This window comes from Paramormyrops kingsleyae, chromosome 16, assembly GCF_048594095.1.
Source record: "Paramormyrops kingsleyae isolate MSU_618 chromosome 16, PKINGS_0.4, whole genome shotgun sequence".
Lineage (NCBI taxonomy): Eukaryota > Metazoa > Chordata > Actinopteri > Osteoglossiformes > Mormyridae > Paramormyrops > Paramormyrops kingsleyae.
Window position 1 is genome coordinate 29,068,611 of NC_132812.1, and position 144,179 is coordinate 29,212,789.

General features: G+C 39.6%; 4 protein-coding genes across 7 annotated transcripts; 2 read left to right on the forward strand and 2 right to left on the reverse strand.

Moving 5' to 3' along the window:
- The first annotated feature begins 16,270 nt into the window (after nt 1–16,270).
- LOC111852786 (dachshund homolog 1-like) lies at nt 16,271–97,055 on the forward strand. Of its 4 annotated transcripts, none has more exons than XM_023829033.2 (11): nt 16,271–17,063; nt 51,387–51,502; nt 58,769–58,915; nt 74,677–74,870; nt 75,474–75,561; nt 76,002–76,136; nt 88,310–88,461; nt 89,001–89,148; nt 90,445–90,588; nt 91,994–92,062; nt 94,279–97,055. In XM_023829033.2, exons 1-11 carry the CDS (start codon nt 16,555–16,557, stop codon nt 94,314–94,316), a joined length of 1,740 nt encoding a protein of 579 aa, XP_023684801.1. In that variant the 5' UTR covers nt 16,271–16,554; the 3' UTR covers nt 94,317–97,055. The 4 variants fall into 4 exon arrangements, with proteins under 4 accessions (XP_023684801.1, XP_023684799.1, XP_023684802.1 ...); XM_023829031.2 differs by having other exon boundaries at nt 16,272–17,063; nt 75,474–75,609; XM_023829032.2 differs by having other exon boundaries at nt 16,274–17,063; nt 74,698–74,870; nt 75,474–75,609.
- Nucleotides 97,056–106,856: 9,801 nt separating this feature from the next.
- LOC111852781 (N-arachidonyl glycine receptor-like) lies at nt 106,857–109,327 on the reverse strand. The gene is made up of 2 exons (XM_023829024.2): nt 109,235–109,327; nt 106,857–108,321 (listed from the first exon to the last, which is right to left on the reverse strand). Exon 2 carries the CDS (start codon nt 108,293–108,295, stop codon nt 107,330–107,332), a length of 966 nt encoding a protein of 321 aa, XP_023684792.1. The 5' UTR covers nt 108,296–108,321; nt 109,235–109,327; the 3' UTR covers nt 106,857–107,329.
- Nucleotides 109,328–111,589: 2,262 nt separating this feature from the next.
- Nucleotides 111,590–114,163, reverse strand: LOC111852776 (G-protein coupled receptor 183-like). Its single transcript, XM_023829020.2, has 2 exons — nt 113,761–114,163; nt 111,590–112,926 (listed from the first exon to the last, which is right to left on the reverse strand). Exon 2 carries the CDS (start codon nt 112,908–112,910, stop codon nt 111,843–111,845), a length of 1,068 nt encoding a protein of 355 aa, XP_023684788.2. The 5' UTR covers nt 112,911–112,926; nt 113,761–114,163; the 3' UTR covers nt 111,590–111,842.
- Nucleotides 114,164–127,239: 13,076 nt separating this feature from the next.
- Nucleotides 127,240–143,076, forward strand: LOC111852770 (transmembrane 9 superfamily member 2). Its single transcript, XM_023829011.2, has 17 exons — nt 127,240–127,568; nt 128,157–128,224; nt 129,042–129,135; nt 129,598–129,725; nt 134,129–134,258; nt 134,524–134,654; nt 134,734–134,830; nt 135,030–135,109; nt 135,203–135,311; nt 136,865–136,997; nt 137,231–137,350; nt 138,242–138,299; nt 138,842–139,001; nt 139,125–139,276; nt 139,468–139,579; nt 139,810–139,981; nt 141,651–143,076. The coding sequence occupies exons 1-17, from the start codon at nt 127,413–127,415 to the stop codon at nt 141,716–141,718; spliced, it is 1,968 nt and encodes a 655-aa protein (XP_023684779.1). The 5' UTR covers nt 127,240–127,412; the 3' UTR covers nt 141,719–143,076.
- The last annotated feature ends 1,103 nt before the right edge of the window (nt 143,077–144,179 follow it).

The window sequence follows — 144,179 nt, forward strand, 5'->3', positions numbered from 1 at the left end:
TAAGAGACCACAGCAACATTTTCAGGTTCACTCATTTCTCAATTTATGGGTTTGCTTCTGTGTAAAATATACGCCTTTTTTGCAAACTCCAGCTTGGCTCTTCTCTGTTTCTCATTAATGAAGGGCTTCTTCCTTGCTTTATGGGTCTTCAGTCGTGCTTCTAGGAGCCTGTTATGAACTGTCCTAGCAGTGCACTTCACAACACTTAATGCTTCCCATTCTTTTTGAAGGTCACTTGATGTCATCCTCCGATTCACAAGAAACTGACGGATAAGTTGACAGTCATCTCTGGCATTAGAAAGTTGCTTCCACCCTCTACCTGGCTGGTTTCTGGTCATTCCCAGAGTCTCCTTCTTTACCTTGTTCTTGTGTCCTGCTGTCTTAGAAACTTTGAGCCTGGAAGCCGCCTGACACACAGTGTAGCTTCTGCCAGCAGAACCAGGATTAATCCAGGATTTAATGATGCAGATCCTTAAAGAATATGGAGTGGTCTCTCAATTTTTTCACTAAATAAAAAACAATTAGTTAATTGTTTAACTAAATAGAAATGATACGATTGAATTGATATTTACTGTAAACAGTCTGATGTTTGTGTGACGTTTTTGGTAAAATCATCATCATTTAAAAGTAAGAGGTCTCACATCATAATTACTCTTTATGAAACTTGGTTGCTGATGTAATTTCAAATATTGATATTTAAATATTCTCTTTCTTACATTGACTTTAGCAGAAATTTCTCAGAAAAGGATATAATTTTCAACTTATCATTTTCAACTTCTAGTAGAGCACAAAAGACAACTTTATTACATTTTATGTTTTATGGGAAACAGAGAAGCCAAGTAATTCCACTGCTCTTTTGAAAACCTCTTGCTTAATTAACTGTATTTGACTTGAATTAAACATGATGTCTTCAACTGGGATTTAATTAATGTAAATCACCCAACTCGGTCCCAACGATTAATTCCAGTTAATTAGAAAACAAAGCATACTGGGAAGAGTAAATGTGTGTAAATTGTGAAGGGGTAAGTCATTTTCCTTTCCTCATCTCTGTAACTGGCACTCAGGGGAATCCAGCCCTCCTCTCCCCCCATTTCGCTTTGATCGTTGGTGTGGAGCCCCAGGTAAGCACTGTGAATTCTAATCTGATGGAAAACTGTAGCTTTCAGCACCCAGCTAGTGATCTCTAACTCCGTATGCTGCTGCTTCTGGAAGATCTAAAGACCATTTGTCACTTTTATGTATGCAACAAGTTGTCTCAATTTACATGTAAATAGTCTCCTTTTGTAGGATTTGTTTTTGGTTGTAAATCATCTAGAACCAAGGCACCAATAATAATAATAATAATAATAATAATAATAATAAGATTATGAAGAAGGTAATGCTTTACATTCCCCGCACCTTCATTATGCATTGATTATACATTCATAGAATATTCACTGCACCTTCATAATACATTTATAATGCATTCATAGAGCATTCGTAAGCACCATGTAGGTATACCTTAAGATCCTAATGTACCTTAACAACTTTAATATACATGAATTACAAAAATTTCAAGATTATACTCTTTATTATAATAAAATGTCTGTTATTAATGTATATTAAAGCTGTCGCGGTGCGTGGGAGGGGAGGCACAGTGCTTTGCCTTACTCCACTGTGAGAGTCTGAGTCTCTGCCCTGGCTCCATGTGTGTGACGTTTGCATGTTCTCTCCCCCCCCACAGTCCACACACATAATTGGAGTTATGAAATTGCCTATAGGTGTGACTGGTGTGTGAACGTGCCCTGTGATTGGTTGGTGCCTTGTCCTGGGTTCTTCCCTACATTGTGCCCATGAGCTCCAGACCTGAATAGGATAAGTGTGTACAGAAGATAGAGGTATCCCGGGGTGTTAAGGAATAGTTACATGCTCCCTATGAATGCATTATGAAGGTGCACTGAATGTTTTACAGATGCATTTTAAAGGCATTTTGAAAGTGGAGTTAATGTAAAGTAACTTAAATTCAATTCAGATCATGCCTGTGCTCTGTGTGTGTATCTTACTCCAGTGTAAAGGCAGACTGTATGAGCAGTTAGCAGAGGTATGGATGATGACAGTAAATTAGGGATTTTAATAGGCTGGTGGAAATGTGTTTGTTTTCATGCGTAACCCACACAAAAGCATATTATTTTATAAGCAGAAGCCTCTAATCAGGCAGGTACATACGGCTCATTCCTGGCAGTACCTGCATCTATTACACATGCTGGTGTGCAAATATGTGTGTGTTTCCACCATCATTTTTGACACAAGCACATCCCCTTGGATTCATCTCTGTCATTTCTGCTGCTTGCTTCCCCTTAAACAGACTGTGTCTCCCGGCGGCAGGATCTCCTGAATCCAATCTAATTAAACAAATTGCTTATTCGTCATATTTGTGTAATAAGCCACAGTGATAACTGCATGCTGATTTGTAACCTTGGGTTAAATTAATTGTTTTCTCAATTGTTTGAGGTAGGGAGAGGAAATCTCACTGGCAAAGTCAGTCTGAGCACATAAAACCTTTCACTAAAATTGTACATCTCAGTTGTTTATACCACAAAGAAGTATACACTACTGGCCATAATTGTGAAAACACCTAGCATTTTTGGCCGTGTGCTTTAAAAGTTACTACACGAATACTGGCAGTAATGTTTATAAACAATCAAAGAATGTTTAGAAATATCATATATTAAACCAAATGAGTAACTGGAATAAAGTTCTGCAGTCTCTGAAAATTGGAAGGGTTTCCACAATTTTGGCCACAACTGTAGTAGCTGCTCATACTGAGAGGTTATTTATGAATAAAAAAGAATTTTACTGTATGCTACCAGAAACAGTAAGTTTTCGTCTTTCAGACGATTCAAAGGTTTTAATTTGCAGATTTGAGAATATATGTTAAAAGACAGAGTTGGATAATTCAGGTCCAGAGAGTAAAAATCCAGACCACGATTTTGTTTCAACCAACCAGTTGAGTACTCTGTGACTGTGACTCTTTATGGTTGGTTGAAACAAAATCTTGGTCTGGACTTTTACTCTCTGGACTTGAATTACCCAACTCTGTCAAAAGATGATACAGATACAGGGTTGACAGTTTCCTTGCAGCTACGCCTGCCCTCATTACCCGTGAAAACACTCTGCGGGCATTAAGACCGTCTCCATAGCAAATCCCCATAGTCGAGCCACCTTACAGATTTCCTTATTAAAGTGTTACTCTCTTCCAAAACCAGAGTTTATATACCGTGGTACATTTTAATAATGTTATAGTGTACTGGTCTCGGCAAAGGGCTGTAGGTTTATTGTAAGTAGTTCTTGTGTTGCTGTTCCTGGGGTACTCTCTAGGGGGCAGAGTGGTGTTTGGAAAGATGACTGAGGGCTACTGTAAGACGGAGCCACAGAGCGAGCCATTTTAAGAAAATGTCTGATTTATTTAGTGGCGAACACTACAATATTTATACTGTCAGACTGAGGTATGAGACAGCTTTCCAGGATTTATTAACTTAACATTATTAACATCATCTAATGTATTTTCTATGACAACACAGCTAAGACCACCACTTTTCTGACAATGAAATGCACCATGGGATACAAGCCTGGTCTGTTAAACTCCAGAGTAGGTCTAGGTTTCATATGCATAATAAAATAATAATAATAATAATCTAAGTTTTGTTGCCAGGGTCTTGCTCGACCAGACAAAATATTACCAGTTATGTTTACATTCATAATGATGCCGCCATTCAGAACATTATTCGCCTAATGAGATTTTACTTCCTGTTTCTTTACACACAATATTACACATGCTTCAGTGTAACAAAGCAGACTCTGTGTCTCATACTGCATATAAGCCAAGTCATCATACATTTGTATATCTCCCATCAATAAACTATTTGCTTTTTACCTATCTGGAATTCAGTGCAATGGGACAATGGAAACAAATGCTTGTTTTTATTTCTGTTCATAATGACAGAACAGATTTTTATTATTCTGAAATAATAATAAATGAAAGGCTATCCATTCCATTTGTCTCAGGGTTCAGAAAACTGAAGTCATTTTCAAGATGACATCTTTGGAAACCTCTACAATCACCACTGGAAAGCATTTTAATGACCCCTCTTTGTGTGTTTGTTACTCATTAAGTGGAGTCATTGTGATGCTGTGGTGATTTCTTGATGTGGCGACGTGATGCTGTACATTGGGGATTACCGAACATGCAGGGACAACTTCATGTTTTTCAATGAACAATGCTTTAAAAAGAAAATGGCACAAAATGCAATTACTCTTTCAGAGCATGTGAAAGAAAGACGCAAAATATCTATTACCTAAAGGGGAGCACAGCAAGTATTGATATTTCCTGAAATGTGGGCTTGTGATCCTCAGTGTTCCATACATCTCCAGGAATCTGAAGAAAAAAATATTGCATAGAAGATGAAGAAATGCTTTGTGGAATAATTACTTCACCAAACCCATAAATGAGTTTGAAATCCTCGCAGTTGAGCACAGCATCAAATTTTGTTTTGTGTAGCACAATTAAACAATCAAGTGACGACCCAAGAGTGACAATGTAAGATACGCTGCAAATTAGTCCATGACCTCCATGAAAACAAAAAAGAACGAGGAGAAACATTTTATGTTTAACTCCTCTGCCAACGCAGAGAATCAAACAGAGAAGCAATTTGCTCACAGATTGTAGTTTATTAAGATTCTTCTTACCAGATGGAAACACTTCAGGGAAGCATTCAGAAACAGCGTCTAACTCACATGATTAATGCAGAATACTGTTTTCTCTCATACAGAGGCCACACATTTCTGAACCTAACCATGCAGGAAATATGTAACACATGCATACTAGGTGGAATTATTGTAGCACAAAAGTATGTCACTGCAGGAACATCAAAACCTGCAAAATTATGTATAACTGGTTTAAAACCCATGAATGTCTGAATCGATGTCTTATCAGAGATCTAAGGCAATTCTCTGTCTTCCAGCTACCCAGACCTGTGTATTCGCTATAACCGTCCTGATGAACCAGACTGTGCTGCACATTTACAGGTATTCGCTCGCTGGATTTCCTGTTTTGTCTGCTGAGTTTTTTTAATTTCTTCTTCCTTATCACCATATTGTTCATTCTATGCCCCCAGTACTACACTTTGCGGTATCTTCTTCCTCTGGGCATTTTCTGTTTTCTTTCTACAGAATCTCCATCTCAGATACGCGTCTTTGTCTTGTCATATCAGCTTTGCAGCTGGTATATTCAAATTAACACCATTCAACGTAAGCCCTCTTGAAATCTTAACCAAACATACAACTGGATGACGTTCAGACGTGTTTCTCTGGGAATGTGTTAAAATCTGCAGTTTTGTACATTATTTTTAGTATATATGTAGGACGTAAAAAATGTAAACTTGGTACAGGGTAATTCAAATTATGTCATACAAAATGTGAGAAATGTGAAAATGCCTGTATTTACAAGCAGACTTTCATATATAAGTAACATATGGCATAAATCAAACATCCCCCATTTCATTTAACTTGGGGACTCAGGGATGACAGATTTTTGATGCCCAGGCCCTCAAACAAGCATATCCTCACAAGATAGCCAAGTGTCAGAGTTCTATGCTACTGATTACTTTCAACTGTTCTCGTCTTTGTTCTGTTTCATTTTAGACACAGTAAACTGGGCACAACCTTAAATGGCAATCCCAAGATATAAAAGAGTGGTTTGCTTTATTTTGTTCCATAACACAATTTGCCAAAGAACACACTGCTTCCTTTTTTCATTTCCCCCTGTATTTTGGCATTTGAATGGTGACTATCCTTTCCTTTCTCCATCATTCCAGAAAAGGAGACTCTTTAAACATCCCCTTTCCTGCACAATCCCACAAAGTTCTTTTTGCTTTTGTGAGCAGAATGAATCCCACACCGACGATTAAACAATTAGGACACTGTGAGAAATGGACAGTTAAAGAGTATCGGTATCGGTGTGAATACATCCGCTGTCTGCAGCTTTCATCCAACGGGTTGCGTTGAGGGGATAACTCTAGGTGGAGAGGTAATACGGTAATTACACCTTGCTGGATTTTAGTGTGTATGTGGCAGAGATTGTGAAAGACGGGAAGCTGGAGCCAGAGAGGCACCTTGAGCATGTGGGTAATTAGTAAAGGCTGCAGGGTGCTTTGGAGTTTCAGCTCTGCCCAGCCGAGGAAGGACTGAAGCCAAAATGATAAGTAGCAGATTGGTAGAAGTGGAACAGGTTCTACTGATACAAGCTGCAAAATGACTTTTTTTTGGATTTTAACCTTGGGATCTCATTAAATTCTTAGGTTTGACAGATGAACTCTCAAAACTGTAGAGGGGAGTCCATTTCACCACGGAGTGTCTTCTAAACCTGGTCTGCAACATATATTGCTGTCCAGCCGAGATCCTCATTAATTATGTCTCATTAGGCTGTTGATTTAATTAATCACTTTAATTATAAAATGCAAAGATTTTAATTAGATCCTTGTAAAACTAAATGACTTTGCTGAAGACAGTTTAATTTTTTGCCCCGCAAAATTATCCATACAGTGTTCATTTTAATTACTTTTCAATGAATCAGTCATTGTTGATCGTAGCCTTTGAATAAGTAATAAAATTAATTCATAAAAATGATTCTAAAATCTGCAGATGAATTCAGGTTTGTGAAAGTTTCAGTGAGGTAATACTATCACTGTCTAATGATCTCCATCTCTCCAAAGTCAGAGTATAGATTAATCTTTATTTCAGCGGAATCAGCCAGAACACACAACTCCTAGAAAAGAATAATTCAGTTGTAAATGAAGTGTTTTTAATATTCTTGACTGCTCTAAGCACAGCAATGCTTATTTTTACAGTAATATTCCCATGTTCCATAGAACTGGATAATAATTTTAAAAAATTGTCCCCATAAGGTCAAAAAAACAGGTATTAGGTATATCTGGACCACACACACAGACACAGACACAGACACACAGCTTTGGAGTGATCCAGTGCCAAACAAGAACAAAACCCTCATGACTAATAAGACAAGTGACCTAAACCACTCAAGTTTCTCGTGGGGGGGATAATTAGTGTAAATATTTACTGCATGATGTATGTCAAAGCTTTTTTTAAAATCCTCTCCGTGATAACAGGACATGGCTCGTGTCTTTTTTTTTCTCAGAACATTGCAATCACATCCTACAGAGGGCACTGTTGCTTGGTGTTTGTAAGGTTTTACATACTGCCTGGAGTTGACTTGGAACATTAATTGTTGCTCTAACTGCTTAGAGGTAATGCAGTACAAAAAACACACGTAAAAAAACACATTCAAAAACTTTTAAATGAATCTGTTTTCAAACTCTTTTGTACACACTGAGATTTTCTACATGTTACTCACTTTATATTTACAATTTCGGTGCCTTTATTAGTAAGAAAATGTAATATCTTTGATTCATCAAAGTAATCTCCTCTAGCAGTTATAACAGCAGAGAAAATTTGAGGCATTTTCCCCTAAAGGGATATTAAATACTGCTCTGTTTCATGGGACTATACAGGTAACTTGTGTATTTAAAGTTAAAGGACATCCTAGAATTTGACTATGCCATCAGCACAGAACCATTTAATAGGATGTCAGATGTGTACTGTTTTGTACTCTTTCCATGTTATAAAGGAAACTTGTTTTATTTTCATTTATATCACTCAACTTGCCCACGTTTAAAAAGAATGAAAAATCTGCAGTTTATGAAGTAATTGAAAAGGTGATAAAAACCTGTGGTATGCTGGTGCTTTTGACTGGTGTGTAAGTGTAGACTTGCTAGTGGCTGGGATATTTTTTCTCCTTATTCAGGAGTTTTTGGTTCCTCTTCTCTGTTGTCTTCTGTCTTTCTTTCCCTCTTCCCTTTTTCCTTGTTTCATTTTATATCAATGAAGTAATAGTGGATTGCCACACAATCTTTTCAAGTGTCTTGGAGGACTGTTATGAAAGGTGCCATACAAAAATAAATTGAATTGAACTGAATCGGATGAATAAGGCTCACTAAGGCGGTTTGCCTGAATCGTGGTTTCCATTCACCCACCCATGTTCAAAACATTTTCCCTGGTCACGGTCACAAGGGTTTTCATTCATAAAGAATACAAAACTTTTGTTGATAACAATTTGTAGTTGTTTAACGTGGCCCTTTTCTAGAGACCCTGAAATCCTTTCAGACAAACACTAACACGATCTGTTACTTCTCAGTTTATTAGACGTAAATGATAAATCTTCAGCATGTATTCAGACTTGTCTTGCACTTGTAAGATCAATAAATCTCTATTAGACCTTGGTCACTCTTACATATTTTGTCTCAATTTTTATTTAATGTATTTATTTTTTTTATTCTTTGATTACTTAAATCCAATCAAACAGTAATATTGTTTAATGCAGTATTAACACTTTATCTATCTACATATGCTAGCTGTCAAATCCAACCATTTCAAAGCACAAGTATAATTTGAGATTACATTCTAAATCAAATGTATCCATCTTCCAAATGCTTACCCTTACTGGTGAGTTGGGAACCAATCACAGGCAACGCTGGGCAACCAGATCACAGAATGCAGGCCCTGTGAGGTCAACCCACATATAAATAAAGTAACAGCCGGTGGTAAAGCCTTCTGCTACACAGCTCCTATATTGTGGAATGGTTTGCCAGCTCAGGTTGGGGATGCCAAAGCAGTCTCAGTCTTTAAATCTCGACGAAGACCTATTACTTCAACACATAACACATCGTAACTATGGCTTCTGGTGCTGCTGTACATGCCGTTTTGATCTACTGTGCTCGTCCATTGATGTCTCAGTGCATGTTCTGACCCCTCATGCTCTCTGCCTCCTTCCCACGTGTCCCGATGGTGCCGGGGGTGGGCACCATCTGAGCTGGAGTCCTGGTTCAGTCCGATGAAGTATGACACAGAGGATGAAACTTACAAACCACGACATCATGGATGCAGCCTCCAGTCTCTCACTGGTACCAGGACCGCACTGATTGATGGACTTTGGTTTAACCATGACCAAGCAGGCCCATTCATTCTTGATTCTATAATGTTACTATGCCCAGCAGGGTGGGCATCCAACTGACCATGCTAATAATAATAATAATAATAATCTTTATTTATATAACACCTTTCATACATGAAATGCAGCTCAAAGATGGTTTTTTTCCCTACCCTTCCTCTCCTCCATTGCCGTCTGGCTTTCTTTCTTTCATTCTCCATGCAGACTCCACATTCACAGACACAGGAAGAACATGCAGACTCCACATTCACAGACACAGGAAGAACATGCAGACTCCACGTTCACAGACACAGGAAGAACATGCAGACTCCACGTTCACAGACACAGGAAGAACATGCAGACTCCACGTTCACAGACACAGGAAGAACATGCAGACTCCACGTTCACAGACACAGGAAGAACATGCAGACTCCACGTTCACAGACACAGGAAGAACATGCAGACTCCACGTTCACAGACACAGGAAGAACATGCAGACTCCACGTTCACAGACACAGGAAGAACATGCAGACTCCACGTTCACAGACACAGGAAGAACATGCAGACTCCACGTTCACAGACACAGGAAGAACATGCAGACTCCACGTTCACAGACACAGGAAGAACATGCAGACTCCACGTTCACAGACACAGGAAGAACATGCAGACTCCACGTTCACAGACACAGGAAGAACATGCAGACTCCACGTTCACAGATACAGGAAGAACATGCAGACTCCACGTTCACAGACACAGGAAGAACATGCAGACTCCACATTCACAGACACAGGAAGAACAGGCAGACTCCACGTTCACAGACACAGGAAGAACATGCAGACTCCACGTTCACAGACACAGGAAGAACATGCAGACTCCACGTTCACAGACACAGGAAGAACATGCAGACTCCACGTTCACAGACACAGGAAGAACATGCAGACTCCACATTCACAGACACAGGAAGAACATGCAGACTCCACATTCACAGAGTAGATGCAGGAATCAAACCCGCAGCCCTGCAGGTGTGAGGCTGCAGTGCTACCAAAACCGAATTTGTCAGAAAGGATAAAGACCCGGGCACTTTCAGTAATGACGGCAGTCTATTCTGCCAGCTGACTAATAAAGCTTTAGTTATGTCGTGCAGAATTTCTTTAATTTCTGTTCAGATATAACGATGTTGCTACATTTCACATAGCTCTATGTTGTCATACCATTTGAAACAGATGCACTGTTAGTCACTGAGAAAATGAAGCATCTACTCGAAATGTTTTTTTTTTTTGTATATAAGGCTATTTATTTGTATTTTATATTTGCACCTGCAAAGCCTTGATAAATGTCCTTGTTATGAACAATACTCATTATCTGTTTGATTGTCTGGGAACTGTACTCTAATACCATGTACAGTTCAAGTGAAGCAGTAAGTTTAGACCAGGGTTGGGGCCATTCAGGAATGGCAAAATATTAGTATCTCTCAAACGGAGCTGAAAAAGAGGCTATATCATTTACAACCAAATTATTTACAAGCTGAACGGGGAGAGATGTGGCTGTATTTTTTAAATAAACTCTTTTCTCAGCGTGGCAGGTGAGCCCATAACTGGCCCCATCTTTTTAAAATACATTCAGCAACTACACATATTAAAAATGACACTGAAGTTGATTCTCTCTCTTTTCACAACGTTCACCAGTTATAAAGACATATCTGCCTTTAAAATACCTGGTGTCAGAGCATTAATAACATATGACTATTATTAATAAGTTCAACATATCATAAAACATATCAATTTCATTAATACAAATGTAATTAAAACATGTAATTATACCATGAGGTTCAAGCTATATGACTAAAATGATAAATTTGAAATGAAAAATGATTAAACGAAAAATGTAATTAAAATGTCCAATTAAGCATCCTAATCATATAAACTGACATTTAAATTAATTACATTTAAACTGCTTTTCACCATAGTTTTATTACAGATTTAAATTGTAAGTTAATAATTATATAGAGTGCATATAACAGTCCTTATATAAATCACTTCATCTGTACATATATGAAACATATCATTTTTGGTTGGGATAAATCTTTTCATTATCTTATTATCCAAAACCAAATACCAAACTAATTTTCAACACACAATCCATTCTTCATCCCGGAATAGCGGCTCTGTGAAATGCATTATTCAGCAGACACTTTTACCGTACAGGATTTATTTTTTTTTTTTTGACAAAACAGGGTCCGCAGTTCCTGAAGCAACTGGGGCTAAGGGCTTTGTTCAAGCACTCTGCCGACCAAGGGATTGAAACTGGTGACGTTCTGGTCACAGGCACGGTATCCTAACCCAAAAACGTCTGACCATGTTTATTAAGTCATAGAAAGGTACTTGAGTTCTTTTACCGTTTTCAAAGCAGTGTATGGTAGTGAAACCTGAGAAGAGCGTGGCATGTGCATGGAGAAGAGTCCTGCTTTGTTACATCCTATAAGTGGATGATGCATATATGTTGGGTAGGAGGAGCATTAGGTAGATGTGGGTCTAGGCAAATACTCTTTGAGGAGTGAACTTTATCTTCACTGGTACCCTGTAGAAAGCCAGGTGCTTCATTAGGTAGCAGTGGTTCCTTCAGGGTGACCATCCTCCAGGACCTGCAGGCCTTTCTGCACATGTGTGGCTGACTTTCCAGTTCCTTCTTTCTGGTTGTAAGCTTTGCAGAGGGAGACTGGCCCACTCTCTCACTGGGGCAACTGGTTCCAGCTGTATTGTGTTTGCAGTGCTTGAGGAAACCGTGATTGCTGTCGACCTGCATGGCGCTGATCGCCCCCTGCTGTTGGATGGTAGATTCCCAGTTTGCCGTCATGTGACGCATAGTCCTCTGTGTTTGCCCTGATTTACAGTACAGCTAAAACCAATTGTGTGTCTCTCTGGAAAGACATGCAGCTGTCTTGTTGCTTGCTGTCCAAAGACAGTAGGTTAACCAGTGGGGGGGTTAAGTAAATAAGTGGCAATGGTATAGATCAGGGGTGTCAACCTGGGGGGCCGGAGCCCTGTGTAGCTTAGTTCTTTCCCCCTTCCACCACAAATCATTCGGCTCAAGAGCTGTGTGGTAATTAGCACAAGGAATTGAATCAGGTGTGTTAAATGAGGGGAAATCCAAAAATGTGCAGGGCTCCGGCCCCCCAGGACTGCAGTTTGACACCCCTGGTATAGATGAATGCAGAAAAGCTATAAATATATAAAAAACCCTTCTTGTGTTCTCTTCCCCTGTATAAATTGAAAGACTTAAAAAATGTCCGGATAATGAAAAAGTTTTTCAAAGAATTACATCGATATATGTTTTCATTAAAGTTATTGAGAAAACACAATAGAAGGAAAACTAGTCAGAGCACATCAGACCCTAATTTGGAACGAGATAAAGGTAACTACCAAATGAAAGGAAACACCAATGCAGGAAAAATGAGGAACAACTTCTATTTGCTTGACATACTTGCCTTGACATACTCTAGCCAGCGGGGCCTGCTGATGATGCTGATTTGGAAGTCCAGCAGAGGCCAGTTATATTATGGAGGCGCCCAAGGGCAGAAAATTCCAACCCGGGATGCTGAAATCCTGTACCTTAGATGTGTCTCTGATTTAGCAACGGCGCATGGAACTTAAGCACTTCCCGTCTACAAGGGATCCCATCATTTTGGTGCTGGGAAGTGGATAGAAATGCCGTGAGATGTGTCTCTGTAATCTGTTTGATTGTTCATACCTGGTGACTCAGACAGTCATAGGGTTACATAGCTCTTATTCATTTTGACCACTCATGTGCTTGGCAAGAGGGCACTATTATCATAGAGGATTACATCTCACAATGGAGATGATTCACCATATCATGAACACTGTCAGTCACAATAGGCTTGTATCCATTGGCATTTACCTTGTTTCTTAAGGGAATGAGTGAATGCAAAGCAGGCCAACACAAGATACAATAGTACAGCTTCCAGAACCAAATACAAAAAAAATCTATTGAGTCTGTCAGTTTTATTTGACACGCCAGATATACTGACCGACCTGAGAGCAGAGTTAAGGGTGGCTAATGTGACAGCATAATTTTGCTTCCATTACAGAGGACAGATGGCATTATTTATACTACTTTCCTGGTTTACACACAGTAACCTGACCATCGTATGCTCGTCTCTGAATTCCCCGTTGGACTGGACTCAGTAAAATGACCAGCTCCAGTCTTACATCATTTGCAGCGGATTGGTTCAGAGATTCTCATCAGCTTTGCCTTGTAAGCTGAAATAACAAATTAGCATGTTTGTCCATGCACTTTTGTAAATGAATGCCACTAGCAGCCTAAGCGGTCACTGTTACTGAGGTATACCCCCCCCCCCGAACTAATTCCTCTCCCTAAATCCCCAATTAAGATCTCTTCCTCTATCCATAGCATGCATTACTGTAAAATAATGACCGACCAGGGCCACCCTAGATTATTTATAATAACCTTCAGGCCAACGGCTGATTACTTATTACAGGAATGAAACTAAGCAGAAACACCTGTTGTATACCAACACTACAGCACTCCTTTACTCAAGCGTTTCCTTTTTTGCCTTTTTTTATTTTTGGCTGAACCCGAAGAACATGTCAGCTGATGTTTCTGGGTGTTTTCTCTTCTGTGCCCAACAAAGTTTTTACATTACGGAGACTTTGGCCTTCGTAGCGGCACATTTCGCCTGAAGTGACATCTCTGTTGAAAACCATGGCCGCATTTTGGTCAGTCTCAAACGGGTAATTACATTGTTTTTCCAGCACCAAAGATCCACAGCCACACTGGTTTATGGTACCAGACAGGCCTGCTTTTAAAATAGCAAGTGCTGCATGAATAAAACTTCAGCAGATAACGGTCTCTAAACGCCGATTATTTAAGTAATATCCTCCTGAGACCCCACCCATTCATTTATGTCCATTGTACTGGACATTTTGTTTTTGCATCTATCTTTTCACTGATGTAAGGAAACGTATTTATTCCTGTTGTACACTAAAGAGGACATCCTGGGCTTTCCAATGACACCACATGACCACATGTGGGGGTGGGGTTTTTAAAACTCATTATTTTTTTCTGACAAAATGGCTGCCATATCAACAAGCAGATTTTATGGAAGGGGAAAGAGTAAGTTTTAAAAGACGTACCTGTTGTCTTTTTTATTGTAATTTTTGTATATTTCATTGTTCAAGAAAGTGTCAGGTATCGTTTGGTAAGGTATGAAAGCAGTTTCATTATTTTGGTGTTGAATTACCAAGCCATTTATTAATGTCCTCTGTAATGGACACTAGGATTATTTTGATGTCTTTCAAATTACCACTTTGTTGTAGGAGACAGAACAGAAGCAGAGCAAATTTTGTACAGAATAATTGAGGGAGATTCAGATGTAGATTTGTCAGATGAAGAAAAGGAAGAAGATGAGTTTGAACATACTGAGGAAGTAATACGAAGTTGTGAAGAAGGGACAGGCTCATCAGATGATGAGGATGAGGAGGAAAGTCGTTGTTCTTTGTGGGCCAGGACAAGCATGTATGTTATTGTACTGTGTTGCAGGATGAGTATAAAAAAGTTTATACTCTGTATAACTGATTAATTTATTACTGTAGATATTAATTGCAGGTCAGTATAAAATATATTTTATAGTAAATAATACAAATAACTAAATTTCATCATAGAAAGCTGGTGGGTGAAAAATGAATTCCGGTAAACACAAATTGCATTAATGTAATTTAGTAAAATTGCTCAATATTTTCCCATAACAGATTCACACCCGTGCTACCTAGCTCTCCTGAATACAGGAATGACCCTTCAACTCGTGCACACTGGAGTCCAATTCAATATTTTAACCAATACATTGACAACAAAATTTTTGATGATCTGGCAAGATTTACTAATCAAAGGGAGCTTCAGATCAAAGGAGTGTCTCTGAATACGACACCAGAAGAAATAAAGGTGTTCTTTGGCTTATCAGTCCACATGGCCTGTCTTGGCTATCCCAGAATTAAGATGTTTTGGGCCAATAAAACAAAAGTACCAATAATAAAAAATAAGAGAGATAAAATAAGAGATAGGTTCTTCAAACTGAGAAAATCTCTGAAAATTGTCAATGATTTAGATGTGAGTGAAGAAACAAAAAAGAAAGGCATCCTTTGGATGGTCAGGCCACTCCTTGGCAGAGTGAAGCAAGGCTGTTAGCCTTCCAAAACCAGCAAAACTCTCTATCGGTGAACAAATCATTCCATTCACAGGCCGCTATCCAGTTGGGCAGTTTGTTCCAGGCAAGCCAAACCCTACTGGCTTGAAGGTATTTGTTCTTGCTTCTCCTGATGGTCTGATGTTGGACTTTGATGTGATGAAGAGTATAGTCCACCAATGAAAGTGAGAATCCCACAACCAGAGACATCCTTGCCTAAATCTGGAGCTAGTGTATGCACACGCCTGAGATGGTGAACTGCAAGCATGCAGAAAGGTGTAGAAACAAGGGCTGCAAGAACAAAACCTACATGAGATGCACTAAATGTAAGATGTTCCTATGTATTGCAATACTGAGAAATTGCTTCCTGGATTATCATCGTTAAAATAAAAATTAATTTTGCCATGTATTGGAACCATTTCATGATTCAAACTATTCCATTGCTTATAAATTCTTCAATTTTTCTACACCCAGTTTCAATGATGTCTTCACATTAAACATGCCCTGTTGTCCACTAAAGAGGACATGCTGTGAAAATAAAAATAAATTTGAAAAAATCTAAATTGTAAGATGACTTATTTCCCCCAAAGACATAGAAAATCACAAATAACCTAAAATTGAAGGACACTTTTTTTTTCCTTGGGTCTCAGGAGGATACATAGAAAATTTCTTATGTATTCATTTCGTGAAGACAACACGTTACTTAGCGCTATTTATAAATAAAGAGTTATTAAACGCACTTATTAAAATAACTTTTTTTTTTTTTTTTAAATAATTCGAGAAGACAAAAGACTTCGTAGCGTATAATTAGCACGGAGATGTCAGTGTGTAGTTGCAGAGTTTTTTTTCTCTTCTTTCTGAAAGTGATGTGGAAACCGCAGACGGGAGGAGATGCAGCCCGGCATTTCCAGGGAGCGCCTACCTGCCGCTGGGTGCGTGACACTGGCAGCCCTGCACTGACAACCCCAGCCCCAGCCCCAGCCCCGCACTGATAGCCCCAGCCCCGCACTGACAGCCCCCCGCAGCCGCAACTCGCCGCGGCTCCTCCCTCTCTGCGCTTTGTGACCGTAACAGCCGCACTTTGCAGCCCCGCTTCTTACCGTCATTACCAGCGCAATCTTAAACCTACTGGCCAGCACGCCATGTCCTAAATCTCCAACACCTGCTTCCCCCCCCCGCCCCCGTTAACGCTAAGAAAGCTTGTAGAAGCGCAGCCTCCCGGATTAGTGTTTCGATTCCAAGCGGCACTTTTGGACGCAGGGTTATACACTTAAAACTTCTTCTTTCACAGGTGACCATGGCCGCACCGGCTGCTCTGATTCCCCCGACTCCCTTGGTTCTTACTCCTCCGATCTCAACTTCTCCGGCGACGACCACCTTGCCGTCGCCATCTCCTACCGTCGCTCCTCCCGGACACCAGTTTCGATCGGAGCTTACTACCATCGCCGGCAGCTCCCAAGCCGGCAAACCGGTGTATGCGACTCCATCTCCCGTTGAAAATACTCCACAGAACAACGAGTGCAAAATGGTAGAGATGAGAGGAGCAAAGGTTGCATCTTTCACGGTGGAGGGCTGCGAGCTCATCTGTCTTCCGCAGGCTTTCGACCTGTTTCTCAAGCACCTGGTCGGCGGGTTGCACACCGTCTACACCAAGCTGAAGAGGCTGGAGATCACGCCGGTGGTGTGCAACGTGGAGCAGGTGCGCGTCCTGCGCGGACTCGGCGCCATTCAGCCCGGAGTCAATCGCTGCAAACTCATATCTAGGAAAGACTTCGAGATCCTGTATAACGACTGCACCAATGCCAGGTGAGACTTTTTTCCGAAGTAGTTTTATATAATCGAGCTTTTCCACACCTGCCCTAAAGTTAACTCTTTTTAATAGTTGTATGTGTCTATGAATGACAGTTTACCGCTGGGAAGATATTAGAACATAACTGGAAATCAAAGAGTAAAAATGAAGCAATGTTTAGGTCGTCTGATTAGTTGCATTATTGCAGATTATTCGGAATACTCGTGTTTTTGGGTTAGTCCACCTGTAGATTTAGGTAACGTCAGACGGCAAATTGCATGCAGCGGGTTAAACGGTTTTTGTGTTGGGAAGGAGTCGGAAACGGAGAAGTGGATGTTGGCATTATGAAATTGGCTAATGACGCCTGCAATGATGACAGTAAATGTATAAAGTAACGTAATAGCGAGACATCATCTATGCTTTTATTTTATCAGCCCCCCCCCCCAATGATATATATACACTGGATTTAAATGAACTGAAAATTCTCAGTTTATTATGTGGTGAAGTACATCTTTTACCTTGCAGTGAACCACCATCACGTGGGATATTTACAGCGCTGTCTGTCTGTTTCAAGGCTGCGTTTAGTAAGAACCACATCGGCTGCAAGGGCCAGAAATACGTTACGTGGCTGAAATTGTCATTCAACTCCGTAGTGCTATACTAATCAATGTTATTGACTATGCTTTTTCGCGCACGGTTGGAAGCAAGCATCCACATTGCTCAAACGGGTTAACAGGTCAGCAGCCACGCGTACGTGGACACTGGATGTATTGTAGTAAAAGCGATCCCAAAGCCACGTAGTCTTGAGATGTGGCAAAGTACAGAATAATATTTTTACTTAAGCTGACAAAGATGATAGCAGCTTTATCCTTTCATTAAACTGTGTTTCCTCACGTGCTAGTCTGGGCACATACTGTACCATCGGCCTAACCCTTGTGGAATTTACAGAATAATTGATGTTTGTTAATGTCCTTTCCTTAACTGATTAGAAGCTCTAAACAGTCACAAACTGATTAATATTTTGATTTAGTGTGGTTTTAAAATGATAAAAATGTGTATTGTGGGTCATTTAGAACAGTCTAAATATAGGTCCAGATTATAGTTATGAGTAAGCACACAATAATTTTCAGTATCACTAAAGCTGGTACCATGGAAAATGTTAACAGACGGTATTTATCTTGGCAATTGGAAGATAGTTATATATAGACATTTCATGAAATGAAGAAGGAGTTTATATAAGTAATGCCACAACTCGTTTGTTAACCAAAAAGTCATACTTGGTTTTCATTAGCCAACCATGCTAAATATGCTTATGCTTACACCTCTCATCTTATGGATTTTTTTCCAGTTTCTCCAGTTATATCCATTTTCAATAAATACTGATCCGTTTGTGGGAGCTGAGGGTCTGTACTGTACCTCTTAGGCCTGTAGCTGGGGTTTGTGCTGGAAGGGACGTCACTCCATCCGAAGACAAACCCTATGCAGACACATGTCACCGCCAATTATCCATACATGGGCTATGAATGTATAAAGGAACCACAGAATGTCTGTGGTGGCACTTCAGTTCTGAATAAGCCGAATATCAATTTTCCTGTATGGTTTGATGCACTTAAACTTTTGATAGTTTTGATTGTGTCACAGTTTGCAAGCTTTGTTTTTGATTGATTAGATTAGATTAGATTAAACTTTATTGTCATTGTTCAGGTACAACAAAATGCAGTTTAGCTTTCTAACCAGAAAGTGCAAATAATAGAATAAGGTGCAAATAGCACATTGAAGTGCAATTGTCAGCTAGTTGCAATGAAGTATAGCATACGAATGATACTGAAATTGATTAGACGCTTTACAAAAGTTAAGAAGATATAATTGAAGTGGTAACTAAATTTAGGTTTTGCTTCAGTCGGTGTAGTACATGCAGTGTAGCTTTTTAGTACAAAATCAAAAGGATTGTTTTTATGTCTGACTTGTACTGCTGTCAGGACAGGTCCCTGTGTTTGATGGGCTTTATTGTTACTGATCTGCACCTTCAGAAAGGGACTGAAAAGCGACACTGAGTCTGCTGGCTGTGGGGTTTTTACATTCACATAAAGGCTCGGCGTGAGTGAGAGGTTTGTGAATCATAATGGCCGGTAATGGGAGATAAAGGGTAACTCATTGTTACTCTCGGGCTTCCGGACGGCGTGAGTGTCCGTTTCGGGGGGGGGGGGGGGTCACGGGGCCTCTGCCTCGCAATGACCCCGGTTCCTTTCTGAGATTAGTGTCCGTTAAAGTATGAATTCATCCACTATGTGTATGAGACCCACAGCATGGCTGCTTGTCAAAATTTAATTCTGAAAATTGCTGGGTGATGGAAGACAGAAAAAGACAAACTTTAGTTTGACATCAGTGACTCTGTTCATGTTTTTCTTGTCTGTCATAACTGCACAGTATCTTTGCTTGTTGCTGTGACGTTGCTACTTCAATATGCCCTAAAGTAGTTGTGCCCCCCCCCCACCCCACCCTAATCACAGCCTTATATGGTCCTTAATAGGCTAATAATGAATGTGGCAGGTTGAAAGCATGGTGGGTTGGAATGAAAACATTCTCTCGGGGGGGCAGGAACAGGATTGACTATCTACTGCCCTAAAGTGTTTTTCTTACTGAGGGCCGTGTCTCCTCCCCCCAGGGTCTCTGTCAGCTCCTCCCTCCCAGGGTCTCTGTCAGCTCCTCCCCCCAGGATTTCTGTCAGCTCCTCCCCCCAGGGTCTCTGTCAGCTCCTCCCTCCCAGGGTCTCTGTCAGCTCCTCCCTCCCAGGGTCTCTGTCAGCTCCTCCCTCCCAGGGTCTCTGTCAGCTCCTCCCTCCCAGGGTTTCTGTCAGCTCCTCCCCCCAGGGTCTCTGTCAGCTCCTCCCTCCCAGGGTCTCTGTCAGCTCCTCCCCCCCAGGGTCTCTGTCAGCTCCTCCCCCCCAGGGTCTCTGTCAGCTCCTCCCTCCCAGGGTCTCTGTCAGCTCCTCCCCCCAGGGTCTCTGCCAGCTCCTCCCCCCTGGGTCTCTGTCAGCTCCTCCCCCCCCCCCGGGTCTCTGTCAGCTCCTCCCCCCCCCCCCGGGTCTCTGTCAGCTCCTCCCCCCCCCCCCCCGGGTCTCTGTCAGCTCTTTCCTGAATGAATTGTATGTGCAGCTCAGTATCAGATCTTTAATAGTTCATCTCCCCCCCCCCCCCCTTTACAGAACCTGCTCTTTTCTTATTTCCTGATCATTACGTTCTTAGTTTACCTTAGTAGGATGATCTGATGCGTTACTGATTCGCCAGATGTTGATGTGTTCAATTAAAATTAAATTAACCAAAATCTTTAACCTTATGTAAATATTTTACTGTTAACTACACGCAGGAAAGTGCATCTGTCTCTCTTAATTTGTGCTGATCTCTCTATTATACTTAAACAGATATTACTGTAATCATTTTTTTGTCCTCGAAATATGTTTTGATTAAATAATTTATGCCTGCCATTTTTGCAGTAGTTTTTTTTCTGTTTTTCTTCTTCGGGTTTATTTTCTTTCCTACGAAGTATGAGGCATGATTATTGGTGCTCTTGTGGGAAATTGCTGGATAAGATTCACCTTTTTCTCAGCCAGTGTAGCTGCTAAGACGCCTGTCACTCAGCAGCCATATCCAGCCGGGACCCGCGGTGGTGGCAACTTCAAAAAGACAGTGACAGATGTTTGAGTAGCTTGTTAGAGAGGAGCAGAGACCAAATGAAGATTAGGCCTGTTAAAAATCAGAAATTCATTAAATGGGCAAATAAGCTATAATAAAAAACTGACTTTTTACACATTATATTTACACACACACTATACACACACACACAAAACAGGGATTTCATTAAAGCATGCTATACATTTTATGAATGATTGTTTTATACAATCATTTTAAAATGGAGTTAGCTGTGTATTTGCAGAGCTTGTTAGGCTCTGGCACATCAGTCAAATCCAATCGTGAGGAACTGAAGGTTATAAAAGAGACAAATTGTTCAGAGGTCTAATGGGCATATTATTGCCAGTGTACTTAATACAGGTATAATCCTTCCTTAGAAGTGCATATTTATCATGCCCAGATTTTATACGTAAGAAACTTTAATAGTGGATCTTATAAAGTAGATTTATTTAAATTATTGAAATGTGGAGTTTTTGATTGTTGACAGTTGATACTTGGCAAATGGGGTAAATCCTATTTTTCCATGTAATCACATTAATACCCAGGCACGTTCACTGAGTCTAAAGGATGCAAACTTGTAACTGCAAGAGTTTTGTTCCAGATGCAGTCCTTCTGTAGAACTTGTGATTCAATGCATCAGATAAGCCACTAAATGAGAACATAAACACAAGAAATGTAACTTTGTTTCACAGTGTCCACCCTGTCAGTTCTTGAAACAGCTAGAACCCGTGTTCCTTTATGCAGCTGTAATTCTGCTTTTATGCGCTGTGCACATTCCAGGTAAAACGTTAACAGGAATTATCAACAAACTGTGTCAGAGAAGACAAAATAAAAGATTAGTCTGTTCTACTGATGATCAAAGCAGATCCCCTAACTCTTAGATGGCTGCTTCCTCCTCACAGAGGGTTAGGGATCAAGGCCTTTGAACCTCACATTATTCTAAAGAAGTCCACCTTCGTATAACCAGACTTAATTAAAGTAGGTAATGAAACACCAGCATGGACTCAGTGTAGCATTGTCTGGACAGGAGGGGGGAAACCGTCTGGAGGGTGGTGGTGGTTTGGGCTGGGGGGGGTTAGGAGATGTAACAATCTATTTGGACTATGCTACGTCTGTGTCTTTGTTTTTTAGTGTTTAAATTATCTTTGTTGGATTTTAATCTCTGATGAGCCATTTCAAAACCTCTCTTAAAGTTACCCCAGTTTTTTCAGTAACCATCCAATATATCAGTGTATTTGTTTATTCAACCACTAGCAATTCATGTTTGGCTGATCAATACCTCATCAAGTTTTAATTAACTAATTAAGTTAAGTAAGTGAGCTATTGGTGAAATTAACAAATACATTAAATGACTGGATGCCAGTTATATATGAGGCACTTTTTTGATAACGTGTCTCGATATTTTTTTTTATTGTGATTCTGTTTGGTTGCATATATTCAGTTTTTATATTGTGTGTTTCTTTTCTGAGCAAGTATACGCTTACTATCCAGATAAATGAAGCATTTTCGTTGATGGCCCAAGACTTTTGCACAGTACTCTATATGCAAGAAAACTGGCAGAATCAGGTGGTTTTTAGAAAGATGTCAAATATTGATGAGGTTTGAAGGTCCTGATGAGGTATTGCACTGCCGCTGTCTAATAGTCACATTGATGAATAGATTGTTCTCAGAAATTATTCCATAATGCCCAAAGGCACATTTTATGAGTGCACCAACCTATCCCATCTTCTTATTGTCAAATCACATTATATTTTGGTCCCCAGGATGAAAATATGATTGCACAAATGCATTTTGCAAAAAAGTATCAGTACATTTTTCATGATTAAATTATTCGAATAAATCAGCCTTTATCTTGACCCCAGATTGTCTAACTAGGATCGATAAACTGAATAGATGTTGTGAAATCAGAATACAAGCATGGCTAAAAAGCAGAAAATTAGAGGCAGCATGATTGGAATCCTTTTCTTACTACTTCATTCACTATTGCTGAACATGTGAAAAATTTCTTGTTAGATCTGACCAGAAAAGGAAATTTTTTTTCTCGATTGTTTATGCACACGCATACACACATACGCACACACATACGCGCACACGCACACTCACACACATACGCGCACACGCACACACATACGCGCACACGCACATGCACACACACACACACATACACACACACACATATCCATGTAGCATTGTTTTTGTCAATTGCAGCTTTGTAGTTCCCCTCCTGGAAGTAAATGATCACAATGCATGGAATACAAATACAGAGCATAAAAAGGGCAGTTGGTCCTATAAGACAATTTAAAAAGCAGAAGAACATAAAACAGCTCTGCTAGTGTGAGCTGGTGATGCAGAGGAGCCTGTGTCCTTGCCCTGCTTTCTCTCCTCACTGATTCAATGCGTCCGCCCAGCTGGTTAAACGGGCAGTTCATTAGTCCTCTGAAGAAGCACCTGCTGGGCACCATTAGTGGTGTAACAGTTCATGGGCACAGGAAGACACATTTTCAAATCGGAGAATCTCGTCCTGTGGTCTGTCCTTGCGTCACAGTGTAAATATCTGTATTAGAGATGGAGGTAATTGATTATACATTATTCATGATTAACAAAGTTAAACAAAGTTGTAAAAAGACTAATGAGAATATCACAGATCAGTTGTACATTTAGTTTTTCTTTCATGTCTTGTATGTAAGGTTGAAAAACAAAAGATCTCTTCTTGAAATGTGAGTACTGAGGTGTAATACTTGAATGAATATGAACACCCCAGTTTCTCCCTGGAAAACAACAAAAATTAATGACTTTAGCACAGGGGCCTCAAACTGCAGTCCTGGGGGGCCGGAGTCCTGCACATCTTTGGGTTTCCCCTCATTTAAGACACCTGATTCAAGTCCTTCTGCTATTTACCACACCGCTCTTGTGGTGGAACAGGGAAAGAACTAAGCTACACAGGGATCTCCCCCCCCCCCCCCCCCCAGGGCTGGACTTTGACACCCCTGCTTTAGCGATTACTTTTTATATGGGGAAATAATGTGGATAAAAACTGTTTTTGCAGTAAAATAATTTATGTGGTAGAAATTGAATTAACTCGGTTAAAACTATGATTATATAAACAAAAAAAGTTCCCGTCCTGCAAACTGACAGCATCATTTGTTTGATCTGCTCTTTCCCCAGCTTTCTCTGGGATAACTCTGAGGACTTGCATGTTACTGCATGTGTGTGTTGCTTTATCTAGAATATAAATATATAAACATAAATATATGTTTAAAGACCCACAGGGAATTCAGGCAAAACAATAACAATATATTAATTAGAATGTTTGTAAACAGTTGTGAAATACTGTGGATATGGACTGTTGGATACAAGCATTATTCTTTACATTTAAACATCTAAAATAAGAAACATGAAGCTGAAGTAAGAATGCAGTTTTACCTATAAACTACGTGTCTGTAGTATCTTTTAATTATATGTGTAACGCTTGATATAGCGTGTACAGTGCCAGTCAAAAGTCTTGGCACATCCCCTGAGAATCATTTGTTTTTCTACAAGATAATGACCCCAAGCACATTGAGGTTATACAAGTACTGTGTTATCTTGTGAACAAGGAGTGCTGTGACAGATGACCTGGCCCCCACAATCCCCCGACCCGCACCCTGTAGAACTCGTCTGGGATGACGTGGATTGAAGAGTAAGAGCAAATTAGCCGACTTGTACCCAGGACTCCTTCAGGACTGTAGGAGAAGCTTTCCAGGTGGCTACATCTGGAAGCCGTTTGAAAGAATGCCAAGAGTCTGCAATGCTGCCATCGAAGCAAAAGGGGGCTATTTGAAGTCAAACATTTGAGAAATTTCAGAGATGCTGAACACTTTTCTTGGTCGTTGGAATATTTGATATGTTTTACTTCATTGGCCTGTATGATGAAGAGCATACAGTACCTAAAATGGAGACAAATGCATCCAGATTGTTGACCGGTATTCTAAAAATAATATGTATGAGCAGAGCTAACAATATCCATGAGAGAACCATAAACTTTTCAGGATGTTTATATGGTTATATGGTGACTATTTGAACTGATTTGAAACTTTCTATGAATGATGTGCTACAAGAAAAAGTATAGTTTCCAATCTGTGTGTAGCTTAGAGTAAATGTTTTTAGCAGATACCTGGACACTATGAAAAACAGTCTGATGTGTTCTTGAGCACAGCACCAAAAGCAAAGTGATCGCTTGGGAGAAACTGTCAGGCATTTGTTTGATTCATTAAATGCTGATTCCTGTGAAGGGCTTTCATTGAATGGGACCTGGGAGCTGTTTGTCTGCCTTAGGCAATATTTGTTCTGAAAATCTCCGAAGATCAATCTAAAACCAGGAAAGCACAAATCCTGGTACGTTTTGTGTTCTTTATTGATTACATGATTTTTTTTTTCTTTTTGTACCTTCCAGTTACTCTCATTTGTTGCTTATTGTGGTAGATGCCCTCTAAATAGATCAATACCTGGGGTCATCACTCGCTATTCATATCCATTAGGGGGGAAACAGGTTATGTATTTATACATTGCACAATAATGAACTTGCGTCATTTCAGGTAAAATTACAATGTTACATCATTTTATGTAACTAATGCCAGAAATAGTTTCTACAGATTGAAAAAAATAAAATAAAGTACCTTGTTTCTGCAAACAACGATAAATGTGCCATTTATTTTTCTCATTCTGTTGTATCTTTGATTGAAATATTTCAGCCATTAATTGACATTACCGAAGTATCTAACTCTAGAACACTACACTTAACATGAAGTTCATATGACGTACATTAGAATGCGCTCCTTTCAAACCTTTATGCCTTCCTATAAAACTCTTTGTATAGCAATTTATTCCAGGTTGTTAAAATCACATATAATTAAAATTCAAAGACATAATGATTTGAATCACGCGTAAGTCTGGTTCAGGAGGTCTTTAGCAGCCTTAACCTTATGTTTTATAAAATGATGAAATTTACAGATTTTAATATGGATTTATTATAATTCTGCGTACTGCTCTTACTGCCCTATATCAGATAATCCAAAAGCTTTTCTCCCTAAACAGTTTTGTGAGATGCTGTGTATTTATACACTCAAAGGCCACTGGTTCAATACTGGGTAGGACCCTCACATGAAGTTTCAATGTGCTGTGCATTCAGAGAAGCTTTTCTGCGCACTGCTGCTGTGCTGAGCTATATTTTTGCACTTGTGGCCTTCCTGTCATCTTCAGTGAGTAAATTCTGCCCTCAATTCTGTCATTAAAAAGGTGTTTTTGCCCACAAAATTGCCAGTGACTGGCAGTCCCTTTGTTTATTGCACCCTATTCTGTTAGCTCTAGAACATCAGCGTGTGAGAATCTCAGTAGGTTAGTAGGTTCCCGACGTGCCGTAACCGCCATGTACGGCACCAATAATCAAACTACGCTGAAAATCTGGGGATCTCCGCTACCCTGATGTGTAACTGAAAGGCGATTGACCCCATCTGCATGCTGTATATAATCAGTTTGCAGGGACGTGAGTCGCCGTCGAAAAGCAGGATGTTTGCATTAACAAGCAGGTGTGCAGCTCTACCTGATAAACTGGCCACTGTGTGTTTGTGTCTGTATGCTTGTTCTGAAGTTCTATTTGTGGCGGCTTAGCTGAAATCGGAAGGACAGCACGCAGCAGTAAATCGCTCTCTTAGCTGGTGAATAATTGCCTGCTTGCTCTCTTAGGCCGGGAAGAGTATCTTCGGTCCTGTCTTGAGTTTCAGCTTCTCATGTTCGCTGCCGTGCTGGTCAGCATCTTTTTGTCTTTTTTTTCCTTTGACTGGCTGTTCAGTGTTTTTTATGCTCTGGGATACCTGTGGAACTTCAGATGCGTTCTCTTGTAACTCAGCAAAAGTAGATTTTTTTCCTTTTATTGATGCAGTAGTATTCATTGTGTTATCCTATTGTATCCTGTGAAACTGATACAAAATTTTCCAAGCTTATTGGAATAGCTGTTTAACCCTTTACTCTTTCTTGTTATAGGGCTTATAATGTTTGCTGTGATGTACAGTAGAGGGAGGGATTACAAGACGTGTATGCTTGCTGGGATTTGAACCCACAAGCTTTGCATTGCATGGTAATAGTGTTCTGCTTTTTGGGCTCTAGGTGCACCCTCCTATACTATATGAGATTGTTGCTCTTCCTTCTTTTACACAATTGCGAGTGTTAATAGTGAAAAGCTCCTCCTGCTGTCAGTCAGAGTTCTCCTGACAAATTGTTTCCGAGCAGAAAAGTGGCTGAATTCTTTGAAAGTGCCATTAAAACACGGAGGGGAAAGGTGCTTCTCATGCATGTAAAATAGTGGTAGAGAGGTAATTATCTATTAACTGAATAACTTTTCCCTCAGTCAGAGTCCGATCTGAGGTTCATGATCCACAGAAATGTAATCTGAGTAGGTCCTACCTCATGATTAAGGTCTGAGTAAATAAATAACAATGTTCAGTTACTGTTTCCAGTTATTGTTTTGAGATCTTCCTATTCTCCAAGGACATATTACCCATCTAAATCAATGGTGCAATATTTTAATTTTTGGTTTCAAGCCCAAGTCCAAAAATACACATTCTAGGCCCTCAGGAGATACAACATGGTTCAAACATTCTTCTATCTACTCTCCCGGGCTTATTTTGAAACATTTTCTCTTTGTATTTCCTTTTTTGTGTGTTTGCAGATTTCTCTGCATTTCTCTTGTGTTTGTTTAGCTGCTATTTCTGCAAGCTCTTTTAATTAGTTAAATTGATGTTGTATATTTATATGTAATGCAGAATCTGGCACAAACAACAGAAATGTTAAAAACTTAAGTACTTTGTTTACTGTAGCTGATAAATTGATATTATGAAGAGACATGAAATGCAGTTGATGTTTGCAGGTGGGATTTATTGTGTAATCATGATTCACTGACAGTTCTCACAAGAATAATAATTTGTTTACTCTCATGATATTTTAGGGCCCTTATTGCCACATTTAACATTAATAACAGAGAGGACTGTTTTGATTGTATGGATACTAAGTAACCACCCCATCTTTACCAGGATTTGCCAACAGGATCCGTTTCAAATGAACTGCCATTAGCTTACAGTCTGTTCTGTAACTTATGACTTTGTGAGTCATTTTATTTCAGTGGTTACTGATCAACAAAAAAAAGGAAAAGATTATTATTATACTGTTGAAGAGTGCAACTGTCATAATGATGATAACCTTGATTTAAAATTAAATGCACCTGGACCTTTATAACGGTTTATAGGAAGGTCTCGAAAATGATCTGAATGGAAGGATTTTGTTGATTTTTTTTTTTTTTCATTTTGCTTTCACTGCCAAAAATGTATGCTCAAAAGATAATGGAAAATAGCTTTTGCTGATAAAATCTGTTCTCGTTGCTGTGTTAAATTAGTGACAAGTCGGTGTAATCACTGAAGGTGTATTTTACACACCTGCATACTGATTAAAGTATGCTTCTGAGATGTGCCTTAAAAGAGAGGTTTGGTGTCTTGAAACTTAAATAAATATTATTTTCAAAATAAAATGCACATTAAGTTGCATTTTGTTAAGGTTTATGCTGAAGACTTGATAAGTTGACCCAAGAAGCAGGTCATAATGCATTATATAAGATTATATATTGTGATGTCTGGAAGATTGGGACATGATGCAGTAATCAGGCTCTTTTTATTTGTAGCCCTTAACAGGACTCAGAGCTGCATAAACACAAGAAGACTCAATCGCATCAAAGGCACACGACAACAGTAGCACTTGCCAGAACACACCCTCTGACTGCGGAACTGAGGAGGTCACTGCACAAACAGTAGCAACTACACATAGTGGCAGAGGCGGAACGTTCAGGTCCAGGAAGTACAAATCCAGACCAAGGTTTTATTTCAACCAACCACTGTGACTTTTTATAATTTATACTCAGTGGGTTGGTTGAAACAAAACCTTGGTCTGGATTTGAACTTTCCACCTCTGCATAGTGGGTAGCCTGCACACACATAAACACACGGGGATGAAGCACAAATCTAAACAGGACACCAGTACAAGAGCACATGACACACGGAACAAGGCAGATTAACTGCATACATGACAGAGACAGGGGCTATTTACAGTACTGCAGCACAGCATGCTGGGATATATGCAAACTCTGGTCGGTGCTTAGCTCACCGACGCCACATTGTTAATTTGAACAGAATTGGAGACGGGTTATATGATGTTGTGTGTAATATTTAACAGATTATTAAAAGGTAATATCTGTAAGAGAATATTAAAAAATGTCACATTATGATTATTATGTGTGGTAGTTGTGTGAGTTGTGTGATGGGTATAGATTTGTAGATCGTGTTTTTTGCACAATACAGATTTTCAGCTGTCAGGGTTTGCGCTATCCATCAAACATAACAGCACGTACTTCTCTTCATTTTCTGTTGCTGCAGCAGCTGGGGCAGCCACTGGGGATACGCTAGGTGCAGTGAAAATCTCACTGGATTTGGAAAAAAAAATAACTTGCATCTCTGAGGCATTTTTACAGTGTCATATGGAATGGAATGTTACTGTTTTTTCATCAATATCGTGAATTAAGAGAAAAACATCAGACATGTAGGGCATCTTTCTAAAACTATAATATTTGCTATATAATCTTTTCCTAGTTGGTTTCATAGAATATTAAGGGCAATGTATAGCAGTCTATGAAGACAGAAATTGGGAACAATATATGTATATATTAATATTTTTATTATTTAATTTTTTTAATTACTTTTAAGTGTTTGATCTTTTACAATGTTTTTATGTTCAGACAGTAAAACAATGGAAAGTTAAAACCATAATACATTACATAATGCAGACACCTATTGAGTGGTAGTTCCTTTGGCCGCCTTGGTAGTTTTAGCGCGTTTTGTCATTCTCCTCTGACCTCTCTTATTAGCAAGGTGTTTTAATACACAGATCTGCCGACAACTGTATGTTTCTTGTTTATTGCACCAGTTTCTGTAAACTCAAGACACTGTAGCCTGTGGAAAATTCCAGCATGGTGGCTGGTTCTGAAATACTGGGACCACAATGTCTGGCAGCAGTGTTCACACCATGTTCAAAAACACTCATCACTTAAAATCACTGATCATGTATGTCAGCCATTCTAATGCGTCGAAAAAAGTGAGTGAGCCTCCTGCCTCTAGTCTGTGCCTCTGTTCTCCCTTGGAGTCACATGATTTGCTGTTTGGAGGTACAGGCCGTCTGAGGGAAAACATTATAAACTGAGTGTATGTTACAGAACAATTTGCAAAAAGAAATTTAGCAGGTATCCTGGGCTTTGCGTCCATCTGTCCGCTCTGGAATATCGGACTTGGCAATAAGGCAACTTACTCTGCTTCCACTGGCATTTGGGTGGTGGATATGCTGAAATGTAATTTGCTTCTGTAATTGTATTGTCCCATTTCAAATTGATCTGCTTTGGAGATCATGTTTCTAGGTTTATGGGACTCTGACATATCTCTTAAATTCCCTTCCTTAACAGTACTGGCTAATAAAGTTCACATTGATGCTTTGAAGTTGTCATTTATTTACATTACCGCTCCACACTCCAGGGACAATGTTCAATAAAGCAGATGTGTTGCTAACATGCACATAATAATGCATACGATCGAAAATGCATGCTTTCTATCTAACTCCTGCCCACTGAGATATACAGATCGCTAATTACAGCCTGGGTGGCAGTGGTTGATAAGAACATCTGTTTCCTTTTGAATGCTTCCTCTATGGTTCCCTTTTCAGTCCTCTTTTATATATTTGCTTTACGGCGTCGGCTGGCAATATGCACACGTTATTAACCGGATAATTGGAACAGGAACACTGCAAGACTCTACATGTGATACAGCTGTCATTTGTAGTTCTGTCTATGAAAATTGAACTGTTGTCCAATGTTGGTTAAGGCTTGTCCAGAGTAATAAAGTAAATAATAATTGCATTGACTGGGAATCTTGTAGGATCAGCAAGCAATGGGTAAAAATTAATATTAATATCAAAAATTGAAATATAAATTCCCCATTGCTTATCCAGTGCAGGCTTCCAGATTGAGGCCTGCAGCCTATCAGAAGTAGTGCTTGGTACAAGGCAGGTGACACTCTGGATGGGATGCCAGTCCATCACATGGCACGAGGCAGGGGGCACCCTGGATGGGATTTCAGTGTGCCGTAAGGCAGGTGTGGCTTATCATATGCTATAGGCAATTTGGAGTCACATACTTACCTAACTGCATGTTCTTGGACTGTGGAAGAAAACCGGAGAACTCAGAGGTAACCCACACAGGGAGAACATATACCAGCTCCATGCACGTTCCACCAGGGTGGGAACCGAGCCCAGGACTCTCTAGGTGTGCAGAAGTGACACCCTTAATTCCTATCAGATCATAGATTAGAATAATATGTTAGACAAGGGGCACAATAAGGCACATGGTACTTGTTCTTCTCATTACGAAGACGTGAGAACACAACAAATACTATATTAAATGTCCACAAAAAATGTCCTGTAATGGTATGAGAGAGAATTTGTACCCAAGGTCTGTGGTAAAACAAGCATTAACTAATAAGGGAGCTTTTTCACCAGAATTTTAATCCACAGCAAAAAGTTATTTCTATAGCATTCTGGAGAGTTGAGATCAATTAATTCTGCAAAAATGAATTTACTGCTGCAGAATAAAATAGGATAATGGAGCATTAGTTTCTCCTTGACCCCAAAAGGTTAGAAAGTGATTTCAGCGTATGGTATGCGGCCTCTCGTTAGCACACACTAATTACAAATGAAATAAAACTTTCTGAATTTGCAGTATGCTGATGCTGATGTTATGTGATGCAGGTTAACCATAGTGAGAAAAACCTACTAAATTAGCATGGAGCATCTAAAGTCCCTGCCTGACCAAACCTTCCTGCAAATTATTCAATATTTTCAACAATTTAAAACTCCAGTTGTTAATTAACGGCATGCTCATTTTTATTCCCCTTGCACAAATAGCTTTGTTTTATTCTGTGTAGCATTAAAAGTAATTATCAAAGGACAGACTTGGAAGGGTCAAATTAGATTAAATGTTCACTTTTATCCATTACAGCTAATTTTCGAATCATACTTTACTGAGCAAACAGATTACATTAAAATGTAACACACCCACATTCTTCTTTCCCTGTACTTTGTCAATGTATTAAATGTCTTGAAATGTGTATAAAGAGTCTGGAAGACTGTCTGTTGCAAAGGGGCCTGGCAGCAGCCCACCCAAGGAGCTGTGGTGTTGCGTGAATCCCCTACTCATCCTGACTCGAGCGCCATAACCCAACGGCAGAATGAAGTGCTGTGGTCGACTGGTCAAGCGTGCAGTTAGAAATGTTGGAAGTTATCAGTCTTTATACTGAATCACGGTAAAAGACCCGTTGGTATATCTGGAGTTCTGTCTATATTTATGAAAATAAGATAAATACTTGCATGTTAATTTGCTCTGACATCCTGTACATTATAGTGCAGCACAACACTTATTTCATACATTTTATTCATACTGGCCCTCGATTCCAAATCCAGGCCTTGTTTTCAGTTCTCCCAATAATTACTGATTCTGATTGGTCAGAGGCTTCACACCAGGCTCACAGGTGAAGGAAGGCTGGAAAATCAGCGGCCCTGGTTTAAATGTTTAGTACTTAGTATGATTTTCTGCTAATTATAAGCAAACGAGCAGTCCAGTTTCAGGAATAATCCCTCACTCTTTTTCTCTCTCACAAGATATGAAGAGAGCTTTACAGCCAGACCTCCCTCTGCGGCTGGAGATCAATCAGTCGGTGCTGAACATGAAAGTGAAGCCGCAGAAGCGAGTGAATCTAGTGGGAGTATCAGTGTCCCAAATCCAATCCAATGGATGTAAAATATGAGAGTGTTTATACTGTTCGAGCCAAGCATCAGTGGACAGTAAATCAAGGTCCTATAAAGTCTTTCTATTCCTGATTCCTTACACCACATATACCTTAGGTGCTGGAACAGTTACTCATCTACAGGGAACTCATTTTCATTCTATTTTGGTCATTCTACCTGGAATATCCTATTTTGTTCCCTTTTTGGTACATCCGTAATTGTCAATATATTTAGGACATTAGTAGCGCAAGAACGCTACAATATGTGAATGTATGAATATACCGATTATTCTCTCTGCCACCGACACCGTAATTCAAAGTTGGCCCAAACAAATGTAATGATCTTATGAACTTTATAAAGACACAAATCCTACTGATTCTCTTATCTCTATTTCACTAAGGAATTTTAGTGCCTTGTTCACTCAAAAGTGGCATGTTCAGCTCTGGCTTTTGTCTGTTTTGTGATGGCCTGACAGTTAAAGATGGACAGTATTTTGTTCACACTGATCGACAAGGATGCTTTGGGATGCTTTCTGCCTGTATTGTATTTACGAAAGAAATGATGTAACATGAGATGTAGATTGTCCACAGTGAATACCCTCAGTCAGATATGACATATTTTATTGACTTTACAGACATTGTTCTGATGGTAATTTTGCCCCTGTAAGAATGACCAGAATTCATTTATTATTAAGTTGCTGTTCTGTGTTGCTTATATTGATTATTTAACATGTATCTTCTAATCGACCTTCATCCATTAAACAACTGCTATAGATTCGGTAAGCATAACATGCAAACTACTGCATTTTCTATACGAAGAGAGTACATTTTGCGCCGTGTATTATACATAAATAAATGCTGTATGCTGAACAAAGGCCTTTTTCTCCCAGCATCATGGTTACTACCTGAGCTTGTAAATGAATCCAAATGCATAATGGTTGCAGATAATAATACTAACAAATAATAAGCATATTTGTGGCATTTTTAATGACATGAGTTTGAGTCACACACTTGTGTATATAAAACATTGCATGATACAGTAACAGTGCAAGTAACCATCTGCTTCACCATATAATCTGCACAAGCCTTGACTACATATATATTAAGCAGTTCTGTAAAGCTGCCCACTGATAAATAAGGTCCTTTTCCTGAATGGATGAACGCATTTTGAAAAGCTGTTTCACTTGTTATATATCATGCTTATTTTGCCGTGAGAGAAAAATAAGTTTGGGTGAACTTGAATTCTACTACTTGTATGTTTCTCATAAAGCCATTCATTCTTGCTTGAAGACCTTGAGCTAACAAAGCTTATTTGAACAGTTGTATCTCTTTCCCTGTGATGGTATGTCAGTGATCTGGACCCGGCTTCTGTTTGTTGAAAATGGAGCAGCTGCATTGTGTGAAATGTTCCTGAACTCAAACTGGTGTTGATTTCTTTGCAAGCAGCAGAGAAACACAAAGAGGGCAGTGTATTCCTTTGTAAAAGCACATTTTATTAAAACCAACAGTCAATATGTTTCCTTCAAAAGAGAAACTAAAGTAATATTTCTCATAACAGCCTAATAGCACAGTGTGTAATAACAGGAAATATTGAATTTTCCTTTTTTGGAGAACCATGAAAACCACGCCGCTTTCAGTTCATTTTCCATTGCTTTTTTGAGTAACAGTCTTATCATATTTCCCCCTGCAGAGACAAGGCATGATAGTTAATGCAATGCAAACATTTCTAATGCTACTGTGCGTTTAAGGAATTAAACACAAATCTCATTAGTTGGAGGTTTTAATGTTTTTTTATTTTTTTATTTTTTAGTTTCAAAGCCGTTCAAGAAACCGAAGTATCGCAGAAAGAATGGCAGGTTACATTAATGACACAGGTTCATGTGGGGATTCCATTTTAATCTGTAACGTCCAGCAGATATTACAGCATTTAATACATACATGTATCATACATGCTCTGCTGCTATCTGACTGTCAGGAACATGTTTAGTAATGCAGTGTGCAGTGACCATGCCAGTTTCACACATAACTTTCTGCTGATTCAAGGTGATATTCTGCTTTGTACCTGCAGGGTTCTTTCTTCTTTTAGTCCTTTCCACTACAGAAAAGGGTTCATTTGGTCTTGGCCTCATTCTGCGTTCCAGTTCCGGTTCCATGTTATTTTATAGGCACTCGAGAACAATGCAGACATCAGGTCACGGAGGTGTGACTGTCAGAGAGTCTCTGATTTACACTCTGCTCAAGAAAAATACCATTAAATACCCTTCGGTGAAATAAGAATGGCAGTATCTATGGGCTTATCTCACACAGGATTTGTGTAACAATTTAATAACAAAAAATAATATCATGATTATAGTGACAAAAATGATCACAATTATCAGTATTATCTTGAATTTGTGAAAATGTGCTGAAAATGTTCAGAAAGTACTGATACTCAAACTGACAATTTCACCAAGTTTTATTTTTTTTTAAGGTAACACAATCTAAATGAGACCGTGCAAACTGTAAGCAGCACACAGCCAGCGTATGTAGGTGTGTGTTATAAAATGACAGACAGCCTTTTATTATAATCCAGTGATGTCCAGAGATGATAACTTTTTTTGTCAGTTTTTCTTTATGTATTTATTCTATGTTTAGATGGTCAGAATCAGGATATTCCCTGAAAAGGCCTTTTCTTGGTAGTCAAAAGGCAGTGCGTTCTGATTAAAATATCAGTGTGAATTGCCAGGAGATTAGAGTGTTAGGCCAGGAAAGGGCAAGCTGTGTTTTATACCTGGGAGAGAATAGCTGAAGGCTTCTATAGCCTGAAATTAAACCAAGCCTGTCCCATCAACTCATTTTGTGTTGTAAAAAAAGGACCTTTACACTTTCATTTTCCAAACTATTTAAAGGCATGCCATTGACATCTGAATTTAAACTCTTTAATGTACCCTGGGGCATCCATAAAGCTGTCTTCTGGCATGGTGGCCCTCGAGATTTTAACAGAAATCTTTGTTCTTCTTTAAACCTGGGTGATGCTCTTGCTCTTGTGTACTGATTGACAGAAACATAATGTGTTTATGTGTAGATGTTTACATTTTATGTCTTAATGTTTTGCCCTCTCCTATCACAATTTGAAAATATTTGTTTGGATATACTGTATCAGTCAAACGTTTGGACACACCGATCCGCAGAAAGGTTTATTTGTACTATTGTGCACATTTTAGAATATGGAATTATGCACTGACCAAAAAAAGCATTAAATATATAAAAAAAAAAAAAACAATTTCTACTATGTTTAAGTCAGGTGGCCAGGTCATGTGATGTGACAGTATCTCTCTCCTTTCTAGGTAGCTTGGCATGTCCAAACATTCGACTGGTATTTGGAAAATGTGTAATTTGATTATTTTGTGTGTGATGCATCCAGTTTCCGTTCCGTTATGTAGTGCAGGGTTGGGGGCAGGGATACCCTGTATTAGATGCTAGTTCGATTAAAGACACCAGTTCTTCTGAAAAGCATGTCTTTGCGGCAGAAGAGCTTGGAGACCACAGCTACTGGACCCAAGGATGCCGCTGGAGATCTTAGACCCCATGAAAGCATATCATATTGGGTTCTAAACCCAAACCAATCCAGTTATGCTCCAGATTATTAGGACCCTTTCTTTCCCTCTTTACGGTGCCCCTGTCCGAATTCCAAGCCCGGGAGGTGTGAGGCCGCTGCGCAGGTTTATAACTTTGGTTCGCTTGTAATGAGGTGATGCTCCGCTTTGTGTGTCCATCTAGAAGGACCATGAAGAGATTGTACAGCTTGACACACATTTTGAGGGTAATTAACATGCATTCCTATCTCAGTGGTTCAGTGACATCTGGCCCGTCTTTGTCTGTGCTGCAGTGACAGAATATCTGTTTCTGTGTCAGGTTTTAGCTGCCTGTCTCTTTACGCAGCCCTGTGTCATTACCTCCTCCGTGCTCGAGTTTCTGTAATGACATGACAAAAGGTCTGCTATTTGAGGCACTCTGTGAGACACACATTTTTATCTCCAGGAGGCTATTCTGTAGAATCTGCCGGACAACAGACAATCCAATTATAAAAACTCAGCCATCTTTAGTGTTATGCAATGATACTCTACATCCCATTAATTTAAATACGTTTATACCAATATCAGAAACATGGATTAAAGAAAAGCCACAGTTGTTATGTCCTATTTGTGTGAATTGTCTCACCATTTCTATCCAACTTCTTTTTGAAACCGGTTCATTTGATGGTGATGCCATTACAAAATCGCTGTTTTTACTTTTTTATCGTGCAGTTGTCAAACAGTAGCGATCATGTCACTGCTAAATCGCAATAGGATGGGTCATTTTCCTGGTAACAGTGAAGAATGCTGAATCCTGCTTCTTTCTCTGCGTCCTCCTTAATGGTGCACGCACTTCTCTGCGTGTTCCCAGTTATCCCCTAGGTAGCATGTCACAGTCCTTGTTAGATCCCTGATGGCTTCAATAAAACTCGGCAATAAAAATAGCCAATTAAAGTGGAACAGACACTTCAGAGGTAGAAACTGGATCATTTAATTAACCTTGAATATCAGCCTTGTTTAAAATAAGGTAGCGTACATTTATGAGAGCCTGCTTATTTGGGGTGCATTTTACTTACATTATCTCTCGTGCTTTATAAAGACCAGTTTGACCACCATGAACAGAAACCATCCATTATGGCCTGTTGTGAAATCTGTGATTCTTTCACCCAGAAGGCCTTCCGAAATAAAACACAAAATTATGGGAAAAAAATCTGAATAAATAGGCAAACTCAAAATTATTATTATGAAAATACATTAGTAATATTACATATTATCTGCTGTGTTTACATATCCGTTAATCTCCTAAAACAACTGAATATTTACTGAAGTAGTTCAGATTTCACTGCTTCTCCTAGGGGAAAAACTGCAGGATCCTACCGGGTTTGAACCCAAAACTTTTTTCTTAGGTAAAAAAATGTGTTTTTTACTGTTTTTTTACAATATATCTGCAACTGTCCTGCTTGCTGAATTTAGTCTGACCTAGTTGAGAATGTAATGAATGAATTCTTCTTATTATTAATAGTAAACATGCTGAATAATAAACATTTAAAATAATGAACTGAAAATGTACATGAACATATATTGTGTTCTTGGGACTTGGGAGCATCGGATTGTAGCTGTTTTGTTTCCCAGTTCACTGTTAAATGTGAGCTTTTGCTAAATGTTACTAATTTTGTTGTGGAAAGTTTTAATTACATTTGGCGAGCTCACCGTCCACAGTTTGGCAGTAGCCTGTTTAGTTTCATGTGTTCCTTTGGAATTCACTGGAGCAGCAGAACAAATGGATTAGTGAGAGGAGAACATTTCATTCTTTCATCATCAAAGATTTCCCTAGATGCCGTTTTCAAATCGCAGCTGTAAATGTCAAGCGTGTTATTGTAGGAGTGGGAGGAGTCACCTTGCAGGGAAATAGTTGGACATAGAAATTACTGTTTACTGTGGAAATTTATGTTGGTTCTTACTGTCAGATGAAAGCTGAGAATGTTCACTTCGTTATAACACCTGTTGGCTCAGAAAGAGGTCGGTAGGCCTGTCCACCGCAAAACTATTTGTTATTATTTTCTTCTACAGTTTGTTGTCGCAGTTTGCTGGATTGGTTGCGATTTTTAGCCTGAAATCTGGCTGTCTAATAGCATGATGCCGCAGTATCCAGCAGACTCGTCCAGTAGAACCCTTTGCTATTTCAGTCCTTTTTTTGCTATTTTTCTACCTTTCCTGCTTCTGATTTTTTGTCTTGTTTGTTTGCTATTTCTTGAGATTTGTCCATGGCCTCAAACTGAGAGGTATTCCGTCAGGCAAATTGGGGCAAGATATCGAACTGCTACTGTAGCTCACATGTAGTTACCTTTTGTTGTACGCGTTCCACCATCAGTGCATGTGAGGCCATATACTCTGGTATCTGTTATACATCTCCACAAACACCCTACGTTTAACCTGTCTCTATCGCAGTAAAAGGTTCTCCCTTCGGAAAACCCCATGTACTGTAGACTGCCAGGGATGCTGCAGTATCCCTAATGACTACAGATCAGTGGTACATCCCATGTTATAAAGACGTTCTATAGGCTAGCCCTCCTCCATCTGAGACCACTCCTGAAGGACTTCCTGCACCCACCATGGCTTTCATTCCAGGCACATAGATGTAGAAGTGCTATCCTCTACCTGTTTCATAGAGCTTGTGTCCTACATGGATAACTGGATTACATGGATTCTCTTTGACTGCTCTAGTTTGTTTGACAACATTCGGGCTTCTCTAGAGGGGTGGAAGCAGGATGCAGGTTGAGGTCGCTGTGGTTCCCTGCATCGCACTTTCTCTTCATTAGTCGGCTGCAGTTTTCCCACGTCAGTAGCTGCAGACACCACAGACAGGTGCAACTCCGGCTCCTTCCAGCTTCAGAAGTTCACTGGTGATTTTGTCGTCGTCTGGTGGAGAGTTTTGTTGGTCGATTTAAGAAGATTCTCTTGCAGTTCTGTGCTGGAAGGACGAAGGAGCTGGTGGTGGAGAAGAGGTAACCCTTTAGTGCTGCTGCTATCCGACGGAGAACCGGTACCGTTGAGAAGCACCTTGACCCACCGGTTAATCGTCAAGATACTGTATATGACAGGCCCTCCTTGGTACATGCTGCCGTTCATTTCTTCAGTGCTTCTGATCTCCTCGTCCGAAGCCCCACCCACCTTATAGGGTTCTTCCTCAGCTCCTTTTCACTCATTGGTCCGTTTACGGGTTTCTTTAAATGCCACCCAGGGGTCCTGAGCAGCCCTTTCCACCTGCCTGCCCATGAGCCTCATTCGCTTCACTCTTCATTATCAGTGGATTGTGCTTCTCTGACCAGTCTTTCATTTTCACCGATTGCGGACTCTGTCTGCCGTTCGCTTTTCCGCCCCCTTGATGTCCTAAGCAGTCTGTCTCTCTTTGTGCCCTTGGTGAATAAGAGGTCAAAATCGCTGTAATGATTAATGAGGAGTGAGTGTGAGATTGCTCTTTTATTTTCCCCTGCTTATTCCTGCTGGACTGCCTCCATTTCATTCCGAAATGTCACGCACTCCGTGGAGTGTGCGCAAACGCCCGCAGAAATGACGCCAGAGCTGGACCATCAGGCGAAATCCAGACAAGGACCGTCCTTTACGTCCTTGTTTGAGTGGCCATCCAGAACACATTTTATTCAAAAAACCTGATGGAGATTTGCATCCATTCACGTCCATGTGGTGACCATTAAAAGCCTCAGCCATTACTGAAAAATGTAATTCGTTAGAAATATCTCTGTACAGAAATCCGCAAACCCCAGCTAATTAAATAGAGGGTTCTCCTCTAGTTGAGCCCAATTATTTATTTCAACATATAATTAAATGTTTACTTTCTGTTGTGATAGATGTAGGAGGCCTTGGGTGGTTCAGTGCTGCAGGAGAGAATCTGACGGATTAGGCTTTACAGAACAGTGAGTATATTAGTATACATATGTTTGCCTTTGTTACTGTGGGCAAAGCACGGAATATGAATCAGTAAGCTGGAATTTCTCTTTTATTTTGTCGCAAAGAACAAATGGAGAGACCATGAAGGCAAATTCCCGTTAATTAATTAACCATAATTAACTCCCCATATATGTGCTTGCTATGCCAGCACATACCTGTATACTAAAACTGGAACTACTGAGAGATCAGAACAGCCCATGTGCAAAAGTAACATGCAGACTTGGAGGTCTGTGGCCCTATGGGTAAGTGCTCAGAGCCTGTGGTCACAAGGGCTCTGGTTCAGTCCCTGTGCTTGGGACAGTAGTTTTGCCATTGGCCTCTTGGGCAATACCCGTAACTCCAGTTGCTCCAAGGACTGGGTGACCCTGCTCTCTCTGTTATACACGACATCGGATAAAGCTTCTGGTGGGGCCGTCAGATTGCACAATGGATCAAAAAAATCTCAGCTAGCTTTCAAGGAATCAGCTGCTTTATTGCGCTGCCTGGAAATCTGACCATTTCCAAATATAATGGGAGGCATTCAGGCAAACGAAGATGTAGAATGAAACGTATTTAATTACAGATCAAAAGGGCTCCTCGTAGGGACCTGTTCCGTTCCACACTGCACAGCATCCATCATCTCTCCCCTGTGATCTAATGATCTGTTTTCCTTCATTTCAGCTATTTACGTGATTTTTCTGGTGTGACACTGGTTTCTTTGTTGGTACAGTGATGTCGACAAACATGATCATTCGCTTTAGATCATGTTGCTGTTATGTCCTGCCATTACCTCATTAAAGTGAAGGACAGATAATGAAGTTGCAGTCCAGTATCCCCTTCCTTTGTTACCCATCTTCTCTTTATTAAAATACTAATAACAGAAATGCAGATGCTGCTTGTGGCTTATAGGTGTTGTGCTGTGTTTCCTAACAGTGGCATCAGGTACTTTATGTGCTTCATTATGTATGAAGCTGAGGGGATTGAATTGGTGCCTTGAGAAATGCCCCTTGAAGACAGCTTCATTTTCTTTATTGTATGTATCGTTTATTGTTGTTTAAAAGCACCTCTGTATGTCCACATTCATATTATGACCTCACTGAGATTTAGCATATAACAGCTAAGCTGTTTTTCAAGAAATAAATACAACTGAAGGAATGGTAACTATGAATTATTTTGTTATTACTATTGATTGTAATATATGTTGCTGTCCAGAGAGACATTAATGGAATGCAATAAGGAATGAATTGGATATAATGATATCATTGTATTGTTCTGTAATTTAGGGGAGGTATTGCTTATGTAGTACAGTAAAGTTGATATAACTGAGCAGAACAATTACTGTTTTGTACTTGCTGAGTGATCACAGAATGTTTTCAGACAGACTTTACGTATACGGAACAGAAATGTAAATCGGCGTTGTCTCATAACAGATGAGGAAGAATGTAAACATTCTCCTGGAAAGAGAGATTTCCCTCTACCCAGCAGCTCCCGCCTGGTAATTAACATGTGAGATAATATGCTTGGTTAAGCTTGGTTGGTTAGGGTGAACTTTCCCTCACTGCTGTGTTTCTGCTTGAATGGGCTGATCAAGGGCACAGAAAGGTGAGGAGAAAGAGGAGAAAAAGGAGAAAGCTGTTCAGAAATGAAGAGGAGAAAAGCCCAAGAGAAACGTGCAAATCCGTGCCATGCAAGAGACCGTGTAACACTGTAAGCAAGATGGCGCAAAAAACGCTGGTTTACTTTACAAAAGGATTTTAAAAAATAATAATGAACTCAGGATTTGGGGGCAATAGCTCCACTTCTCATATCATGGGCAAAACTTTAATGCAAAAGCAGCAAACTTAATTGGAAAGAAAGGTTAAGAAGATGATCAGATTGATTTCAGATATGAGAAATTACAAGGACGTAAAATTTCATATGTGACAAATAAACAGATTTTTGGATACAGTCCCTGTTACTTATTAGACTAAATTTACACTGACTTTATAAATGACTTTAAAATTAGACTCGGTACTAAATAAATTGTAAGTGTGTCTGCATGCAGGAATCTGATGCTTAAAATTGTATAAGAATGTGGTTTAAATGAGTAAAGACTGGAACAATCCTGGAACGTTGGAGCATAATTGTTGTTTTAAATACTAAGTGGGGAAAAAGTGAACTTTGAGGGTGGGGGGAAATCATAATATAGGAATGGCATGTAATAAATCAACAGGCAGTCAGGAATGCAAACAGTGTCCCCTTAAATTGTGTGAAGACATTTCAGGTCAATAAATGACTAATCATTTACAGGTTCAACTAATTTTGCTCTTCACAGAGTTCCAGAACAGACCTGGGTGGAAAAAAAAAAAAAAATATATATATATATATATATAAAAAAAACACGGTTGAGCTCTTTCCAACTGTATGTAAAGCCATTTCCTCTTTGCGTTGGACAAAAAGGTAATTATTGGGGGGAGGAGAAACTATATTATTGATAATTGTGTGCCGTGGCTGACAGGTTTGTATGTATGTAGAATCTACTTCTGGTAAGTTGTTGGTATCTTAGCCTTGTGTTACTTTCGTAATAACATGCGAGGAGGAGTGTGATTGTACTCCTATATAGTACGGCTGTGATTTGGTCATAGGCAAATCACACTATGTACAGTACTTTTATTGTATTTCCTCACTGAAAACTCTCTCACATCACAAAATAAAAGGTTGAAGCTCCTCAGTCAGTGTAAACAGAACCAGACATTTGCACTTGTTTATCATCTAGCGTTTTCTTGACCCAGTAATATCTGCGGGATTGACGCATCCTTTATTTTTTATTATTTATAATTTTTTATTATTAATTTATTTGCTAATGAGCGCTGCTTCCAGACTCATAGCACTCATCGAACGCCTCTTGTCCAATTAGATTTCTTGGTCGGAACCAACTGTTGTATAATTGTAAATAAATAACCATAGATGTAAATGTATTATGATGGGATTATTATAGTTCCCTTATTAACTGAATTACAAACACAGTTGTAGTACAGGCTACATACTGTAATAATGTGGTATTTCTCAGAGGAACAATTAATTTATGGTCTAGTTTAATTACATTTCTTTCATTTAATCTTTTTAAACATTACAATGTCCTGCTTTGATCCAGTTCATATGCGACATGAGGTGAACGTCCGTTTTCCCTCAATAGTAATGTGATCATCGTTTTATTCATGAGGATCTGAGAGCTGCTCGCAGGTAGACAGAAGTAGGGAACACAGCTGCAGCGCGCCTCTGTATGCAGACAGGAAACCCGGATAACCAACAAACGCCAGCGTTCAGCGGCAATCTGGTGACATTTTGATTTAACAGAAAGTTGAATCCCTGCTCCCCTGAGCACACAGTGACACACCCTCCTCCTTACAACCCACCGTATCCCGCATCTACACCATGTCAGCTTCGTTTCCTAATGAATGTTTCCTCGTACAGCTGGTGGTTGTTGGAAATCGGTGCAGATGGAAAAAACATCTAAGATGATGCAGTGAATTTCACTCACTGTTAACATGGAATCTGTTACGTCCCATTAATTTTATCCCATGTTGCAAAGCCCTCATTTTAGGAGAATATTTAGTGGGGGGGGGTCGACAACCAGAACAAGATTATTACCGGGAGGAAGGGGGAAGGGGGAGGATACTACCAGATCAAGATTATTACCGAATATTTGTAATTAAAATGTTAATGACTTTAATTAATTTTTTCCCCGTTTTGGTGAAGTAGCTGTAAATGTCACTATATTGCCACGACGCAAATTTCCAGTTAATTATGTTCTTGAGGTTAAATGAAAATCATTTGGAGATGCATCCATGTTAGATTACGATCTATGAAATTATCACTTGGAAAACTTAAATTATTTTTTTTTTCCAGCACATGTTTTAAGTTTCTACTAAAGTTTACTGTACCTTTGAAGGACCTCGCATCTCTCAGATTTCCCAGGGACCTCTGACCACGGTAATGTGCCATTGCCTCTCACAGGATGATCTGAAAACCTGGAGATGGATGGATTGTATTAATTTATACTATTCCTCCAGGTTAGACCCTTTAATAATACTGCTAACGAGTTATTATTGTAAATGGAATATTATGAGTGTTATTTCTGACCATTTTGTTTATTTGGTTATATAATTAAAAATATTAGCATAACTTGTTTTTTTTTATACACTATCCTTGTAACTAGAACATATGGAGCTGGAACATTATGAATACCAATCTCATTTCATTTTAAAGTTCTGCCTAAATTAAAAAAAAATAAAATCTTTCACACCACTTTATTTATATATACTCATGCTGAAAATGGAACATGATGATCTTCATTTCTGGTCGTTTTATTTATAGAGCCGTGTTGTAAGGGCCATTACACGTTCGCGCTCTGTAACAGTGTTAAACAAACGTGGCTGCCTGGTCTGGGTTCTGCTTTTCATTCCGACATGGTTTTGATGTTGCGCAGACTCAGCATGAGCGCAGAACGTAAAAATGCATTTCATCTGTACTGCAGCCGCCCAAGAAAGGGTAGCTTTTCTCTTATATTCTAGTGCGATATTGATCTTACAACTGTTCCATTTCGTAGCTGCCTGTTATGATATTCGTCATGCTGTCAGCCCCCTAGTGCCTACAAATTATTAGAAGTCAGTGTTGACGGCTTTATTCTTAGAGGAGCTGCAATTCATCGGGAATAAGAAGCTCATGTGCTTAAGATTTATGACTGCTCATGTTATATATTTGAAATTGTTATACAATTGTGTCTAAGGTGCTTTCGCTCATGTAAAGTTCAAAGGCATTTATCGCTGCTGTAAGTTATTTTCCCTCCGAAATCTCAGCAGATTCTACGTGATGTGGCCGTGTTGCTAAGACCTAGGGGAGTGTTATCGGAAGCAGGGCTTCTCTGCAGATTTTGTAATGTATCAGAAATAAATCAATCATCGTAGGGTAAGTCGGAGGCTTTTGTGGTGTTCATGTTCACGTACCTGCGACACCATCTGGATATTCCTACTCGAGGCCACGCGGCGATAGCAGCAGGTGTCACGGCTTCTCCTGAAGGATTACAGCACTTATGAGGTCATCAGCAGAAAAGTGGCTGCTCTGTCACAGCTGTTGTGTTGGAAGAAACCTGTCCCAGGATCCCATCATTGAGAACAATGTGAAATATTCAGCTTGGTGTACTTGCCAGATCCACATTAAAATCTACTCGAGCTAAGTCAACAAGATATTTAGAGTGTGTGTGTCATTGTTTCTGATAATGAATTATGAAGAATGGGCAAGACTTTAGTTTCTTTCGGTAATTCTTAATATAGCCAATGTCTCATGTTCAATAACTGGATATAGTACGTTAGTGATTACTAACAAGGAAAAACAGCCACATTAAATAGTGTAGCTAATTCTAAACTACTCTAAGTTCTAAGCTAAGTTCTAAGCAGATCTTCACTGATTCTCATACTAAAGCTTAAATTCTTTCTCATTTGGCAAATACAATACTCCTTGAACTCAAAATCACAAGAATACCCATGGTACCTACATGTATACTTTTATTTGAATTGACTCACTAAAACAAGCACGTTTCGTTTTGATTCTCCTCTGGTAATTTTTAAATTATAGGTGTACAAACGTGTATCGTTGATATACACAATTTCAAAATAAAAATGCTGTTTCATATTATATTTCTTTCTCATTGGATGTTGCATGCTGAGAAAAACAAAAGTAATTGAAAGGTACAGCTGAGTAGCACACGGTGTTTAAGGCATGGGTGGAAAATTAGATTAATCAGGATATGCTGATTCTCTCGTTCCAGATGTGGGGAGTTGAGACGTACCTCTCAGCAAAATGAGCTCCTTCCCAGCTAGCGTAATTGATGAATTGTATGCAGTATGCAAATTGGGATCCATAAATCTTATGAATGACAGCTTAATTTATGTGAATCTTAATGAATGCAGGATTAGATTTTAATTAAATATCCTGAAAGGCAGCCTGACTGGTACGTTTTTAAAGCTTTATTTTGAAGACCCAGTTTGTGAAAATGAAAGATCAGTCAGAGAAGTTAGATAAGATTTCCTTACAGTCTGAAGATAAGGCGTGTTCTGTTTTGCGAACCAAAGACACTGCAATTAATACACATCTCATTTTCACTGTCGGGAGAGTGTTCATTTTTACACATTTGATTAACTGCATTTGCTTTCAGCCATATCTGATTTATAGCAAGCGGTACAGTATCTGTTAAATTGAAAATGTCGTCAGTTGGGAATGAATACTGTCAACTAATTAGGCATTCATCAGTCTGTGTGATGTGCGCAGCCTGTTCGCTCTTTATTACTTACAACTGAAATTATTACAAATAATTCTGGGTTTTACAACTATAGAATAAAATTTATTTTAAATGAGTTTTGTTGTTATTTCTGCATTAACATTGTTAGTAACTGATTGTATTTTATTTACCGAAAGTCATTTTAATACAGCATCCTGTATTAAAGGCCATTTTCGTAATATGATTTATGTTTTTTGTTCACTTGTACTGAATGGTGTTCACCTGCCCGCTAGTTTCACATGTCTGAGCAAAGTGTAGACACTGATTTACAATTTGCCATCGACAGACTGCATGCAGTAAATTATTTGGTCTCATTGACTGTTGAAACCATTTTATAAGAGGATGTTTCTGGCTCCTAACAAATGGGATAAAGGACTTTATATAAACCACTCGCGTACAACCTCTTGGATCTGATAGGAGAGGAGAGCTACGTGGGTGAAGGAGCCTTTGACATGTGTGATCAAGAGACAACAGCAGCTCTATGCAAATCAAGCTGCTGAAAATGGATGCAAGGGGAGAGAAACAGCAGTTTGAATACAGTGATCGGCTGCGTTTGGTCTCTAGGGATCTGCTGTTTGCTTGTTTTATTACTTCGATGAATACAAAACCCCTTGTTTGAATTACATTATAGTGGAAGCTGTGAAAATGCACATTGCCCTAAACTGTGCTTCTTTCTTACTCTGTCAGGCATATGCATTTTACACTGATGGTGATTGATGGTAAATGCATAGTTACGCATGTTATACATGTTTGTTGACAGACAGACAAACATGTAGCGATACAGAGCCCCGTCTAGTGATTCCAAAGACTTTTTCCAATATATTCTCATGTTACATGGTTTATTTTTTTTTTTTAAACTATGAATATATTTCCCAGTCCAACCCAAAATAGAATCAATGAGGCATGTGTGGGTATTGCTGGAAAAGAAATGAAAAATAAATGAGTAATAATCCCCCCAGTTAAAAGGTTACTCAATGTGATAAAGGCTACTTTGGTAATTTGTTTACTCTCTACAACAGAAAGATAAAACGGGAACAATTAAAAATTCTATGTGGGAGATTTTAAAAGGTCAGTGACATTGGGTTAATATTTAATAGGGCCAGACTGACTCTGTGCGGGGAAGTTATTTAGTGGGGCAAAGACATACTGATCAGGTGTTCTTCGATGGGAATGCAACTCGAAAATGCAAGAAAAATATAGACATCATTTTCAAATAAAAGCTAAAACACAGCCTTTTATTCTAATTATCCATGCATAATTAATATTATAGAAACTTATAAATTGATACCATTAAGGAGAGGTGGAAAGTACAAATCCAGACCAAGGTTTCCTTTCAGCCAACCAGTTGGGCATAAAGTCTTACGGTCACAGAGTACTCAACTGGGTGGTTGCAACAAAATCTTGGTCTGGATTTTTATTTTCTGGACTTGAACTGTCTGCCTTTGCCTTTAAGATTGTCCATTCTTTGCCACAGTAAAAGTCCGGTGCTATCTTTTTGCACATGTAATTGCACAGGTACCTTTAATTAGTTTATTTTTATTTACATTTACTTTCTTAATGTTCCTTTTTAAAATGCTGTTTAAGTATTGTGTACGTTTTAAATGTGTGTGTCCTGCACTTACTTGTTTGCGCCTTGTGTACTGTACTGTCTTTGCACTTTGTCTTTGTTTCTCCTGCCAGGAGCTGGGAGGGAGCAAAAATGTGGACTGGCCTGGGGGTCCCCTAGGACCGGATTGATAAGCATTGCCCTATACTGTTATGCATATTCAGTTATGATGAAGCTCTTTGTTGATTGACAGTGGTGGCTATAGTGACTCACCACATTCATGGTTTTTAAAGTGTTTTGGTTTTTTTGTAGAATATGAGGAAGAAGTTAAGAAAGTGTTTGTGCCTTCCAGATGCTGTATTGAATCAGGCTTTGTGTGTGTGTGTGTGGGGGGGGGCGGTGGGGTGTATGTGATTGGCTGTAGCAGCAGTGATGTGTATTACACTATCAGGTTCCAGCTTTTCCTTTTGCTAACAAGGTTTGTAAACAGAAGATAACGTGTGATTAGTGTGAAAAAAAACAAAAAAAGCTATACTTAAGTGCTTAGCCAAATACTCATATTGTTCAGCATAAACCCTTGCTGTATATTGGTATATAATACATATATTTGTTATCTTAGTATATTAAATGTGTCTGGAGGTTGAAACCTCTAAAGAAAAGTGACTTTTAGACGACTTTAGTTTTGTTTTGGGGTTTTTCTAAAACCTCGTAACAATCAATTATAACAGCACAAGATACTTGAACCGTGGGGAAACCTGTAAAGAGACAGATTTTAATTGTGATAAGCTTGTAATATTGTATGTTTATTAGCTAGCAGCATGAAGCGTCTTCAATGTAAATAATGAGCTTTCTGCCCTGTTTGATGCGTTAGTGTCCCATAGTCCGGCTCCCCGGCCATATGTCTGAAAATCCTCCAGAAGGGATTGTTGTTCCGTGCCCTTCAGAGGCGCTGAATCTGCTTTATTACAAATAACTCGATGAGCCCTCACTGTCCCGGGACCCTTTGCCCCAGAGAACCTTGGCCTTGTCACCAATTTAGGGATGGCCTTCCAGGAACTCTCTGGAAAACCCATTGATTAGCTTCATGGAGTAAAAAGCCCATTAGGAAAGCAATATTTATCTATTCTTTGAAACGAAATTGCTTCAGCAAGAATAACAGGAAGTGTGAGCGCATTTGGTAGCTTTGCTCGTTAGGGGGCAGCGTTATGATCTTAGCAGCCTTGCTAAGAGGCCTTGCTCTGTTGGCGATGTGGTTAAGTTTCAGCTTTCCCTCAGCGACGTTGTTCTTTTCAAAATGGGACAGATGTGAGAGATATCCATCGGAATGGACATTCTGTATTTTTGCCTTTTGGGTAGATTACTGTGTCATTGTGAGGGGAAAATGGCTTGTGTTGAAAAAGTTGTTTTTGAGCTTTATCTCCTATAAATTACTTTGGCTTGTTCCCTGACAGACTTTAAACACTGAAACTGATTTTAAGGTACGCAAGAGTTCTACGTAACCTTCCAGTTAAAAGTGACTGTTAATTAACCATTCTAAACATTCCTGAGGATTGATCACCCATGGAGTTACACCAGTGGGGACAATACAATATGACATCAAAGCACAGAAAACAATGTATGTACTCATGTACATCAACTGTTGAGGATATGTCACTGTGGGCAGGAATCCGCTGACAAGTTAAGCAACACAAGTGCCGCTGAAATACAATACTTGCAGAAGCTTAGTTAGATCTGTATTATTCGTGTTGTATTTATGCATTTCATGGGACTTGCTGATGGCAGCCAAGCTTTCAAAACACCTTGGATAAATGCCCTGCAAATTGAATACAGTGGCTGATACAACATCATGGATCGGGCATTTTTCCCCCCTTCATCATTGGTACTTGTAATGTTGTTGAGTGAGCATTGTTTTGTTATAGCCATTCATAAATAATTCATCTGGGTGCTTTGAGAAGGGGAGAGAGGGAGACCGTGTGTCAGTCCAGTTCCTTATGAGATCAAAGAGAGAGATCTATAGGAGCATGACTATGGCAACAGCTTTGTTGAGCTTATGCCGATTTGTTCCCTGCCTTTTTAGCTGTGAGTTGCACATTTTTTTCCTACAAAATAGAAGCCAGAGAAGCCTAGGAGATAAACATAAAACATTCATAATTAGTGTGGGCTTGCTTAGTTAAAACAAGCGTGTTTTTCATTTAATGTTGTGGGTTTTACTGCATTTAATTCTGTTATTTTGCCCCTTAATGAGTCTATGAGTGATACAGCCTATGAGTGATATTTAATTAAGTTGTTACAATGATGCATTCTTGGATGTTAAACATATTTAAGCACATCCAATGCATTGTATGCAAAATTATTTTTAAGATGGTGCGAAGTACACAATAGATAAATATTCCATCGAAACAGATAACATGGGAAGTCATTTTGCAAAAGAATACTATGAATCCTATTCTATGTGTGTGAACGTGGCGTAAGTATAAAATGTATGATTTACTGAATTGGGTCTCAAAGCAGCAAATTACATTCCGGCACTAATAACATTTCTTGCAAGAACTTCCTGCACTGAATACTGTGCATACTTGTGATTTTTTTTATTATTATTGATGGAATTTGCCTTCTGCAAATCGATTAATCCAGTAATCTTGAAATCAAGAATGTAGCCAGCTGACTTGTTAAAAGATGTGTTTATAGGACATTTGGAAACGGGTAAAGTGTCAACATGCTGCATTACTCCGTAAGGTGTTAAAGCATTTTCATTACGCAAGTTTGAAACACTCCTTTGCACCAACTGACAATGACCTGAAGTATTAAATCAAACATAATTCTTTAGGCAGCCAACATCTTTCAGATACCTAAAAAACCTATTCATACCTAAAAAGCCATAAAACACAATTCATTAAAAAATATTAGCAACAAAACCAGCATTTATTTGAGTTTTAGAAGGCCCATAAATCAATAGTGACCCAAATGCAATAATTAGAACCAGTTAAGGTGTAATTCTGAAGCTGAATACCATATGCTCGATTTTAGCATACACCAACAGGGCAATTCAAATTGTGACATGATATTAATATGGAGAATAAGGTAACGAGGTATGGCTTATGAATTATGCATCAAAAAGAAGCTGATCTTCAATAAAGCGAATGAATTCAGCATATAATCTAATTACTAATGGTCTGTTATGGTGAGTTACAGAAAGCGACCCTTCGTAAAAGGAATTTATTTACAGTATATGTTCAGTGGTCGGAGCAAAATTGCATTTTAATGTCTCCCGAAAGTTAATTCTCTCTCTCTCTCTCTCTCTCTCTCTCTCTCTCTCTCTCTCCCCCCCCTCCTTCTTCTGCTGCTTACTCTTTTTACCTTTTCCCGTCTCTCCTTGCATTTCCGTTTCAGTTCCAGGCCAGGAAGGCCCCCAAAAAGGTCACAGAGTGTCTCATCGCAAGAGAGTCCGCATATCATGCTGAACTCGGTACCCAGTCTTATGTCATCAGCTGTCATTCCACCAGCAGGTAAATTCTGGGCCTTTTCTCCAGTGACGTCTCCTCGGCCTCCATTAACCAGTCTGAACTGGTGTTTAAGCTAGAAGTCTATCAGATTCTTCAGTGTGTTTAATTTTTTTTTAAATTTAATAATAATATATAAATGCTTGAATTAATAAAAATGAATTCTCCTTTCCTTTGAAAAAGCAATACCTATTATAGCCATTGTATTTTATAAGAATTTATCTTAATGTAGTAATATCCTTTCATGTAGATTTTAGTCATTCAGCCAGAATGAGGAAACATGTCCATCAGCACACAGATCAACACGATGATTTGCTCCTCTATTGCTGCATCAAGCTGCTACTTTATTTAATCAAGCTTCAATATAGAAAAATTCAGTCACTTTCTGGAAGCTCATTCTCACATTTCATTTGTATCGTCTTTTGTCTCTGTGGCCGTTTTTGGAATGTTGTTCTACTGATTAAAAACAGACGTTTGCTAACACCCAACCAAATATCACCTATGTTGTTAAATATTTATGCTGTTTTTCATTCTTCATTCACAATAGTAGCCATTGTTTCTTTGAATTTTCACCCTAGATTAAATCCAAGCTGATTATGTGTATGTTTTAGATGGCATAAAAACACGTTACCTTTACACGGGAGCTGTAATCAGGTGTTTCATGCCTGCACTGGGACCAAATGGTTTTCAAAATTCAAAAGCACACGGAAGGATCTAGGGCTGTACAATATGATGATATATATTGGATGGCGAAATAAAAATGTCTATTGTTTCATATTATGCTTTTATTTCGCGGTGTCTCAAAATACACTGTTTCCGGCAACATTTTTTCATCATTTGGGCGACAATTTGTTGCACCACATGGGATGTGACACTTCTATGGAAGTTTGTACTGGACTTTAGTATTTGTAACGCACAGAAGACAATCCACAAATATGTACCATAATCCAAAAATATCCACAAATATGTTTTTTTTTTTTAAACTTATATTGTGTAAAATCATATCCATAAAAATATGGAGTGATGTGTTTTGCACATTTGTGGATCACATCCCGCCTATTTGTTAATCGTTACATTTGTGACTTCCCCCTATTTATTTGCAGATTTTTGTCCAGTTCCTACTGCTACATAGCCCCTAAGAGGTCAGGGTGGAAATATATATATATTTTTTATAATCTTGCATTCCCTTGCAATCCTTTTGTGTTCCCTCGTGATACTTTTGTGGTCCCACTACACTTGCCCACTTGCTATTTGCTGCAGCACGACAGCATGGATAAACCTGAATAATACAGACATGTCCTGTAAAGTGTGCTTTAAGCATTAAATTATAGAGGACAATGTACACAATGTAACTTTAATATTATGTGTTTTATACGTACTTATTAATAATTGCACTGTGTCCATTCACTGCCAGTGACTTTAAGCAAGACAGCTGGGCTACTGAGCATGAAGTGCAATGCTGAAATGATCGTGTTGACTTGAGTGAGTCATAGATTAGGTTGATTTTGTGTATGTTATCTGCACCAGCATGTCCTGGGTTTTCAGCTGTGATTTGTTTAAAGGTGTGTTTAGTTGGGTCTCTTCTGTTTGCCTGTAACTTAATTATCTATGAGCTGTACGTGACAACATGTACTAAATCTAGCTAATTATCCAGCCAAAAAACGTTAAGCTTGTCCTCAGCTAATGCAAGGATGAGTTGTGCTAAAAAAACTTGACCGTAAGGTTGAGTTTATTTCCAGTAGATGCGTTTTCACATATTAATACTCTTGTATGTTTACATTTAGTTTGCCCATTCGCAATTACTTTAAATTCAATCAAGGTATGCTAACATGCAGCATGTAACGCATTTAAAAATGCTTTTGGGGGGAGGGGGGTTAGAGGTGGAATATGAGTGAAATGTTTTATGTTAATTTTAGCCAAATAAACAGAAAATGAATGGACTGGAATGGACCTTTAGCTAAGTATAAGGTCTTCTCCACAATGATACAGTTTTTGAGTTTCCACATCCATAGCAGAACCTGTGGCTCTCATAATCCATCTATTTGCCCTTGGTTGACACACCAACAGGTGACATCTTCTTTAAACCAAGGTGGAATACCCATACCTTCTATTATTTAATTTTAGAAACTATCTCTCCTCTTTCCCATGTTTAGCAGTCAGGTATTCTGCATGGGTGATGCATGTGATGAAGTGTAAATACATGATCTGGAGAGCAGGTTGCAGGTTCTGGAGGAGAGGAAGTTTAGAGTGAGGGATTATAACATGGATTCTAGATCCAGGTTCAAACATTAGCTCAGATTTTATCCTGGATAAAAAACAAATTTATATGATGTCGGATCAGAACCAATTCTACACCCTTTTTTGCCTGGATTTAGTCCAGCTGTTTGTTTTGAGGTCTCAGATATATAGAGGAATACTAAGCAAAAGGCGTACTTCATAAAAGTCAGCATAATGGAATGTTAGAATGAAACCTGGCTCAGATGATTTTGCTCATAAATTGGGTCTCTTTTGCAAGCCCATGCTGAAATTGGAGCAATGGTCCGTTCCTTTTCTAACTACAGTTGCAGTATTGTATGTTTGTTTAGAATAAAATAACCTTATAATGTATTGAGCAGAGTTTACAGCAAGCATGGATACCAAACCACAGTCTATGGCATGGTACACCCTGACACATTAAGGGAAATTTAGAGTCACTAATCCACTCAGACCGTATGTCTTTGGGATAGGAGTGGAAATCCACACAAGCAGAAGACTCAAATTTCGCACACACACTCAGACACACAGCTAAACTTGTCATGGAACCCACTATGCTATATTTTTGAGACCAGAGGGCTACCAACACAATTCTACTCTCATGTAGACTAACTAAATAAAATGAAGGAAACGGTTTAATTTACTTTGCTAGCACATTATAAAAGGTTCAGCGCTACACATTTTGTCTGTAATCTTAGGGCTGACACAGACTTACTCGCCGTAGACTGTTGCTTTAGTAATATAGGAGAAATGTAATTTTGCAGAAAGACCTTTATTTGGAATGTGGAATTTCAAGCAATGAAAACCATATTTGGACTTGCCGTTGGGTAAATTAATCAGTTTGATGAATCAGGAATGTGATGCTTAGTAGTTACTGTTATTGTTCAGTTGCCTGTTTTTTCAACATCTCTGACGAAATGGAAACAAAAACACTCTGAATGCAGGTTTTTTTCCCCCTGCTGATCCTGATCTGGGTACATATACTTGAATTTGTTTTCTTGTTAATATTTGATTGTGTTAGGGTAGGTTCTGACATGATTTAACTGAAGAACAGTAAATATTTTTCCTGTATCTATCTGTGTTTTTCCTTTGAGTTCCTGTTTCAGGCAGATCAGAGACTGCCGTTGTTTGCCCTTGTAGGAGGGTAAATCTGTTTTTCTTCAGTACATGTTTCAGACATGTACTGAGCTTCACCACAAAATACTGTGTAACAATATAACAGAGCAGACATGCCTGGCCACTGCTGGCCACTAGGAGGCGATAGTAAAGTCACGGCTTTACGTTTAAAAAAAAAAAAAAACATCAACTTGTAACAACCTGTGATACTCACACGTCTTGTTTTCAGATAAACACTGTGTATTTTTTTCCTAGACATGCTGAACTGATTGTACGGTACTGATAACTTTTAGTCAATGAATTAGTTATATGTAGACAATTTATTTCAAAGTGATTATGAGAGTAAGGATTTTATATAGAAAAAGTACAGAAATTACGGTACTTATTAAGCAGCTCAAAACCAACTGACATTTGATTACAGTGGATTCAGAAAGTATTCATACCCTTCATCTTGTTTTCACATTTTATGCTGCAGCCTCATGCTAAAATCGTTTTATTTCATTTTTTCCCCTGATCAGTCTAAATTCAATACCACATAATGGCAAGTCAAAAACAGAATTTTAGAAATGTTTGCAAATGTATTAAAAATAACTGAAAGATCACATTGAAATAAGTATCCAGACCCTTTTCTATGATGCATCCCATTTCTATTAATCATTTCTGAAATGTTTCAAAACTTTTTTTTTTTTTTTGGATTCCACCTATGATTAACTCAGTTGTGGGCAGTGGTGGCTTAATGGTTAGGGAACACACTTGGAATTGAAAGATTGCTGGTTCGAATCCCCGACCAGCAAGGCACCACTGAGGTACCCTGAGCAAGGTACCGCCCCCAAGCACTGCTCCCCGGGCGCTGAATTAGCTGCCCCCTGCTATGTCACATATGGGACACATTTGGTTGTTGTGCACTGTGTGCTGTGGTGTGTCACAACTGATCCCTTAATTCTGAATGGACATGAATGAATAAATGTTTTTTTTTTGGTCATACACATGCATACATACATACATACACACATAACATTCATACAAATTGACCAAAAAGGTGCTGGTTGAAGGTGTAGAATGTTCTAGTGTAGCTCAGCCAAAGCCTGGAGCTGAACTTAATTAACCAAACATTTACAAAGAGACATGAAACAGCTGTCCACTGACAGTCCCCATCCCGGATGACAGAGCTGGAAAAGATCTGCAGAGAAAATCTCCAAATCTGTGCAAAGCTTCTCACATCATACCCAAGACGACTCAAGGCTGCAATAACTGCTGAAGACGCTTCAAATAAGTACTGAGTCACAGACCTGAAAACCTAATTCGTTGTCATGTTTCAGTTTTTTATTTTTAATAAATTTGCAAAAACATCGAAAATGCTGTTTTTGCTTTGTCATTATGGAGTATTGAGTGTAGATTTATTACATAAAAAATTTTTAACAATTTTTGCATAAGGCTTCAACATCACAAAATTTGAAAAACGTGAAAAGGTTATGAAAAGTAATTTCTGTATTGAGGGATTTCCGTAGTTTATTTGTAGCTATTTAATTATCTATCAGTACCCACAGTATATTGGGTTTAAATATTAAAATGTACTTAACAAATTCTGGGCCTTCATTCTTGATCTAACATGGACTAGATAACTTAGGTGTTAGATCATTTGTTTAATGGTACATTACTTTTCTTACAATTAAAATAATCACCACTCTGCCTGAAAGAGTAATTTAATATATAGGTATATGTGTATATTAACTGTGGTATCTGTCTGGAGAATTCAGTCGCAGTACGTAATCTCGCTCGACGCTGTGTCCTGCCAGGTTTCTCCTCTCACTGGGATGTGGTTTCTTTCCTTTCCTTCTCGTTTGGTAAATGAAGGTTCCACTGCCGCCATACAGGATGTACTGTAAAACATTCATCACAGCCATCGGGTTTGGCTTTATTTACTAAGGTGTAGGTAACCAGAATGAAGTTTTATCCACACTGACTACGGAAGAGCTCACATGTGTTCTGGATTTGTTAAAAGGGTGTTGACACCATGTACATCTGGGGCAGCATGCATGATAATTAATACAGAACAATGTACAGTAACAGCACAGAAAGGCATAGCAAAGACAAGTCATTCCCACACAACTTCCTGCATAATAATAGATCTCTCATATTTATTTAATATGACATCTGCTCCGAGGGTTTTCAGGCAGTAATTTTTGCCACATTCTCCTGAAAAGAACAAGTAGATTAATAAATCAGGCTGCTCAAGCAAGGCTGAACTTGCGGTTTCTTACTGAACCCGTCAGACGAAAATTAAGGAAATTTGAAGGGAATAAAGTACATCTATTCAATCTTTTTTAAATATTTATGAAGTGCTAAAAAAAGAATGGAAAATGTGGGCAATCGTAATGGCAAGGGTGTAAAGGTGCAGAGTGCTTATAAGACCTGTGTAAAATCTATGACTGAAAATCGTTGGAATGATTCTTAGAATGATGAATTACTGAGCAACCCAATAAAAAATGACCTTCACATCAGAAACATACGTCACAATAATGTTTCCTAGGTATGTTGACAGGAACAGTACCCATGCTATATTAGGAATCTCAAATTAGATGTTGGATTACCCTTATAAAATGACCACAGTAATGAAAGTATCTCCATTTATGTGTCATTTCCCTCACATCACAACTGAATATAAAGCCGTTTCTCAGTTTCAGTTGTGACATTACACCAGCAGTTCCAGCTTGCACACCCCCCCCCCCCCCAGTATTTAATGTTTAATTTTATCTTTTGCTATATCATTGATTTATGCTGCTGTAAGTCGACTGTCATACCTCTCAGGAGGATGAGAAGGTGGCTTCACACTTCTACGGTTGGGAATTTGAATCCCAAATCCAGTGGTGGGCAGGGTTCCGCTAACCCACCAACTGCTAAATTCCCAAGCTAACATTTTTCGTTAGCGGATTAACGTTTCCACTGACTTTGAAAACTGTTAGTGGACCAATTAGCTTCCGCTAAATTTTTCACAGGTAAAGTGAGTAAACTTTAACAGTCAAAAACATTTGCGAACCCTGACATCATACATATTTGTTCCTGTCTGTTGTGAGCGTGTCTGCAACAGTCTACCTGGTAATGCTGTTGGCTGACTACATATGAACATAAGATATGATTGATCGATAACTTCAGAGTTAAGGTAGTCTGGACTAAATGTAAGTGATTTATGATAAAGTCCATTTAAACTGGGGCACCCTGAACTGATTTCTTGCTTGGCCAGATAGTTTGTTGGATTCAAGGTACCGTAGTTTAAATGGACTTTATCATCATTCACTTACTGTACATTTATCCCAAACTACCTTAACTCCGACAAACTATCCGGCTAAGCATGACATCCTGCTTTGTGATACGGCCCCCTGGCTGTATTTTCTGGGTTTTGATTGACTGAGCTGTAGAGCAATACAGTGATAGTTCTGGATAAATGGCGCCATCTTTGTTGTCCCCAAGCGGCTTCACTGAGGGCAGAATGTCAGCATTGGCCACTTGTGAAGTAGGGCTTTTCAGGTGAAAAGGCTTGTATCTTGCGAGGTTAGCGGTTAGCGTTTATTGTTAGCTTCCGCTACATTTTTTATTGGTGTATCAGTTTAGCAATATCGGATTAAACTTTGTAGTTAGAGGATTAGCGGATATCGAAGCTAACTTTTCGGTTAGCTGTGCCTACCACTGCCCAAGTCCATATCTCCCACCAAGATGAGCAGAAACACTGAGAACTTACAAAAGCCTCATTGCATAAATTTTTCTTATTATTATTCTGAGACACTGTTATTTGCGTCTTTTTATTGGTCCAAATAAATAGCAGCTGAAGTACCAAAATGAAATGTGTATCTTTTTAAAGACCCATATAATTTTGTGACGCATTGGCATGTCCTTGGGGTCAAACAGGTCTCACAGCTTCAGCTGCCACCAGTGCGGTGATCTCTGAAGCCATGAAAGTAAAGAAGATCAAGCTGGAGATCATGAGCAGCTACCAGAGTGGCGGTAAATACCATGGTGCCGACTCAGAGAATGGAGACCTTAGCTCCAGTGTTGGTGAGTTCTTCACTGTCTTCCTTACTGTAGAAATGGGCTTGACAGACCTGGTGCAGGAAGGATGTCTGGTCTTGTGGTGTTTGAGTAGTGAAGACATAGCAAGATAGCCAACAAAATCAGCTCAATGAAAGCTTTTTATTAGACATCCTTAAAAGAGCATAACAGAACCACCAAGCGTGAATCTTGATCTGCCATTTCAAACCAGGTGCAATATGGGGGGGGGGGGGTCACACATTTCACTAGCACCTTAACACATGGTAGGGAGATACTTAGACGCAAAGTGGCACGCAGAAGGTTAATTAAAGCACATATATACGCTGGTAGGAAGTTTACAATAAAAGCTGTAGAACGGGGAAACGACAACGACAGCACCCGGAGGGGGAGTGGTACACTTGGGGAAAATAGGCGGGGAGGCATGGGCTACTCCGGGTCATATGCATCTGCGACATGCAGCAGGCCATTTTCAGGAACTTGCACAGGTCATCCACGCTGGTACGCCCAGTGCTACTTACTTGAAAGAGCACATGGCTGTGAGGATTTGCTTCACCAAATGGGCCACCATTGGACCCCTGAGCAAGGCCCATAGCCCCAACCGCTCCAGGGGTGCTGGACACTGGGTGACCCTGCACTGTGACCATTGGACCCCTGACCAAGGTCCATAGCTCACATCCACAGCAGACTGGACAGGCAAAGAACTGTTTCCCTACATAGATGAATAAAGTATCATTATTATATTCTATTCTCTCTATGGCCACATGCAGTAAAATCATCTTTAGTTTATCTCAAGGGCAGCAAGATACCTCAGTGTGTTACCACCCATCTCTTGGGTTAGGAGTCTGAATCTTGCCTCTGCTCTATACAGTATGTGTGTCAGTGGAGTTTTGATGGGGCAACGTTTTGATCAGATCCAATAAAAAATACAGGCCAACTTAGTTGAAATTCTTTACTCTACAGAGTGTCACACAACAACATGCTTCAGTATAGTGTTTGTACAGCTCCACCTTCCTCCTCCAACCCTACAGTAGCTTCTTTTATAGCACAAAACCACAAGTCATGTGACCTTCAACATGCACACATTTCTAAAAACAGAAGGTGGCTTGACCTTTAGTATTCACGTAGCTCTTATGAAGTCCTGCACTTTTTATCTTTCACCTACTTCAACACTTGGCTTCCCTTGATGCTTTGTCTAGTTCCTCAGCCGCAGAATGTCTCAGACAACTTCCTCTGCTAAATAGTCCATCCTTCCTCATGACGGTGGTCAGGGGTGCGGGACCCCCCGCTATCCGTAAAAACTGAGTAAAAATTTTTTTGGTCCCCTTTCACTTTGCTCCACAAGTGTGCAAAGAGTGCATGCTAGTGGAACAAAGTGAAAAGATACAAGAACGTGAGACACAAAGATCACTACACGATCACTGCGAGATACCATGTGAGAGGCTGCCGTAAACACTAAAAATCTTCATCACATTTAGCATGTTTTCCCAGTTTTGTGCAGGTTTTCTCTGGGTATTTCCTTCCCATTTCTAATGACACACAGTAGGCTAATCGCTGTCTCTCCATTGCCCATAGCGTGTGACAATGATTGTGCACACATCTCTCCAGTGGCCTGGCATCCTGTCCAAGGTGCACGTTTAGAAGATGATGAATGGAAATTATAGGTGGAGGAATCTTTTGCTATTTTGGTAATGCACAATTAATGGAATACCGTTGCCTCTTGTTATCGATTTTCTTTGACGTGACTGCTGAAGTTCAAGGATGAAATGTTGTGCAGCTCAATATGTTACAGGCATTGCATTTAATACAAGTGGTAAAGAAAAATGCATCTTCACGTAAATCGATTATCAGAAAGATTTATCCGTGGCTTGCTTTCAGTGGGATGGTTGAATGGATTTCTGAATGTATTTTAATTGAAACAGTAGACTTACTGTAAAGGCTTGAATTCATTGGCATTGAAGGCAGGTTGCATTTCGAGCTGAATCCATTAAGGAGGCGGATGCAGATAAAGGTTAACCTTTAAAAAAACTAAATATGTTATAAAGTCACTAAAACAAACCAGAGTGTGAGTAATATTAACAGGGCCGTGACAGCGAGCGTCATAGGGAACTGGCCCTAGTGTTTCAATTTACATTTTAACCTTGAGCACCAAGCCTCTACTGAATGATGTGAATAATAAGAGTGGGAAGCAGCCTCTTAAGAAGCAAAACGTAGTGCTGAGATTTTGGTTAAATATGTGACAGTAACCCTGTTATCCCATCTACCAAGAATTGGCTTCCTTTCCTTTAACATTTACCTGCGCCATTAAGATGGCCGTGTGTGCAGTGATGAACAATCTCCCGGTGTCATCTGAAGGTGACCTGTCGGCACATGCTGACAAATCTTATCCCCGCAGAAATGTGCAAAATAAATCATTAGATCGGGCAGCCGCTCATTCCAGATTTATGATTTGAATTAATGTTACGATTGGTGGGAATAGGAGCCAAGAAAAATGATGTCGGGCACTTATGGCTGATATTGATTGCAGGATGTCTGTCCAATTTCTTGTTTATCTCCAGCACACACATGAGTAGCGGACCAGTCGGAGTTACATAAAGCAGCGTGTGTCATTGTGGCCTGTTTCTCTTCCCCTTGTTGTTTCATCATACTGCTTTTCACTGTAGTGTCCCACATATTATGATAGCTGGCTTGTTTGATGTATTAAAAGAACAGATCCTTTGTACCTCAGAAAGGTTGTGATAAAGTATCGAATCATAAAATTCCCGGGGAAAAGTCATTCTGACTGTTGGCTTGGATTTCAGTGACACCGCATTTTTTATTGCCATTTCATTACAGCTTTAGTCTTGTTAAGCATTCAGATAAGAGAACAAGTTTTTATATTACTACCAATGGATTAACCCTCTGAAATTTTAATATCTTGACAGTAATTGCTGCAAGTTAATGTAAACTGCACACAGCGATGTTTCTCTGATGTTAAATATTCAACACATTATCCTTTTCTTTAGCCCAATTCAGCCCATAATTATCAATTATAAAAGTAACATGGAACAAGTTAAACGAACAAACATTCTGCCCTCAAAGGCCATGAGTGTGTGAAATTTAAGAGAACATCACATGGTCTCAAAAGAGGACAGTCTGTCACAGTGAGAAGCATCTTTATAACGTAACGCACTGTTAATTAAAAAGAGTGGAAGAGGTGATTGGAACCCTGGAGAATGGGGTATCTATCGAGCATGATGTCTCTATGCATATTCTAGACAGAACACTCTGCTCAAGGGCCATGGCCATTAGCAAGGACAAAATTGCTCACCTTTATCAGAGCATCTCATTAATATTAATCTTATTTGTTTTATCATTTTTAACCTGTTTCCAAAAATATTTACTGTAAAGCTATGGGTTATGGCGGTGCCCTGTTTGAAGACAGAGGGGTGAAGGTCAGAGGAGAGATTCTGTAAATGAGATGCTGGAGGAAAAATTGGATTGTATCAGATTCACATATAATTCTGCACTGTGCTTGTAACAAGATGGCAGAAGCATTTCCTGTGTATTTAACTGTTAAAAGGTCAATTTTGATGCATAAGCACTCTGCATGCTTGCGTGTATATATATATATATACCGGCATATATATATATGTAACATTTATAATTTATATTTGTAGCTGCCAACTCTTCAGGTAATATTCCTCTCCAGGGAATACTTTTTCTTTGTTTTTCTATTTTGATCAATACACTACTGCCTCTTCAGTCTTCAGTATCTCAGTTTGGACTATAAGAAACATCTAGTCAAACGTCAGGAAAGCGAGATCCCCTGGAACAGAAGAGCTCCATGCATTGTGTGTTTTATTCTCTGTTTTCATCCTGCCCATTTCTCGTATATTCTTATATACCCCATGTATTGTATAAATGTATCTACACACATGCATTATCCATTGCATCTCCTGCTGTAATGTTAAGTCCATATTTTGTACTTGTACTGGATCTCATCACAAAAGCTGCAGGAAAGGCTGAACGTGTGAACAGCGTCTCTTGCTCTTCACCAGGGATCTGCAGACTGCCCCAGCTGCCATCTCAGGCTGGCTACTGTGATTTAATTAGTCTGTTTATGTCCTTTCTAATAATAAATTCTGCTCTGTAGAAGGGCAAATGTAGCCAGAATCTGGCTCTCGTTAGCGATGGGGCTGGGCACCACTGTGTATGGACCACATCTGAACTACTCAGCTGCTTATCGCGAAAGCGCCGTAGACACTGTGTCACATCTTCTGTAGCGGCCTGATTGGCCTCGTTCGTTTACTGAATGTTTGAATACCGGCGCTACTCTCATTACCTGGAGTAAGATGGCTAATGTTGTGTTAAAAATATCTGGAACGACAGAGTTCTTTGGAAGCTGAGTCATTGTGATGATGGATATAAGAGAGTCAGATGACAAGCACTTTAATTCACTCTGCCTGAGTGTGGAGGTGGATTGTTCAGGTGCAGAAAGTAAAAATCCAGACCAAGATTTTGTTTCGCCAACCAGCTGAGTATAAAGGTCTTTCAGGACCTTTGCTTGTGCCTTTTTACTAATCACACTCGATTGAGTTGTTTTAACTCCCTAGAAAAGTGCCCAAATGCTGTTGCCCAAACTTGCACCCCAGTATAGCCCTTCTGTGTGCCCCATGTTTTGTTTACATATGGTTCCCTTTTGGCAGAAGACAAAATAGAAGTCTTGTTATTTATCGCTGCTAGATTTGTTAAATCCATCGCCCCAGGGAACAACATTTTCAGTAATACCTGAATCTGTTATTACATTTGGACTTTATTCCGAAATATTTCTAACACTTGGTTGGCATCCACAGCAGATAGATAATAGTGCTTTACCCGTTTGAACAGAACTTTAAAGGTGATTTACTGATCTTTCCATTAGACCGTGTGCGTTACACGGCTGATTCAAATTCCAGCTGCATCAGCAGTTGAGAATCAGCAAAAAAGTTATACATGTTTGAGAATGTGCTGTTGTTTAACAAACACAGTGCCATTGTTAAGCTTTAATGGTAATCTGTCAAGCTTAATATTCGTCTGGATGCATGCTTTTCAGCATTTCAAGCATTATGAATTGTGAAGTGAAATCTTAACTGCAATCATTTTAATCACAATTATGGTCTTGTTTTATTATGAGTAAGTAATAACAAATAGATAGTTTTTATTCTGAATCTGCATTCATAGTATTAAAGTGAAATTTACATTTACTTTTGTTTAGTAGATGGTTTTGTCTGCAGGGATGTACAAGTGAAATGTATTATATTTTGTATGTCGTTGCAAATAATAATCTATTTTTAAAATGTAGTAACTGATACACTGAGAAACAATGCATTTATTGTAGCTACTGTATAAGTCAGGTTATGTGTTCCCAAACGTTCCAGCCCACACCCCCAAAATAATAGTGCCAGACTCGCAACCTCGCAACATTTTGCCGACCTAGGGGTCGGAGGTCACCCGTGAGAGATTTATCGCTACTGACCGGTTTCAGTTATGGTTGCAAACAAGGGCATAGGTTACATATTAACATTTGGGGGGGCGGGTATATCGGGGTCAGAGGTGTGACATTACATCGCCTTATAAGGCGATTCTGTAGTCGCGCCGTATATTTTGTTTTTGTAAACTATTGCTGTTATAGTTACAATATATAAAGTGAAATTTATCTTTCCATTATCTTACTAATATGGTAGTTTAAGTGTGTTAAGTGCCGCATATTGTACGCTGAATTTGCGGGAATTATTAAAATTGTGCACAATTTGCGAGATTCCGCCACGAATGTCAGGCCATTCATTGTGGAAAAATGACTTCACCTCAGGGTGCACTATAATGCCCCTGTCACTATCCTGCACAATGTCTCTCTCACAAACACATCCTGCATAAAATAGTGACAAATAAGATTTTATGAAACTTAATCAACATGAGACGATTAAAGTCCACCATTTCACATTTATTAACTGTTGGTTATGAAACAAGGTCCTCAGTGAGTTAAGTTTACATGCTAAGCTGTACCGTGCTTCACCGCTTTAGGAGCTAAGCCGTACCGTGCTTCAATGCTAAGCCGTACCGCACTTCACCGCTTTAGCAGCTAAGCCGTACCGCGCTTCACCACTTTAGCAGCTAAGCCATACCGCGCTTCACTGCTAAGCCGTACCGCGCTTCACCGCTTTAGCAGCTAAGCCGTACCGTGCTTCACTGCTAAGCCGTACCGCGCTTCACCGCTTTAGCAGCTAAGCCGTACCGCGCTTCACCGCTTTAGCAACTAAGCCGTACCGCACTTCACCGCTTTAGCAGCTAAGCCGTACCGTGCTTCACTGCTAAGCCGTACCGCGCTTCACCGCTTTAGCAGCTAAGCCGTACCGTGCTTCACTGCTAAGCCGTACCGTGCTTCACCACTCTCTTTGGTGTCTCTTTACTCGCAGGTCTGGAAGTGAGCGTTAGATTTGAGAATAAACCATTTTAAAGGAGGGTCTGGGTTCACCAAATATTATCTGTAAGAAAACCACTGTGAAATATGTAATGAGATATATCTAATTATATATCTAATCTAATTGTAAACCAGGCATTACAGTATATATGTTATTATTGAGGGGGATGATCCCCCCTTATTTTTTTGTAAGTAAAACTCCCACGAGCTGGAGATCATGCTGTTGTTGCAAAGGACCCAGATTCAAGCTTGGAGAAGGCCAGGTCACTTCTATGGGGTGGTGTGTAGCTCTGTGGTTTAGGACTCTCTACTGATAATGGGACCAAGACATCTGATAGGTTGGTCCCGCCTCCGCTAGTAGCTTGGACCCACCTCCTCTATAATTTGATTGGTTATCTCTGGACTCTCTGCCGATAATTGGAAGTTGGCTGTTTCAAATCCCACGGTGGGCAGAGTGCTTTCATCATTGGGCCCGTAATCCCCGTTGTTTCGGGAACTAACTGACCCTTCTGTCTCAGTTGCTCATTTATTTGGATAAAAGCATCTGATAAATAAATTTAAATTAATAACGGTGATGCATAAATTTTGTTTTCTATCCCAAGTGGAACATGCTAATGTATTGCATTCCTTACCATGAATTAATGTGGCAGGGAGGGTATGATTTGCGGAAGGTGTAAAGAGGCAGCTGAAATGGTTCTTCGCTCATAAGTCTGCTGGAAAAGATGCCGACTGGCATTGACTGAAAGCGATTCTCTGCTAAGTATCACACAAATACAATTTACTCATCTGTCTTTTGACAAACCCTGTGTGAGTTTTATTGATTCCTCCTGGATATATCGGCCCTTGATGGAAAGAACTGCTAGTAATGTCCTTTCCTTGCAACAGACACCGAGTATCAAATATCACCAGGTTTCATCTGAAACCAGCTGAAATAAATATCAAGTTCTGCAGCCAGTTACACCTGCTGAAGGTCAGTGGAGTGACGCACCATACCGTCAGCTGAAAGTTAATCATTTAATTACGTTCAAGTATGTTGGCAGTTGATGCGTTAATAAGTTCTCAAATGTTCACTGTAGCCTTGTGTCAGTCAGCGCCTTGTTACACTTGGGAATATAATCGACCATATGTTTCTGTGTCTTCTCAATAAGAAAACATTTCAGTTCTTTTATTACAGCCCAGTTCCTTTTTTAGAAAACAATCTTGGAACTTAAATTGGATCTTAATCAACCAGTTTCGACTGCAGTTTTTGAACTCTGTGGTATGCGTCAGGTACTAAGGATAAAGGGTTTGTTAATTACAATTTCTGATAAGGATAGGAGAGGCTGAAAAACAGAGGAGAGAAGAGATATATGGGCATGTATCTATTCATATGGAGCTTAACATCCGAGGTTTTATGTTGAAATGAATGGGGGACAGTGCTGAAGTCTTTCTAACCATTTTCAATTAAAATCATTGGTTTGAATTGTCATATGAAATGGCAGCATGCTGGGTAGATATACATGTTAGGGAGTTTGTGTAGCCGAAAACCAGCAGGTAAGTGGGGGCATTCAGAGCCAGCAAAGGACAGGCGCTGATCGCTGACTGACAATGCAGTGAAAGGGAAAGAGATGATATACGGTGTCTAGGAGAGTCACGTACCTTATTGGTGTTAACAGGCAGGAATATAAAAACAGCTGTTCTGTTATTAGCTGTGTTGTGAGAGGTCAGAGGGTCTGGTGTTTGCTAACTGTGTAAGAGCAATTTGTCGGAAGAGAACAAACTTTATATATATCTACACCAGGAGTTTTTAGTTGGTTTTCATTGATAATCAGCACTGAATAGGGGAACCGAAATGTGACTGTAACCCCAACCTGTGGTGGAGTTTAAAATATAATAATGAATAATAATATACTTATACAGAAAATCTTCTCACCAACTCATCACACCGTGCTCCAGAGTATCACGAGGCTAAATCACACACTTGATTAACTGGTGATTGTTTGGCCTCAGCTGGTGAAAGTCTTTGATTTATCTGCAGAAGCGATTGAGAAAATTTGTGGAAGACCGACATGAATTAAACAGAACCAGTGTGGTCTGATAGAGAAAAATTGTATTTGCTGTGAAGTCAGACATAAGTTGAGGTCCTGGGGTGACATTCACTATTGAAGCACAGGAAACAGGGCATAGAAGAATCTTTATATTGAGGGCAATAAAAGTGTGGTTCCAAAGAGGTCTCAAACCTCTCTATACCCTTAGCAGAAAAGAGAAAAATGAGCGTAATCACCCAGATCCCTGTGATAGTTGTGTTGATATTATTTCAGGACTTGCAGGTAGTCCTACTCACATTGTTTTATATTTGCATAAATAATTTAAATTGCATTTTTGCATGCTGTAAAATTATTAAGATGAACTAAGATGATCCAATTAGACTTACATTTTACATGCTGTATTTAACAGACATTTGTACGAAGCAACATGCAAGTGAGGTTGATAATACAGGAATACATTACAAACATTCAGCACAAAGGTGTCAAGGAGGGAACTAGGGATAAGTGGAGCCAGGCTGAGCATCCAAGGAATGTCCAGGTACAAGTGTAAGCAGAACTGGGGCAGGAGCTACACAACAGCGTTTAACAAAGCAAGAACGTAACATGTAAGACTATTCAAGGACCAGAAGTGCCACATAAGAACATCCAGGGGACGTAATGAGGAATCAGACAAGTAGAGGTCTTGAAGGTGAAGCCGGAGTCTGATGACCGACTGTGGATCCGTAGCTCATTCTACTATTGGAGAACCGCACAGTACAAACCATCAAGAGTTTAGTTCCATGAGTGGTGTAGGGGACTCCAAGCGGTGTTTAGGGGGAATTCTGGGGCAAACAGTGGTGAATACAGAGTGGTGAGCACAGAGAATCATACATATAGTGCAAAGAGAGCAAAAATAGTAAAGACAAGCAAACATTGTGCAGATTTTTTTTTAAAGTACACAGTACAAGTAGAATATCCTGGAAAAACACAGTATTGTAAAATTATAGCATACATGTTGTGATAATAAATTAGCGGATCAGTATGTGAATTATATACATTTTCTGAAACATTTTTTTAGGTATGGCTGTGTTTCTGGGGTAGCCTAGTGGATGAGCACTGTTGTCTCCCCCCTCCCAAATTGGGGGTTTGAAGCGCTCTGCTGTTTGGGCACTTTGCACGTCCTCTCCCTGTCCTCTGGCGTTCCTGCCCTGTGTGTCGGTATCCAGGCTGGACCCCTGCCTTGTGGCCTGTGCCATCTGGGACTTACTGCTGGTGACTCTGACCAGGATTAGTCGTTGGAAGGTGGATGGGATGTGTTGATAATGTATGAGTTTTCTGAAAGGATGTACTCTCCTTGATTGTTACTCTCAGTGACAAAAGGACTTTTAGAACTTACTACTTTGTTATATAAAAAATACAGTTCCAGTGCTGCCTCTTCAGGAGAACAACAATAGTAAGGCATTAATGTATTTGTTTGTTTGTTTAGTTTTGTTTGTGTGGTTGTTAGTGTTAATTTAAAATTGCAATATGCAACATAATGAATGTTATTCTGGTCTATAAATTTAGAGCTTTGTTTCACGACACTTGCATATAAGTGTATTTTATAATGATTCTTTCTTTACGAGCTTTTGCTGTTCAGAAAACTCTCCTAATAAATATACATTCATATGCTAGAATAAATAATTATTTACCATTTGGAACTACAGTATTCCTGGCTGTTTAGTGTCTGCATAATATGTTTCAGCTATTTTTTGGCGACTAGTGCAAGATGGATTTAGTAAGTCTTGCTTCAGCAGCATAAACGAGCGAGCTACACATTTCTGACACCATTGGCAGGTTATTCTTGGATTGTTATGTGCAAATAAAATAATGTAACAAAAATATCACAATGGATTCAGTCCACTTATCACAAAACTAGCAACAAAAAAAATTAACAACAACAACCTCATCAAGTCAGTTAGCCTTAAAACATTTAGTAAGAGTCCAACTCCATTGACATAATCCAAATTATAAAGAAAAGGGGATAAGAGCACCCATCATGAATGTTAGTTGCTGTTAGGGTGGTGTGGGGATTCAAGTGATGTGTTCAAGACCATCTGTTTTGCGATCAAGACAAGATCAAGACTCATCCAACCAAAGACCAAGTCAAGATCAAGACCTGTCCCAACCAAGACCAAGACAAGAATCAAGGCTTTTAATCAAGACCAAAACAAGACCAAGACCTGAAAATTCGTAATCAGAATTTAAATTATTTTTTTGTAGAGTGCACCCATATTGGGATTATATTTTCATTTATGTAATTCCAAAAGACCCTATTATTGAAAACTTTTAATGTTCATATACTCTAAACAATAATACAGATATATAAAAAACACATAATATAACAAAATCACATACACAAAGCCCTCCCCCAGGTCCCTGACGGCGATAGTAAATCACAAATCTAACAATCAACATTGAACAATAAACACTACCAAAAATGTTCAACACAGTCCAGCATAACAGGGGTAGTTGGTGATGGAGGACTGCAACAGATACCTTGGGAATAGCTCTCAAAAATGAACGTACCAGTTCCTGATGCGTTATCAGGTGACTGGGAGCAGGGCCGCAGCAGTGTTTGGGACCCGGGGGTGAGGGGATTGGGGGGGTGGGTCTTGTCCATCACATCATACATACAGGAGGCTTGTTTTCTGCGGGATATGCAGTGTTAAATGAGAGTTCATATCAATTAATTGATGGTTTAGGTTACAAGAAGTTAGGTGGTGCTATTATGTGAATGTGCCTTACTGAATGAATTTAGGTCTATGTCATTAGAACATTACAGAGCAGTAAAATATTATGGGTATGAAGCATGAAATTTGCGGATATTTGTAACCATATATAAGGATAGAAATGAAAGGCAAATGCTTGATATTAACACACCGTTACAAGCCAACATCAAGTACACTTGTTTTGATATCCAAATTTGGCCTTGAAATGTTTTTATGGACTGATACCGTCCTCTTCATAAGCTGTTTATTATTATTGTTATTTACGTTACGGGAAATGTCTGCTAGCCTAATCTAGTCCATTAGGCATCATATGAAAGAAACCCAACCTTTAACATGGTCAGAGTAGCCTAGCCTATGCTTACATTTAACATGTTTCATGCAATTATCTTTACTCCGGATGCTATACCAAGTTGCCGTTTCGGAACGTTTTTTTAATTTATTTTTTCTTCACAGATAACGATCATTGTTTTGTCTTTCCGAATGATATGCTGCCAGTGCCCCCTTCCCTCGCGATGCTGCTTGGTCACACGCACACAAGGTGAATTCGACCCGCTTTCAGCGAAGTGAGCGCGTGCGGTTCGCAAGTTTCGCATCATCTATCATGATTATACTGAATGCTCCAGCTCTCTCTCTCTCACACACACACAGCAGACACTATTAATGACGCATTCGAGCTGAATTAAGAATGCACTTAGCCCGCAGACATTTTCAACTGCTGATTTTTTTAATATTATTCAGGTGAATATTTAGCATCAAATTTTATTTTTAGGTCTTTAAAAAATTACCGAGGTCCAGACTTCGGTGACCTCAAATTTGGCTGGCCCTGATTAGAAGTGCTCCCCAGCCGAAGACGTATCCACTCAAGATGGGCTCACACGGACAAGCGGGCACCGGACTCTCTCGATATAGCTTCCCAGCAGCCCCTGTGCCTCCTGAAGCTGTCCAATAGCGTTATACCGCTGAGACAGCTGGTCGTACATTTTAGTATTTTAGGGTTAGGGTTAACTACCCTAATATTGTTTACTATTTAAGATTATTTAAATTGATAAAATTTAGTATTTTAAGTGGCGCTGCTACTAGAGGACAGCGTGGGGAAATTTATTTCCACTTAGTGAGGGGAAAGAAATATTTTTGTATATCAATTCAGATAATAGGTTTCATAATATTTCGAGACTTATGGCCAAGACCAAGACAAAATGGGCTCATGACCAAGACAGGGCCGAGATCAGGTTGAGCGGTCTCGAGACCAAGACCGGATCTTGAGAACTACAACTCCGGGATTCACTGTGCAGCACTTTGGTTTCCCTCCTTATGAGATCCCAAGGTTCGTTCTGCGTGCACTCGTACGTACTTTACGTTGTGTGACTGTGATAGACTGGAAGACTTTCTGGGGTGTCCTTACCCCGTGCTTTCTGAGATGCCATAACCTTGCATTAGATATATTCTTTCAAGGATACACAACTGCAATTCAATAATGATTTTTGATATCTAATATTACCTTCACCGGACTATAAACGGAACACTTTCATATTTATAATGTCTTATATCCTTGTGCTGTTAGTGTACAATTAATATGTATTCAAAAGGCATGAGGAGCCATGAGGATCAGGTAATATTATTCAATTATGGCAAAAACTGCAATCGCATGGTTACATCTTTCCTACCTAAATCTTTAGAACAACCTATGATGCATAAATATACACACAGTGAATGCTGACTGCTAACATTCTATTAGCATTCTATTAGGCTTATTCTTGGGGCTTTATTCAAGAACATGAGGTTTGTCAATATGTCCGAGGCTACAGGCGCAAGGGGGATCAACCCAGGATGGGGCACCAACCCATCACAGGGCAAACTCACACACCCAGGATGGGGCACCAACCCATCGCAGGGCAAACTCACACACCCAGGATGGGGCACCAACCCATCGCAGGGCACTCTCACACACCCAGGATGGGGCACCAAGCCATCACAGGGCACACACACACACCATTCACTCACACAGACACGCCTACGGGCAATTTGGAAACTCCAGTTAACCTCAGCATGGTTGTGCACTGCGGGGGAGAAACTGGAGGAAACCCCACGACGACACGGGGAGATCCTGCAAACTCCACACACATGGAACCATGGCAGAGTCTCAAATCCTGGTCCCAGTGGCAACAGTGATAACCAGTGCGTCACCATGCCAGCCTGACTGAAACGTTTTTTCATTAGTTATTGAATAATCCCATTGTTATTGAGGCCTGTCAGAGGCCCAGCTGAGTGCAGTGCCATTTCCTGCATGTAGCCGCTAGTCAGACTTGCATAAATAAATAAGCACCAGCTGACATATTTAATCACAACAGCTTGTTATAAATTATTTGCTGTTTATGTGTAACATGAACAAGATTTTCAATTAGAATTACACGATTCAAACTAAAGGCTGTTTAAATGGAGCTTCCAACCAATCTGCCATTATGTTCAGGGAGTATTTATTTGCTGAGTGCATGGCGAGTAGCCACTAGTGTACTTCGGAACAGAAGATTAATTGATTATGAGATGCCTGGCCTTCTGGGTGAATTTTGATTAAGAAAGAATTATCGATATAAAGAATTTGTTCTTAAAGCAGATACTACTGACAAAAAGAAGAAATCAAGAAAAACTTGACTGTTGTTGACTATGGTAGAAGCAACTTTGATATCTCTTGATTTTAAACATAGGTATTAATACTCGCAATACTTGCGCTTCATATTGACAGTTGACGCAAGGTTAGGTAAATGAGGCTCATTTGATGCAACTGAGATTCTACCGCTTGGGTACAAATTCAGGGTGGCTAATTCTTTCTAACTTGGTAATCGTGAGCGAATCACACAATGTTATGGCCAGCTATCACGTATGTTACATTTCAAGAGACCATTGATGGTATAGATTGAGAAATATACACATATATATATATATATATATATATATATATATATATATGTGTGTGTGTGTGTGTGTGTGTGTGTGTGTGTGTTTATGTGTTACTATTTATTTGTTTATGTATTGGCAGAGAAGTAATAAGCTATTATGGATGTACTCTATATATAAATTGTATATATGATTTGTAGTTCATTTCATTTTTGGTAAGACCACCATGTCAGTGGAAAGTGGGGAAAAAAAAAAATCTTTGTATCAATGTCTACAAGTGAAGATGACCGAGGGAGGTGTTCGCTTTCCTTGGCTTTAATCCTATTTCCCTTTTCACGTTCCTGGATGTGTCCTGTTAATCTGCATGCTATCTTTCTTATGGTAATCAATTTTCCTTTCAAGGGGGAAAAGGCCGGCTATGGAACTAATTCTGTGTCTGTCTAATGCTGTGTCTTTCTTTCAAAAGGTCCCCCAATTCAAACTTCCCTGCCCTTTGTCCCCTGATATTTCCTTCAAAAGTGATGTTGAACTGTTTTGTGCACTGGCTCTCTTTGTACAGAGACGTTTCCGTTTTTTTGCCCTCAACACGTCGGAAAGTAAAAAGTGGCACTTAATCACGCACTAACATTTGATTCTACAGTCTGACAATGACAGTGGTGTCTTTTGATCGCTTAAAGGGAATGTCAACCTGGATTCACTGCTGGCGAATATGCAGCACTGGTGCCTGGCCTGTGGCCTGAACATCTATGTCCATCTCTCATTACAAAAGGGAAATTCTTATCAGCTGGAACTTTTCTTGTCTGTTTATTTTGCCATCCCTTTAAAATTATCAACTTCTGATGTAATTGTCATAATTCTGCATAGTGTGCATAATGCAATTTAATGTAATGATAAGGGATAAGACTGATTGAAATCATATTTTATTCATCTACTTGCAGTGAATTTACTGGGTTGATTTATGGAATTTAAAGTAATTTGAATTATATATTTCATTATTGTTTTATATCCACAGTAAATTGTTAATCCCGATTAACGCATTTTCATAATTTACTGTCTTACCCCAGTTAACAATACTGATTCTAAAGCAATTATATATAATGCTATCTAACAATAATTTGAATATAATACCATATTCCTTAAAGATAACCCTTTCTATAGTTTTTTTTTTTAGTTTTTTTTTTTTTAGTTTTAATGGCAAATTAACTAAGGAACAGAAGAGTGACTTTGCAGATCATAAGTTGCATAGCTGATGACATTACATACAGATGTCATGTATGAACACTGGGTGAGAAAAAAAAAAGAAAAAGAAAAATTTGATCATTAATATCAGCTACACATAAATAAAATGGTACCTGTTTTATGCCTTTAACTGTATTAGACTATTAAATAAGCAAACTGGGCCGATCCAACCATGGTAACAGAAAAATTAATATTGTTGTCAAAGAAAGTGAGAAAAAGAGTTTTAGAGCAAAATTACACGTATAATGTCACAGAAATACTTTGTAGGTCTGCTTTAATGGTCTAATAACAGCATATTGTTTACTATTTAAAATTGTTTAAATCGATAAAATTTCATTTTAAAACACAAGTTGATGCTGAGAAGCAAAAGGCGATGGGTGAACATTCTTGCCTGACTGTGAATTCATCCCCGTGTACATTAAGCAAGCTGGCGCTGTCCCTTAGGCCTGGAGCAGCCCTTCATGATGATGCCCCACCCTCTCATCCCGGTCAGCCTGCCTCCTGCCTCCGTCACCATGGCGATGAGTCAGATGAACCATCTCAACACCTTTGCTAATATGGCTGCAGCTGTTCAGGCACAGAGCGCGCCATCCCGAATGGTCACGTCTGTGATAAAGGTGACATAATGTGCAGATGCTTACCTTCATCTCATCAGAATGCACTGGCAGAAACTGAGAAAGTGCTTCTGTTTTCAATTTGATTTTACTTGGATATTTTTTTCTTTTTGTTTGTTTTAGTTGACGAATGTAGATTTAGAGCTAATCTTTGATTTTTGTTGGATTAAAATAATAAGACAACTGACAGCTCTTGTTCAGCGCCTGTTCACTTCATCTTAATAGCAGTATTAACCAAACAGACCAGTACAGTTAACTGAGGTTCCCCAAAATGAATTTAGTAAATCTTGTAAAAGTATTCTGTGAATGTGTGAAAAGAGTGGCGATCCACCTTCATAACTTTAACTTTGAGGTGAATAACATACAGAATCACAACATCCAACAATATTTGCTAAGCATGTCATATAACTTCACTGGAGCTACTGAAATGGCCAAACTGCACATTGTTTGAAATTACATTAATTGTAATTGTAGTGCGGTAATTACTTTCGTATACTGTACTGCACACTGTACATGGTCTATCATGTGTAATAATACACTAGCTGGACAAGGTTGCATGTCAAGGTATGGTGCCCAGACTGATTCCTTCTCTCTCTCGGACGGCAGGAACGCACCCCAGGTAGCCCATCTCCCGCCCCCTCCGTGGAAGACCGCAGGAGACCCGGTAGCCAGGCGTCTTCTCACCAGAGCACGAGTGTGTCCACCTCCCCCGCCCACACAGAGAGCTCCTCCGACAGAATCCGTTAGTACTGACACAGACAGATCGATGATGTGTTTTAATTACTTCTGCGGACAACCTTTTAATAGAAATGTCAATTTAGCCTCTTGACTGTAAATTTTGCCATGCCATTCCCCTCCCCCCCAGTTTATTTAGTCTAATAATGTCTTATAAAAAGGCATTTTAAAGAAAATTAACAAAGAATTAGAATGATATATCGATTTGCTTGCTTAAGGAACATTGTCTGAGCCATTTCGTACTGCTTACCATGAAGTTCAAAATACTTAAAGATGATATTTACAGTGATTAGCTCACCTGTGATTCAGTCTTGATTTATCTTTGTGAAAAAGAAGTGAAAACAAATATGTATGTTTAAAGTCACATAAACTGTCTTTTTATATATATTAATGGTGAAGCTGCGCATCAGAATGGACTCTCCATGAACCACATGCTTCTGAGATTGTCTCCCAGCGTCGTCCCAATGCCAAAGGAAGGCGATCTGGCCACTCACAATGTCGGACAAGAGACGAAAGTAACCGAAACTGAAAAAGGTTAGAAATTTCCTTTATATACGCTTAACTTTGGCCTAGAATTATAGCTGATGCAGGACATCTCGCAAAGTTCAAATATGCCATGGATAAGACAAGCTTCCACCAGGACACTAAGAAATTTGTATTTAAGGCCAGATGTTTCTTTCTCATTAATGTAGGTTCTGAAACATCCTCTGAAATCTAAAATATTTAAATATTATAATGTCTAATCAAGAAGACTGTAGCTGCAGCATTGCTATGGAAAAATTCCTGAAGACAGAAAGGTCCTGTTTGTATTTTTTTTTAGTTAATAAAGCATTCACACATCTATTAAAGTTTAACAGTTCAACTATTTACATTGAAATTGGTAGCGTAGTTAAATGATTGTCTGGAGATTTTCTTGGGATTTGGAAAAAATGCTTGTGGTATTGCCATTTGCCATATTATTGTTAGATGCCATATTTATATTTAATGCTAAACCCTAAAAAGCTAGCATTCAGAGGTTTATTTTAATTCTGGGTTCTCTGATGTGTTCACCACAGGTCTCAGGCAATGGAAAAACATTTTTATAAAACGATCCATTAATGCAGAGGAGCGAAGCTAAATTAGTTAGCAATTTGCTGAGCGTGAATTAATGAACAGAGCTGCTCCTCTTTCCCAGAGTTGTAATTTTCATAATAACCTCAGCCCTTTATTTGGCAGGTTGTTTAGCTTTTTGAGTTTGAAGGTTTTCATTAGTGTAATGAGGACTGTGCAAGGGCGAGCAATCAGCACAATTTACACAAGGAAGCTGACATAATGCATAAGGCAATTCAAGCAGCACGTACGGTATACGTATGCATGAATGCAGTCAGATAAAAGCAATTGCACTGTGAACTCTGAAACTAACCAATATATTTAACTAGGTAATATCATATCATTACCTAATCATATATCATAATATTGTCTGATTATAAGAATACATTACTAGTTTCACATGCATACATATACTCACTTGGGTCCATATGCATATACTAATGAATGTGTATATACATTTATAATTAAGCATGGCTGTTTGGATTCCTGGCATTGTATAAGACTATGCCTTTTTAATTGAGAATGTTTATCAGATCAGTTTGTAGAAACAAATTTGGTAACATTTTAGTACTTCAATTATATTTCTTCATGGCTTATGATCCTACTAGAGCATTAAATTACTTTTATGTATTACACATTCATTAGAGTGGAAAGAATCATCCGAATCGCTACCTGATGATCATCACTCATGTCTTCAGCCTTTTATATTTTTTAAGCAAGTTCTTTCATGGTGTTAATGTGAAATAATAACATTACTGCTTGGTTGTTTATTCAACTAATGCTTCAAACTGAAATAGATCATCTAGTCACCAAGCATGGAAGTATTAAATATTTCCTCACATCACCTTAGTGATGGCATTTCCTGTACCGGCAAGGAATCTCAGTGAAAAAAAATCCCTTAAAGAACATCATAATAATTAATACATTGTTAATTACAATTTGATAAAAAAGAATAACAGAACAAGAATAACAAACATTTGTTATGTATTGAGAACTATAACGGAAATCATTCCTCAACAGGGCTTTTTCGTTGACGTAAATGAGATGATGATAAAATGCAAATTAATATGTGATGCCAGAAACTGACGAAATGTACTGACAGTGTCAGCTGGTGACAAGTTTAAAACGGATGCAATCAGAATAGAATTTTAGTAATTAGTTTTGGTTGTAGCTGCACATCAATGGATTATGTTGATCAAACCGGCTTCAAGTGCGAAAACCATGTATCCTTCTGACAAGTAGAAACCATGTAGTTTTGTCTGTGAAGTTGGTCTGTAAACTTTTTTGCCATTTTGTCTGTGCCACAGCCAGCTTTTAGGTAGGGAAACAATGTATCAATATATGGATAAATTTCACATATGAGGCAATGAAAACGAGTCTCTGCCAAATCTGTGCGGAGCAGCAGTAACAGTTAGGAACAAAAATAACAGCTAGCAGCAACAACAAAATGCTTTTCTGAAATGAAGAAACACATAGTTGCTTTTTCTTTTGATGTGCTTGAACTGCCATTGAACTTCCCTGCTATGGACTGAAATGAATACAACCCAGTTTTCACTAGTCTGATACTTGTTTATGTTTTTGAAAGAGGACACTTGAATTTTCCATATTCAAATTCAAATTCTTTTGTTTGTTTGTTTGTTTGTTTGTTTTGCCTTTCCTGATCTTTTATTGAATGATACATAAAGGCCGTAAATACCCATTTTAAAATTAGTGCAATATTTTTATATTAAAAACATTACAACAGTTAAATCCTTAAATACGGGGGCAGCGTGGTGGTGCAGTGGTTAGCACTGTTGCCTCACACCAGGGTTCGAGTCTCCGCCTGGGTTACATGTGTGTGGAGTTTGCATGTTCTTCCCGTGTCGTCGTGGGGTTTCCTCTGGGTACTCCGGTTTCCCCCCACAGTCCAAAGACGTGCTGAGGCTAGTTGGAGATACTGAATTGCCCGTAGCTGTGCATGTGTGAGTGACTGGTGTGTGAGTGAATGGTGTGTGACTGAATGGTGTGTGAGTGACTGGTGTGTGAGTGAATGGTCTGTGAGTGTGCCCTGCGATGGGCTGGCCCCCCGTCCTGGGTTGTTCTCTGCCTTGTGCCCATAGCTTCCGGGATAGGCTCCGGACCCCCCGCGACCCAGAAGGATAAGCGGTTTGGACAATGGATGGTTGGATGGAAGTTCTTAAATACCACATCTTCAAACTTAATGCCATAATGACAGCTTTGCAGGTGTTTCCTTTAGGAAAGTGTAGAGAGGATAGTGAGTGACCAGTCTGTGTGTGTGTGTGTGTATGTGTGTGTGTGTGTGTGTGTGTGTGTGTGTGCGTGTGTGCGTGTGTGTGTGCGTGTGTGTGTGTGTGTGTCTGTCTGGGTGGGGGGGTTGGGCCTGAAAATCATCTAATTTGCAAAAGGGGGACCTGGCAGAAAAGGGAACCACCATTTTCATATCAGTTACAGTTCTAACTTTTATGTTAAAGATAATTTAGGTCATAGTGAAAAGCAAAATAAATAGAATATACGTATTTAAACATATAAATTACCTAAATGACATTTTCAGACCTCGACATTAAAACATACACAAAGGAGTAATCACCTGATTGGAAGTGGAATGTGTGCTAAATGAATAAGTATACTGTCAGACCTACATATCACAAGAAGGGCTCCCAGCATTCAGGTAAAAATACATTTATTAATTCTCATAAATCCAAGTGATCCACCCAGTACTTCTAGAAATTGTATAAGCTGGTGAGTGTGGGATGAGAATGACTTAGATAGACTGATCCAATGACAGGGCTGTCTGTGGAATACAATGCTGTCGTTTCTCACAGCACCAAATCTAGTTAAACAATGGCGTTTACATATGTAAACTAGGGTATGGTGAAGTAGACTGGTTTAAGTAAAAGGACGGGGTCAGACTTAATCAGAATTTGGCTTAATAGAATGGACTGGTGAAATAGCTAATTAAAGGCATGTGGTTCTTCATTAAACTGCTTTGAGCCACAGACAGCCGCTGAAAGATTTTTTTTTGGATTCAGGCACTAAGTATTATGGTTGGTAATAGCAGCAGCATTGTCATTTTGATCATTTTGATTGTTGAAAAGTGAAACAACAAGAGTAATTTGCTATTAAAACGCCACTGGTTAATGTATCCATTTGTGGTTCTTGTTTTTGTTTGTTGTCTTTAGCCTACAGTTAGAATAAATTGGCATAAGACAGATGTTATTTCACCTTGGTATTGGATACTGACATTGAATGGATTAACAGTTCATTTGTACAAAAATGTTGGATGTATCTTTAGTAGATCTTCACAGAAGCACCCTGATGTATGAATTTGAATGTATGGCTTAATATGTATGTGATATTGCAATGGCTCTGTGATCTCCCATTCACTGTGTTTACTGGAGCTAATGGCTTCTATTACTGACTATAATTCCTGCTGCAAGTGAGCAACTGTACCTATTTTATGATAATTATTATTGAGTTCCATCATTTTAAACATAATACACAGTATCAGTTTTACATCATTGGTTATAAAACGGTTTGGTCAAGTTTTTTATGTTAAAAGAATGACCATAGAAGCCAATATGCATTACGTAACGATATGCATGATTGAACTACAAAAATAAAGTCTCATGTTTACGATATTTTATATCTTTGCAAACTTTGTCCAAACGTGCTTTGTTCCAGCACCTCTTATCCAGTGGAGGATCTTGATAGGTTGGCTGGTGATTCTGGAACCTGTTCTAGGTAGCATGGGGTGCAAGGTAGACAGATACCCTGAAGAATATCTTTGTCAATCGCAGGGCGCAGACATAGACTCATCGACACGTTACAGCATTAAATGCAGCATTATCCTACCACAGTGCATTCTGGTATCCTTCACATGGTGATTTGATTTAAGTTTAAGTCTCTGACCTGTAGATGAGGCCTTCTGATGTACTATCATGTTAGAGCCTCCTGATAAAGGGATGGTATGCCAAATATTTAATTGCAGTATGATTCTAAATTCCAGATTTCGTTTAAGATATACTGCTGATGACGCAAATGGTTTTTATTTTTACTTTTCTGTATCTTCAGGACGTTGGAGATAATTTGGGCCTTTGTTCTTCTGTGAGATAGCGCACGCTGAGAATATATTTTCAGAGGGTGTGTGTTTTTTTAGGAATGCTACACAGAGAGAACTGCTTTTCATTTTAAAACACTTTAAATGTGTCAGAATGATGGCTTCTGCGAAGACGAATGGGCTGGACAAGGCGGCAAATGTGCTGTGGTCAGCTAAGCAATTCCGGTCTGCGGAGAGCGCGTTTAGTGCCTTATCAGCAGTAGTATGCAGCTTCCAGATTGGAGGGAAGACATTTGAAGCTAAGTGGTAAGGTGTGCTTTGTGCTTAAATGCAGCACCCTTGGGGAACTAATGCAGGAAGTGCTGTTAATGTGCATTTTTCTGTCTGTAAAGTGAGGAAGGTACTGTCCTTCAGATAGTGTCATCCTTTGAGTGAGTCTGTGTTCATTTATTTATATTATTTCTGTTCAAGTCATTTGTATGCAATACCATTGACAATGTGCAGGTACTTAACATAAAAAAAACACATTAAAAAGTTGTTAAAACCAGAAATGTCTTGTCAAAAAATGTCCTGTGGCTATTATCAGAAGAACAGGGTGATAACTCTCATGCTTAATCAGAGCCTCTAATGACCAGTGGTGGTGAAAAATGTTTTATGGAAGTGCTTTCGTTTCAGAGGTGGATTCAGAAAGTACAAATCCAGACCATGATTTTGTTTCAAGCAACCAGTTGAGTATAAAGAGGTACAGACAGAGTACTACACTGGTTGATTGAAACAAAATCTTGGTCTGTATTTTTGCTTTATGGACCAGAAATGTCCATCTGTGTTTGGTTTTGAGGAGACTTATAATTGCTCAATGAATGCTGTTATTATTATTATTATTATTATTATTATTATTATGAACACTGAACATGTGATTTGAAATCCAGAACAGGAAGTAATTTTTTTGGCTCTTTATAATCCACACACACACACAGACACACACATATTGGAACAGAAATGTTCTCTAACATCAGACACTATTTTAAATGCTTGTCATAATACTATTCTCCATGGATTCTCCTTGGATATGGAAACAAAATGAAATTAATATAATTTTAGCGGAATTTAGTGGAATGTGAAACATTGAAAGTGAAATATTTGACTCGCCGGTGCATTAAGCTGTTTTATCAGTATGTAATTGTACAGCATATGTTTTTGAACTGTGAAATAATTGTTAAATAGGCATAGCGAAGGGATAAGGGGTGGAGGGAAATTCCTGCCTGGGACTCTTTGGGCCAGAGACGCCGCCTCACTCCTGTGCTGAGAGCTTTAGTGCTCATTGCAGTCACCTTGACTTTGCAGCAGTACAGAGAATCTGCTGCTCATCCTCTCCAACCCCAGCCTGTCAATTAGGTGTTTAAAAATTAATCTCTTTAACTGGAAATACCATTCCAGCTTCCTCCCATCTGTAAATGGATTGTGATTAATTCAAGCAGTGTGAAGCCAGTGTTATGAATAATGTTATCAAAACCAATTTCCACACATTTAACACATTGCCTGGTTAGACACCCTTAAGTAAGTGAACTAGGCTCCTTCCGTCTGCCCCGTGATGCGGGTTTAACAGAGCTTCTGACCCTTCTGCTGTGTTAAAGTTTACAATTATTTTTCTTTTCTTTTTTTGTTCCTTTTATCTTCTTTAAGCCTCTCAGTACGTACAGCCAGCACTGCTGCCAGTGTTGGCTGTCATCAGAACAGAACAATGGCTCAGTTCCCCAGTGGCTCTCAAGTCCCATATAATGACTTTAACACGTCCTCTTGTCCTCACCAAAACACATTTAGCTGCGGTCGTCTGCTATTGGACGCTCTGCAGGTCACTGTGCCGGTCAGTGTGCAAATCACTGAGCGGATTTCTGCGTAGGTCGCTGCAGATGAGTGTGTAGGTCGGTGTGACAATCACTGTACGGATCACAGTGTGTATTGCTGCGCAGATCATTGGGTTTATAAACAGCTGCGGTTGGGGTGTGGTGTTATATAGTAAAAATGTAAATACATCATATATTTCAGTTATTTTAACAAGTATAAATACACTTGACACTCTACTTACATGAAAGACAAACTCTTATTTTCTATAGCTACTCCAAGGAGACCTGAATGTGGAAAGGAATCCTTTGTCTGAAGCGTGACATTTCAGAGAAAGATGTGGCAGAAATGTTTATGACTAGTAAGGAGTCGTAACTGTTGTCATGTACAATAAATTATAATAAATGGTGGCATTTCCTTTGTTTTCCCTGTAAAAAATGAGGAAGTGTGTGTTTTTGTGTGCGTGTGTGTGTGTGTGTGTGGCATTAAAATAAGGGCAAAAACACAGTAAAGAATCATGACATTGCAAAATCAATAATCGATTGACTTAACCTGATTATTCTTTTATTAAAAATTAATTCTTTTACAATGAAGTTCATTTTTAATCAAGAAATATCTTTTCTGATGATCACCTTTTCCAAGTTCTCAGGATGCTGAAACATAATAATCTAAACAAAACCTTTATGTAGACACTGCAGGGAAGTTCTTAAATCTCGGCAAAGTGGAAACTCTTTGGATTTCTTAGAGCAAAGTATTTCTCTGATCCTGAATGAATTAACATACCGAGTTTTACACCATAAAAGTGATTCAACCTGAGGAACTGCTGCATTTTGCAGTCAGAGGCACCAGACCTTGATATATTTAATAATATTGTGTTTGTTTATATATTTTTCCAAAGTGTCATACATGGGGTCATAGCGTAGGGTATAGATTACTCTGCCAGTCACACTTTAACCAGTGTTAATTTCGTCAACAAAAATTTTGATGGCAAGTATTCGTTGACCACCTTTTACTTCATGACTAAATTCGAATGATAACATAAATGAAAAAATGGTTGACAGCGGAAATTAAGACAAAATATCTGTTCGTTATGCTCTGACGAGTAAAGACGAGACGAAGTTGCTGACTCTGTTTGGACAGATAACCCAGATCACAGTAGTCATCTCAAAGCTTTGGTTGTTATCCTTTTTAACTAGTCATTTACTTGGGCATAAATCTGCAAGTGCTTTACAATGCGACCCGACGGAGTCGCCGATGCGTTGCAGTCGCCCGTCAGATATCTAACAGGCCAAATATCTGGACTTTTCTGCAACTCCAAGTCCTGTAGGTGTAAAAGGTGCTGTGACTGGCAGTGAGTCCAACAATGAGCCACAGCGAAGGAGAGCGTGAGACAGGGGGTGAGGCGATTCCCGAGGGAGGAACGTAGAAAGGTGTACAAAGTTCGGTTTGTTTACGAACTGTTCTTAGCGTTAAGGGACACACACGCGTGCAAGGGTAATCTTTGAGATAAGTATCATCCTGAAACTAAACCGAGATATGTAAACTGTATCTGGTAAACAGAAGGAAAAGTCACATAAGATTAATGCCATGCTAATGTCTATTTTTTGTCGTTTCAGCAATTTTACTGTATTATTTAGTTTATTTATGTTTCTGAAGAAGGTCTATTGTAAATTGTGAAGACAGGTTTTGCACACGATTACATGGGTGTTTGATAGATATTTAGATAAATATTAACGAAAAATATTACAGTATAAAATTGCCATACAGTTGAATTTGATGGGTGCTTTAATGACCTAATAAGAAAAATGAAACAAGGAAAAGTATAAGTATGTGTTGTTGATGTATGCTGAAAAAATACGACCATTAAAGGAAATATGATTGAATTGTACTTTTTCTAACAAACTTTAGGCATTCATTTTTATATATGAAAGTATGGTAAGTCAGTAACACATTCTCAGCCTAGATAACGAAGTGTCATAGAGTATTCTTATGTATATGCTGTGCTTATGTCTAAGGTATGCTTACTTCCAGTGTGTGAAATACCCTTCAATATTTGGGGGGGTCCCCATCTCCCTATTGTTACGCAATACCGATCTTGAGACCCCCTTAAAATTTTGCTTTTGAGGCTTTCAGTGGGTCTCATGGGTTAATCGGGGCGTGTCAAGGGAATTTATACAGCCAGGAGAAATATCCTTCAGCAAAATCCACTTCAGTATCATTAACCTCTCTGAGAAAATTACGACTGAAAAATTAACTAAAATTGACTAAAATCAAACCTGAGTGCCATTGACTAAATCTTAACTACAACAAAACAAAAACAAAAGACTAAAATGTGACTTTAATCCAACTACAACTTTCAGTAAGTGACTAAGACTAAAACTAAATTTAAAATGTTTGCCAAAATGAACACTGCCTTTAACTTGTACAATATAAATACAATCTATAGCTATAAACATGCATTCTTATATACTGTACAGCTGTGGAAGTGAGGAGAATATTTCAGGTTATATGATAAGGAGGACAGTGGAGATGGTCAGTCATGCGAGTTTGGAATCATGGCTTATCTTTCCCTCTTCTGGACACACGGCATTTTGTTTCACTTTCGTTTGTCGCTCACACTGTGCAGTGGAAAGACTGAGATTCTGTTTGCGACACAGTTGACCTGAAAGGATTTCATTAGTATTGTAACACAATGAGTTTCCCCACCTGCCATGGAAAAACATTACACAGGATCAGGCCCCTTACTCCACTGCCTTCAGTCCAGCATCTGTCTCTGCAATTAAGCTCACGTCAGTGATTCGGGTGCATGGTGTTAAATAAACCAAAGGGTGAAAGAATGTTAAGTATTAAGATAAACTATAAAAGATCACAAATAAAGTTCATATCTGTATTACATACTCATTTTTTTATTGTTTGATTATTGAAAACAGCACTGACTGTTGTGGTAACGGGAAATAAGAGTGTAAGAGTCAGTGGTTGCATAAGGTAGGGATGAAAGACTAGGCTTTCGTGTTTCATATGCTTTTTGCATTTTATCTATTTTTGTTTCTGTAAACATATGGTCACTAACTAGCCTCTGTGGACCATTTTAGGGAGCCATTCTTTAAATTACTTTCTAGCCACCATCTGTGCATCTGTCTTTATAACATCCTCTCCAGGGATTAAAAGTGTTTATGCAAAGGATTTTTTAATGAATTTATTTTATAATAATAAATTTATTAAAGACAGATGTGGGTCTATAGATCATACAGAATGATAAGACAAAATCTAAAAACTGAACGTGACTTCTGGTATGTATTTCAACCCTTTCACTGTATTTTCTGGAACAAAATTTCTGGACAATGGACCTGAGTCCCTGTTGCAATTGGTGGAATACCTGGAGAGATCCTTATTTTAAGGTATTAGGCTTAAATTAAATAAAACAACCATTTCTGAATCACAATATTTTTATCCTGCGTCTGCAGTGAGTCGAGCAGCAATGTCCCCACACTTTTCCTCGCCATCTGTTTCCCAGTGAGATGCTGGCTTGGGATGTGTGGATCGATACTGAATGTTTCATTTTGAGAATCGATTCTAATGAAAAAATATAGATTTTCTTTACCTAGTAATTGAAATGTTTGTATTATTATAGGGAGCAGGGCATTAGGTACCACCAGGCAGGGCCACCCGTTAGGCAGTAGGAAAATGGAATAATCTGCAAATTCCCACCCCCAGGACCAGCTCCAAATATCGATATCAGCAATACCAACCTTGGTATCAGATCGATTCGGATCAAAAAGAACATAAGTGGCTCTTGCGTTGTTTACTACCAAGAAGGAATACTAAGGTTTACTACCAGGAAGGAATACTAAGGTTTACTACCAGGAAGGAATACTAAGGTTTACTACCAGGAAGGAATACTAAAGGTCTCCACTAAGCATCTTTGCTCAGACTTTTATCCCATTTTGGTATCAAAATACTGCATGATTAACGTGATCAAAGAAAGAGTAACACGTCATGACTTTAAAACGAATAGTATGTGTTAATGCGTTAACTTTAGCAGCCCTGGAATTCATCTCGAAGACAAAGGAGAAATTCTCTGATACATCCCCAAAACGTGATGTACATGCAAGAGTTTAGTCTATTTCCATGAAATAAGCAAACTAAAACAGAGTGTGATTAGTGTGTGTTTTTTTTTTTTGTAAGTTCAGAGCATGCTAACTCTTACACCTCCTTGTACAACAACACATATTTTAAAGTTTTTTATTGGAAAAAAATAAATTACCCCACCCCCACATAACCTTCGGGGAGCTCAGATAGCTTTTATTTATTTATTTGTGTTTGCTTGTTTGTTTGTTTTGTTTTAAAAAGACTTGTACTTATCTCATGAAGGGGATCAAGTAACAGGTCAATGTTCTATGTCCAGGAGATACAGATACATGTGTATTTCATTATAAATACGACCAAAAGCAGCAGCAGTAGTAAAAAATGTATTTTGTAAGATCCCATTTGACTTGGACAAAAGAAACGTAAACTTATGCAAAAGTTGGGTTTCACCATACCATGAAAAAATACTATTTTTTAAGATTTTCTTAGATGTAAAAAACGTTACAGCTCATAGGAGAACACTCTGAATGGACATTTCTTGCTCCCCTGGGTATAGGAAACATGCTAGATGTCAAAAGGATCTTTTAAAGTAAATAAACGAAAAACATTTCTGAGCTCTGGGAGCTATTTGTAATTCACATGCCAGATTTTATCAAAATCAAGACTGGCGATGTAAAGGCCATTTGTTGCAGTAAAACAGAGTGACCCCTACAGATGTGTCGCATTAATACTTCAATTGATTTAGGGCTTGGCAGACCTTAGTGAATAGTGTCGGGGATCCCTTGTTGCTTGACTTGGATTTTGTATTCACATCACAGGTGCCATAAGGCAAGGGCCCCCTGAGTGATAGGGGGTCTAGAAAATTTGGAAAATACCTGTATTGGTCTGGACTGGGGGGCCCCTGATTGACATCACACGTGACTAAACAGGACATGAAACACACATACATGTGAAAACTGGTTCAGTTCAAAATTGCTGCATTTTTGTAATGTTTCATCATGTTCTCAAATAACCTACTAACGTACTGTGTTTAATTTCGGGCTTTCAGCTTTCCTTCCCAGTTAGCGATCTTCCCCGTCATAAATGCTGTGCGTGCTGGGATTAAATGAGCACATTTAAGCCTGTGTGACCTTAGTGTCATGGTCTGTAACAGACCAGAGAAAGAAAGTGTTCATCCAAATGCGCCAGGTGGGCTGGATAGCGGCGTAAACCTGCATCGCAAGGACCGTGCGTAACGCCTTTGTGTACGAACGCTGCCTTAAAAACATGAATGACCCGTAATAGCTTTTCCCACCAGAGGTCTGATTGCTTTTGTGTAATTGAATGCACTAAAAGTACACATTGCATCAATAATCAAGCTCTGTTTAGAAACAGATGAGGGAACTTATTAGTCATTTGCAGCCCATTATAAAGGGAACATGCAATTTTAATGGCGCACAATACCAGCGTACACAAAATCTGCCACATTCAGTTCTCCTGGGCCCTAACACTAAATTATCTCTTCTTTTTTATCTGGCTGAATTAGACTGACTTGGAGTCAAAGCATTTGTGTTCTGATGAAGACGGCGTATATCCTGTGTAGAGGGGCGTTAGGCTGCCTATGATTGGGGTTTGTGAACACTATCATTCGTAGGCTATGATGAGGCTCCCCTGTGCCCCCCGGAGGTGAGGGACTGCTATGACAGGCTGTGTCTACCTGGACAGGCACTGCCCCCCGGCTTCCCCTCCCCCCACATCTGTCCCGACGGCCTGTCCTCCATCGAGACACTACTAACAAACATACAGGTACACCCACGTTTCCCATACGGTTACTTATTGTTTGTTTGTTTATGTTTATTTCTAGTTTTTTTTTTTGTCATCATCTCAAAGGATTCAATGATTCAAAGGGAAGAATTCCTTTGTAGTGAACTATAATATACATAAAATGCGTATGCAAATTACAGTTGCATGCAAGTAGGAAAACAAGGTGCTGAGATTAAAGTAACAGTGGTTAATAAATAACGGTGGTGATTGGGATAATACTGCGAGTTATTGCTGTCTATTCGTGGGAGGAAGCTGTTCCTGAGTCTGTTTGTACTTATGTGGAAATTCTGCAAACCAATTTAATTACTATTTTTAACTGTGATTTTCAAAGTTAATGCTGCTTCTAATATATGGATACCTATAATGTAAGACAGAACTGGGACATAAGCTAGCCATGTTAAAATTGATGAATCCTACCCCCACAAAAAGAAAACATTCATGTTACTTTTATTCACGGGGCCATTTCATAAATTATGTAATTATTTATGGAACAGCACTAAACTCTTGAAGCATGTCTCCAGGGGCTTCTGAAGGTCGCCATCGACAGTACCCGAGCGCAAGAAAAACAGGTGCAGCTGGAGAAGACTGAGCTGAAGATGGAGCTGTATCGAGAGAGGGAGCTTCGGGAGGCGCTGGAGAAACATTTGGCGATGGAGCAGAAAAACAGAGGTAACCCCCCCCCCCCCCCCCACCCCCCACAGACGGGGAACATCAGCCATTACCATCAGAGGCAGATTGCCAACACAAAATCATACCATGGAACTCAGCGTTGATTTGCTTAACTTCCAAGATAATTAAGAGAAATATAGCAAATACAGAACTAAAAGTGTGTAATTCAGTCCTGTTTGTTTTCTTTTTCATTTAAATGGATTTTGCATAATGGACGCAATAAAAAAGTATTCTGCCATAATTACATTGTAACTCCTTTTACTGAACTGTTGTCATAAAGCTTGATTTCCATTTTCAAGTTTAACGACTTAGACTGCCTGTAAATGGAAGCACACTCTTGAATGTCTAATTTTAAATACTTGAATATTTTTGAACGATTCGTTATTTTTGTAAACAAAAGTTTCACATTATTTAGTATCTTAGCATCACAAGGATGGAATGATTGGTTTACAGTCAGAAGTCATTTGTTTTTCATCAAGATAATGACCCTAAGCGAACACAAAGGTTATGTAAGTACTGTATTGTCTTATGAAAACGGAAAGAGACGGAGTGCTGAGACAGATGACCTGCCCTCCCACAATCCCCCGACCTAAACCCTACAGAGCTGGTTTGGGATGAGTTGGATTGAAGAGTAAGAGCAAGGCAGTCAACTAGTGCACAGAACTTGTGGAACCTCCTTCAGGACTGTAGGAGAAGCTTTCCGGGTGGCTACATCTGGAAGCTGTTTGAAAGAATGCAGAGAGTCTGCAATGCTGTCAACGAAGCAAAAGGGGGCTATTTTGAAGAGTATAAAATTTGAGAACATTCTGAGATGGTGAACACTTCTTCAATATTTCATAAGTACGATATTGCTCCATTGCCTCAGGTGAATAACAGCTAAAATGCAAACACATGCATTATAAGCAGGAGTGTCCAGACTGGTGTATTTAACCATAATTTCAATGAGCAAGTGTGTGTACATTGCATCATTCATTTTCTATGAAATTTCTATTAGTTTTTAAAGAGCTTATTTGAGTCTGGGTAGTAACTTGGCATAATGTGAGTCACAGCTCTCTTTGTCTTACTGTGTGTGTGTGTAAAAGGATCAAAGCTGGTTGACCTCCATCAGTGTGAGACCACAGGGAGTCACATTTGGGAACAGATGCACCTCTGAGTTACAACTTAATTAGACTAAAGTGCAGGATCACCTGGTCATATTATAGTAATATTATTTGGGTTACATTTTAGTTTGTGGTACACACCAAGCGGAGATGTGACAGTCAATAGCCTGGGCTGCTTTCTTGTTTTCCTCTCTAGCAATCCTTCATAAACGCTTAAAAAAGGAGAAAAAGACAAAGAGGAAGCTACAGGAAGCACTGGAGTACGAGTCCAGAAGGCGAGATCAGGTGGAGCAGATGCTGAAGCAGACGCCACAAACGCCGAGCCTGAGATCTGCAAATGGTTGGCGCTTTAATCTACCTGCTACCTGTTTTCACTGATTTGATCGTTTTGTTTGAATGGCAGCTGCACACTTATATCTGATTCATGAATCGGATGAATAAAAGTCAGGCTTGAATTCGCAGAGGTTCTTCCCCTTTCCTGTACCTACTTCTGCTGTCATCCCCATGTGAGGAAGACTAACAAACCCATATGGCTTAGCCAACTGGAGCTGAGACTGCTGGACTTTCCTCCTAGGCAGGGTGCAGGGCCTTACATAGTGGCAAAAAGTGGCCGTCAGGTCCACCAGTGAGCAAGAACTACACAGAGATTGTGTAGTAGAGGACTACATAAAGTAAGGAGAATATTAGGGTATATATCTGGGACAGACGTATACCTACAGACAGGGACAAGGTACAGATGTACTGTATTGAATGAACACAAACAGTCATGGTCACTTGACTCTCTTTCCTGAGCTGACCATGCACCCCTTTCCTTCTTCATTGTCTATATTGGACTGCCCAACATCCCCCCCCCCACATGCATACCCAGAGCAGCAAAAAATGTGTTAATTCATTTACATTAAAAACAGTACGTGTCAGTAGAGCAGGATATTTGGCTCTAACTAGGTAGCTTGCGCCAGAAGTCGTCAAGTATTAAAAAGTATTTAAAAGAACTATCATGTTACAGGAGGCGACCAGAGGTATTTCTTCTGATTTTTTTCACTCGCTCTTTTGCGCCCCCTAATCAAATGGCGCCCTAGACCATCGCCTATGCAGCCCCCAGCGCAGGCCAGCTCTGGTTGGGCTTCATTGCCCAACATTATTTATAGACACTGTACTGATTAAGTAGCTGGAAGATGGATGAATGGATTACTTACAGTTTTGTCGGTATGATGTGTTTTGTAATAATAATTTGTAATTTTTAAATGTTTTCTCTCCAGCTTATATTGATGCTGTTCTTGGTACGGGGCAATAATGGCAGGCAATGAATAGAACAAAAACTAAAATAAATGTCTATATGACTGTTAATTTTGTCAGATGATGGTTAATGTATAGGGGTTTGTCAGGTAATGTGTCAGTGGTTCTAAAACAAGCAAGACGTACTGTAGTACAACAAAACATGCAGTGAAAACTAGCCTTGGGCTATTATTGTAATTACAATGAAATTGCAGCGATCTATGAAATTATTATTATTCTTATTGTAATTGTTGTTGTTTGTTTATTTTGTATATTTACTTATTAATGTATTTAAAATAATGCCTATTTAGGAGTCAGTAAGTTCAGCTCTGTTTCAGTGCTGTTGCTATTATTAAAGCCAGTGCTTTTATGTTAGTACAGATTCAGTTATTTATGTCATTATGTATGAATAATAGCAAAGCGCTATTTTCCTCTTAATTTATGTATTGTTGACCCTTCCCTTTCCCTAGACTCGCTGACCCAAGACATTGAGATTGAACACAGTAGCAGCAGAACAGATGCTGAAAGGACAATACAAGGTACATGCTTTGAAGAGGCTGTAAATTTGTTTCATGCCGCTGTGAATAAGCTTTATTTGATCTCAGCCTGCTGTTCAGGCATGCACCTTGCCATCTGGGCTGCAATCTCCTCAAGTCAAGATGAAGGTCAGAGTAAATCTGTCCGGATATTGTACTTGTGTGGAAATATATGTACATTTTTTCAGTGTTATACAGCAATTTGTTCTCTAGTCTTTTTCCATCATGTTCCTCGGTTCACTCTGACACGCCTCTGTGTTTAGATGTACTGTCGTTTTTCACGAGAGACTGAAGATATTTGGGAAACTTCAGAATTGTGAAACTGTGAAACTTTATTCTTTTCTGTTAATGTTTTGCACACTTGTTAGCGAGTCTTTTTCATAATGAATGAACAGGATATAATGATTTTTATATGGCTGCTGAGGACCCTGAAAATAAACTGCAGGGCAGTATATCACAGGAGACGCATGTATGCCCATTTAATTTGAACTACATTGTCAGTAATTCATATCACACTGCAGTACTCTGCAGTCATGGGTGGACTATAATTATAGTGAAATGGCATAGAAAAGTGCTGAATATTGTCATTAATTACACAAGCTCACAACCGAAGCTCATCACACTTAAAAAGCCTGCAAGAGCTGTGTAATGCATTTACTGTGCTTCTGTGGTAAAAGAACACATTAATGAGAGAATCATTTAGAGAATTAATTATTTCTATTTGTCTTGTGTCACACTGTCTAATTCTGCAGCATTAACTGCTTGCACTTTTATTAATAGATTTTCCAGTCTTTGAATCCATGCCAAGAATGGACTTGCAATGCATTTTCTGACTGCAGACTTGTGGGATTACATGATGGACCGCATTGATGTTTCCATGGGAGGAGTTTTATTTGATTCCAGCAACTTTCCACTTGATGTATTCCTGGAGTTCATACAGATAAATATACATGATAATTTCCCAGTGTTTCCGTCGCCATTTAGGAGATATATATTTTTTGCACGATTAAACATAAAAACAGTTAAAGTGAAATTAAAATTAAATGGGTGAATCTCAATGAAGCAAAAAGGCAATAATTAATGGTTCCCTTAATTGTCTTCATGAAATATTTGCATGTGCATAATTTGCATAATTTACTTGTATTAATTAATCTTTCAAAGGAATTTTATGTTGAGGAAAGTCAAGAAAAATTCCTGTTGTTTTATTTATAATATAACAGTTCAGTCCTTTTTTTCGTCTTTAATTTTTAACGTATCATGGTAGCATTTATTTTAGGAAATGTAGCATTAAGCAAAATATTACAATATTGGGTACAAAGAAAAACATAAATTTCTTAATATTTTTCACCACTTTATATTACATGTAAAGTGAAAGCATGTTTTGCATTTTTTTTATAATTGTATTAATGAATATCACAGATATTTGGCAACTTTTGGCAGTTTTCAAATACCGTTTTCCATTTTATTCTTAAACCATTCTTTACCATTTTAGACATGCATTACTCTGATGTGTAATTTTTCCTGAGGTTTAAAATACAGGCCACCGTATATCTACCTGTGAAACAAAGTGGCTCTCTTTTGTAGTATTGTATTAATGCACTAATCATTTATGTACTTTTATCTATTTATTGTTTCTCATATGAAGAATGCCTGTTGTATTTTAGAACAGCAGGTCAATCCTTTTATATCAATCATTATTTAGCCTTGATGTGATGTTTTCTTTTACAGTTCTTAGATATTTGCTGTGGTTACTAAGGCCTTAAACTAATTACATTTAGTAGCTTATTCACAACTGACTGATTATCTACTGGTGCTGCATTATGAAAATTTGTTATAGGGAGGTAACTGACAATACTTACAGTTATTGTAATGCTTCTTAAAAAACGCGGGGAAAGACTACTTAAAATTCTTTATATGAAACACATTCACTGTAGTTTCTCGGAATCTGCCAGTAATTAATAGCGAAGCAACTTGAGTACTGTACTTATTTATATAATAATTATATTGTAATGTCCTTTAAAATAGTGATATTTTGCTATTTTTATTTAACAATGTTGCACTGTCATGTTGCTCTTTAATTAATTCCATGTTCCCTTTCTAAATATAAAAAAGTGGTGCTTTGTTTACAGTTAAGCTGACTTAATCAACCACATCCAGCCCGAGGTATTTGATTAGACTAAAAGCTTTGCGTCTTAACACCTTAATTTGTTGTATTACAGATGGGAGACTCTATATGAAAACATCAACGATGTACTGACTCAGCTGTGAGTACAACAGAGAGTAATCTTTGAAGAAAACTATAGGAAAACGTCAATGATGTACTGACTGAACTATGACGAGTGAGTACAACATAGAGTATCCTTTGAAGAAGACTATCTGAAAACATCAACGATGTACTGACTCAGCTCTGAAGAGTGAGTGCGACGTTCAGTGTCATTCGAAGGAGGCTATCACAAAAACATCAACAATGCACTCACTTGGCTCTGAAGAGTGAGTACAGCGTACTTTGAAGGAGACTATCACAAAAGCATCAACAATGTACTCACTTGGCTCTGAAGAGTGAGTACAGCGCACAGTATCATTCGAAGGAGACTATTGCAAAACATCACTGATGTACTAACTTGGCTTTAAAGAGTTCGTACAGCATACAGTATCATTTGGAGGATACTCTCATGGTCTCTCTGAGATACTCATTCAGAGGATACTCTCAGTCATGGTTATAGTAGCACCCTCAGCTGTACGGAAGGTTATGTTTGAAAGCCAAGGGCATCCTGCAAATGGATGTAGAGTGAGTGCGCTTTTCCTGTAAATAGAAGAACACTAAAGTCTGTTTTTTGAAATCCACCGTATGCCATATGACAATTTCCTGTTCGGAAGACTAAAACAGTTTGAGAACATGAGAAATATCAGGGCTCAAATGATTAGCAGTTTAGATTTTTACATTGCATCCTGAACAGAAAAGGTTTTGGTTTATCTTTACAGTCTAGCTACTACCCCTACTACACCTACTACCCCTACTACACCTACTACACCTACTACCCCTAGCACCATGCAAAACCATGGGTTTCATGAGAAAGTACAGTCAATTTTACAGTGCAGTGATGAAATGGACACAAGTAGTAGTTCAACGATGCATTTTCTAAATTATAAACTCAGATCATATTTTTTTTGCTACTGCTGTATATATCAGATGAAAAGTAATGCTGATTGTCACAGTTGGTATGTGTGTATAGAACTAGAGGACATTTTTATGTGTGTAGTACAATTACTAAGGAAAAAATGTGTATATTGAATATATTTATTTTCTATTATCTTTATTACTTTTATCTTTTTAAAATAGCTGCCATTTTGTCAGGATGCATGCAGGCATGTCAATGTCCACAAATTTTAATGATTCATCAATTATGCTGCATAATAAATTAATACAGTATAGGACTGATTTGACCCAGCTCAAAATTCACTTCATAGTCGTCCTATTGCTTGGATTTTTCTCTTTTTTTGGAAGTTTCTTCTGTATTTTGTTTCAGCTTATGCTTTAATATAATTTACGACGAACATTTACAACAAAAACATGAAATATTGTTTGCTGTTCTACTGAAAATTGGACAACATATTTGATCAAATCTACCATTGTAGGACAGCTTTTGGTGACCAGCATCCAATTCCCAGCTTATTCATAGTCAGTATACGAGTCGGTGTTTTATTTTACATATTTAACCCTTTCACTGCAAAGTTATATATGAAATATGATCATTTATATGAAATAATACCCTTATACTGTGAATTGTTTGCCAAATATATAGTGTGAGAGCCAGCTTATCATGTGAGCTGTATTTACAAGAATAACATACCAAAACTGGCCTCAGTACAAATCATACCATTTTACCTCTTTTACAGTGGGTATACACTGTATAGTCCACTTGTTCCATAGCCTCTTATCCATTACTCTCCCTTTTTTGTGTTTGTCTTTAAGCAACAATAAAACACTCAATATTGGTTAAATATAGGTACATTTAGCCAATTTTATTCATAGACAAAGTACTTTTAAATCTTGTTAATTTCTGTAAAATGCACCCCTGAATGTTGGAGCCTTTCCCACGGTTGAAATACTGCACTGCAGAAGAAACGATGAGTGGGTGGGTGTTTGAAAGGGTGAATAACTGAAACTCTGATCATTTATCGTTATTTAACGTTATATATGCATTGAAAGGGTTAAGTTAAAAATCTGCACGTGACATTGAAAATAGCAACAATCTGCTCTTAAAATTTTCTACGCTCCGGGATTTACATTTCAAGCGGCTAAGCATGCTGTGTTTAAAACTGTCCTTTTGGTCAATGTTATATATGAAATGAAGTCTCAGTCAGTCAAATCCATGTTTCAAACATGATAAAATTTCCAGCAATGCCAGTAATATACAAATACAAAGAAGATAAAACTTATGGATTCATGGCTTTAAACTGTGGGTCTAGAGTATTGGGGATATTGCTAACTATGTTTAATTGCAATCATTAATTTTGCAGAGTAATGGCATACTGTAATTCCTAAAGATAATCATGTGAGATCTTACATTTTGTAAGGCACTGGGCAGCTACTTTTAATTTCATGATTATCATTGTCATATAATTATTACTATTATTTTTTAACCTTAATTTTTTTTTGTAAGTTAATTGAACTCTAATGTGACCGTCACACTATCTAATGAGCCCAATGTATTTTTTTATTTGCAATCTTTTATATAAATAACTCTATGCTTAAAATGTACACAGTTACAGGATGTATGATGGTATTGCTCTCCTTCCATTTGTATTAACGTGCAAGGATGTCTGTGTGTTTAAAGAATACTTAATTTCGTTATTTCGAATTGTGAGTTCAGTTTATGTGTCTGTATGAATGTGGGATTTTGAATGAATGTGTGCATGCATGCAATTGTTTGCATGCGTGCATGTGCTATATAAGTTACTGTTACTCCAAAACGAAATCAGAAATAAAAATACTGTGTCATGTAAAATGCATTTGTTTGATATTTGTTAATATCTGATTCATGCCCGCAATTGATATATGCCTGTAAAATTTTAGTGAAGCCTTGTCATTCTGTGCTTTTCAATGGTTTAAATAAGTATGGTGGGTAGATGGAAAGCAGTCATGAGTCAAGATGAAATATAGCTTCAGTCTCAGTTATTGCATAATCAAATAGAAATAATATCAATGGATGATCATAAATGGTCTAGCTTGCAATTCTGCCAATTTCCTCAAAGTGCTCATGATAGGAATAGAATTATTCAGAGCAGTTATGACTTTTGAGAGAGAACTGTTTTTCCTCGAATACTACAAAATATCACGCTAATTCAATAATAAAAAATATGCCTTTCAGATTCAGAAAGGTGTGTTACCAAATAACTAAATGTATTTTGTTTGCACCTTCCAAATGTGTCTATTATTTACCCATTTAGGACAATACTGGAGTGTAAAAACCAGGTATGTTGGCAGTTTACTAGGATGAGTTTCCCCGAAGATGGATGCATGGACAAATGGATGAAATTGTATAAATCAGGGGTGGCCAGTCTTATCTATAAAGGGCCGGTGTGTATGCAGGTTTTTGGGATAACCTGTAGGTCAGCTGTTCAAACCCAGGTGTGAGGACTCTTCAGCCAATCAGTCCTCTAATTAGTAATCTAATTAGGGAGTTGCAGCGAAAACCCGCATACACACCGGCCCTTGGCGGATAAGATTGGCCACCCCTGGTATAAAGTAATGAAAAAAGTGAGCAAAGGTCCCTCCAAATTCTTCATGCACATTTTCAAATTTCCTTCTATTTTTTATGAATGAAGTTGAATACTTGTTCTATATTTTCAGAATTACTAGTTTACTATTAATGTATATTAATACTATTAATATAAACTATTAATGTATTAAATATTAGAATGATTATGAAGGCATGATGTGAAACACTGCTTAGGAAGTGCATATAAAAGCAATTAAAAAAAGGACAATCTTCTGACTTATACCATATCTCTTAAATATGACAGAAACATGACGTTCCAGGGAATAGCATTTTTAATGACTGATGTTTGTGATTTACATTTGTTGTGAACATACCCATTGCAGACAAGAACAGTCACGTCTGATGGTTTGATCTGCTGTAGCTGCGTAAAATAATCTTCAAAGTAAGACATGCCATTTTATAAAATAGCCATTTAGAACTTGCAGTTAGAACTCTCTCCTGGTGTACACTGAGCATGTGCGAGAGCCTGATGGGAAAACAGCCGTCAGCCAAAGCTGGATGAAATGATGCTCTTTCACCAAGCGCTTTTTCATCTGAGGTGTATTTTTCCTCATGGACATTTTGCCTCCTGTTCTGTATTTCCTGGCTAAATTTTTTTTCTAACATTCTCACATTTCTCATGTGTTACAATAGACTGATTTTTTTTTTTTCACCAAATGCTGAAATCGTGCGGGTATTGGTTCTCATTCTCATTATTCCTAGTTACATCAATCAGCTGATTGAATCTGTAACTGTGCCTTTAAATCAGCTTCACCAATACTAACATGAGTCAGCTTACATGTTGGTAATATGATTGCATCAAAAAAGCTTTAAAAAGGTAATACTACTTTAACGACAGTTAAACTGCACAAGATTAACCTATACTGACTTAAATTTAGGCAACGGCTAGAATCTCCTTCCACCACGAATGTGAGACGCAAATATAGAAAATACAATAAGTTAAATAAATGTCACAAGGGAAGGTACTGCTTCAGGTTGAGATGTCCCCCACCCTGATTAGCAGAGACCGGAGATGTGATATGGCCTCCTGACAAAGTTTTACAGCTTGAGCAAACTAGGAGTAAACTTAAAGCCATTTAATCAAATTAGGACACAATGTGTTTTAAGAAAATGGAGAAAGAGAATTACATGACAAGGCTCATGGCTCATTATCTAAATGAACATTTTGTGAGTACGGACATTGAAGGCCACAGGAAGGTAAAAGGCCTGAGTCGTAAGGCCTGAGTTTGGACGTTGCACAGTAATTATTCTTTCATGCTTGTCTGTGCACTTAATGAAAGTGAAAAGCTTAGAAACAGAACAGAGGAATATAATGTGGCATGAAATTGAAGGTAACCTTTTAACTTTTAGTTTATTCGCAGGAAGTCAAGCTGAACTTTTTTGAAAGTACACTTGCTTAATTTTTACCCCTTATTTAATTTATTTGCTGCATTGGATCTGGAAAAAGTCACATGACTCCACCCTTACTGTCTATATGCAGGTTTTATTGTCTTTGTAATCATCACTTTAACAACATCTGCATCATTTTCGACATCTTTGGACATCTCTAGCAATATATACAATATATTTCAATTTCCCACAGTTCCATGGACTGTATGACAGCCTGTTATCAACCTTATCCTAGTCTGCTGTTGTCGATCTTAAATTATTTAACAGATGTTAAGGATCTCCCCCAGTGTCCTAAGGTGTGTTGAGATCTACTATTACATGATTTCTGCTCAAAGCCATCTTCATCAAAATCAACCTCCAATGGAAAAAATAAACATTCTTTGTCCACTTCATTTATTCTACAAAAATTTATACAAAAGTGACAGTACAGTCATTTACTTTCTAATTATCTGTTTACACACAGTATAATTCTGGAATTCACAAGACAATCATATCAAAATGGATAAATGAACCATTGTGTCCCTGTTTCTATATTGAAAACAGGCTCAAAAATCACACCAATTTGAATCTGTTTCCACTGCCTAATAATAATAATAAGTATTATGAATGAAGAGCAGACGATTTAAACTGTGGTTCAAGATGAGCATTGAGAGCAGTGGAGGTCTTCTGGCCTCTGTTGGTGGGTCTGTTAAAAGGTAACAATCCTTGTGTGAAAGATGCTGATCTTCTTGCCATTCATCAAATTATCATCCTTTAAAATCATTACAATATCACCCCTAAAGAGAGCTATTTGCTTGGAGGCAAACCTTTTAACTCCTAGATATCATTAAGCTGAGTTTTGTTGCTGAATATTCATAATGCCGATGCGCTCCCCTGCTTCTCCAGGAGCCCCAGTGCCTGATGTGTTTGCAGCACCTCCCAGTAAGGCGGCCCACTGAGCCCAGCATGGGAATTGTGAGAGGCAGCAGGTGATATTGAGCTTTGGAGGTGCACTGCTGATCTTGCAGGTTTATAAAAGCACTAATATCATCAAGGAACCACAGTGTCATCGAAATTCTTTGAAGACACCGTTGAAAAAACCTGTTATATATATAGATAGAAATATAGATATAGAACCTGTTATATTTAGATAGAAATAATGTGTATATATCTCTGTTTATAGCTTTCCCTGTGTAAATATCCATTTTACTCTGCCAGCCCCTGGAGGATGGGCTCCCCCTTTGAGTCTGGTTCCTCCCAAGGTTTCTTCCTTCTAGGGGGTTTTTCCTTGTCACTGTCACCTCTGGCTTGCTCACTGGGGGCTTTGGGCGGGGGTGCTGTAAAGCGCTTTGAGTCAATGTAATGTGAAAATGAGCCTTACCAATAAAACTCAAATGAATTAAATGGTATTCTGTCGTAATTGCACTGGACTTTTTTTTTTTTTTTTTGCACAATTTCAAAATTGTGTTCTGGAGAATTCCTTCCATCTCACAGAACAGCCAACAGATCCTTATGATGTGTGTTACACAGGAAAGCTTGTTATTATACAAGCATCTAACCCATAGTCAGGGTTGCCTGCTAAAAAGAAGCAAAACTAATCATTGACTAATAATCTTTTGGGAAATTTAAAAGAGGTGGAATCAATCAACAAAAATAAAGCCCATTTGTCTCACTGTTCCTCTTGCGACAGTCATGTCCTCCTTCCTACATCATTGTTCTGTATATTCACGCCTGTTTTAGTGTATTCTGCTGAGCACATTGGAAAGGCTGGAGAAAACAGAGCACATCTGTCAGACAAGCACCTTGGCGTGGTCAACAAGCTGGTGAGTTCCAGTGAACCATGGAAACACTGGAAATGAGCAGAGTAGCACATGTCTTAAGATTAGACTGAGATGGGCTGCAACCCCAAGCTCTGGCCTGAAATGTAATGATAGCTGTAAAATCCTATAATTACTGTTTGAAAACTGTGCCGAAAGACTCACACGTAGCTTGTGAGGGCAGCTGAGCTAATGAGCATTTGTTATTTTTCCGCAAAGGACACGATTTTCATTGGGTCATGTTTGAAGCGAAGTTATTTTCTCCTGCCGTCTATTGGTGACATTTTGAGAAATGGCTTCCCATAATGGACGGATGGCTTGGAGTTCTGTTGCCGACAGCTGTAGCGGCTGCTTTGGTTCTCTCCTGAGTGGTTAATGTAGTTGTTCTAGTGGAGTTGTGGGGAAGATTAATGGACACAAAGGATGTGAGCCAGTTGTGAGGAGAAACAGCACTGGGCGAGCCAGAAGCCATCTGTTCACTCGCTTTTACGGCTTTTTTTTTTTATGGAGGAAACAAACAGATGGAAACAAGGCTGTGCAGACAGCTTTATTTCTGAATTACTACAGTGCACAAATGTGACACTTAGACAGGAAAGCCAAGCAAGCAAACCACGTAAGCTAACTGTTTGGTTTGGTTCCTTGGGTAGATGAATAAGCTTATAAAAATATTTTATACGAAGAAGCACACTGGACATTTGTAATTCAATTTAATTTTTATATAGCGCCTTTCACAACAGAGTTGTCCCAAGGCGCTATACATGGGTGTGTTGTGATGCATAAAAGATCAGAAATAAAGGCAGAAGACAACAGAGGAGAGGAACCAAAAACTCCCACGTAAGGAGAAGAAAAACCTCTGGGGGTCCAAGGTCAACTGGCTGCCCCCCCCAACCCCCCCCCCCCCCCCCGGCCAGACTAACATTACTGAAAACACAATTCACTGGGTCTTGTTTACATCTTTGCTAACAATCCATCTATTGTGGTTGTACATCAGGCTTCTCTGTTCCGAGACGTCATAGAGCAGGTCATTTTTAAAATGAGAGAAGTGAAATTAAATATTAAACGTGCACCTCAGCTCACCAGATATAGATGAAAAATCCAAGCGCTGGTTCAATGGATTGTTCAGTCATTTCTGATTTGGTCAAGAATTTTTAGCCCGGTGTGCGTTCGCTGAAAAATGACGTTGGCCCGTCACATGTCGACTTGAGATAAATCTGTCGCAATCCTCATGAGAATCTAAGGTTTCCCAGCACTTAGCTTGGCAGGGGCTACACCAGCAGTGCATTATTCATGCTGGCTAATGGTACCTCAGAGCTGCCCGTGTGAAATGGCCATAGTTCAATCAGTTAAAATCAGTTTGTCACCAGAGTGTTTTACCTCGCTCAGTGATCAATTGTTGCTAGACAGCTTTGATGATTTACCTCTAGTTATAAGGCAATTAATAGACAGTTTTTGGTTTGTTTGCCAAAACCTGCTTTTCATATTATAAGTAGCATTGTTTTAGCGCAAAAAAAAGGAAAGCGTTAGTAATGTCATAAATATTTACGGCTGTAATTTGTGTTAAAAAATTATTCTGTTTCTGTAAATTCTGCCATATCATGTCCAATAGGCTACGAATCTCTCTATCTTTGTAAATAATCAGACATCTCGTTTTCCCTTATAATGCATTATCAAATATCAAAAAGGCACTCAGCTAATAGAATGGTAATTATTGTTGATACAATTGTTGATTCTCTTTAGTAAGCAATTAAGGCTCACAGCATGGATTAGAAGCACAATGCCATCTACGAAACAAAACTCACTTGGCGAAAGGCAGTAATTATCTGCCTTATTCATTTATTTTGCCAAAAATTCAGCTTAGACCTCAGGATACCCAGTAATGACTGTAAAATGTAGCACTTTCATATTGCGCTTATAGAGATATACATGAAAACATAAAAAAAGGAAAACAATGAACTTTGTCATCTAAAGCGTCACCCCCAAAATAACTTAAAAGTAAAACACCATACTCTAAAAAATATAAAGATTATTATTTTTAAATATTTGATGAGAGATATTTGATGAGATGAAGAAAAGGCCTCAGTTTAAACATGCAGAAATGAATATGGTTACAGCTGGATACTGGATGCTTCTCCCTCTCCTCTTCTGAGACTGACTGTCCCCCGAGTTGCGTGATTATCTGTCGATGCCACATACAGCTCATCAAGATGGCATCACCTGCACTGTCAGAAAACACTCATTCAACAGTTTAAGCCATTACAGCATGTATTCACATTCATTAAAATGGTCACTCTATACCAGTGTTTCTCAACCCAGTCCTCAGCGAACCCCAGCCAGTCCACGTTTTTGCAAAAACGTGGACTGGCTGGGGTTCGCTGAGGACTGGGTTGAGAAACACTGCTCTATACAAAAGCTGCTTTGTTGCCAGAACAAGAAGGAGAAAACGGTATTTTAACTTTGCATTGTTTAATGCTGATTCCTTTTTGTTTCCACAAAATGGCGCCTGTTCTCCCAGCCTGTAAATCATTGTGAATAAAATGCAGCTGATCTGCCGCTTGTTTCCTGCACTTTACATGAATGAACAAGAAAGTTTTACAGCTACTTTTGTCAACAGTGTTTCCCTCACCAACAGAAGAGCAACTGGTGAATCTATATGTAATTGCATTTAAAAATGAATCACTTTCAAACCATTTTGTTATTAAAAGCAGCAAGATGACATTTAATATCGCTATAGCCTTTGACCTCAAAGGTCTATCTAAGTCTCATCTTTTCCTGAAAGCAATTAATGTAGGTTAGTATGGATAAGTTTCCACATTGTAACCATTCTGTGGCAAAAGCATCATCCTAGTGTATTAGCATGCAGGTAAAAGTACTCGAGGAATAAGTGCTTATTTACACTAGCGGCCAAAATTGTGGAAACACTTAGCACTTTCGGTATTACGCTTTAAAAATTACTACACGAATATTGGCAGTAATGTTTATAAACAATCAAAGAATGTTTACAAACAATCAAAGAATGTTTACAAACAGCATACATTGGATGACTAAATAAGTAACTGGAGCAGCAGTTGAATAAAGTTCTGCAGTCAGTTAAGACGGGAAGTGTTTCCACAATTTTGGCCATAATGTAATTACTTATTTCCCTTGACTAACACTTGAGGTCACTTAGAATCTGACACATCGGTACAGCTTATTTCCCGGAGCAGGTCCTCCATCCACCATCTGTTATATCATTATTTATTACCGTTATTGTTTGGATGTTATCGTGAGCTCTTTGCTTCCATTTTCCCCGGTGATTATTTCTGTCCTTGCGCCTTTCACGCCCCTGGATGATCTCTTTTCTCAGTAGGAGGACAAAACAAGGGGCTTAACAGAACAAACAAACAGAATTGCATGTGTTTATTTGATAGGTGCCCCCCCCCACCACCCGCCCGTGTAGAGCTGCAAGTCAATTATAACAATGCAAAAGGATAATAAGTACAGTTTGTCTTATGCTCAATTGTACAAAGAACATGGTTCTGTGAAATGAAAGTATAATAATGGTTTACATTAGATCAAACTGCCTTTGAGCTGAGGTTGTACGACTAGCTAAGTGACGTAGCATCGAAAGCTAAGGTCCAATCCAATCTGGACCCAATCCATTGTAAAGAAATCAGATTCATGAATGAAGTCAATAACTTGGTTCAGAGTGAATAGATGTGGTCTGAGTCTATTTATGAAGAGAAAGGGAAATTTTGCAGCCTTGATGTTCATTAAATTTGCCTGTAAGAGTCTAATGTGCTGCTTTTGGCCAGTTCAGTGCTTATATGAGGTGATTTGGTGCCACCTACTGGACATGGGAGTAACTGGTGCATGTAGAAAAAGTCATGTTTACATTTTCAGTCGTGCTGCATGATGACGTTTCGGTCAATGTTTTTACCAGACACTTCTATCCAAAGCGATTGCAATTGAAAGCACAGTCTGTCAGTCCTGGAGGAACTGGTGTTAACTGGCTCGAGTGCCCATCGGTGACATCACTGCTAACCAGGGGATGTGGTCAACTGGTACTTTACCTAGCATGCAAAGTTCTTAGAAGGGACTGGGTTGCAATACCTTTGCCAGGAAGCACAGGGCAGGAGGTAAGCAGGACCCTAAACAGGACGCCAGTGTCTTAGAGGGGACAGACGAAGACACTTAATACGGAGACTCACTCAAACTGCATGACATTCAACTGTCAGAAGGTACTGGGGTATCAGAGGGACTTGTGGGCGGGAACGAAACCTACAAGAGGTGTGACACCACAGCGCTACGCAAGACTCACGATGCTTCTCATGTGAAACTATCCCTCCATTCATCTTCTAACCACTTACACCTCTAACCATGCAGAAATATGTTTGGCCAAATTATGCAGTACTGTGCAAAAGTCTTTGGCAGTCAATAGTAATCTTTAAAGCTATTTATCTGGGTAGCATATGCAATTCTGCTCAGAACAAAAAATAATAATAAATTTAGCATCAGACATATGCAAATTAAGAGTAATACAATTAAAACCAGTAAGAATATCTTCTGCTCTCCTGAAAGTTACTGATATCTAGTTGGATGGCTAGATGAACACGGCTTCAGATCCCAAACCTCTCCTCCGGGGCACCTCAGCCATTCCATGTATGTATTAAATTTCACCACCAGCACACTTAGTTAATTAATTTATTTAGTTTAAAAAGTGAATGAGACATTGATTAGCTATACGAGGTGTGCTAGTGGTCCATTCAAAGAATACATTTATTGGCCGGTTGCTGCGAATATTGGGGTGATATTAGAGTTTTTGAAATGGCTAAGCTAACAGACTTCATTCAGGCATTTTGCTTTCCTCTTGCACGCCTAAGACATACAGTTCTACGTCTGTCATGCAGATTTTCTCTGGGTACTCAGATCTGCTTCTGCACATTTCCAGAAACATTTCCAGAAGTCCACAACATACCTTTTCAAGAAAATTTCTGTGAACTTAGTGATTTTCGGAAATTTGATTAAAAGTTTGGTAACACTTTCTATGAATGCCATGTCTATAATAATCTATGAGCACATTCTTTGCACATTATAATGCATTCATAAAGCATTATAAACGTGGCTATAACTTACTTGGCTATAAATATTTTTTAAAAAAAAGGCATAACACATTATAGCCATGTTTATTATGCATTATGAATGCTTCATGAAGCTCTCTTCTATAATGCACTGTAAATATCATATAGATATACAGTAAAAAAAACAAAGCATCGTTAATTCTTATAACAACCATTATAATGCATTATTAAGATATCTAAAAGCTTCATTTGAGCTTATGAAATATTATAATCAGTACTAAAATGCCTTATGACTGTCAACAGAATATTCTGTAATGCTTTATAAATTTTTATACCGATCATTATAATGCACTATCTATAATGGTATCTATAATGCATTATAGATGACAGCTTCAAGTATTGTAAGTGTTACCGAGAGTTCTATATTAGATTGCAGGAGGACTGAGTGAGTTTTGCTTCCCAATACTGTAGCGTGTGATGAAGAAGCCTGACTTTAGGTCATTGGCAGTCTCATAAGATGGAAGATGGCTAGATCATTTCCTCTCTGCCGTTTTAATTTAGCAGACTGCCTCAGTTAAAGGGAATATGCGACTGTTTTAGTTTTTAAATATCTGTCCTCAAAACTGGTGGCACTGAACAAGATTTGTAATCCCAAGAAAACATGAAACACAAAAGTAATGAGGAATGATTCTGAGTTTGTTTTCTTCATAGATCAAACATTACGTTACACTTTCCTGAGTGAAATCAATGTCTGTTGTCTCAGACCTATTTATTTTCTTTTTGAAGGACCTCTGTTATGCATGAGAGAGGAAACCATATAGCCATAAATTATGCCATAAATTAATTAAATATACAATATATGAACCATAATACATAATATTATTTGTATATGTTTGTCTAACATCAAAGGCTCATTTGTAAATATATTTGCAAATGCAGTAAGTTTCTCAACTATACAAGCAATAGAAGGAGGAATCTATGGCAGTGTTTCTCAATCCAGTCTTTGTGAACCCACAGTTTTCGCTCCCTCTGAGCTCCCTGCCAGACAGTCCACATTTTTGCTTCCTCCCAGCTCCCTGCCAGACAGTCCACATTTTTGCTTCCTCCCAGCTCCCTGCCAGACAGTCCACATTTTTGCTTCCTCCCAGCTCCCTGCCAGACAGTCCACATTTTTGCTTCCTCCCAGCTCCCTGCCAGACAGTCCACATTTTTGCTTCCTCCCAGCTCCCTACCACTCTTGCTGGTTCAAATCTCAACTAAGGCAGGGTGGTTATTTCTGCGGCGGCTGCGGCGATAGTTTCTGTACCGGACGACACTCCTGACCCGTTCTTTAACTTCTTTCGACACGATGTAGAAGAGGAGGATGTCGAGGATCGTGCTGAGGTTCATCAGGCATCCCATGCTGGAGGACCAGGTCCTATACTCGTCTTTTTGGGGTCTCACAAGCTGGATGACGAAGCACACGTGATAAGGGACAAAGCAGATGACTATCTGCAGCAGCAACGTGATGATGATGCGGACAGACTGCTTTTTCATCTTGGACTTCAGTTTCGCTGCTCGGCCACATGTGAGGTTGTTCAGAATGATGGTGTTGCAGCCGATTATGATGCAGATGGGCACCAGGAAATAGAAGATGAGCCTGACGAAGCTTACGGCGTTGTCCACGTGCAGGTGTGCGACGTCAAACATTTTGCTGCAGGTGGTGAAGTTGGAGGCCTGATCAGGGTCCTCCTTGATGAAGAGCAGCGGTAGGCTGATCCCTAAGACCATGACCCAAACACCCACGCTGGACAACACGGCTTTGCTGACGTTCTTCAGCTCATTGCTGTATCGAGACTGAGTCAATACGACAAAACGGTCGGCACTGATAAGAGCAAAGAGCCAGAGCGCCATAGCTGGGTAGAATACAGTAATGGCGGTGCTGATCCGACACAGCAGGTCTCCGAAGGGCCACCTTTTCTGAATGTAGTACACCAAGCGCAATGGCAAAAGACAAATGAATGCCAGGTCTACTATGGCTAAGTTGATCATATAGATCGTAACGGACGTTTTCTTCTTGGTGGACAGAAAAAATACCCACAGTGCAGTGACATTGATTACAATGCCGAAGAAGAGGATGAAGCAGTAGAAAACCAGGCCAATAATGCTGTGTTCTTCCTGTGTCAACGCCCAGGGTATGTTCTTGAAAGAGACATTCTGATCATTCTGCATGTTCTTTTGATTTCCTGGAGATGGATCTGTGTAGAACACAAACCCAGCATCAGGTTCTGGGCACAGGGCAGTGTGGGGTTTACTGGGGTTTATAAGCCACCCAGCGATGTACTACTTTTTAGTATTTACTCATATTATATCAATAAAATTGACATATGTTTACAAACACATTCTATTTGTATAGTTTAGTAGTTATATAAGAAAAATATTATATTCATATTATATAAATAGATATCCCACACTGAAAACAAAAACGCCTTATTGTATTTCCAAAATATAGTAAATATGCTTTCCAGAATATTTTACTATATATTTTTGAATTTGTTTTATATTGACATGCTACTATAAAGATTTCTGCAAACATCTTGCAACTACATTGTTTTTTCCAAAAACCATCAAAGTTAAATCAGCACACAGAGTATGAAGCAGGCAGTTCCATTCAAAGCTGCTCCCTTTACATCCTTAATGTCTCAAATCCCAGTTGCAGAAACATGCTGCATCTGGTTACACTCCCACCTTCATCTTCTGTAAGGGTCCTTTATAAATTACCTACCTCTGTGTCTGGCCTGTGTCAGTTAAAGGTTAAATCTCAACAGAAAGCTGAAGTTGAGTTAAAAGAAGAAATGAGAAAGACTGCTGAAAATATGGAAATAGCCTAACCATAATATAATATTATTCTTTTTTTTTTTTTTAGAAATACATTGTGATGAGTAAAATATGAAAGAATTTAGTCACGTATTGTCAGTTGGGTGTGATGCTGTAAAATTTCAGTTTTGCACTAAATTAAATATTTGACATCTTGTTTCAGACATTGTTTCTAAGCATGACTTTGATCAAAAATGACCTTATAGTTGCTCATCGTATCCCATTTCACACCCATGACAATATCACTACTTTGCAAAACAAAAAAAAGCAAAAGTCTTCAGAAAGTGTCCTTACCTTACTGGTGTTAATTACAGATTCAGGGAGACCTGGCACTCAGAGCAACATCTTTTAGGGCGACTGTCTTATTAATTCCCGTAAATAGAGGAACTGGTGTTGGTATATGAAGTTAGTGCATATAGCATTAGTGACACCCACCTACTTCCTGGTAGTTTGTAACCAGAGTGAGGGAGTCCATGGCAAGAAACAAACAGCTTAAAAGTCGTGATTTTGATATAAAATCTAGATTAAATAATTTCACTGGGTTTGCATCAAAGTAAATTACTTTAATATGCTTTTTTATTTTTTCAATGAGGGTTTAGCTCATGAAAATTTAACTTAGAGGATCTTTGGCTGCCAGCAGTTAGATACAGTGACTCCAGTATATATGAATGGAACAGGAGAGAAGTTTGTGAAATTTGCTGAACAACACAACTTGGTGGTATGAAAAACATAACTGAAGAAGGATGAACATCTCAGCTATTGAGATTCACGCAGCTACGGATGACAGCAGAGTGGAGATGAATTCATTGCAATGCAGATGTTCATTTCACAAACAGGGAGATTCCCAAACAGTTCCTCTGAGAGTGGAAAGTACCTAGAATACACTTCAAGCCCAGAGTATGTTGGTTTCATAGCAGAGTGTGCATTCATTAATGTAATTCTATTGAATGTCTGACCAACACATCATGGGGAGACTTATTTATTAACATTCTTAGAAGTATTAAACATAGAAACATTAAACAAGTGAAGCACACTGGCCAGACAATCAAATGGCTTTTTAAAGTACATTGCCTTGGTTTTTCTGTGGTGAAGTCAGACATATGGAACGTGTGTCTTATTTGCAAATGAAATCATCAGAGAGGCATCTTCCAGGAGACTGGAAATGCCGTCTGTGACACATAAACCCACAGATTTGGCTTATTGATGACTCAGTTTTTATTGGGGAGTATCTGATCACAACGACGTGAACAGTAATCATTTTTTTACTTTACCATATTTATCACTGAGTTAAGAGTTTCCTTACATGGTCACATTTTGATCATTTTATAAACCTGTTGTCTGATGTGGTGGCACAGTGGTGTCACAAAGAGCTCTTGGTGTGGAGTTTTTATAATTCCCCTCTGTTTTTGTAAACAAACAAACAAATAAATAGGACATGTAGTTTAATGCAGTTTATGACATTTGGTGTCTCTAGATTACCTGAGTGCACTTAATGATGGATAAACATCACATGTTCCCTGTGTTTCAAAACAGTACATGTTACATCTCATTTGACAGTCATCTGGAGACTCATCAAATTGCATGTTTACTTGTACAGGTATATGCATATGCAGAAAATGTCCATGCAAACTGGTGGATGGGCTTATCTTATAGCAATGTGGTTTCTTGTGGTTGATTTCAAAGACATGAATTTATATGTTGCATATATTTACATGAAGGAAATCCAGCACTGTTCTAAGTAAATGAAGGATGAGCCAGAATAGTTTGTTTACAGTGTTACCTTTAACATAATCTTTGCAGTAGTACTCGCTTCCACTTTGTACCACAGAAATCAGTATAACTGCCAGTGTGACAGGCTGCAAACACGCAAATAAATAAATAAATATGCATTCATTCATTATGCCTTTATAGAACATTCATAAACAGCATGCACAGGGCTCCAGATGGCGACTAAAATGGTCGCCAATGCGACTTGATGTTCTATTTTGCGACTAGTTTTTTCATTCTAGTCGCCGGTGGCGACTCTCCCTCTCAATCTAAGAAAAGTTTTAAAATTAAAGCAACAGAAACGGCTTTTAATTTTGTGCGGACACTCTCAGCCCGCGTCTACCTTTCCTATAACACTATCACGTGATTAAAACCAAACCTAAGGGAGGCATCATCTGACACGCCCACTCTGCTTCAAATGTCATCTCGCTAACTGCTGCGATAAGGGATCCGAAATAGAAGAGAATCGGGCCACGACTACTCCTCTAATTCCGGCCTAACTTTCCACGTAACACGCCAAATGTTCTAAGTTTCCATGCAACACGCGAAATGGCCAAACGAAAAATTTCTGACTTTTTCTCAGTGCCCACTAGTCCAAATCCTGCCTTGTCTACTTCTGAACGAACCGAAGATAATTCAGTCAGTGGGTTATCGGAGGTACAGCCACCGGCGTCCGGAAATGTACAGTTATTAAAGGATGACAACTCTTGACAATATTTGCTTGATGAACAAAAGGGAAGCAGTTTTTCCATAAACTAGACTGCTCTCATGCCTTTGAAGATAGAATTAAGCATTAAATTCATATTTTAGGGTTGTAGGGTTGTAGTTTTTGCTAAAATAATCATTTTATTATTAATATGAATTAAATGATCATCTGACACATTGTAAATTTCCATGCATTATTTATTTAAAAGAACATGTGTTGTATTATATGCAGTTGTTATTGTAAACACAGACAGAACACATATATATTCGCCCTTTTTAATACAGGTCATTCTCTTCATGACACATTTAGGGAGCACAACAGGCTTGCTGCTTATCCAGGACATTTTATGCAGAATATTTACTGGCCTAGAGAATCTATGGATGCTGTAACAGTGGGTTCAGTCCCATCAAATGTGTCGCATGGCAATTCCTAAGGGTTCCTTCTTAAGGTGTTCAGCTGTGTTTTAGTACTTTCAGCAGGGTCCCTCGAGCATATGTCTGGGGAAGATTTAGTAGCACTGGTGAAAGACAAACTCACCGGCCTCTTAATTATCCTCATAATCCTTTTCTTGTAGCCACTGCAGGCGAAAAAATAGATAAAAGGGTCCAGGCAGCTGTTGAGATTCATGAGGCACACAGTGACGTGGAGGGACACCTGGAAGGACTGAAGCTCTGTACAGTCGGGTTTGTAAAGCAGCTTCCGGGTCATGTACTGGAGGATGTCAATGTGATACGGGCTGAAGCACACCACAAATACCAGAGTCACACCACAGATGATCCCGATGGCCTTCTTGTGCCGGCGTGACTTCTCCATAACCTGATTATTTCTAGCACTTACATGTAACTTCCAGCTCAACACGATGTAACACGTCATGATGATCACCACCGGAATGCCGTAACCCAGGATTACTGCCGCAATGAGCAGGCTGGGCAGATTGTCCACCTTCTCGAAGTTGGGGTATTCCATGCAAGTGATGTAGCCATCAGACTCTTGATTGGTCATTGGCATGGACAGCAGGGGCAAGGTCTGTAACAGCACTAGGAGCCAGACTGCAATGCAGATGTTTCGGACGGTCCGGACGCTGCGCAAAAAACTGTAGCGCAGTGGAAGTACCATGGCAACAAGCCGGTCCACACTCAGGCAGGCCATGAAGTTGACCCCAGCATAGGTATTGATGTAGAAGATCAAGCTGGTGGCCCTGCAGAGACCTTCTCCCAAAGGCCAATGGAAGCCCATAGCATAGTAGAGAATGCGAAGTGGTAGAACAAGTGCAAAGATTATGTCAGACACTACCAGGTTGGTAGAGTAGAGTGTGGTGGAGTTCAGGTTCTTTAAGTTGGGGCGGATTACATGCAGAGCCAAGGTGTTTCCAAACAAGCCCACAAAAAAGACAATGGAGTAGCATAAGGGTAGGAGCAGCTGGGCCGTGGTCCGGTGGTCATAGAGATTGGTGCATGAGTCATTGGTGCTTCCATTGATGTCCTGTCTCTCAGCCATTGAGTCTACCTCGAGTCTGCAGAAAAGAATAAGATCTTCTCATTATCCAAGTTTACATATGGATTTAGATTTATGCATGAATAAACTCAATTTATCTGTCCTATGTTGCATAAATGACAAAAGTTTGGCAGTTTTATCAGTCTTAATCACCGAGGGTGTGGTCAAAGAGGTGTGAAAGGGATGTGTGAATAACATAAAAGTCATAATCTTTTTTTTCCTGTCTTAACTACCTCTTTTTTTCTCTTTATTTCCTTTCATGCAACCTTTCACCAAGAAGCTGAAACCCACAGCATAAGGTTTAGACCCAAATAATACTACCATCGCAAGATAAATAAAATTTCAGCGGCACTAATATGTAGTCCATTAAATTAGCTAAATACAGCAAAAAGATTTAAGGTTACGGACATGCCTACTGTATATACATATGCATATTCAAAGGGAACACATTTAAAATATGTTTTGCAATACATTAACAGTATGTTTATGATGCAATCTATGAGTCTGTTGTTTTTGTTTGTTTATTACTGTGCAAGTTAAGAATTACATCAGTGTGTTTTGGTAAATATCTTTTAAATTTATTTGGCCCTGTGATCTTCAAAATATTTTTTCAATGAAAAAATATAAACATTGGAGTCCTGACATAAGCAACTCATACTATGAGTTTATTCTTTTACTCTTTTATTTTACATTTTTAGGTATTTTGGTTCGATTACATCTATGAATATAGTCCAGCATGTGAAACAAGTAGCCCAGCCTCTTAGACCACAAAATCACCACAAAAAGATAAAACTCATTATTATCTTTGCTAAAGATAAAATATCTTTTGTATAGACAAATATTTACTACTTACATGACAAAAGGTTGTCCCAAAGAATTTACAAAATATGTAATGCCTGATAGAGTAGAGCAATAGCGACCAACTGCAGCCAGCGTGTTCAATACAAAAGAAAACTATGATTCCTGTCTTCAAAAGTTTCTGCAGTAGTTCATCACTTCCTGTTCTGCAAAATAACCTTTTCTTTTTGCCTCCCATGACGTAATTTCTTCCAAATGTGTAGTTCTGTTCTGTTGAGCGTATAAAACATGTAAAAGTGAAGTGAAAGAGAAGGTGGTAAAGTTGTCATCGTCAACCCTCATCGCGCCGACAGGAGTCCATGTCACGGTACATTTTTTTGTCATATCTCTATTTTTATCATTCCATTTTTTTTTTATGAATTTGTCAATCAATTTGTTCCAAATGATGTCACATCATAATTTCCTATTTCTGCTTTGATTACTGCTTTTTAAAAATAGAAATATTTTGGGGTCCCGCGGGACCACAGTCAAATGAGCCCATAATAATGCTTTGAGAAAACACAAGTTTCACTAGTATTATTATTTTGCTATTATGATCGTTTTTTACAGTAAATTATTCCCCAGGGACACAGTCAGTGGTCAGTAGGATGAAGGTTAATATAAACACATATATGAAAAATGAGGTTGCCATTATTATTATTATTATTATTATTATTATTATTATTATTATTATTATTATTATATAATGGTGTGTTACTTTGTGCTATGCTGGGAGTTGCATGTAAGTACTAGGAACAATCACTAACAAGACAGGTTTATTCCTAAGCTTTAAATATTTACAAAGAAAACAGTATTATTGATGATTGGTTGATACGTGTATGTAGTGGTCATTAACATACTGCTCCAAAGGGTTTCTTCATTGTTTGGTGCTATCAATATTATTCAGAAATATCTAATGATGCAACTGGAATTTTCACACAAGCAGTCCTAAGAGTTTACGTAGATTAGTGTGAAAATCAAACAAACAAACAAACAAACAAAAAATCATCGAGTGAGCTGCTGTTCTGGGGGCGGAAACAGTTTTTTGATGAGAGAGGTCATATGACAGTGACTCAAATAAGCACTATATACACCAGTAGTGAGCAAAAGCCATATCAATCCTTCAGGTGGATAGGCTACAACAGTAGAAAACCAAATCCTGTCTACACTGATCACAATCCTGAGTCCTGCCAGCTGTAAACAGATAGCTGAGGTCACAGTCTCACTCAACATGCACAGTTGAATTGAGCCCCCTAATACCCAATGAGCATCAATGAGCGTCATATAAATGCCACATCCTGACTATTGATGGACACAATATGGTCACAATTGAACAGCCCCTTCGAGCAGGATAATCTACCATGTCACATAGCATAAGGCATCTCAAACTGGTTCCATGAGCATGACAGTGAGTACTGTGAACCAAATTTTAATCCAGTAGATCAGTGTTTCTCAACCCTGTCCTCAGGATAACCACTGCGATGCAGTGGAATTTCAGATTTGCAATATGAATGTGCAACCGAGAAATATACATCAGTTAGGTAATACAATCATGTCAACATGGACCACAATCTCTAAATGACTGCTTAGAGCACCCTGTGGAGTTCAAGTCATGAAGAATTCGGGCTGTTGATGAGTCCTATATAGTATTAGAGTGGTATGGATACACACACACACACACACACACACTCACAGGCAATTTAGAGTGGCAATTACTCTGACTGCATGAGGATATTCAAATGACACGGGGAGAATGTGCAAACACCACAGACTGAGTGCAAATGAGAATCAAACCGCCCAACCATGAAGGTATGAGACAGCACTGCCGCTCAGTGAGCCACTGCACAAAAATGCTTCCTACAGTTCAGGGACGGATTATGGGTTGTGTGGGCCCCTGGGCAAAACGTTCGCGAGGGCCCCCCCCCCCCCAACCACCACCAGCACCACCACCAACCGGCACCACCACCACCACAACCACCACAATTCAAGGGCCCTTGGCAGCCAAACGCCCTCCCTCCATGTTTCCATCAGAGGCCCTATAGGGTCAGGGGCAGAGGATCAAAGAAAGCAGAGGATCAAAGAATGTAGGCCCTCTAAAATAGACAAACGAAAATACATTGTTGATAAGCGTTGCAAATTGTTTTGGGCAACCCGCTGGCCCGGTCCGTAATCTGTCCCTGCTACAGTTACAGAACATTGCCAAACTACAACATTTTCATACTATCCGTAATGCTGAAAAAAGAATACGTTTTTGTAGACAATGGGTTATACTACTGTAATGAGAGCATTAAAGCATTTTCAAACAACAGCAACTCGAATTGTCACTTGGATCAGGAAGTATGAACACATAACCCCATAACCCCTCTTAGTTCCCCGCACTGGCTTAACCCCATAACCCCTCTTAGTTCCCCGCACTGGCTTAACCCCATAACCCCTCTTAGTTCCCCGCACTGGCTTAACCCCATAACCCCTCTTAGTTCCCCACACTGGCTTAACCCCATAACCCCTCTTAGTTCCCTGCCTGGTTTAACCCCATAACCCCTCTTCGTTCCCTGCACTGGCTTAACCCCATAACCCCTCTTAGTTCCCCGCACTGGCTTAACCCCATAACCCCTCTTAGTTCCCTGCCTGGTTTAACCCCATAACCCCTCTTAGTTCCCCACACGGGCTTAACCCCATACCCCCTCTTAGTTCCCCGCACTGGCTTAACCCCATAACCCCTCTTAGTTCCCTGCCTGGTTTAACCCCATAACCCCTCTTAGTTCCCCACACTGGCTTAACCCCATAACCCCTCTTAGTTCCCTGCCTGGTTTAACCCCATAACCCCTCTTAGTTCCCCACACTGGTTTAACCCCATAACCCCTCTTAGTTCCCCACACTGGTTTAACCCCATAACCCCTCTAAGTTCCCCACACTGGTTTAACCCCATAACCCCTCTTAGTTCCCTGCCTGGTTTAACCCCATAACCCCTCTTAGTTCCCCACACTGGCTTAACCCCATAACCCCTCTTAGTTCCCTGCCTGGTTTAACCCCATAACCCCTCTTAGTTCCCCACACTGGCTTAACCCCATAACCCCTCTTAGTTCCCCACACTGGTTTAACCCCATAACCCCTCTTAGTTCCCCACACTGGCTTAACCCCATAACCCCTCTTAGTTCCTCGCACTGGCTTAACCCCATAACCCCTCTTAGTTCCCTGCCTGGTTTAACCCCATAACCCCTCTTAGTTCCCCGCACTGGCTTAACCCCATAACCCCTCTTAGTTCCCCACACTGGTTTAACCCCATAACCCCTCTTAGTTCCCCACACTGGCTTAACCCCATAACCCCTCTTAGTTCCTCGCACTGGCTTAACCCCATAACCCCTCTTAGTTCCCTGCCTGGTTTAACCCCATAACCCCTCTTAGTTCCCCGCACTGGCTTAACCCCATAACCCCTCTTAGTTCCTCGCACTGGCTTAACCCCATAACCCCTCTTAGTTCCCTGCCTGGCTTAACCCATAACCCCTCTTAGTTCCCTGCCTGGTTTAACCCCATAACCCCTCTTAGTTCCCTGCCTGGTTTAACCCCATAACCCCTCTTAGTTCCCCGCACTGGCTTAACCCCATAACCCCTCTTAGTTCCCCACACTGGTTTAACCCCATAACCCCTCTTAGTTCCCCACACTGGCTTAACCCCATAACCCCTCTTAGTTCCTCGCACTGGCTTAACCTCATAACCCCTCTTAGTTCCCCACACTGGTTTAACCCCATAACCCCTCTTAGTTCCCCGCACTGCCTTAACCCCATAACCCCTCTTAGTTCCCCACACTGCCTTAACCCCATACCCCCTCTTAGTTCCCCACACTGGTTTAACCCCATAACCCCTCTTAGTTCCCCACACTGGCTTAACCCCATAACCCCTCTTAGTTCCTCGCACTGGCTTAACCCCATAACCCCTCTTAGTTCTCTGCCTGGTTTAACCCCATAACCCCTCTTAGTTCCCTGCCTGGTTTAACCCCATAACCCCTCTTAGTTCCCCGCACTGGCTTAACCCCATAACCCCTCTTAGTTCCCCACACTGGTTTAACCCCATAACCCCTCTTAGTTCCCCACACTGCCTTAACCCCATAACCCCTCTTAGTTCCTCGCACTGGTTTAACCCCATAACCCCTCTTAGTTCCCTGCCTGGTTTAACCCCATAACCCCTCTTAGTTCCCTGCCTGGTTTAACCCCATAACCCCTCTTAGTTCCCCGCACTGGCTTAACCCCATAACCCCTCTTAGTTCCCCACACTGGTTTAACCCCATAACCCCTCTTAGTTCCCCACACTGGCTTAACCCCATAACCCCTCTTAGTTCCTCGCACTGGCTTAACCCCATAACCCCTCTTAGTTCCCCACACTGGTTTAACCCCATAACCCCTCTTAGTTCCCCGCACTGCCTTAACCCCATAACCCCTCTTAGTTCCCCACACTGCCTTAACCCCATACCCCCTCTTAGTTCCCCACACTGGTTTAACCCCATAACCCCTCTTAGTTCCCCACACTGGCTTAACCCCATAACCCCTCTTAGTTCCTCGCACTGGCTTAACCCCATAACCCCTCTTAGTTCTCTGCCTGGTTTAACCCCATAACCCCTCTTAGTTCCCTGCCTGGTTTAACCCCATAACCCCTCTTAGTTCCCCACACTGGCTTAACCCCATAACCCCTCTTAGTTCCCCACACTGGTTTAACCCCATAACCCCTCTTAGTTCCCCACACTGCCTTAACCCCATAACCCCTCTTAGTTCCTCGCACTGGTTTAACCCCATAACCCCTCTTAGTTCCCTGCCTGGTTTAACCCCATAACCCTTCTTAGTTCCTCGCACTGGCTTAACCCCATACCCCCTCTTAGTTCCCTGCACTGGCTAATACTACTACTACGACTAATAATAATAATAATAGTAATAATAACCATCATCATCCTTTATTTGCCATTTGCACTAGTTCGGGTACATTAAAATTCCGCTCTTTGCTTACACCATCTTGCTCTCCGTAGCTTGGGGGGGGGGGGGGGTAGCAGCACAGGGTCAGCCAACATGCGGTGCCCCTGGAGCTGTGGGTTAAGGGACTTGCTCAGGGGCCCACAGACATGTGATTGTTCTGCCATCTTCTAATCACAGAATCACAGGCCCTTAGCTCACTGAACCACTCACTAGTAGATTCTGAACTGAGCCACTCACCACCCATTGGTAGATTCAGGAATCAACTACTTACATACACTCACCTAAAGAATTATTAGGAACACCTGTTCAATTTCTCATTAATGCAATTATCTAATCAACCAATCACATGGCAGTTGCTTCAATGCATTTAGGGGTGTGGTCCTGGTCAAGACAATCTCCTGAACTCCAAACTGAATGTCAGAATGGGAAAGAAAGGTGATTTAAGCAATTTTGAGCGTGGCATGGTTGTTGGTGTGTAGTGGAAAATTACCACCAAGCATGATGTCCGATGGTTACTAAGGAAGTTAGGCTGCAAAATAAGGTTATTATGCTTGAAGAAACAGATGCAAGAGACTGGGGAGGGGGTTTTAGACCTTACCCATGTTAAGCTAGACAAGAGATGAATTTTTATTCTATATATGGTAAATATAAGATGCTTGTGCTATACGAAAAGCTTGTCCTAAGCATAGAATGTGCAAAAGCAGACAAGGGTCTTCCGGTTGTGGTTGCAGAGAAGGGTCATTTATCTGTCAATATAAAATGAAAGCAGCTGCGTCTGCTATTTGGAGAACTTCTCAGAACTATCTGTGGAGAGTCTCCCCGAGCTCGCATAGAAAGATATCTCAATAAATGAAACCAAGCTAAACCATTGGACTCATCTGTTCCTTCCTACCTCCAAATTTCCATAACAGGTGCCAGACGGGCCGGTCTGAGTATTTCACAATCTGCTCAGTTACTGGGATTTTCACGCACAACCATTTCTAGGGTTTACAAAGAATGGTGTGCAAAGGGAAAAACATCCAGTATGCGGCAGTCCTGTGGGCGAAAATGCCTTGTTGATGCTGGAGGTCAGAGGAGAATGGGCCGACTGATTCAAGCTGATAGAAGAGCAACTTTGACTGAAATAACCACTCGTTACAACCGAGGTATGCAGCAAAGCATTTGTGAAGCCACAACACGCACAACCTTGAGGCGGATGGGCTACAACAGCAGAAGACCCCACCGGGTACCACTCATCTCCACTACAAATAGGAAAAAGAGGCTACAATTTGCATGAGCTCACCAAAATTGGACAGTTGAAGACTGGAAAAATGTTGCCTGGTCTGATGAGTCTCGATTTCTGTTGAGACATTCAAATGGTAGAGTCAGAATTTGGCGTAAACAGAATGAGAACATGGATCCATCATGCCTTGTTACCACTGTGCAGGCTGGTGGTGGAGGTGTAATGGTGTGGGGGATGTTTTCTTGGCACACTTTAGGCCCCTTAGTGCCAATTGGGCATCGTTAAAATGCCACGGCCTACCTGAGCATTGTTTCTGACCATGTCCATCCCTTTATGACCACCATGTACCCATCCTCTGATGCAGGGCTCCAGATGGCGACTAAAATGGTCGCCAATGCGACTTGATGTTCTATTTTGCGACTAGTTTTTTCATTCTAGTCGCCGGTGGCGACTCTCCCTCTCAATCTAAGAAAAGTTTTAAAATTAAAGCAACAGAAACGGCTTTTAATTTTGTGCGGACACTCTCAGCCCGCGTCTACTTTTCCTATAACACTATCACGTGATTAAAACCAAACCTAAGGGAGGCACCATCTGACACGCCCACTCTGCTTCAAATGTCATCTCGCTAACTGCTGCGATAAGGGATCCGAAATAGAAGAGAATCGGGCCACGACTACTCCTCTAATTCCGTCCTAACTTTCCACGTAACACGCCAAATGTTCTAAGTTTCCATGTAACACGCGAAATGGCCAAACGAAAAATTTCTGACTTTTTCTCAATGCCCACTAGTCCAAATCCTGCCTTGTCTACTTCTGAACGAACCGAAGATAATTCAGTCAGTGGGTTATCTGAGGTACAGCCACCGGCGTCCGGAAATGTACAGTTATTAAAGAATGACAACTCCGTCCCGTTAGCAAAGTCTTCTGCGCCCGCAGCTCCGACGCCTGGAAGACAGTTTAAAGCGGCTTGGTTACTGGAGTTCGTTTGGTTACGGTATGACAAGGGAAAGACGTATTGCAGCTTTTGTGCACAAGCCGGACAAGAAATTGCTGGTAAAACAGAATTCATTTGTGGTACGAGCCATTTTAAAAAGGAAACTATGAAAAAGCATGGTAAGAGTAAGAAACACAAGAATGTCAGAGTATTGCTTATTAGTAAACATTTGCACTGTTCAAATTTATGTGTCATTTATTATTTTTTATAAGACCTTGCAGAGGACACTAGTCGGCAAGTGAAATAGCCCAGATAGGAGAAAGGAAAGGCAGTGTGAGGTAGACCAAAGAAATACAAGTAAATATTAGTTGTTTATTTCACATTTGGCATGCGGTAGAGATTATTGCTCCCAAAAAAAGCATTTGGCTCCTAAATATTTTGGGTTTAGGAGCCAATGGCTCCCAAATTTTTTTGTTCTGTCTGGAGCCCTGTGATGGCTACTTCCAGCAGGATAATACACCATGTCACAAAGCTCGAATCATTTCAAATTGGTTTCTTGAACATGACAATGAGTTGACTGTACTAAAATGGCCCCCACAGTCACCAGATCTCAACCCAATAGAGCATCTTTGGGATGTGGTGGAACGGGAGCTTCGTGCCCTGGATGTGCATCCCACAAATCTCCATCAACTGCAAGATGCTATCCTATCAACATGGGCCAACATTTCTAAAGAATGCTTTCAGCACCTTGTTGAATCAATGCCACGTAGAATTAAGGCAGTTCTGAAGGCAAAAAGGGGTCAAACACCGTATTAGTATGGTGTTCCTAATAATCCTTTAGGTGAGTGTATAAGGCACTCAAGGTAGAGCATATGGCTACCAAATAAAACTGATGCATATTTACAAGCCGCATTCTACACTCAGATCACAGAATGCAAATCTCCTCGTCTTCCCACATATAAATAAAGTAACAGCGGGTGGTAAAGCCTTCTGCTAAAGAGCCCATATATTATGGAACAGACAGTCAGGTCATATTTGGAATGTTGAATTAGTCTCACTTTTTAAATCCCAACTGAAAACCTATAACTTTAGTCTTGCTTACACACACCTTAAAACATAACACACTGTGACAGTCAGAATGCTGAATTCTGAGACAGTCAGAATGCTGTGATGAGTGCTGGTTCACACCTACAAAAATATGACAGCTTGCAATCTGTGATGTCGGGATGGGCTATGATCTGTCGGTTTCCAGAAACCTTTTTGGAGAACTAGCTCACTGATAGACTCTGGCTTTTACCACAGTTTACACACGGCTTTTGTTAAAGCAGACAGACGTTTTTTGTATTGTATAATGCTAGTAGGCCCATAAAGGGGGGGGGGGGGGTCAGTTAACCTTAGACCTCCAGTGATTTTTTTCTCCCTCTTAGGGAGTTTTTGGTACTTCTCCTCCTTTGTTCTTTCTATCCCTCTTCCCTTTTTCCTTGTTTCATGCACCATTTTGTATAAATGATGTAACAATGGGCTGCCGCACATTCTCGTCAAGTACCTTGGGGCGCCTCTGTTATGAAAGCCGCTACACAAAAAAGTGAATCAAAATTAATATTTTATTAATATTTTAATTAAGAGATTATGTTGAACATCGATGACATATCATATTTAAATATTTACAGATGGTGTGTTGTCTTAGCTGATATCTATAAACAGGATCTGTTTTTCTCACTAATGGCTGCTGTGGGTTTTTGAGTGTAAACCACAAACGCACAATGTAACAGTGCAAACTGAATTCAGCCATGGTCTTACTTTTATTATCACACCCAGTAGATGGTCCTTGGCTATTTATTTATTTTTAGTCCATTTTTTAATTTCTTATTAGTTTCAGTTGATAATATTTATTCCCTCTGGGTTCCCTCCCAGTACGACAACAGCTGACATTCCTCTGAGCGGTTAGATTAGAAAGCACTCATAGTTTTCTGTGAAGTTATTTGTTTTTTTTGTGTGTGTGTTCTTACTGTAGCTTGTAGTTTCTGCCATAGGGATCACTGACACACAGTTTCCAAAATAATAATATGTGTTTGCAAAAAACCATCATGTAGAGAAAATAAGTCAAAAGTACATAATAAATAAGTCAAAGTACATAACGTCTTGGACTTATTTTAAGCACCGATATGCTGCATTATTTTGCATTACAGGAAGAGACCCACGCAGGGAGGGAGGCCATGGAAGTTCCAGAAGCCATAAGATGACAGCACCACGTTCTGAGTCATTCCATAGGTGGTAATGAAAAGCTTTCAAAGACGAACTGTAATTAGGGGTTAACCATGAATATAAGGTCAGAATGTAGTAATTTTTTACTAGCTACTACTGATATACTAAGGTACTAATATAGTAAAAGTCCAGAGTTCAGTTTTCTAATCATACATGAGCCATCCATTAATTCATTTTTATTTTTTCCTACACAGTATTTCATTTGTACAATTTTCTGTTTGTGCACGGTGTATTTTTAATTTCTTTTGTATTGTGAATACTTCTTTGCACTATGTCTACTGTCTTCGCACTTTGTTTGGTATTATATGTTAGTATCAGTGCACTTTATGTACCTCATTGCTGAATCCACAAGAATTCTTCCCTGGGATCAATAACGTATATCTTATCTTAGAAGGCCACAGATGCATGCACATTCTCCCAAAAAAGACAGAACAGCTGTTAACTGACTTAAAATCATCTTTATATACATGCAGCACCAAATAAAAAGACCCTTTTTCAAACATTTAGGTATATTAACTGCATTTGAGTAGTTGTTCCTTTTGAAAATACCCATATGGAACTGCACTGGCAGCAGGAAGAATCAGGTGATCAGAATGGATGTGCTGAGATGTATATAAATGTTCTGGTTGTTGATCAGTTCCCAGCCCTAGTAGCCTGCAGGGAACCACAACCCACAGGGCCCACTGGTCCACCCAGCGAAGCCGGACACGCCGTAGCATTTCCTGTCCCCACCCTGTCCAACTGGTTTCCATTTCAGTTCCTGCTCAAAGTGCAGATTCTTTTTGCATTTCCTGGGTGTGTTGTCAGTCCCATTGCTATCACACCCCCCCCCCCTGAAAGGACCCCAATTTCCCTAAATAAAGATACAACTTCCTGCCCAGCTGCTGTCACATGGTTCTGCTCACTTTCCTAACCAGAAGTCATGCATGAAATGCACCCTAAAAATTATGACCCATTATAGCCAATTGTCCTGAAACATATGATATCACTGTAACACTGACATCACACTGTACGCATGCCCATAGTCCCACGAGCACTGTTACACTCATTTTATACTGTTTATAATTGTCTGTACATTTCTCAGGTCTCTTGCACATTGTGCTTATATCAAACAGCACAATCACTGTGACCATGTCACTTATATATCGATTATGTATTTTATATTGTTATCTTTATCTTTTATATCTTACTCTCTTTGTCGATGTTCTTATTCTCTTATTATGCCCAGCTACTCGGAGTAGCCAGTGTTACATGTGTACAACTGTGTATGTGACAGATAGACCTCCTGATTGATTGATATCAGTCAGAATATTTACTGACACAGAACTTCAGAACGAAGTGCTTTTTAGTGACAAGAGAATGTGGTTGATTATTTAGATTGGTCTTTTATTTTATATATACAAAAGATAAATAAAGACATAAATAGAATATACAGGGCAAACTGCAGAAAAAAAGGATGTGCAACATAACAGTGTAACAAGTTAAAGTGCAACTGTACGCAGGGACGGATTATGGACCGGGCCAGCGGGGCCGCTGCCCAGGGGCCCTTGGGGTGCAGGGGGCCCGTGGGGCCCCTAGCCCAAAACAATTTGCAACGCTTATCAACAATGTATTTTCGTTTGTCTATTTTAGAGGGTCTACATTCTTTGATCCTCTGCCTACAAGGGCCCCTGACCCTATAGGGCCTCTGATGGAAACATGGAGGGAGGGCGTTTGGCTGCCAAGGGCCCTTGAATTGTGGTGGTTGTGGTGGTGGTGCTGGTGGGGGGGGGCCCTCGCGAACGTTTTGCCCAGGGGCCCACACAACCCATAATCCGTCCCTGACTGTACGTATGAGTGCTGACTGCAGTGGTGGAATTGGGAAAGGTTCTTATTCAGATGGATTACAGCATGGGATGGACAGTAGTTGTGTGCATTACAATGTGGGTTTAAAAAAAAAAAAGAATGTGCAGCAGTTCAAAGCAGAGGGATGTGAGAAGGGTCCTCGCTTAGATGGATGATGACCTGAGGAGAGAAGCGGAGGAGGTGGCGGGTGGTCTGAGTCTTTAGGGCTCTCAGTCTTGGGCTCCGAAGCCATGGGAGACGCGGGAAGAGAGAGTGACCGGGGGTGAGCGGTCGGCCAGGAATAAAACCAGACAAGGTGCACACATTTTATTAAATTGTATAATAATGAGGCTACCCAACCATTTGCTATAATTGCTTACGCAGTATAAGGTAACAGTGACCCTGCACCCCGTCTCAGCAAACATAGGGGCCCAAGGCAGGGGACACCCTGGAAGAATTGCCAGTCCGTCACAGGGCACACACACACTTCCACACGCTGTCAGACACTAAGTGAAATTTAGGAACACTGAGTGACATGGTGTACATCTGCAGTAAACTCACCAGAAACACAAGAAGAACAAGCAAACAATGACCCAAGAGGTGTTAGGACGCAGAATTTAAAATCAGTATCTGAATGTATGTATTGACTTGTGTCTGCTTGAAACTGTGTCATAGTGATACTGGTTTTACTTTGACTCAATGTGTTCTACAGTTTAATGTGTTGTTTAAGTATTTCTGGTTTGACTCACTGAGTTCAGTAGTAGTTCAACTAGTCAACTGATTAAATTCAACAAGAGTTTCGAAGTTCACTCATTCCAGACCTCCCATTGTAAGAGGTCTTCCACTCGTTCCACGGAAATCGGACTTTTACAGTTAGTCTAATGCTCAGGGCAGCCTAGTGGTCGCTATAGTGGTTAAAATTACTATACATTTATTATCAGGTACCATGGGCGTCGCTGCCATTAATTCTGAGGGGGACGTGTCCCCCTCACATTTCATAATTATTCGTTTGGACCCCCCACATTTAACATAAAATATTAGTTTTATGCCAGTGTGTCCCCCCCACATTCAGAATGCTTCTGACACCCCTGTCAGGTACAGTTCATCTGCCGGCTGCATTTTCAGAATAATTTGTTTATTATTATTTTTTGGACTTCTTATTTTTAGGCTTGTTATTATTTTATTTAATAAGTCTGGGTGCTGAAGTTATACACCTCCAGGATTGTGGACTGCTTCTGCTCTGCTTGTGGTGTTTGCGTGATATCTCCTTTGGTTGTATTGTTTCCCCTCACAATCCAAAGACATAAATGCATGTTAAATAGTGTCTCTAAATTGGCCATAATGCATGTAATGCGTTCTATGAAAACACGTGACAAAAAAAAGACTATAAATAAATAAATAAATAAATAAACATCTTGAGACCTGGAACGTGGAATCGAAGTCTGAACATTTGCTTCGGTGGAATGGCGGAAAAGTTAAGTTGCACATTAGCAAAGGCTCACTGGAATTTTTTTTTTATTAACATTCACAGGGTCCAAATACACTGAATGCTATCCTGTATATATATATCACGCTGAGACCTGGGCCCTGTATCACAAAGCTGGATTTCTTATTTTGCTGAATAGCTTGTCGGATTAGGAAAATATATTTAGATGGACTGGATATAAAAAATGTATAAATAAGTACATAAGGAACATTGTGAGGAGTGATGGTATTCAGCTCCACCCCCCAAGATGTCACTGGGTTACTTCTTATGGTGATGTAAACTGGTCTAAAGTATGGATAAGATACGGTACATGCTGCATCAAAGACGTAAATTTAAAGATACTAAACAGAAAATACACAGTTAAACAGTGGCGATTCAATTAAAATATTACTCTTGCAATTTTGTGAATTTACGTATAAACAATCTATAACGTGTTTATACCGATATATTTTGTACTGATCTGGAACAATATTTGAATGGCGTTATGGACGTCCAGTAGAAGTAAAGGAGAGGGACATTTACCTTGCCTTAATTTAAATAAGGACATGAACAGTGACACTGATTATTTTACTAATCTTCTATTGCTACCTTATAAATACTACATTCACAAGCAGAAATGGTCTGGATCCAAACTTTTCATTTTAAGGTACCCCAGTTTAAATGGACTTTCGTCGACTTTCGCTTACCCAGGGTATTGTAACAGGTATATTACATCCGACAATTTATCCAACTAAGTAAGAAATCCGGCTTAGCGGCGAAATTAAAAATCGTGTCGTCCCCTTTAAATTATTCGGTCCTCCAATATCCCAGAAGCCTCCGGGGACGATCCTAGGAATCGTACCGACTTACTCGGGAGCGGGGGGGTGTGAAGTTACAGGGATCGTATATGTGTGTGTACACTACGTAATATGGGACGTGTTTAATAAGAAATTAACGTCTGTTTCGTGTGTAGTAGGAACCTGCCTTCTCCTCGCAGAATGATTACTGCGACGCGGCCGTCGTGCGGTGCCCCGTCCTTCTTCACCCTGCTCTTTCTGACGGGGAGCCTGCGCGTCGCCTCGGCTTTCTACCTTCCGGGTTTGGCCCCGGTTAGCTTTTGTGAGCAGAACGGGAAAAAGCCGCCCGGTTGCAGGGTAAACGTCTCCGCCGCAGGCCCTTGTGTGCGTTATTGGTGACTTGGCGAATCGAGCCGGTGGCCCGTCGTCGGCTCGAGGGGGAAAGGGCTGTGGCAAAAGGGCCTTCGCCCCCGAGTGCCGGCAGCTCCTCGGTGCCGGAAAATCCGACGTCTTTCAACTGGACGTCCAGTCTAACCGGGCGACTGGCACCGTCCGTGTATCCTGGTTTAATTGATTGTTTGACAGGCGCTGTGAGGCTGGCGGGGGGCGGCGGTTACTGCGCGTTACCGCGTTAGGATGGTAGCGGCCCTCCTTAGTGACGGTAGTTTGCCATAAGGCTGGGCTGCGGCTCCACCTCGCCGCTGTCCCATTAAAAGTTGTTTTTCATTATCAGCCATGGTGTTTTTTTATTTATTTATTATTATTATTATTTTTATTATTGATGTAATCATGTTATAGAAACGACCGTAGTTGACTATGTGACCTATGTGACTACCGTGCCATTGTCACAGTAGTGCAGGTAGAACTTGTTTCGGGCTTGTGTACATTTTCTGCAGGTGTGTCTGTGTGATTATCAGTCATAATCTCAGTGTTTTTCTCTCTTAGTCTGAAATCGAGCTGTTTGTGAACAGACTGGATTCCGTGGAGTCTGTCCTTCCATATGAATACACGGCGTGAGTAAATCGTAATCCTTATTATGTTATTAGTCGTGGCTGTATTGAAAGTGGGGGATAAGTGTGCAGTGGTGCTAAGAATGACGCCCCCGACACCCATAGTGGTCTGTTTTACCTTGCATTAGATGTATGGGTCCCATTAAATAAAAGCACATCACAATGAAACGATGAATTATTAAACAGTGGTAGCAATCACTTGACAACGAAGGAATTTTTGAAATGCACATAGTGCCATATAAGATTTTACATGAAATATTTTTAGGGATCGATATGAAGGTTGAATATTGCACCCACGGTAAGGTAGTTACGCCATTGTGCATAACTGTCATGCCTGAATAGGTTATTTGTACTAGAAGTTCCATATATAATTCATATTGTTCAAGCATGTTGTCACTGGTAGCTGCTTAAAATGTTTCTATTTGAAAACTTTCTAATGTGATTCCATACACACAGTGCTGTGTGCTGTCGGTTTAAATATGCAGGGATAGTTAGTTGCTTGTAGTTGTGTTATGATGTCAAAAGTTAATATTGTTATTGTGTTGGTACAATAGTTTCTTTGAGGATCAGCATGGAATGTTTATTATAAGCCATCATGAGCCTGTAGCAAGTTGTTTTTTTTTTTGTTATTTATGTTTATAATTCTTAATTACAACTTGTGTTGGTATATAGTGTTTTGTATGTATATTTTCCACTATTCTACTGTTTTTTATCAAAATTATATACAATAGCTTTGAGAACAACATAAATGTAATTTACTTCTGGTCATGGTCTGAGATGTCATGGTACTGACATTTGAACTGGACATTCTGTGTTGCAGGTTCGATTTCTGTTCTGTTGACTCGGAAAACAGGCCATCTGAAAATCTGGGTCAGGTTTTGTTTGGTGAAAGAATTGAACCATCTCCATATAAAGTAAGTGTTAATATCAAGCAAGGGAGGTACAGTGCTGGATTCCACACACAGTCCCATAGATTACTGTGTGTGAGTGTTTATCCTGTGATTGCTTGTCTAGCTTATTCCCTGCCTTGTGCCCCTGTGCTTTCTTAACTAGGCTCCAGGTTAACAGTATGACCCTATACTAGATAAGCCATTATAATATATGGTTGGGTAGATGTGAGATCTGATCAGACTCTCCTGAAGAGAGGAGATGCTTTTCAGTCTTCTCAGGGGTCTGCTTCCAGATTTTGTACATCATCAAATGAGAAGAAGTGTTTTTTTTATATATATATAGTTCAATGAAGCGTGTAAAATGGCTGTTGATGAACTGCAGAGTTAATTAAAAATAATGATCTTGCTTTTAACTCAATTAATTATTGATCAACTTTCAGTAATCTTTTCTGTAGATCTGATTGCATTTGTTCTGTAATCTTGCAGTTTACATTTAAAGAAGGAAAACAATGTGAGCCGGTCTGCACAAAGTCATACAACACATACAAGCAGGAGGATCGGGCAAAGCTGGACTTCCTGAAGAAAGGCATGCTTCTGAACTACCAGCATCACTGGTAAGTAAAACTGAGTAAATACATTATTTGCATTGTACTGCAACCCAGAAGTTAACATTTCCTCACTGTACTTGCGTTGCGATGCATTGATTTAGGAATTGAGCAGGAGCCTCTTTCAGCTATCGGGTCCAGATTAATGCTGTCTTTGAGCATCCTGTAAGCACTTGTTTACAAGCACTGTCGAGCGAATCAATCTGGGTCTGGAGAGTAGACCATTGCGACAGTGTTTTTGTTGGATTATTTTCGTAAGGCAGTGTGTTATTGGCTTACATGGAATGCCTCTTACAGATTGCGACACTCATCAGTCATAGTTGTGTTACAGAATGAGTTTAATTTTTTGGTGCGTGTCGAGTGTGTGTACTGACCTGTATCTTGTAACGCAAGTTTGAGACGTGTGATGGGGGCAGGGCTGTGGGCGGGATCAGGGGTCGCAGGCGCGGTGTCTTTACTAGTCTACATTAATTCTTAGTTGACTGAGGTTTAATGGAGAATTGCTACAGTGTGCCAAGTCTGAAAGTGTGTGCAGATGTTCTTTTCTTTGTGAAACCGCAGCTTAGAAAAAATGTTTATGCTGGCAGGGGTATTTCCACCTGTTTTGGATTGCAAAGTCAAATGGCAACTACAGTACCAGTCAAAAATATCAGTACACCTGTTAGAAACCACAGTCATCTTTAAACATTGTACCCTTGCTAATTAAATGAAGTGGATGTCTGGCATATGGATTACTTGGCTTGGACCCAAATATTTCAGATTGTATTTGTGAGGATGAGCTCTTGAGTTCCGCATTTGTATTTCCCTCTGTTCGTGTTCATGGTCAGGGGCTGCCCCCCGCTTACAACTTTTTCTTCTAAGAAAGTTTACCAAACATTATGATTAAGTTATGGAAGTGGTCACAGTGTCCAGATGCTCCCAGAACGTTATCCCACTACTACAACTACTGCTGCTACAAGTAAGGATAATAGGGTAGAAGCAGATGTAGGGCATGGTAGGGCAGTGGGGGACACTGGCTTTACACCTCAAAGGTCACAGGTTTAAGGCTAGATGGTGTAATTGCAGTATGGTCATACAGCACTTTTATAAAATATTATTTAAATTCTAAATCAGTATTTTTCACCATTATGTTAAGAAGGATACTCTGGTAATAACATTATCATGCTAACGTCGACCGAATCTTTGTTAAAATGTAAAAGGTTGAAATAACATTCCATTAACTTTACTGTTGGATCTTTCTCGGCCAACTTTGAGAAGACCTTCACATAATGTTGGATAAAGTCCTGGGAATGTTTCCTGTCAGCCCAAGTTATGTTGGTGTCAGTTGTCTTTACCAACCCCATGCCATCACAACCTATCATAATGTACCATTTCATCATGGTTCCAGCTGATTGGGCAATCCTTCATTCCTAAGCAAAATAATGATCCAAAACAAATGCGAACAAGAATTAACTAGAGAAGAGCAAAGGTAAAGGACAATCCATATTAATGATGTGGCCTGCGCAGTTTTTGGGCCTCTTTCTCATAGACTTTCTCTTTGTTATGTACTGGACAGAAGACCCCATATCTCTACAAATTGCTGCAGAATATCTTAAGTGACATGTTAGGTAATTTCCTTCTTCAACTCGTTAACTGGATGCCTCTTGTTCATGAAGCTGTTATCAATGGCTATTTTGACAAATTCATGATTTCTAAACACTTCTTCAACTCTTTTTGTAGGGTTGCACCAACACTCACAGACTGAGTACGAGTATTTACATTTGTGTACTTGCCAACACCGAGTACTTAAGGCAGTATTCAAACCATTGAAAATAACAATGACCTAACCTGGCATAACCAGACCAATACTTAAATGAGAATTTTTCTGGACCCTATCAGTTCATTTACAATTTTCCTGGTGTGTTATCAATGGGTAAATGTAAACTTAAGAGTTGGTATGCTAAACTTTTACAAAAACCTGTTTTATCAGGCTAACAATCACCATAACAGTGCATTGAACTGGAAAACATGTTTTATTTTTTTTTCAGAATTGCTTAGCTTCTTACAATTTAAATATTAACATGAGAATCAAATAAAATAACATGAGGCCATTTCCAACCAAATATAAACAAAACTTTGTGTAAACAAAGTCTCTGAGGAACGAGACTTCTTCCTCTCAATGGAAATTATAATGGAAAGAACATCGATTCATGTGTCATTGGCATGAAAAGGTATTTAGTCACTGACTTCTTTCTGACATCAGAATACATCAGACTGGAAACTGTACATGCGGCTCTACTGGGCCATGCTAACCAATCATAACCCACTTATTTTTCCATTACATTCAGTATAACATTAAATATGGAAACATAAATTTCACTTTATATATTTTAACTATAACAGCAATAGTTTGTGAATAAAAAACGAACAATTGTGCGACCTGTAACTCCACATGACGTCATACCCCTGACTCCTATACACCCATCTCTCACAATGTTAATATGAAACCTACACCCCTGCTCCGAGCTGTGTCTCTAACTGGGCGGCAATATCTACTCAGCATTGTACTGAGTAAGAACCCCTGTTATTTTAGACCTGTGGGTCTCTAGACATTTTCTCTCGCTTCTCCAGAATTTGCACAAAAGTTTGTCGTTGCGGTCTTTCTCCGCTAGCGTTAGCATTCTCCATGTACTGTGCACTGTGCTGCATCTTTAGATGTTTAATCAAATTGGCCGTGTTAAAAAATGTGCTGTCCTTTACTCCATTTGCCTCTTTCACTTCTGTTGTCATCCTTTATCTTAAAATATGTACAAACTGCTGACATCCTCCACGTAAATTCGCCAATTTGTCAAAGTCGCTGACAACTTGATTGGTAGATGCCAAAATCTAATTGGGCAGCAAAAGAACAAAAAGACAAAACACTGTGGCTTTGATTTTCTGCATAATATTCCAATTAAGTGGTATCAGTTCTTGGTACCGGAGAATTTGTACGAGTATGAGTATATGAGCGCAGTATCGGCTCGATACCCGGTGCTGGTATCGGTGTCCATTCATCTCTACTACTTTGGTGTTTTTTCTGTTTTTGTACATTAATATATTTATATGATGTATTGACAAGCCAACAACCAATTTTTAACTTTTTGTAAATGCACTTTGTTTTCACTTTGAGAGTGGATCGTGTGGTATGTGTCTCAGATGTAGCCTAGACTGTGGACTGAGATGCACACAGAAGAGCCATGGGTGTTTTATGATGCTTTAAAATCTTAGTTGTAGTTCACTGTGTGTGCATGTGTATGAGGTCTGTTGCATAATAAGTTTTATTAACCAACATCTCCACACAAATGCATTTCGGGGTAATGTCATCTGCAGTTGCAGTCAGGACTCTGCTAAATGCGTTTGACGTGCCTACTCACCAAATGTCTGTTATAACATGATTAAAGTACATCAACAACTTCTCTGTTGTCATGGAGATGTCCTAAGTGTAGCTCTTCTGATAGAATCCTACTGAGCTCCTTATTAGATCTAATGTTATGTAGCTGTTTTGCTTATAGCTCCACCCACTTATCCCTGGGATCTGCCATACACACAGATTGGTCTGTTTCCTGAGGCATATTGCTTATACACACATTTGTGCATAAACCTTTTGAACAGAGTCGTACCCCAAAAGCATTTGTCTCGTATCTCATATTTTGCTGGTCAGTTTCCTGCTGCGATGTGTAAACCTGTCAAAGCACATGACATCATGCCTCAGTAGCTGCTGTTATCGGTCTGTCCACTAGATGGAGCCACAGGTTTTTTCCCTGTCGCTCACTGTGGAGCTTTAAATTTCTGTGTTCTTTGGAAATTTAGGGCAATTATCTCTTGAACGTTAAATCACACCACATTCCTTGTCCGCAGACCTTTTATTTTTGAACTAACAGACAAGACCCAGGTGGAGAATTTGAAGTGAAGGTGCTCAGTTTTCCTTTAAATGGTACCACAGTGGCATGCAAGTATGAAAGCCTGAGGTCGCTCTGCACTGCTGCCATACTTACATATGTGTCCTGCTGGCTTTGCAAGGTTACCAGTGCTGACCAGTAGAGGGCAGAATGGAGATCCTGCTGACTTACTCAGTCTCCCAAGTTCTGGGCCTGAATAGACAATACAAGCGTCAGATCCCTTCCACACAAGAACCCACAATATACAAGTGGTTTTACCTGCCAGTAAAAATGGACCTTGAATTCATATTGGAACTTGGTGGTTTATCCTCAGACTGACTCTATAGATCTAGATCTGAAGCTGTCTGCTTTCTGTTCTGTATTTTTGGCTTTACGGTGATGATTCATATTTTGTGTGTCAGAGAACACATGGAGGAGTTTCATTGTATTGTAATAGGCCCAGTCCTTTAAAGAAGGCTCTAAATTATGTTCAGCTAATGGCCTCTTCTTCTGCAGGATTGTGGACAACATGCCAGTTACCTGGTGCTACACTGTGGAGGACGGACAGAAGTACTGCAATCCGGGCTTTCCTATTGGATGTTATGTGACTGGAAGTGGGCAGCCCAAGGATGCCTGTGTTGTAGATGTTAGTACACATATCTGAACACCCTTCAGCTTTCATGTAATTTGGGATGAATTCTGGAGGGATCTACACAAGAATGATTTGGATTACTTAACTGCTTTTTTTAAAGGAGCAGTACCAAAGAGATTTTCTCCATGTTTAATCACCTGTGAAACATTAACTTTTTGGGCATTTAAAACCATCTATCATTCTCTGAATCACTTCTGAACCTTTAAATGTGAGTTATTGTCTGTCAGCAGTGAAATAGCTCCTGAATTTTACTTCACAGCCAAGCTTTAATGGCCAAGACACCTATTACATCTTCAATCACGTCAACATTACAATCTACTACCATAAGGTAGAAGCGCAGAATGAGGATGGAGAAATGCGGCTCGTAGCAGCTAAAATGGAGCCAAAAAGGTGGGTTTGTTGTAATATATAGTGCGTACTGGTGGTGTTTCGGAAGCTGTCGTAATAAATTTCATCTTCTTTTCTAAAGCTTCAAAAATGGAGAGTGTTCAGGGCAGCCCATGGATTTGAGCAACAAATACACTGGAGAGCTGAAAATCCCCTACACTTACTCTGTGCAGTTTATTGTAAGTCTGGCCAGTTTTCTGTCTTATTTGGTTTCTGTTACAAAGCCGTTACAGATCAGTTTATCAATTTTAGGGACATAACATGAGGGACAACATGTCTTGTCACCATTTCAGTGAATTAAGGCTAATTATATTCATCTGTGCTTGTTTAAGTTGAGGACTTCAACACGACCTGAAGTGATTGTTGATATGCTTCCAGGAAAATAAAGACATTCGATGGGCCTCTCGCTGGGACTACATTCTGGAGTCTATGCCTCACACCAACATCCAGTGGTTCAGGTAAGCTGACTCGTATCACTGGAATATTTCTGCCACTTGTTGGCCCTGGCTTGTCACTTACAGCAGCCCTGTGTCCCATTCCTTGTCCGACAGCATTATGAATTCCCTTGTCATCGTGCTCTTCCTGTCTGGGATGGTAGCCATGATCATGCTCCGCACGCTTCATAAAGACATCGCCCGCTACAACCAAATGGACTCCGTTGTGAGTAGAACAGACTCCCATAAACAGAATGTCAGCCTTTTTTTTTTTTTATTACACTGATTCATGTAGATATTTATTCTCTTTCATGTACTTTTTTGGTAACTCCTCTGATACTCAGATGTAGGGCTGCACGATATCACATAGTGCAATAATCACCAGGCCTTTAGATGATGGGCGTAAACAGCTGTCCAGATGCTGGCTGTTCAGCAGTATGTGGATGCTTAGTTACTCCCAGAATTTGGCACGCAGATTAGTAGCATGCCTACAATATTAATGAAAGGCATAGTGACACCTACATTATAATGGGCCCAGTCCGGGATCCCACTAAAAAATAAAAGCCTGTCACCAGTCGTATCCTTATGTTCAATAAACGTGTCGGACTTTAAACTGCAAAAAGTACCACCACGCCACTGTGTGCTGTCAGAAGATGCCGTGCCTGTTGAGCTGTCCCTTTCTTCACCGCCGCTTCACCTGCTTATCGCTTCCATGATTTACCAAAAGAGTAGCATGCGGCATGTGGTCCACTAGCTGAATTTAATAAGCACAAGGATATGGCAAATTTATACAGAGTACTAGCTTTTGGAAGTCATAATACGCCTCTCAATATTTTAGCCGTGCTATTTATCAAATTGTTTGTGTGTGTAACAAAACATGAAAACATCCATAGTACCAAAAAGCCAGCGTCTGGACAAATGTTTATACCCATCATCTAAAGCCCTGGTGATTATTGCACATGTGCCATATACTTGCAGTTATATCTCGATGTTACATTGTGCAGCCCTACTCCGATATAATGTAGTCAAGATTAATAGTTGTAACGTTGGGTGTGTGTTGAGTGAAATGGTGTTTTCTTGATGTGTATAATTTTGCTTAATTGTGAAAAATCCATATATCTGATTTGAGATTCTATGAATTGAAACACTTAACACTGAACTATTTTTACTATTTATTTATCCAGTTCAGATATCTGTTTGTCAGCTTTCTGCGATTTTTAGCATTATGTCACATAAGTGAGGTTTATTTAATCTCCATCAGCAAGACCAAACTTGTTTTTTCTTTACCTTTACCTCAGTGAGGCCGACTCAGAATGTGCATGATTGTGTTTTCATGAATGAAGTTAACGAACCTTGCATTTTCTTTATTTGGCCATGTGTATTGTTTCTTTTTTTGTTTGTTATTCATACAGCATTTGTGGATATAAATCCTCCAGATTGTATGTGTGGTTTAGCTTTGAGCTGTCAGAGATGTCGTGGTGCAGTGTCCTGACCTGATGTGATAGTTTGCAACCTTACAGGAGGAACTTTACATTAGAAAAGTTCACCCATAGTCAGAAGAACATCTTAGGTCTCACTGAGTACGGACTAAACATCGCTACAGTCAGCCTTGACCATATAACAGACTGGCGGTTCACGTTAATAGCGTCATGAAATCTATTCTCAGGAATCGCACGGTGATTAGTATGAGCGCTACAGTGGCGTTTAAATGCACGTGCTCTGTGAGGCCAGGCAGCACAGGGTTAGGGATACCTGGTCAGCACTTTGGCTGTGTTGCAGGAGGACGCCCAGGAAGAGTTTGGTTGGAAGTTGGTCCACGGAGACATTTTCAGGCCACCTAGGAAAGGGATGCTTCTATCAGTATTCTTGGGCTCAGGGACACAGATCTTCATCATGACTTTCATCACACTCTGTAAGTTCTGTGTACTTAATCGCACTGTATCAGTATGACTTTATGTATATAGAAATATCTCTAGTCGATTTTGTTAGTAAGTTTACATTAGTGCCATAAGTCCACAATTTGTTGCATGCTGCACATTTATAAATATATGAGTTTTGATAATCATTGGAGTAGTTTTTATTCAGCATAAGTTATTTACTGTTTGTGGTCTTTAAGTTGTTTCTGTTTGTTTGTTTGTTTGTCAGTCTTTGCCTGCCTGGGCTTCCTGTCCCCGGCCAATCGTGGGGCTCTGATGACCTGCGCCGTGGTACTCTGGGTGCTGCTGGGAACGCCAGCTGGCTACGTGGCCGCCCGACTCTACAAGTGTGAGTAGAGCAGATGCACTCCGGCCAGGGCTCATTAAGCCGCATCAGCATCAGCACATGACAAACGGACGGCCAGAGAGACCCTCTTCACTTCCTGTCAGTCGGCACTGAAGAGACGTGTCTCAGCCTTGACTGGGATCCGTTTCTGTGGTTAATTTGACGATTAGTTGTTTCCTCACTGCCCTCATATGTTTTAAGCAGGACATTGTCTTTAGCACTTAGTGTCCAGCGGGTCTCTGGAAGCTCTGGGGCATCTTCTCCGCAGATGTGGTCACACTTGTTCTGTCTCAAGACCATGGGTGCAGTGGAAGTGTATTCAGGCTTACGCATGTCTAGATCCATTCAATTGTCCATCCATCTTCCGAATGCCTATCCTGGACAGGGTCATTGGGGGGCTTTTACGGGGGACGAGTTATAACGGGGGACGTAGCTAGTTGTGTAGGTTCAAGTTGTTTTACATAGTCATTTTATTTATTTATTTTGCCCACATTATCTGTTACGTTTAGCGCATCGGAGGGCAGTGGTACTTCTCAGGCTAAACTGCTGATCTTATGCCAGTGAGAATTCATATTATTAAAAGAACGATCACTCTTGAGCAATACTAAGCAATAAAATCTTCTGAACTCCTTCGTTGTAGGCGAGTGTTGTGACTCCCGCATTGCTGCTGCGGTAGATCGTATTGACGTGATAGTCTGTGTCATGCAAGCGCTCGTCTGATTAGCTGTGAAGAAAACAGGGACAGTAAGAGGGTGGGGGTGAGTTATTGCGCAGAATGCAGATTCATACCCCATCTGTTTAGCTCATGCTATTATCTGTAGGGCAAAGGAGTAAGTTCTGGAGTTTTTTTTTATTATTTTAACACCTTGTCATATTCTCTTTTCCTTTAAACAGCCTTTGGTGGTGAAAAATGGAAAACAAATGTCTTGCTGACAGCTTTTCTGTGCCCTGGGTGAGTGAGTATTTTTATCAGGAAGGTGCTAAAGCAGTGTTTTATATCCTGAACGCAGCTGAGTCTCGGCCCGTCTGATAAACACGTGTGTGTCTCTATGTGCTTATGAGGCTGTATAAGTTTGAATATTAAAACCACAGCCAGCACACCAGAGCAGTGCATAGAGAAACTGCTTCCATTATTCACTGTAGCAGTAATAACGAGTAAGTAGCAAGTAAGCAAATAGCAAGTAAGCAGTGCTGTTAAGTGCACCACAAAACTGAGGATTTCTTATTCCAGTGACAAGTGAGAGTCCAGTGCTGATGTCTCGCATTGATCAGGCTTTTACTTGAATCAGGCTGTAACCAATCAGAAGTTTAATATAACCAGAGTTTTTGTATAACATTTCAAGGATTTGCGACACTGAATGTGGCTTCTGCTCTTGCTCTGCACATGCCCATTGTCATTTTCAGGGGTCGTGCTAATGTGGTCTGATGGGCGGAAACTGTTTTCGTTCAGAAACTAAGTTTGTATCTGAAAACGTACCATTTGCTTTCTTCCAGGATTGTGTTCGCGGACTTCTTTCTGATGAACCTAATTCTGTGGGGTGAAGGTTCCTCTGCAGCTATGCCCTTTGGAACCCTGGTGTCTATCCTTGCTCTCTGGTTCTGCGTATCTGTTCCCCTCACGTTTGTGGGAGCCTACTTTGGCTTTAAAAAGAATGTGAGTGTCTAGAACCACAGGTGCTGGTGTCGCCGCCCGTTTCACTGTACAGTGTCGTCACTGCTTCTCGGTTTGGTCAAAGTGCATGTTCGGTTCATCACTGTACTTCTTGTCAAATTGAAGGGGATAGAGCATCCGGTGCGGACCAACCAGATCCCTCGTCAGATTCCTGAGCAGTCCTTCTACACCAAGCCCCTTCCTGGGATCGTCATGGGCGGAATCCTGCCCTTCGGCTGTATCTTCATTCAGCTCTTCTTCATTCTTAACAGCATCTGGTCAGTGTGCTGGTGTTGATGTGTCTGGGTAGGCTGCCTTGGTATACTGTGGGCTGTCCATTTATATTGTAAAGGTCATAGGTCATGAGAAAAGACTGCACTTAATTTTCATGACTGTTACATTTTTCGTGCATTTTTTCCCAATGCCTCCTACCGGAGTTGTTGACAAAGCTCTCGTTCCCCACTTCCAGGTCCCACCAGATGTACTACATGTTCGGCTTCCTGTTCCTGGTTTTCATTATCCTAGTCATCACATGTTCTGAAGCCACAATCCTCCTCTGCTATTTTCACCTGTGTGCTGAAGTAAGTTTTCTCCCGTCGTCGGTAATCATGCCCCAAATGTATCTCTGACTTTAGTGATCGGGTTGAAGAACTGAGGAGACCTGCAAGTCTTGGCCGGAATTTCTTGGTTAACCACTAGACCACTGTAGAATCAGTCGGTTTTTACAGCGTCGTTGATTGGCCAAGTCATACCAGGGTTGAATACGTTGGTCGGTGGTTTGAGTGTCATGACCTTTATCATCCCCTTGTAGGATTATCACTGGCAGTGGCGTTCCTTCTTGACCAGTGGCTTCACCGCTGCCTACTTCCTGGTTTATGCCATCCACTACTTCTTCTCAAAGCTTCAGATCACCGGACTTGCCAGCACAATCTTGTACTTTGGGTACACCATGATCATGGCCTTGATCTTCTTCCTCTTCACAGGTATGCTCGTGCTAAACCTCCACATTCGTTTCCGTGCCGCCTTTCCCGGTTCCCCGGCAGCACGTAGGTCACTGTTTTGAAGCTTCTCTGCACCTTCTCATTAATACAGTTAAATGAAGTGAGAATGTTGGGAACAAAGTGAACTGGACAGGGGGGGGAAGCCCCTTTAAAATAAATAAAGTCTTAAACTCATTTCCTGTGATTTAGGAAATGCAGCGTCTGGCACTCATGGGTCACTGACCCCCCCCCCGACCCCCCCCCAAATCTGCACAGAGTTACTCCTGCAGCTTGGGGTCATTAGTGTCATTTTTTTAATGACAGTCTTCAGTAATTGTTATGAGAAGTTATTTACCCCATGTTTCTCTTTGGAAATGGGTTGTCAGCTATGCATACATGTGATTGGCCAGTATTACTGTCGTTTATTTTCCATGTTTTTTTTTTCCGCATTTAATACAGATGCTTGTGTATTTACATGAAATTTGAGCTGCTAGACACATGATGTTATCTTGGTTTTTCTGCCTCTTGTCACAATTCAGTCAAGGGTTTTATGATAAGTAGCATTAGACAGAGATACTCTTTATTTCCCTTAAACCTTCATTTCTGTATCGCAGCTTAACCTAAGCAGTGACCTTGCCAGTAGCAGTTTCTCTCAGTTTCATCTTTTCCAAGCCTGACCCTGAATTGTAAGTTCCAGGTGGTGACGTGAGGAGCTGTACATCTTGTGCATCATCAGTTATGAGTTGTTAGCCCTGTTTCAGTCAGTTTGCTTGCGAGAGTTTCTGACAGGCCCCAGTGCTCTGGTAGTGTCACACATGCTGTGGTTACTGGTTTTCTGTGGTGCCTGGTGGTTGTTAATCACCTCCAGTAGGGGGTGCCATAAATGTCATGTTCCTTATTCGTATCTTGGTCTGAAACATCATCTGATATTCAGTGAGCCTGAAAATCATTACTCACAAGAACTGTATAAATATTGCCCTTGTCAGTTATGTTGCATCTTCAGATTCTCTATCCAGGAACCAAGCCCCCCCACGGGTATCTCTGGGGGCATCTTATGATGAACCCAACTGAGGCATAGCAACATATGTTCAGAATTATGGCTGTTACGTCTAACTGTTTGAAGGTCTATCAGCGGGTGACTGCTATGGCGGACGAGGCCTGTTAGTGTAGCCCTGTTTGTGTGTAACGGGCTTTTCACAATTTGTAACATTTGTAATAACTGAGTCTTTTATCTGTGAACATGTCCAGCATTATTCAAAATCATTACTACATGATGGATTGCCTCAGGCAAAAACCTACCTTGGGATTGGGCGATATTTACAAGTCATGGTCTTTTGTGATCCAATGAGAAGCCATTGCTCCAGAAATCCTCCTGTAGATCCACTAGCTGCATATTTTCTTTATCAAAATCTCAGCATGTATTATAACTAGTGTAACACAGATACATGCCTGTAAATCATTCCTGATGAGTCGTCCTGAAAGAAGATTCATGTACTTTGTTTGAGGTCTTGTGGGTTTACATGGATCTAGACAGTTACTAGTAGATAATGATGTAACGTGGATCAAGAAATTAAGCTGAAATAAGAATAGGGATTTCCCACCCCCACCAGTTAAATGTCATTTCAAGGTTCCATGTTTCTCTAAACACACTTACGGATTTTGTTTCCCTCAGGAACTATTGGATTCTTTGCCTGTTTTTGGTTTGTTACCAAGATCTACAGTGTGGTGAAAGTGGATTAAGCACATCAATCCAGACCTTAACCACGTGGGATTCGTCAGGTGGTAACATGTACACAGACTGTTTTCTGAAACTCCTGACACTGACAAGATTCAGCAACTATCAAAAGCAAAGCCCTTTTTTCACCTTTAAGCATTTCCAAATATTAGTGGATTGCACCCTTTCAAACAATCATGTTTGATGGAATTCCATATTAAAATGCCTGACCATTGAAGACTCTAGAACTTAATACATTTAATTTCATAAATATTACTCATTGTTTGCTAATACAAAGTGTATTTACTCTGCAAAAGGTTAGGTCTACATAGTAACATTTATCATTCGTATTGTGGCACTGTTATTATTGTAAATAACATTTTCTAATTATGGGAGGGGTTAATACTGTGAATAAGGAACTGTGTCGGGTACCAGGGCTTCTTTTATTTCATATGATGACTGGTGTTGCGTTAAGCAGGCTGGTCTCCATTATATGTTACCTTTGTTTTTAACTTTTTACACTTTGTGCCTCACGAGTGCATGAACTTGTAAGTTTCTAGTACTGAATCTTGTACAGATAGTCTCAAAAAAAAAAAAAAGCATGACGAGTCTCAGCTTGGGAGGCATGTGAGGTGAGGAGGGAGAGGCACGGCCTACCGGAAAACACCACACGGCTCCTGCGTTTGCCGTGGCTGGATTCGACGGTCTCATCACTTGTGTGTTGTTTGTGTGACAGAACTTTCTGTGGATTGATGTGCAGCTTGGCTGTCAGCTTTGAACATAACTAAGACTCCTGTGTTGCTCTCACATGGACACACACGGCTCCCCAAGCAAGCTATTTATCTGATATATGCCCATACTTTATATTTATAGTTGATTTGGGGTTTTTTGGAGATGGGCGACATGTTAAATGTACATATTACTTGTATTCAATCCTTTTGGTAATTCTCAACACCAAGTGTCACACATGGGGATATCCCAAACTAAATCTAAATTTAATTTACTGCAAAAACCTCAATAGATTTCAAATTCCTAATATATCTGTATTTTGTATCATCTCTGGCTTCAGCCTTGGGACCATGTCAAAAGGAATTAACCAAACCTGCTAAGTGTTAAGCCCTGAGAGATGTGATCAGTAAATCACTTCTGTCACAGAGTAGTAATGGAATACGTTAGGTTTAGAATGTCAGTTCGAATGTCAGTTTTGGTAACTACAACTTGCACATGAAAGTATCATCACTACAGTTTTGATCTCTAGTTCAAATAATGTAGTTAAGCTCAGCTTTGAGTTACCTGCCGTGTATTTTGGGTTTTGTTCGTTTCATCAAGGCCTATGTGGTTATTGTTTTGAGTGATACAATAAAATAACAATTGATCAGTTAAACGTTCTGTGTGCATTTATACAAGTTTTGGACTTTGTATTCCTTTCTATGCATCTGTCTTGCTGATTAATTTTGTTGCGGTGGTTTGTAAGTAATACTAATGTAGATGTGATTTCTTATGAATACAAGCTCCTGGCAGGAATGAATGGCTCTGTAAATGGGTTTATTAGTTAATTAATATTTTATTTTATGGCAATTGTGCAGTTGGTTAAATTTAATTCACAATTGTAGCAAATGACTTTTAACAGGCGTCTGACAGTGAGCTTAGAAATCACAAGACATCTCCGATCACAGTTCAGCCATGAGTTGAATTCAATAGCCTGATGGAATCAGTATTGTTCAGTCTAACATGAACTCTATCATGCACCTACAGTATGATGAAATATCACCATGAGAATAATGGTCTCCGTGATGTCCGTTATCAGCTGTGTCTCTATTTAAAGGAATATTTAGAATCATGATCTTAATATTCCACTTGATATAAAAGAATATTCGGAACTCTTATAATTCCATATTAAAATTTATCTTCTACATGGATGCAGATACATTCCAATCATTACATTACATTGCTGGGCGCCTGTACATTGGGGTTTACTGCAGTGGACGAGAGGGTAGCCTCCCTTTGCCCCCAAGTGGGGGAGTTTAAGTATGTCGGGGTATCGTTCACAAGTGAGAACGATAGAACGAGATCACGAGTACAAGAGGCTGAAATGAGTTTCCTCCGCAGGGTAGCTGGGCTCTCCCTTAGAGATAGGATGAGGAGCTCGGTCATTAGGGAGGGACTCAGAGTAGAGCCGCTGCTCCTCCGCATTGAGAGGAGCCAGATGAGGTGGCTCGGGCATCTGCTTAGGATGCCTCCTGGACGCCTCCCTGGTGAGGTGTTCCGGGCATGTCCCACTGGGAGGAGGCCCCGGGGAAGACCCAGGACACGCTGGAGGGACTATATCTCTCGGCTGGCCTGGGAACGCCTCGCGATTCCCCCAGAGGAGTTGGATGAAGTGGCCGGGGAGAGGGAAGTCTGGGTTTCCCTGCTTAAACTGCTGCCCCCGTGACCCAACCTCGGATAAGCGGGAGATGATGGATGGATGGATGGATGGATGGATGG

Excerpts from the sequence above, each read along its gene's own strand:
- LOC111852776 (XM_023829020.2), bottom strand. The coding sequence starts at position 112,910 with ATGGCTGAGAGACAGGACATCAATGGAAGCACCAATGACTCATGCACC.
- LOC111852770 (XM_023829011.2), top strand. The coding sequence starts at position 127,413 with ATGATTACTGCGACGCGGCCGTCGTGCGGTGCCCCGTCCTTCTTCACC. Across the intron at positions 134,259-134,523 it reads AGGATGCCTGTGTTGTAGAT|CCAAGCTTTAATGGCCAAGA; the intron begins GTTAGTACACAT and ends TTTACTTCACAG. Across the intron at positions 139,277-139,467 it reads TTCATTCTTAACAGCATCTG|GTCCCACCAGATGTACTACA; the intron begins GTCAGTGTGCTG and ends CCCCACTTCCAG.
- LOC111852786 (XM_023829031.2), top strand. The coding sequence starts at position 16,555 with ATGGCCGCACCGGCTGCTCTGATTCCCCCGACTCCCTTGGTTCTTACT. Across the intron at positions 75,610-76,001 it reads GAGCTCCTCCGACAGAATCC|CTGCGCATCAGAATGGACTC; the intron begins GTTAGTACTGAC and ends TTAATGGTGAAG. Across the intron at positions 92,063-94,278 it reads TGCTGAAAGGACAATACAAG|ATGGGAGACTCTATATGAAA; the intron begins GTACATGCTTTG and ends GTTGTATTACAG.
- LOC111852781 (XM_023829024.2), bottom strand. The coding sequence starts at position 108,295 with ATGCAGAATGATCAGAATGTCTCTTTCAAGAACATACCCTGGGCGTTG.